This window comes from Mobula hypostoma, chromosome 28 (genome assembly GCF_963921235.1).
Source record: "Mobula hypostoma chromosome 28, sMobHyp1.1, whole genome shotgun sequence".
NCBI classification, from domain to species: domain Eukaryota; kingdom Metazoa; phylum Chordata; class Chondrichthyes; order Myliobatiformes; family Myliobatidae; genus Mobula; species Mobula hypostoma.
The window spans coordinates 27,743,789-27,887,967 of NC_086124.1; the positions used below are offsets into that span (position 1 = coordinate 27,743,789).

The following is a 144,179-nucleotide window of genomic DNA, read 5'->3' on the forward strand; positions in this document are numbered from 1 at the left end:
CCACGAGCAGCTGTGGAGTCCAAGTCATTGGGTACATTTAAGGCAGAGATAGATAGGTTCCTGATTAGCCAGGGCATCAAAGGGTATGGGGAGAAGGCAGGGGAGTGGGGATGACTGGAAGAATTGGATCAGCCCATGATTAAATGGCGGAGCACACTCGATGGGCTGAATGGCCTACTTCTGTTCCTATACCTTATGGTCTGATGGTCACAGGGAGAACATTTGAAGTCAGACATCAAACATACAGACATCAGTGGGAATCGAACCCCGATCAATAATCACTGGCACTATAGAGCAGTTGTGCTATCTGCTACAATATCGTGCAGTCCCTGATTATGTTAATTAGACAGTTTAGATTAACCTTAGTTTGTAATGTACCCTTCTGCTGCTAAAAAAACTGCTTTTGATGGTATTTATACTGATTGAGGCCCTCTGTTGGTCCGGGTTGACCACCGTGTCCTAGCCGTCTACATGATACGCAGCTCAGAGCAGTGCGATACGGTGAGCAAGCTGTTGCCTACACAGCAGGCTCCCCGCTCTCCACGCTGCTGATGAATCCAGCGGAATGCCAGAGGCCGATACAGTTTGGCACCAGCGGCATCGCAGGAGTTGCCAGTCAGTGATCAGCTCAACATTGGACTGCCTTATCCGGCTCTGGATTTTTCTCTCGGGGTTTACTCCCAAAGCCTTCCCCATGGAAGGCAGCGAAGGTTTGAGATCAGACTTCTCCTTCTCTTCGATGGAATGCCGACCACAGCTGATGAGCCCCATCTGCCTGAAGCGGTTGGTTTTAAGGGACCAATAACCCACCTTTGCCCTTTCCCCTGTTAGTAGAAATGGTTCTGCTGGGCTTAGTAGCTAAGCCACGTGTGAAGTTCCAGGAGCTGGAATTGAATGTCCGAGGCTATTTCAGCTGTACCCCATTAGGAGCTCATTCCCACTACCTTCCCAGGCTTTGACAACCTTAAGGAACCTTAAGAAGCTATGCATCTGTTCCCATGACAATAAACTTGAACAAGAGAGAGTGAACAGCAGAGGGCACTATAGGGCAATGCTTACTCCAGACATCTGTAAGGAATGGCAGATGAAGTTCAATTCAGATAAATGCAAAGTGTTACATTTTCATGGATCAAACCAGGACAGGGCATACACAGTGAACAGGCAAGTCCCGGCGAGTGTTGTAGACACTGTTCCCTCTAACCTCTATGGGTGTGTGGCCACGCAGTAACTGAAATGCTCCCGCGCACATAGCCGTTATTACAGTGCAGCTGAAATTCTCTTTTATATAATGTTAATATAATTTTAAAATATTGGCATCATTTTGAAATGAGAAATACCCTGTAATTAATTATGTTAATGGATAGAGTTCATTAATTTTCTAAATAATAAACATACCACAAACCTTGAAACATTTCAGAGCTTCGATGTATTTACATTGTCAATGTTACAGGTTACAACATTGTTACAAATTGTAACAATGAACACTGAATGGAAGTTGGTAGCTCATTGTTAATAAACTGCTGGCCTGCAATGAATGTTGATGCTGTAATATTCATATATAAAAAAAACATTTAAAGTGCCAGGCAGTTTGCAGAGCAGTGGTTAGTCCACACAGTGGTAAAAAGAATTAGAGGGAAGGTTGGTTGTAGAACAGAGAGACCAAGGTGTGCTGGTTCATAAAGCCTTAAAGTGGCGACACGGACAGGGAGGTGAAGGAGGTGTTTGTACGTTTGCCGTCATCGAAAGGGCACTGAATACAGGAGTTGGGATGTCACGTTTTAGCTGTACAAAGACTTCAAAGACAAAGTAACAAAGTACGTAGACTGTAGTGGGCTGGGTTGATCAGACCCAAACTATTCGAGATGTGATAAGTAAACAGGCCCAACAAAGGAACTCAAGCCCAATTTATTATCATAAAAATAGAAAGGCGCACAAAATACTCCATAGCAAGTCACAAAGATTTCAGGGCTCACAATTCTTAGTCACTACTTGATTGTTGTTAGGAGAACTGAAAACTCCAACTCGCTTCTGAAATCACCCTGGGTCATAGGCACTGATCGCGGTTTCCAGTCTAAAGAATCCAGGGCAAGGTGTTCCAGTAAACAGGAGATCCACAAACGTAGAGAGACACACAGAGACAGACAGATGCCTTGATCTTTTACCTTCCTGCCATTAACTCAGCCTTCATTCATTAACGCAGTGTTCAGTATACCCTTACTAATCAGTTAGACTCTGTATCCATCAGTCCACCAATGTTTAGGACTTAACGTTCCTTGAAATTACAGACGATTAGTTAACCTAAAGGCCCTGCCTCTTCCCACTTTAAATGCCCTGCCCTAAATACCCTATTTACCTTTACGTGCCTAAATGCCTCTAAATTCCTAACTGCCCTGCCTTTCATCATCATTATCATCATCATCATCATCATCATCATCACTATCATCATCATCGTCATCATCATCACCACTATCATCATCACCATCAGTCCGATGAGCCCTGAGCCCAGACTCTCGTTTTGTGGCCACTGTCCACGGCTCCCTGGGTAACTGAGCCATTTCCTCCAGTCATGATGGCGCCGAGCTTCAGTCTCTATCGAGGTTGTGGCTCAGACAGAAGTTGATTTTCTTAGGTTCGTATCAATGTTTTTGGGGACGGAAAGAGGTCTTACGGGTCGGGTTAGGATTTAGCGACAGGAATGTGGGGGAATTAGAAGTCAGGCCAGATCTAGGGCTTCGCTTCATGGGCGAAGGCCAGCGAGGACATGGACGAAGGACTTCCATGGATGGGTGTCTAGTTGGCAAACATGCTGGACAAAGACTAGGTGGTTCTCCTCCACACCCTGGGTCAGTCAGTTCGCTGTACAAGCAGTAGGATTGGAGGACCAGGAGGGCAGGAAGGATGAGGGCTGGTGACCCCTTAGCTACTCCAGTTGGCGTGTCCGGAGTTCAGGTCTCGTGCCATCGATGAGGCCGGAGTTCGAGGACTGGAGTACAGGGTCCCATCATCGTTGCGCCCTGTGGTCAAGGACTGAAGGTCGATCGTGCATCTGGAAATTGAGACCGATGGCCTCCGACACTGGGTCACAACAGATGCAGCCAGCCGGCCTTTCCTGGGTTTGGAGGACGGTCTGTATGTGCGCGCCTGCATGGCGGGTCAGCGGGTGAGAGGGAGGTACAAGGTTTCTTTTGCTGTTGTTCTGCTGAACGTGGCGGACAAGCTACGTAGGCGTCAGAATGTGTGGCAACACTGGCGGGCTGCCCCCAGCACAGCCTGAGGTTGTGTTGGTTGTTTGGATACACACACACGATATATAAATCAGTCTGAATTTGGGGCCGTGGGACCCACTTCTGGAGAGAGCTGAGCTTAAGATCTCAGAAACCACTCTTGGAGCCTTCGGGAGTTGCCACGCTGTGGGACAGGGTAGAGATGATGTGAAGGTGCAGCGTGGGAGGGGCACTGCCGAGGGTCCTCCACACCGAGGGGGGTGGGGAATGGTACCGAGGGTTTGCGACACTTTGAGAAGGGCGGGGAAGTGTGGCGCTGCTGAGCTCTGTCAGGAACGCCACACTGATGCAATCTTCGAGCATAGACACTGCAGGTTTGCATCAGCAAGTCACCTCACAGTTGTATAAAACTTTGGGTGGGGTGCACTTGGTTTAACTGTGTGCGGTTCTTGCCATCCCATTACAGGGAGGATGCGGAGGACTGGAGGTTACAGACGAAATAGAACACATCACAGCACAGAACAGGCCTTTCGGCCCACAATGGAATTTGGAAGGATCGGGGGAGGAATCTCATTGAAACCTTTCAAATGTTGAAAGGTCTGGACAGAGTAGATGTGGGAGGGATGTTTCCCATGGTGGGGGAGTCTAGGACAAGAAGGCACAGCCTCGGGATGGAGGGGCATCCATTTAAAACGGAGATGTGGAGAAATACCTTTAGCCAGAGGCTGGTGAATTTGTCGAACCTGTTAGCTGTGGAGGCCAGGTTGTTGGGTGTATTTAAGGCAGAGTTTGATAGCTTCTTGATTGGACACGGCATCAAAGGTTACGGGAGTGGGGCTGAGGAGGGGAAAAAAGGATCAGCCATGATTCAATGGCGGAGCAGACTTGATGGGCCAAATGGCCTAATTCTGCCCCCATGTGTTATCATCTTATGTTATGCCCGGCTAGTTACCTACACTAAGATTAATCCAACCCTTCCCTCCCATATAGTCCTCCATTTTTCTATCATCCATTTGCTTGTCCAAGAGTCTCTTAAATGTCCCCAAAGTATTTCTGTCACTACCACCCCTGCTGAGGTGTTCCGCGCACCCACAACTCTCTGTGTGAAAAACCTACCTCTGACATCCCCTCCATACTTTCCTCTAATCACCTTAAAATTGTACCCCATCATATTAGCCATTTCCGCCCTGAGAAAAAGCCTCTGGCTGTCCACTCTATCGATGCCTCTTGTCGTCTTGCACACCTCTATCAGGTCACCTCTCATCCTCCTTTGCTGCGGAGAGAAAAGCCCCAGCTTGCTGAACCTGTCTTCATAAGACATGCTCTCTAATCCAGGCAGCATTCTGGTAAATCTTCTCTGCACCCTCTCCAAATGAAGTGGCCTGAACTGAACACAATACTTCAAGTGTGGTCTAACTGGAGTTCTGTGATGAAACATTATCCTCTGACTGATGACGGCCAATACTCCTTATACCTTCTTCACCATCCTGTCGGCTTGCTGCCGACTCTGAGGCATCTATGGGCTCCGTCTCTGTTCCTCCACACTGCTAAAAGTCCTAACATAAACTCTGCCTTCAAGTTCAACCTTACAAAGTGAGTCATTTCACACTTTTCTGAGTGGAACTCTGAGGTGTCGGAGTTCAGTGAATCAGCGTTGACAGAGGCTTTGGAGAGGTTGCAGAAGCGGTTCACCAGGATCCTGCCTGGATTCAGGGCATGGGCGATAAGGAGGGGGTTGGACCAGCTAGTGTGGTTTTGCAGAGTGGATTCGATAGGATTTGATACTGTGTTCATCACAGATGTGCTGAGATGTACGGCTGTTCTTAAACTATTACATGCTCCAGCTCAGATATCAAACAGAGACTCCATTTGCTCTCTTGTTGGTTTGTATGACCAAATCTCCAAAACGTCCCGGGACAGACATTTACTGCTCAGGACGAGAAATGAAATATTTTCCTGTCTATCCCATTCTACACACTGTGGTCCCTCCAGGGACATGCCAAAAGCCCCGTTTCCCACATTGCAACACTTCGAAATTACTTAATTGCTCTGAAGCATTTTGGGACTTCCTAAACTAAAAAAAAGCATCTCACGGTATCACAAGGTTTATTTCTCACTGCTGACTTCTCTGGGGAGGTACAGGAGCCTTAGGTACCACACGACCAGGTTCAGGAGCAGTAAGGACTTCAACCATCAGGCTCCTGAACTGGCGTGGCTAACTTCTCTCACCCCAACACTGAACTGATTCCACAACCCATGGACTCACTTTCAACTCGTGTTCTCAGTATTATTTATTTATTACAATTATTATTTGATTTCTTAATATTTGCTCAGTTTGCCTTCTTTTGCAGAAGGAATGGTTGTTCACTTATTCTACTGTATTCTTTCGTTCTACTGTGAATGTCTGCAGGAAAATGAATCTCTGGGTAGTATCTGGTGACATATACATGCTAAATAATAAATTTATTTTGAACTTTGGTCAGTACTTTACCCTGGGGAACTTTACTGTAATTCTAATGGAATCATAGAATCATAAAGGCAGAGAGACATAGTGCATAGAAACAGGCCGTTTGGCTCGACTGGTCCATGCTGGTCATGTTGCCACATCCAAGTCAGTCACGTTTGCCAGCGTTTGGCCCGTAAGCTTCTAAACATTTCCATTTTTTTTGGTGTGTGCTGCGTGCGAGTCTGCGTGTCCGTGTGTGCATCCGTGATGATGGATTTTTCATGGATTTTGCAAGGTGCTGAGAGAGAGAGAGAGAGAGAGAGAGAGAGATGGAGAGATTGAGAAAGAGAGAGAGAGACTGTGTGGTGCGCCACTCCTCACAGGACATTTTTCGCAGTATTTTTCCCTTTATTTTCTGAGATCAAGTTGTGATCTCGACACTCAACCCGGCACGGATGGACAGTGTACTCGGGATCGGACCCGACTAGTTTCGAACCCGCGAACCTCCGCTCCAGGGTCCGGAGCCGATGTCGTTGCGCCACCAGCCAGCCCGCTTCTCAACCTTTCCAATCCATCGACCCATCCAACCGTCTTATAACAGTTGTTATTGTTCGTTCCTTACCCACTCCCTCTGGCAGCTCGTGCCACTGATACTGTGTTCCACACTCTGTTTTGTGAAGTTTCCCGGCCAGTTCCTTTCAAATCCCTTGAGCCCATGCAATGTGAATGGGTGGGCAGGGAGGAGATGCGTCTCTGCCAAAGGAGGTGTAGGGTCCTCCTTCCCTCTGCCAGTCTGCAGGTCACCCTTGGGCAAGGAGTAGCATCTGCTGAGCCCCCTGATCAGGTTCACGTGAAGCCATGGGAGCAGGTGGTGGATGGTCGAACGAGCAGCCGACGCAGATCACAAGTCCTGGTTATGTGACCACTGACACCAGGCAGACAATCTCTGAAGAGTATTGATAATGGCTGGGGTCACCTGTCTTGTAAAGACACTGCCCAGAAGGCAGCAATGGCAAACCATTCCTGTAGAAAAATTTGCCAAGAACGATCATGGTCTGTGATCGCCCACGTCATACGACAAGGCGCATATGATCACGGTGATGAAACCCACACACCTTATGTTCTGAACCCTCCATCCCAGAAAAAAGACTGAATGCATTTGCCTGAGCCGACCCAACCTCTCTCCATAACTTAGACCCCAACATGCATCAGAATCAAGTCACTGGCCCATTGAGTCTGCTGTTCAGTACAAAGCACGCAAAGTGCTGGAGGAACCCAGCAGGTCAGCTCACAGTTGTGGAGGTGAATGAACAGACGATGCTTTGGGCTGAGACCCTTCATCGGGGCTGGAAAGGGAAGGGAGGAGAACCAGCATAAGAAGGTCGTTGGAGGGGGTGGAATAGAAGCCGGCAGGTGACAGGTGAGACCAGGTGGGGGTGGAGGTGCTGGATGCAACTCAGCCCATCATGGGAAAATCCCTCCCCAGCACTGAGCACATCTGCAAGGAGCGCATCCATCGTCAAGGACCCCCACCACACAGACCATGCTCTCTACTCACTGCTGCCATCGGGAAGGAGCTACAGGAGCCTCAGGTCCCACACCACCAGGTTCAGGAAGAGTTATTACCTTTTAGCCATCAAGAACCAGTGAGGAAAATTCACTCACCCCAACACTGAACTGATTCCAAAACCTATAGACTTACTTATGAGGACTAAACGACTCATGTTCTCAGTGTTATTTACTTACTTTTTATTTGTACAATTTATCTTCTTTTGCACATTGGTTATTTGTCTGTCTTTGCTTATGTATAGTTTTTCTATTGCATTTCTTCTCGCTCCTGCGAATGCCTGCAAGAAAATGAATCCAAGTATGGTATCAGGTAACAAATGTGTACTTCGATAATCAACTTACGTCCAACTTTGACCTGTCTCCAAATCTCGCCCCCATCGTCCGCAGACGCAGACCCAGGTGACACCAGCGCACCCCTGTACGGTTACAACAGGGGTGATTGTTGCTGACCGCAGCTCAGAGGGAACACGAGGGTGGTGGTGTGAACCTGAGCTTCTGAGATGTTGTGCCTAGCAGCGCCCTCAGCTTGGAATGGCTACGATAAAGGATCCCTCAGTGACTCCCTCTCCTGTCCTCCACCTGAGGGAGCTGCGCGGAGCTCTGTCAGCTGCCCGGCACACCGGACTCCGCACCCTTGTCTCCACTCGGAGACTGATGGCGGTGTTCGGCTTCACTGGAACTCTGCGGTCCTCCACCCCCTCCAACTCCACACCAAGTGGGGGCCTCTGGAAGGGAAAATATCTCATCCCTCAGAAATCCCCCCTTGTGTCCCTAATGAACGTGGAACATCACAGCACAGTGCAGGCCTTCCAGCCCACAATGTTGTACTGACAGTACAGGCCTTTCGGCCCACAATGATGTACTACCAGTACAGGCCTTTCGGCCCATGATGTCGTGCTATCATTTTAACCAACTCTAAGATCAATGTAACCCTCCTCTTCTATGTAGCCCTCCATTTTTCTATCATCTATTTGCCCATCTAAGTATCTCTTAAATGTCTAATGTATCTCCCTCTACCACCACCGTTCAAAGTGCATTCCACCACCCACACCCCTCCGTATAAAAAATCTAACCCTTACATCACCCCCTAAACTTTCCTCCAATCACCAACTGATGGATGTCCTCACGTGCTGGCCGTTGTCCTGGGAAGCCTCTTTGTCTCTTATCATTTTGTACATCTCTATCAAGTCACCTCTCATCCTTCTTTGCTTTAAAGTGAAAACCGCACTTTGCGCAACCTATCTTGATAAGACATCCCTCAAATCCAGACAGCACACTGGTAGATATCCACTGCACCCTCTCTGAAGCTTCCACATCCTTCCTAGAATGAGGCGACCAACATAAGACCCCAGGGGGTTTTATAGAGCTGCAACATTACCTCAGTACACTTGAACTCAATCCCCTTTCCAATGAAAGCCAACTCACCATACACGTTCTTAAGAACCCGATTGACTTGTGCAGCAACTTTGAGGGATCTGTGGATGTGGATCCCGAGTTCCCACTGTCCCTCCAACTGCTCAGAATCCAGCCACTGACTCTGCTCTCTGCCTTCAAATCCGACTTTCCGAAGTGAATCATTTGACACTTTTCCGGCCTGAACTCCATCTGCCACCGTTCAGCCCGGCTCTTCATCCTGTCAGTGTCCCATTGTAACCCACGGCAACCTTCTCCGCTATCCACAACTCCACCAACCTCCATGTCATCTGCAAACTTACAAACCCCACCCTTCCACACTTAATTTCCTTGGAGTCGGAAACATGAGAAGGTCTGCAGATGCTGGAAATCCAGAGCAACTCACACAAAATGCTGGAGGAACTCAGCAGGTCAGGCAGCATCTGTGGAAATTAATAAACTGTCAACTTTTTGGGCCGAGACCCTCTTTCAGGCCTGGAAAGGATGGGGGAAGAATGCAGAATAAAAAAAAGGTGGGCAGGGATAGCTAGGAGGTGATAGGGAGCCAGGCAGGTAGAAAAGGTGAAAGGCTGGAATCTTATACAATCATACAAAATTATGAAAGGGAGAGGGAGAGAAGCTGACAGAGGAAGTTGTACATGAAGATGAGATTATGAAAGGAATATGTAACGACAGAGTCAGGAAAGATCTATCCACTGGTGAGTGAGACTAAAACTGGATTTAGGACTGAGATGAGGAGGAACTGCTTCTCACAGATATTGGTGAAGCTGTGGAATTCTCTGTCAAGTGAAGCAGTAGAGGCCACCTCACTAATTTACATTCAGTTGCCACTTTATTGGGCACACCGGTACACCTGCTTGTTAATGTAAATATCTAATCAGCCAATCATGTGGCAGCAACTCAACACATAAAAGCATGCAGACACGGGCAAGAGGTTCAGTTGTTGTTCAAACCAAACAACAGAGTGGGGAAGGAACATGATCTAAGTGACTTTGACTGTGGAATGATTGTTGGTGCCAGACGGGGTGGTTTGAGTACCTCAGTAGCTGCTGATCTCCTGGGATTTTCATGCACAATAACCTCTAGAGTTTACAGAGAATGGTGCAAGAAACAAAATGCATCCAGTAACTGGCAGTTCTGTGGGTGAAAACGCTTTGTTAATGAGAGAGGTCAGAGGAGAATGGCCAGACTGGTTCAAGCTGACAGGAAGGTGACAGTAACTCAAATAACCACACGTTACAACAGTGGTGTGCAGAAGAGCATCTCTGAATGCACAACACGTCAAACCTTAAAATGGATGGGCTGCAGTAGCAGAAGATCATGAACATACACTCAGTGGCCACTTTAAGTACCCAACTGTGCGTATAAATTTATGAAAGGCAGGGGCAAAAAAAAAGAGACAGGAAAATTGTAGGTGAGACGAGAACTAAGAGACATAGCCTCGACATTCTGGGGTATCGATTTAGGAGGGAGATGAGGAGAAATTGTTTTTTTTGCCCCAGAGGTTTGTGAATCTGTCCGGGTGCTTCCTCCCCATTCCAAAGACGTATGGGTTAGTAGTGTGTGGCACGTGGCCAAGTGGTTAGGGCATTGGACTAGCGATCTGAAGGTCATGGGTTCGAGCCTCGGCTGAGGCAGAGTGTGTGTCCTTGAGCAAGGCACTTAACCACACAATGCTCCAGTCTACCCAGTTGAGAATAGGTACGTGCAAAAATGCTGGAGGTTAACCTCGCGATAGAGTGGCGTCCTATCCGGGCGGGGGGAGTCTCGTACCCTCAGTTGCTTCACGCCACGGAAACCGGCATAAACACTGGCCTGATGGGCCACAAGGCTCGTGACAGACTTTAATCTAAAAAAAAAGGGTTAGTAGGGTAATTGGTCACTTGGGTATAATTGGGTGGGATGGACTCGATAGCCAGAAGGGGCTATTAACTGTGTTGTACCCCTAAATACAAATTAAATAAAAAATAAGTTCCCATGAAGGAATGTTGTTGATGGGGAAGCTCCAAGTACAGGAGATGGAGGAACTCAGCAGGTCGGGCAGTGTCTGTGGAGGGAGGTGGCCAGTCGGCGTTTTGGACCTGGACCCTTCACCAGGACTGCCTCGTTCATCTCCATAGATGCTGTCTGACCTGCTGAGATCCCCGGGCGTCTTGTGTGTCGCTCCAGATTCCAGCGTCCGTAAACTGAGAACGTTCCCCGTGGTCGGCAAAGTCAGGAGGTACGTGACCCAGGAAAGCTGGGCTTTCAGGAAGCAGATGCCAGTTGCCCACAAAGGGAAGTGGGTGGCAGTATTCTGCCTGGAGGTCGGTGACTAGAGAGCGGCGTACCACAGAGATCTGTTCTGAGCTTGGTGATTTTTATAAACAACTTGGATGGGGAAGTGGAAGTTTGGGTGACTAAGTTTGCAGATGACTCAAAGGTTGGTGGGGTTGTGGACAGTGTAGAAGCCAAAGGTTTTTCTCCCAGGGTGGAAGTAGCTAATATGGCAGGGTGGGTGGCATAATTTTAAAGCGATTGCTAGAAAGTATAGAGGGATGACAGAGGTAGGTTTTTTACACAGAGAGTAGACGGTGAGCGGAAGGCAGGGGTGGTAGCGGAGGCAAATACCTGAGGGGCATTTAAGAAACATTTAGGTAGGCACATGGTTGATAGAATAATAGAGGGCTATGTGTTAGATTGATCTTAGAGTAGGTTAATGGGTCAGCACCACATTGTGGGCCGAAGGGCCTTCACTGTGCTCTCATGGTCTATGTTTATGTTCTCATGTCCACCTGGTACAGGTGTACACGGCGAGGGATACTGATGCAGTCACGGCAAATGATTTGCGGGGAAGGACTTCAGTGAGGGACCTGTCACCGACTGGGGCCACTGAAACTTTCTCTCAAATACTTCATGGGTGATTCGATTGAGAAGGACAGCTCAGATTCATGAGGACTGGAGGGATTAAATTATGACAAGAGATTGGATAGACTGGGATTACTTTCCCTGCAATAAGGGAGACTGAGGGGTCATGGAGTCATGGCTAGGGGGACAGAACCTTTCGCCCATCACATCCACATTGACCGCGTTACCCAACTTGGCTCATCCTATTTGTCTCCCCGATCTTCAAGATTCAAGATTGCTGAATGCCATTGCAGAGGTTACAGCGGGACATTGATAGGCTCTAAAACTGGGCTGAAAACTGGCAGATGGAGTTCAGCCCAGATAAGTGTGAGGTGGTTCATTTTGGTAGGTCAAATATGATGGCAGAATATAGCATTAATGGCAAGACTCTTGGCAGTCTGGAGGATCAGAGGGATCTTGGGGTCCGAGTCCATAGAACATTCAAAGATGCTGTGCAGGTTGACTTTGTGGTTAAGAAGGCATATGGAGCATTGGCCTTCATCAATAGTGGGATTGAGTTTAAGAGTCGAGAGGTAATGTTACAGCTGTAGGTAGACCCCACTTGGAGTACTTACTGTGCTCAATTCTGGTCGCCTCATTACAGGAAGGACGTGGAAACCATAGAAAGGGTGCAAAGGAGATTTACAAAGATGTTGCCTGGATTCGGGAGCCTGTCTTATGAGAATAGGTTGAGTGAACTCGGCCTTTTTTCCTTTGAGCGACAGAGGATGAGAGATGACCTGATAGAGGTGTCCAAGGTAATGAGAGGCATTGATCATGTGGATAGTCAGATGCTTTTTCCCAGGGCTAAAATGGCTAGCATGAGAGGGCACAGCTTTAAGGTGCTTAGAAGTAGGTACAGAGGAGATGTCAGGGGTAAGTTTTTTTACACAGAGAGTGGTGAGTGCGTGGAATGGGCTGCCAACGGCAGTGGTGGAGGCGGATATGATAGGGTCTTTTAGGAGATTCCTGGATAGATACATGGAGCTTAGAAAATTAGAGGTAAGCCTAGGTAGTTCTAAGGTAAGGGCATGTTTGGCATAGATTTGTGGGCCAAAGGGCTTGTATTGAGCTGTAGTTTTTCTATGTTTCTATGTTTCTAAATGAGACGAAATCAGACTCGATAGGCTGAATGGCCTAATTCTGCTCCTGTGTCTTATGGTCTTAAGAAGGCGGAAGTTGATCGTTTCCTGATCGGTCGGGACATCAAAGGATATGGTGAGAGGGCAGGTGCATGGGGTTGAGTGGGATCCCGGATGGAATGGCAGAGCAGACTCGATGGGCTGAATGGCCTTTTCGGAAATAATTGTTAGCCCAGATCTGATGCAGCACAAGAAAAACACAGAAGATAAAGAAAATAAATATTTTTTAAAAATATTAATAATTAAAAATAGCGGCGCATCTCTGAACTGAACTAAACTGAAGGAGAATGGGGTTGAGACGGCAAATAAATCAGTCATGATTGAAAGGTGGAACAGACTTGATGGGCTGAAGTTTGCTCCTATGTCTTATATATACTTATAAAAAGTACAAAGCAAATTTATTACCAAATTACATAGATGTCACCGTACAAAATTCTGAGATTCCTTTTCTTGCGGGCATACTCAGTAAATCTAAGAACCAAAATAGAATCAATGGAAGACCGCACCCAACAGGGCGGACAAACGACCGATGTGCAAAAGACAAGGATCTATGCAAATATAAAACAAAGAAGTAATAATAGTTAATAAAGAAGCAATAAATATCAAGAACTGAGATGACAAGTCCTTGAAAGTAAGTCCATAGATTGTGGGAACATTTCGGTGATGGGGCGACTTGAAGTTACCCCATTTGGTTCAAGAGTGTGGAGTGTGATGATTGAGGGGTAATAGCTGTTCCTGAACCTGGTGGTGTGGGTGCTGAGCCGCCTGTACCTTCTTCCTGATGGCAGCAGTGAGAAGAGAGTGTGGACTGGGTGGTGGGGGTCCCTGATGATGGATGCTGCTTTCCTGCTACAACCCTCTGTGTAGATGTAATGGAAGAATATAGAAACTCAGATACACACACACAGATAAATATATAACAGGAAGTTTCATAGCGTACTGTATGTCAGTGATAGTAATTCTGATTCTGATTCTGAACTGATTAGACATTCTGAATTTCCCCTCCACCGCTGAGCCCAACACTGGATGGAGTCAGGTTACGAGGTTTCGCGAATGGCCTGGACCGTGGCCAAGGCGTGAACTAACAGCCCAAGATAACCCGAGCAATTTTGTTGTTGTGCATGGGACCGTCATGTCGCTGAAATGAGACCAGCCCACAGGCTCGAGTAGCATCGAGGTGCCGTTCGGTGTCATACTCATAGTCATACTTTATTGATCCCGGGGGAAAATTGGTTTTCGTTACAGTTGCACCATAAATAATTAAATAGTAATAAAACCACAAATATTTAAATAGTAATATGTAAATTATGCCAGGAAATAAGTCCAGGACCAGCCTATTGGCTCAGGGAGTCTGACCCTCCAAGGGAGGAGTTGTAAAGGTTGATGGTCACAGGCAGGAATGACTTCCTATGACGCTCTGTGCTGCATCTCGGAGTAATGAGTCTCTGGCTGAATGTACTCCTGTGCCCACCCAGTACATTATGTAATGGATGGGAGACATTGTCCAAGATGGCATGCAACTTGGACAGCATCCTCTCTTCAGACAACACCGTCAGAGAGTCCAGTTCGATCTCCACAACATCACTAGCCTTACGAATGAGTCTGTTGATTCTGTTGGTGTCTGCTACCCTCAGCCCCAGTATACAACAGCAAACATGATCACACTGGTCACCACAGACTCGTAGAATATCCTCAGCACCGTCCGGCAGATGTTAAAGGACCTCAGTCTCCTCAGGAAATAGAGACCCTTCTTGTAGACAGCCTCAGTATTCTTTGACCAGTTCAGTTTATTGTCAATTTGTATCCCCAGGTATTTGTAATCCTCCACCACGTCCACACTGACCTCCTGGATGGAAACAGGGGTCGCCGGTACCTTAGCTCTCCTCAGGTCTCCTACCAGCTCCTTAGCCTTTTTCACATCAAGCTGCAGATAATTATGCTCACACCATGTGACAAGGTTTCCTACCGTAGCCCTGTACTCAGCCTCATCTCCCTTGCTGATGCATCCAACTGTGGCAGAGTCTTTCCCCCCGGCAATGAGAATCAGGATCAGAATCAGGTTTAATATCACCGGCATATGTTGTGAAAATGTGTTGTTATGCGGCAGTACAATGCAGTACGAAGTATTAAAAACTATAAATTGCAATAAGTACACATAAAAAATAAATTAAATACGTAGTGCAGAAAGTGAGGGGAAAACACTGAGGTAGTGTTTATGGTTACAATGTCCATTCAGAAATCTGATGGCGGAGGGGAAGAAGCTGTTTCTGAATCATTCAGTGGGTGCCTTCATGTTCCTGTACCTCCTCCCTGTTGGTAGCGGTGAGAAGAGGGCATGTCCTGGGTGTTGGGGGTCCATAGTGATGGATGCCGACTTGTTGAGGTGTCACCTTTAGAAGCTGTCCTGGGTGCCTGGATGCCAGAGAGGCTCGTGCCCATGATGGAGTTGGCTGAGTTTTTCCTGCTCCTGTGCAGTGGCAGCCCCACACCAGACGGTGATGCATGCTCTCCATGGTACCAGTGCAGGAATTTACGAGCGTCTGTGGTGACGTACCTGACCTCCTCAAACTCTGAATGAAATATAGCCACTGTTGTGCTTTCTCTGTAACTGTACATTGGGCCCAGGATAGACCTTCGGAGATGTTGGCACCCAGGAACTTGAAACTGCTCGCACTTTCCACTTCTGATCCCTCGATGAGAACTGGCGTGTGTTCCCTTGACTTCCCCTTCCTGAACTCCACAATCAATTCCTTGGTCTTACTGACACTGTGACCACGAGCCTGCTGGGACACCACTCAACCAGCTGATCTACCCCACTCCTGTACGTCTCCTCGTCACTAAGTTATACTCTGCCAGCACTAGTTGTGCTGTCGGCAGATATACAGATGGCATTTGAGCTGTGGCTAGCCGCACAGTCATGGCTGCTGTGAGAGTAGAGTAGTGGGCTAAGCACAGATCCCTGAGGTGCCCCAGTGCTGATTGTCAGTGAGGTGGAGATCGTATTTCCGATCCGCACAGACTGTGGTCTCCCAGGGAGGAAGGCGAGGATCCATTTGCAGAGGGAGGGACAGAGGCCCAGGTTTTGGAGCTTGTTGATTAACACTGAGGATATGATGGTGTTGAACGCTGAGTTGTGGTCAAAGAAGCAGCAGCCAGACGTAAGCGTTACTATTGTCCAGGTGATCTAAGGCCAAGTGGAGAGCCAGTGAGATCGTACCTGCTGTAGACCTATTGTGGCAATAGGCAAGTTGCAATGGGTACAGGTCCTTGCTTAGGCAGGAGTTGCTCTTAGCTATGACCAACCTCTCAAAGTACTTCATCTCTGTGGACGTGAGTGCTACTGGGCGATAGTCACTGAAGCAGCTCACCCTATTCTTATAACCATATAACCACATAACAATTACAGCACAGAAACAGGCCATCTCGGCCCTTCTAGTCCATGCCGAACTCTTACTCTCACCTAGTCCCACCAATCTACACTCAGCCCATAACCCTCCACTCCTTTCCTGTCCATATAGCTGTCCAATTTAACTTTAAACGACAACATCAAATCTGCCTCAACCACTTCTGCTGGAAGCTCGTTCCACACAGCTACCACTCATGTTACCCCTCAAAGAAATTCCCCCTCATGTTACCCCTAAACTTTTGCCCTTTAACTCTCAATTTATGTCCTTTTGTTTGAATCTCCCCCACTCTCAATGGAAAAAGCCTATCCACGTCAACTCTATCTATCCCCCCAATAATTTTAAATACCTCTATCAAGTCCCCCCTCAACCTTCTATGTGCCAAAGAATAAAGACCCAACTTGTTCAACCTTTCTCTGTAACTTAGGTGATGAAACCCAGGTAACATTCTAGTAAATCTTCTCTGTACTCTCTATATTTTGTTGAATTCTTTCCTATAATTCTTCTTGGGCACTGGTGTGATTGTCACCCTTTTGAAGCAGGTGGAAATCTCTGACTGCGGCAGTGAGAGATTGAAGATATCCTTGAACACTCCCACCCGTTGCCTGGGACAGGTTTTCTGTGCCTTACCAGGAACTCTGTGAGGTCTGACTCCTTGAAAGATGTTCTAACCTCAGCCTCCGAGACAGGGATCACAGAGTTACTGGATGCTGCCGGGATTCGCACAGGTGTAGTTTTATTCTCTCTTTCTAAAAGGCGTTGAGCTCTTCTGAGAGTGAAACATCACTGTCATTCATCATATTAAGTTTTGCTTTGTAGGAAGAAATGGCTTGTAAACCTTGCCAGAGCTAACATGCATCTGATTCAGGCTCTAACCTCAATCGAAATTGTTTATAACGCTTTTAAGATAGCCTTCCATAGTTCGTATCTGGACTTACTGTTTAGTTCTGGATCACTGGTCTTGAATGCCAGAGATCTAATCATCAACAGACTAAGAATATCCTAGATTCCTAGATGTTGGTGATGCCAAGGAAGTTGGTTTTGAGAGTCCTATGGGGTGGGGGAGGGTCTCTCTGTCCTTCTAGGACGTTTGCTGGGCTCTCTGGATGTTGCAGACCACAGGGATTGGATTTGGGAAGGAGCCTGGCCCATACTTGGAGATCCAGCCCAATCCGTGCCAAGTTTCCAGGATTGTTTGGCTGGAATCTGCGGCAACCTGGGGCCAATCTGTGTTTAGTCTGTGGTCAGATTGTGTTCAGGCTGTAGTCAGACTGTAGTCTGTCTGTGGGGAGATTGTGTTTTGTCTGTGGTCAGTCTATGGTCAGTCTGTGCTAAGTCTGTGGTCAGTCTGTGGCTGTAACGTGGCCCAGGAGATGACTGGGTTGGGACTCACAACACATCTCTTAGGCCTAAGCCAGGGGGGTACAATGCGGAGAGAGAGCTGTTGCTCACGCAACAGGCTCCCCCTCTCCACGCATCTGATGAATCCAAAGGAACGGCAGAGACCGATACAGTTTGGCACCAGTGGTGTTTCAGGAGTTGCCAGTCAGCGTTGACTCAACTTTGGACTGCCTTAGGGACTCCAGTTCTGGACTTTTCTTCAGGGTTTACTCCCGAAACCTTCCCCATGATTGGGTACAACCGCAATGCAGCAGAGGTTTGAGATCAGGGTTTTCCTTCTCCTAGATGAGCTTCCAACCACGGCAGATAAGCCCCATCTGCTTGAAGGGACTGGTTTTAAGGCACCAGTAACCCACCTTTGCCCCTTCTCCTGTCAGTGGAACAGTTCCACTGGACTTAGTAGCTAAGCCACACGTGAAGGCCAGGAGCTGGACTTGGTTGTCAGAGGCTGTTTGAGATGCATGTCATTGGGAGCATTTAATAGGTAGTGGGAGTTTATCTCCATTACCATTACTAGCTATAATAAACTTAATGAACCAAGAATTTAATGAAACACTATATATGAACAGACAAACACCATCAAACCAATTTGTAAAAAAGACAAATTGTATATAAAAAGATTATTGAGAACATGAGTTTCAATTTCAACCTTTTACTGTTAATTAATCAGGTTAAACAACTGACTACTAAGTGGTCCCCATTGTCTCTATCATTGATTGGCCGAATCAATGCTATTAAAATGATTATTTTACCTAAATTTTTATATTTATTTCAAACAATACCAATTTTCATTCCTAAATCCTTTTTTGATACTATTGATTCTAAAATTTCCTCTTATATATGGCAAAACAAAAATCCCAGATTAAGTAAAAAATATTTACAGAAGTCCAAGAAAGACGGTGGTTTAGCACTGCCTAACCTAAGATTTTATTATTGGGCAATTAATATTCGATATTTAATATTTTGGACACAAGATTGGAATATAACTCCAAGCCCACATTGGGTAAACCTTGAAGGCCACTCTGTACAAGGGTTCTCTTTAGCTTCCATTTTAGGAACTTCACTTCCTTTTGTACTATCTAAATTGAATAAACAAATGGTTAATCCAATAGTTAAACATACATTGCGAATATGGTTTCAATTTCGTAAATTTTTTGGTTTGAACAAATTTATGTTATCAAGTCCTATTATATCTAATTTCTTTTTTCAACCCTCGGTTATGGACCAAGCATTTTTGATATGGAAAACGAAAGGTATAATGTGTTTTCATGACTTATTTCTGGATAACTGTTTCATGTCTTTTGAACAGTTATCTAAGAAATTTGATTTGCCTAGATCCCATTTTTTTTAGATACTTACAAATAAGAAATTTTAAAAATACTACGTTGCCTACCTTTCCGACCTCATATCCTACTGATATCACTGATAAAATTATAGGCTTAAATCCTCTCCAGAAGGGATTAATAGCAGTTATCTATGATGTAATTATGAAATTACAGCCAGGTATATCTGATAAAATTAAAAATGAATGGGAAAGGGAACTTCAACTTTGTCTATCTATAGAGAAATGGGATAAAATTTTTCAATAAATTAGTACTTCCTCTATATGTGCTAAACATACATTAATACAATTTAAAGAAGTGCATAGGGCCCATATGTCCAAAGATAAATTAGCCAATTTTTATTCCCATATAAACCCTATTTGTGACAGATGTCACTCTGAGGTGGCTTCTTTAACTCATATGTTTTGGTCCTGTCCTCTCTTGGAAAAATATTGGAAAGATATTTTTGATATTATCTCAACAGTTCTAAGTTTTGATTTACAACCCTATCCTATTATGGCAATTTTTGGATTGACAATGGTAGAACATAGATCTTTGTCTTCTTCAGCCTGTCAGATGATAGCATTGGTTACTTTAATGGCCAGAAGGTCTATTTTATTGAACTGGAAGGAAACCAACCCTCCTACTACATTCCAATGGTTTTCCCAAACTATATCCTGTTTAAATGTAGAAAAAATTAGAAGTGATATTTTTGATCCTTCGGTTAAATTTGAAGAAACTTGGAAACCTTTTATGCAACTTTTCATATGATGTAATTTGACCTTTCCGAATCTTCTGTATTAACTTAAAATATATGAATAGGGGAGCGGAGTTGACGACATTACTGAACGTGTTCGATTCAAGATATTGGTCTAGCCTTGTTTTGTTCTGTTTGATTTTTTTTGGGTTTAGTATTTAGTTTCTTTTTTTTTGGGGGGGTTTCTTTGTATATATATTTTTTTCTTTTTATTTCTTTTTCTCCTTTATGATTAATTTCATCATGAGTTTGGAAGTCTATACTACCTATGTTATTTGAAATCTTTTTTATATATGTTTATTAATAATAAGATTACTCTAATCTCTTTGTAGCAACATTGTTATTGTGTTTATAATTTTGAGAATTAATAAAAAGATTAAAAAGATTATTGAGAACATGAGGTGTAGAGACCTTGAAAGTGAGTCCACAGCTTGTGGAACCATTTCAGTGCTGGTATCAGTGAAGCTATCCACGTTGATTCAGGAGCCTGATGGTTGAGGGGTAATATCTGTTCCTGAACCTGGTGGTGTGGGATCTGAGGCTCCTGCGCCTCCTGCCCAATGGCAGCAGCGAGAAGAGAGCACGGCCTGGATAGTGGGGTCCTTGATGATGGATGCTGCTGTCTTGTGGTAGCTCTCCTTGTAGACGTGCTCGATTGTGGTAATGGCCTGTTCCTGTGAGGTATAACTCTGTAACCTGATCTTCAACCTGACCTATTTTTGGAGGCCTGGCAGAACTAAACCACTCCCAGGCAGTGCTGGTTTTGCTAGTTCTACTGGCATTGAGACGCCTTTCTGAGCTGGGACTTGCCACCCGGATGTTGGCAACCACAGTTAAGCTGGATCACAAGCCTCCATCTGGGGCCGTGTGTGACCCTGTACAAAAATACCTCGTCAACTCTACCTAACTCAGTACCTCACAGGCAAACTCCTCTCCACCACTGGGAATATCTAGAGAAACCACTGCCTCAAAGAGGCAACATCCGAGGATCAACTTGAGGCACCATATACGTTGATATGGATAGGAATTTGCTGTGGTGGTTGGTCAGGGTGTGTCATGCAACAGAAAACAAGAATGATATCCAATAAAGAATTATATAAAATATAAATTTCAAGGTTAAAGCACAGATTTGGTATATGATGTGCATAAATACAGAAATAGCAGCATGTAAACATGTTTATAAAAAGTGGTTTAAAGTGTTTACAGTGCACTAATGGAGGTAATAGATAGAAGGGGTAGGGGAGGTCACTAGAATGGCTGATCAGATTAACTGCCTGGGGGAAGAAACTTTTAAAATGGCATTAAGTTTTTGTTTTAATAGCCCTCTAGTGCTTAAGGCACTAGTGGTTAAGGCTTTCGACTAGCGATCTGAAGGTCGTGAGTTCGATCCCCAGCTGAGGGAACGCGTTGTGTCCTTGAGCAAGGCACTTAACCACACATTGCTCTGCAACGACACTGGTGCCAAGCTGTAAGGGTCCTAATGCCCTTCCCTTGGACAACATCTGTGTCGTGGAGAGGGGAGACTTGCAGCATGGGCAACTGCTGGTCTTCCATACAACCTTGCCCAGGCCTGCGCCCTGGAGAGTGAAGACTTTCCAGATGCAGATCCATGGTCTCGCAAGACTAACGGATGCCTTTACTTAGTGCTTTCCAGAAGGGAGTTTTCTGAAAAGGCAGTTTGCTGGGTGGTGTTACGTACCCCGTAACTGGGTTGCCAAACCAGCAGAAATGGACCACTTAGTTGGAATCTGGATTACTGGAACTAAGAGAGTTTTATTAAAGAAATAAGTAACACAGTACTCTAATCATAAGGATATAAATGCAACAGGTTAGCAATGATAAAACACACATGTACATAGAACTAGGATAATAGGATCAATCAAGCTCTATCGCAGTCTAGGGGTAAAATGATCAGTCTCAAGTGACGCAGAGTTCAGTTCAGCTGAGTACAGTTTGCAGTAATGGCTGTTGTGCCATTGCAGAGAGAGAGAGAGCGAGTGAATGCAAATTTCGAGTCACAGACCTTTGATGTTCCTCGCAGTTAGCTTTCGGCGCGAGCCCTTTTTAATGTCTTCTGAGGTCACCGGCTGTGACCCCTCCGTTTCGGATATGTTTGTCCTTCCGCGGTGAACCCGGCACCCAGGCAAGGGCGGACACACACATCAGGTTCCCGCCGATCGTACCTTTTCACCCTTTGCGTCTATGGTCGGTCCTGCGACCAGACCTCCAAAACTTCCACCAACTTGTGGGGGCACACCGCACTTCCAGGGTCTCGTTATCTTGTGGTGTCTCGTGGTGTCTGCCTTGCCTTAGTGAACCTGTTCCTTTTATCCCCCTGCTGGGGTATCGCCTGTCCATCAAACTTCAAACAGCTCAGGTTCAAAGCAACCGGTCTGACAATACTCGGAACTGTGCCTCTTTTCGTTAATCTCTCTGCTCTCTCATTAACATTTTGAACGTTTCTCTATTTGTCTCTCTTATCTCTCTCATCAGCATCAATCTTCTGATAACTTGGTCTTTCGTCACAGTGGGTAGTGGCCGTAATGATTTTTCCTGCCCACTACTTTGTCCAGGACACATACAAGTCCGGCAGTGATAGTAGACTGCAGTCTATAACCTTTTTTTGCAGACCTGACAATTCACTCTCTCCATTGTCAAATATCCCCACCATCCGGGCCATGCCATTTTCTGGCTGCTACCGTGGACAGGAGATTTGGAATCAGATTCAGTCTGATTTATGGATCGCATGTAGATCAAAAGAAGTTACGGTCCTGACTGAACAGTGGCCAAGTTTCGGTGCTCCAAGTCCCCGGAGTATAGTTGGCTGCCACTGTCCCTGACTCAGACTGCCAATTATTGCCTGCCACATTTCTGTACAGCCTTGTGCTGAGCACTCTGTGCTCAACCATAGGAGTTCCATTTCTGTGCTTTCGCCTTTGGAGTTTGTTTGTGTCGTCTTGGTTATTTCGAGTCTGTGTCTAAGTCTGAGTCTATGTGTATTCTAGACAGCGCTCTGCACCTGTGTTCACCACCGTTCATTGCTCTCTTGTTATAGCAACATACAGTGAAGCTCGCCATTTGCATTAACAAACAACACAACCTAAAGATGTGCCGGGGGGGGGGGGCGCGCAGCCTGCAAGTGTCGCCACAGATCCTGGCACCAACATCGCGTGGTCTCGATGTTCAGCAGAACAACACAAGCAATGACGATGACAGCGACGCAAAGCCCTGTCCTCTCTTCCACCCACCCACACAGACAGGCCTCCAATCCCAGGACAGGACGCCTCTGGTGCATTCGCTAACATCAGGCCTCCGACTTCCAGACCTGCCAACCCAGGGCGTCAAACATCAGAACGAGACTTTGGGACTCGATGACTTCGGTCTTTGACCTATGAGCTCCCATTCTGTGGTATTCACCTTCACGGGACCCCAAACTCCAGGCCTTGAACCCTGGACTTGTACGAGCCTCCGACTGATAGAAGTGAGTGGGAGGGTATAGAAGTTTGAAGTCCCATGTCACCTGGTTCAGGAACAGCACCTTCACTTCAAACACGTGTTCTCAAACCTGCCGACAAAATCCCAATCTCAAGAATTGAATGAACTCTCTCCATTTTGCACTAAAATACACTTTGTTTTGTTCTTATTCTGTTCTCTCTTGTAAAAATAGTGTGCGATTTACGTTTTTCTTGTAAATGCTGATTATATGACATTATTTCTTCATTATCTTTCATTTCCTGAGTGTGCATGTGTACTTGTGCAGATGACACCTGTGCATACACAGTTATACTTCATTGTAGATAGTTCACGATTATTTGCACTATTGTTTTGTTTGCTTTTTGATTCTGTACAGTGAGAGCTCAGGGAAACCGACATCAAATTTCCTGTATGTGTCCACAGACTTGTCGACAATAGAGGATTCTGATTCAGATGACAGTAAACTGGAATCTGATGTCCCTTTGAGTGCAGATCCAACCTTTCCTCATATATCAAAGTTCAAAGTTAATTTAGTTATCAAAGTATGTATATGTCACCATATGCTTCCCTGAGATTCATTTTCTTGTGGGCATTCACAGTAGGACAGAGAAATACATTAGAATCAATGAAAAACTACATACAAAGACTGACAAACAACCAATCTGCAAAAGAAGACCGACTGTGCAAATACATACAAAAAGCAAATAATAATACATACATAGAAAACCTACAGCACAATACAGGCCCTTTGGCCCACAATGCTGTGACAAACATGTACTTACTTTAGGTATTACCTAGGGTTAGCCCTCAATTTTTCTAAGCTCCATATACCTCCAGAAGCCTCTTAAAAGACCCTATTGTATCTGCCTCCTCCACCGTCGCCGGCAGCCCATTCACGCACTCACCACTCGCTGCGTAAAAAACTTACCCTTGACATCTCCTCTGTACCTAATTCCAAGCACCTTAAAACTGTTCCCTCTCGTGCTAGCTGTAATACAGGTTGAGTACCTCTCATCCGAAATTCCAGTATCTGAAACCTCTGAAATCCAGATTTTTTTGAGCGCTGACATGACGTCACAGATGGAAAATTCCACGAGGCGCAGGGAAGGTTCCCAGGCAAAGCGCAGGTCTCTGCACACCACAGACAGCTCTGAGGAGTGACCTCACATATGTGATGATCAGAAGTTAATGAAAAATAGAAAACACTGCTTAAAGTGAAAAATGAAGATCTCAAATGTGTATTGAAAGAGTGGATTCGTCAGAGAAGTGACCATATGCTGATCATGAATTAAGCAAAAATCTATCACGACGAACTGAAGGTAATTGGGAATATTCAGCAGCTGCTCGCAGAAATTTAAGAAAAGGCGCAGCATTACATTTTTAAAGATTTAAAGATAAAGTGTCTGCTGATCATGAAGCAGTAGAGAATTTCATTGATAGGTTTGCCAAGATCGCCACTGAGGAAAATCTAAAACCAGAACAAGTCTACAATGCTGATTGTATTTACACCATCTATAAAACGTAAAATGCAGATACAGTGTACTGTAACCCTTTAATCAAAATACCGCATCGTAGGTAGAGACTGAAATCCTGCTTGTTCTTGTTCAACAGCTGATTGAGGTATTCTCCCAATGCTGCTTCAATAGGTTTCAAGAGTTACATTTAATGTCAGAGAAACGTATACAATATACATCCTGGAATTCTTTTTCTTTGCAAACATCCACGAAAGCAGAGGAGACCCCGAAGAATAAATGACAGTTAAATGTTACAACACCAAAGCTCCCCCCAGCTTACCCCTCCCATGCACAAGCAGCAGCAAAGTGATGACTCCCCCCCGTCCTCCACCAGCAAAAGAAGCATCAGTACCCCCCACTGAGCACTCAATCATACAGCAAAGCATCAATAAAGACACAGACTTGCAGTACCCCAAAAATTACTCATTCACCTGGTATTCGACATACCACAGGCTCTCTCTCTCCGTAATAAGGGAAAAAGAGGTGTCCCTGTTCACAGCGAGAGGGGAGACATGACAAAGCCACTCGCTGATTTATGATATTGAAAGTCTGTTGCGTTGCTTTTTCCGAGCTCTGTGCTGAAAGATCTCAGGTCTCTGGGCACACAGCCTGCAGCTAGCTCGCTGCTTTTGATCTTCCAAGTACTCCCATGACGCATCAGGTAGCAGCACCGGCTTTTAATCCGCCCATCTCCGGAGCTACGAGAGCGGGTCCCATTCCTGCAAAGAACCAAAGTCAGCATGTAACTCCAGGTCAAGGTCTTCAAAAGAACCTTGAAAGGGAAAAAAAGATATATCAAATTTAGAAACAGAGCTGTTTCTTCTGTTACCCTTCACACATTATACCTTCATTATATTAATATAATGAAGTAATATTAACAGTAATAATTTTCACTGTTGTTCATACGTGTGATGAACAAGTAGAAAACAAAGGCTTAATTACCAGTAGCACAGAAATTCAAGATCGGAAATGATGGTGACCCCCAAAGCTATCTCATTATATATATTCCAGAATCTGAAGCAATCCAACACCTGAAACGCTTCCGGGGGCCCAAGCATTTCGAATAAGGGATGCTCAACCTGTAATAAATAAATAGATAAATAAGCACATAAATAGACAACCAAACAAATAATACTGAGAACAGGAGTCCTTGAATGAGAGTCCATAGGTTGTGGATCCAGTTCAGTGTTGAGGTGAGTAAAGCTATCCACACTGGTTCAGGAGGCTGTCGATTGAAAGGTAATAACTGTTCCTGAACCTGGTGGTGTTTGGTCCTAAGGCTCCCGAACTTCATTCCCAATGGTAGCAGTTTCATCCCCAAAACTAACTACTGAGCCGTCTTTGCAAGCATATTCTTCCTGAAATGCAGAGATTAGAACTGTACACAGTGCAACACATGCAAAATGGTGGAGGAACTCGGCAAGTTAGTCAGAATCTATCGTGGAAGCAGGCAGCAGGGGATCATGGGTTTGCGCCTCTGGTGGACTGTATCCTCTTCAGGGCGGGAAGATTTGAAGATCTGGCTGTGGCCCGTGCAGCAGGTTCTCCCTCTCCACGTCACTGATGTAGTCCAAGGGAAGGGCAAGTACTGATACAGCTTGTCACCAGTGTCGTCGCAGAGGTTGCCAGAGTGAAGTTGTAAACACCATCAAACTGCCTTTGGGAACTCCGGCTCCAGATCTTTTCCTCGGGGTTTACTCCTGAAGCTATTCCCATGGGCGGGTATGGCCGCAAGGCAGCGAAGGTTTCAAATCAGAGTTTTCCTTCTCCCAGACGGGCTGCCGTCCAAGGCTAACGAGCCCCGCCTGCCCGAGTCAGAACCCATAGGGGAGGATAAAGAGTCGATGTTTCAGACCCAGACACTTCATCAGGACTGGACAGGAATGTGGGGAGTCGGGGGAGGGGGGTTGTTATTTGCAGAATCCAGAATAAGAAGGTAAGTGGAGCGGGAGGAGTACAAGCTGGAAGGTGATAGGTGAGACTAGGTGACGGGGGTGAAGTAAGAAGCTGGGGAGGTGATAAAGGGCTGAACAAGACGGAATCTGATAGGGGAGGATCATGGGAGAAAGGGAAGGAGGAGGGGCACCAGGGTAGGTGATGGGTAGGTAAGGAGAAGAGGTAAGAGGGGAACCAGATTGAGGAATGGAAAAAGGGAACTGAATTGAATTGACTTTATTTCTTACATACTTCACACACATGAGGAGTAAAAATCTTTACGTTACATCTCCATCTAAGTGTGCAATGTGCAATCATAGTAATTTATAATAATTTATAATAAATAGATGTAATATAGAGTACACTCAGATAAGCGTGAGTTCATCAGCTCATGGTATGGTGGAAGAAGAGCGGAGGATGGGGGGAAGAAATGACTGAAAGTTAGAGAAATCGATGTTCAAGCTCCCAGTTTAAATTTAGTAAGACACAATGATGGTTACTTGAAACAAGCTGTCATGGATGGTGATGGGGGTGAGGGGTGCCATGGGTGGTGATTGGGGTGTGGGGTACCAAGGATGGTGATGGGGTGAAGGGTACCATGGGTGGTGATGGGGGTGAGGACTGCCATGAGTGGTGATGGGTGTGAGGGTTTCAGTCGGTGGTGATGGGGCTGAGGGTTGCCATGGGTGGTGATGGGGGTGAGGGGTGCCATGGGTGGTGATTGGGGAGTGGGGTACCAAGGATGGTGATGGGGTGAAGGGTACCATGGGTGGTGTTGGGGGTGAGGGATGCCATGGGTGGTGATGGGGGTGAGCATTTCCATGGATGGTGATGGGGGTGAGATGTTCTATGGATGGTGATGAGGTGAAGGGTACCATGGGTGGTGATGGGGGTGAGGACTGCCATGAGTGGTGATGGGTGTGAGGGCTGCCATGGGTTGTGATGGGGGTGAGGGGTGCCAAAGTTGGTGATGGAGTGAGTGGTGCCATGGGTGGTGATGGAGAGCACTAATGAGGCATTTAAACGAGGAGCCTGAATTGGAAATGGGAAAACAGGGGGTGGGGGTGGAATTACCAGAAGTTAGAGAAATTGCTGCTCATGCCACCAGGTTGGAAGCTACCCAAATGGAAAATGGGGTATTGCTCCTCTAATCTGAGGGTTTCTCATCATGGCAGTAGTGGAGGCTGTGGGCAGACATGCCGGAATGGGAATGGGAAGTCGGAATGAAATGGGTGATGGGAAATCCTATCTCCCAGTGACAATCCATTTCAATTCGACTTTGTAATGTCACTGTTTATTCCCCTCCATAGATGTGGCCTGAGCTGCTGAGATCCACCAACATTTTTCCATGTGTTGAACTGGATTTCGAGCTTCTGCAGAACCTCTTGTGTTTGTGCTGTACTCAGTAATCCACGTGCCCTTTAAAACTTTCATCCATACATCCCCAATTTCATAGCCCAATAAGGACCAGCATTCCAATAGACTTTGCAATTATTTGCCGTACCTGTAAATAACTTTTTAAAAAGTCTCACACACTGCACTCAGTATCTATTTTATTAGGCATGTCTCTACACCGGCTTGTTAATGGTAATATCTAATCAGCCAATCGTGTGGCAGCAACACAATGCATAAAAGCATGGTGACATGGTCAAGAGGATTAGTTGTTCAGACCGAACATCAGAATGGGGGAATAAATGTGATCTGTGACTTTGACCGTGGAATAATTGTTGGTGCCAGATGGGATGGTTTGAATATCTCAGAAACTGCTGATCTCCTGGGATTTTCACGCACAGCAGTCTCTGTTTTACCGAGGTTGGTGTGGAAATCAAAACAAGATGAAAACATAAACCCAGTGAGATTTAGTTCTGTGGGCAAAAATGAGAAAGGTCAGAGGAGAGTGGCAAGACTGATTCAAGCTGACAGTAACTCAACTGTTTTGTGCAGAGGTATATCTCTGAATACACAACACATTGAACCTTAAACTGGATGGGCTACAGCAGCAGAAGATCATGGACATACACTCAGTGGCCACTTTACTAGGTACAGGAGGTAACTAATAGTGTGGCCACTGAGTATATTTATCCACCTTCTACAAAACATTGGTTAGACCACAGTTGGAATTTTGTGTTCAGTTCTGGTCGCCTCATTATAGGAAGGATGTGAAAGATTCAGAGAGGGTGCAGAGGAGATTTACCAGGATGCTGCCTTGCCTAGGTAGATTGGGCGAGCTAGGACGTTTTGGAGTTAAGGAGGATGAGAGGTGACTTGATAGACACAAAATAATCTGCAGATGCTGGGGTCAAAGCAACACTCACAACACGCTGGAGGAACTCAGCAGGTCGGGCAGCATCCGTGGAAACGATCAGTCGACGTTTCGGGACAGAACCCTTCGTCAGGACTGTAGGGGGAAGGGGCAGAGGCCCTATAAAGAAGGTTGGGGGAGGGTGGGCAGGAGAGGTCTGGTAGGTTCCAGGTGAAAAACCAGTAAGGGGAAAGATAAAGGGGTGGGGGAAGGGAGGCAGGGAGGTGATAGGCAGGAAAGGTGAAGAAAGAATAGGGGAAAACACAAAGGGTAGTAGAAGGAGGCGGAACCATGAGGGAGGTGATAGGCAGCTGGGGGAGGGGGCAGAGTGACATAGGGATAGAGGAAGGAAGGGGGAGGGAATTACCGGAAGTTGGAGAATTCTATGTTCATACCAAGGGGCTGGAGACTACCTAGACGGTATATGAGGTGTTGCTCCTCCAACCTGAGTTTAGCCTCAACATGGCAGTAGAGGAGCCCATGTATGGACATATCTGAATGGGAGTGGGAAGCAGAGTTGAAGTGGGTGGCTACTGGGAGATCCTGCCTGTTGTGGCGGACGGAGCGGAGGTGCCCGACAAAGCGGTCCCTCAATCTGCGTTGGGTTTCACTGATGTAGAGGAGGCCGCACCGGGAGCACCGGATGCAATAGATGACCCCAACAGACTCACAAGTGAAGTGTTGCCTCACCTGGAAGGACTGTTTGGGGCCCTGAATGGTGGCAAGAGAGGAGGTGTAGGGACAGGTGTAGCATTTGTGCTTACAGGGATAAGTGCCGGGTGGGAGATCCGTGGGGAGGGATGTGTGGACCAGGGAGTCGCGGAGGGACCCATCCCTGCAGAAGGCGGAGAGGGGTGGAGAGGGAAAGATGTGCTTAGTGGTGGGGTCCTGTTGAAGGTGGCGGAAGTTGCGGAGGATCATGTGTTGGATCCGGAGGCTAGTGGGGTGGTAGGTGAGGACAAGGGGAACTCTGTCCCTGTTGTGGTGGCGGGAGGATGGGGTGAGGGCCGAAGTGCGGGAAATGGAGGAGATGCGGGTGAGAGCATCATTGATGATGGCAGAAGGGAATCCACGATCCTTAAAGAAAGAGGACATTTGAGATGTCCTGGAATAGAAAGCCTCATCCTCGGGGCAGATGCAGCGGAGACGGAGGAACTGGGAATAGGGAATGGCATTTTTGCATGTGGCGGGGTGGGAAGAGGTATAGTTGAGATAGTTATGAGAGTCGGTGGGCTTGTAGAAGATGTCAGTGGACAGTCTGTCGAGAGGTGTGCAATGTGATAAGACAGGCTGGAGTTTTCTCCCTAATACAAGGGGGCAAAATTTTAAAAGTGATTGGAAGAAAGTATTCTTTACACAGAGTATGATGTGTGTATGGAACACCCTGCCAGGGGTGGTGAGAGAGGCAGATACATTTGGGGCATTTAAGAAACTCTTAGACAGGCACATGGATGATTGGAAAAATGGAGGGCTCTGTAGGAGGGAAGGGTTAGATTGATCTTGGAGTTGGTTCAATGGCCAGCACAATCGAGCGGGCTGAAGGACCTGTACTGTTCTTTGATCGATCCTAGGCCACCTGCCAAGTTCCTGTCCACACAGTTAACCTGTCATCGGCACGGCGTGTGGCTGAAGGGGAACAATGGACGAATTCACAACACAGAACGCGGAGTTTTTAATATTTGCTTGTCGGTGTGTTTGTGTGGTGTCTCTCGCACTCAGTTGAAAGGCAGTTAGTGCGGAGTTCACGGCCGTACAGTGGATCCACAAATCAGAACTGGTTTTTTTATATATAAGGAAGTGGGTTTACATTTCAACCTTGTTCGCTGGAGACGGGGAGGCGGTGGGGACTTTCTGTAGCTTCACGGAAGCTTCACAGCGGAACGTGAACCAGGGACACGATTAGCTACAAACGTGGTGATAACTGATGGGCGTTAAAATAAGATCGCAGGGGAAGCAACTGATTAATGACGTGCCTGTAATTTCGCAAGGGGATGAAATTGCAAGCAGGGAATTACAGGGGAGAACAGCCAAGGAAAACAGAGAGAGCTTCTTAGAGATGAAGGCCATTGAGTTCAGAAGAATCTATGAAGGCTCTCTCCGCTCCATCCACACCGTCCCGACAGGCGCTCCCGGGGTCAGACACAGAGTGAAGCTCCCTCCGCACCATCCCATCACACACTCCCGGAGTCAGACACAGAGCGAAACTCCCTCCGCACCAACCCATCACACACTCCCGGGGTCAGACACAGAGTGAAACTCCCTCCGCACCATCCCATCACACACTCCCGGGGTCAGACACAGAGCGAAACTCCCTCCGCACCAACCCATCACACACTCCCGGGGTCAGACACAGAGCGAAACTCCCTCCGCACCAACCCATCACACACTCCCGGGGTCAGACACAGAGTGAAGCTCCCTCCGCACCATTCCATCACACACTCCCGGGGTCAGACACAGAGTGAAGCTCCCTCCGCACCGTCCCATCACACACTCCCGGGGTCAGACACAGAGTGAAACTCCCTCCGCACCATCCCATCACACACTCCCGGGGTCAGACCCGGTGAAGCTCCCTCCACACCGACCCAACACACACTCCCGGGGTCAGACACAGAGTGAAACTCCCTCCACACCGTCCCATCGCATACACCGGGGTCAGACACAGAGTGAAGCTCCCTCCACACTGTTCTATCACACACTCCCAGGGTCAGACACAGAGTGAAGCTTCCTTCACACCGTCCCATCACACACTCCCGGGGTCAGACACAGAGTGAAGCCCCCTCCACACCGTCCCATCACACACTCCCGGGGCCAGTACAAAGACATCAATCCTATATCCTTCCATAAGGCATAGGAGCAGAAATAGGCCATTCAGCCCATCAAGTCTGCTCTGCCATTCTATCATGGCTGATTAATTATCCTTCTCAGCCCCATTCTCCTGCCTTCTCCCTCTAAACTCTGAAACTCATACTAATGAAGAACCTACCAACCTCCACTTTAAATACACCCAATGACTTGGCCTCCGCAGCCGTATGTGGCAGTGAATTCCACAGATTCACCTCCCTGAAGAAATTCCTCCTCATCTCTGTTTAAAGGGACATCCTCGTATTCTGAGGCTGTCCCCTCTGGTCCTAGTCTCCCCCATTATACAAAGAAACATAGAAAACCTGCAGCACAATACAGGCGCTCAGCCCACAAAGCTGTGCTGAACCTAAGGTTCATTATAGGAAATATTCTCTCCACATCCACTCTATCGAGGCCTTTCATTATTCAATAGGTTTCAATTCAATGTTTCCACTGTGTACTTTCACTCATATGCCCATCACATTCCATCACCACAACCCAACTTTCCTTGGGTACTGAGCAATTCAGTAACCAATTCAAATAGTATGGTGATTAGTTATTAGGTAATACTATTAAAACAGTTATGGAAGGGTATAAGCAGTCAAGACTTTGGGACAAGAGGGTCTTAGTCCATGTGGTTGACTGTTTATTTCCCTACACAAATGATGCCGAACTTGCTGAGTTCCTGCAGCATTTTGCGTGTTGTCCTGGATTTCCAGCATCTGCAGGATCTAATTATGAGGAATTTTGCAGATGCTGGAAATCCAAAGCAACACGTACAAGTCCTGAAGCAGCATCGATTGAGGGGATGAATGAACTAGTCCTGGTGATGAGACCCGGCCTGAAACTAAGACTGTTTCTTCATTTTCAGAGGTGCTGCCTGACCTGTTGAGTTCCTGCAGCATTTTGTGTGTGTTACTCCCGCAGAATCTTTTGTGTTTACAATCTCAGCTGGTGAAAGTCCCATTCGTATTTCTGACTAACAAACATCAAGCGATGTGAAGCATCTGGGCGTAACGGTTACAGTGTCAGTGATCCGAAGATTGGGGTTCAATTCCCGTCACAGTCTGTATGGAGTTCTCCCCGTGTGTCTCTTCCCATTTCCTTCCATGTTCCAAAGATGTACAAGGTAGGGTTAGTGAGTTATGGGGATGGTATATCGGTGCCAGAATCACAGTGACGCTTGAGGGCTTCCCTGTGTACAATCCTCACTTATTTGATTCCATGCAAAAACGATGTATTTCTCTGTATGTTTCAATATACACTGATATGTATTTGCACCTCTTTCACCTCAGACAGTTGAGGAAGTTTGGTATGGGTCCCCAAATCCTAAGAACTTTCTACAAGGGCACAACTGAGAGCATCTTGACTGGCTGCATCACTGCCTGGTATGGGAACTGTACTTCCCTCAATCGCAGGGTTCTGCAGAGAGTGGTGCGGACAGCCCAGCGCATCTGTACTTGTGAACTCCCATGATTCAGGACATTTGCAAAGATAGGTGTATAAAAAGGGCCCGAAGGATCGCTAGGGACCCGAGTCACCCAAACTGTTCCAGCTGCTACCATCCGGGAAATGGTACCACAGCATAAATGCCAGGATCAACAGGCTCCGGGACAGTTTCTTCCACCAGGCCATCAGACTGATGTACTCAGGCTGATTTGAGTGTATTTCTATGTAACATTGACGATTCTATTTATTATAAGTTATTGTAAATTACTATGATTACACACAGCACATTTAGACAGAGACATAATGTAAAGATTTTTACTCATGTATGTGTAGGGCAAGACAAGATGTAAGAAATAAAGTCAATTCAATTCAACATTTCAGTATTATGTGTGTGTGTGTGTGTGTGTATGTATGTATGTATGTGTGTATGTATGTATGTATGTATGTATGTGTGTGTATATATATATATATATATATATATGTACAGTGGTATGCAAAAGTTTGGGCACCCCGGTCAAAATTTCTGTTACTGTGAATAGCTAAGTGAGTAAAAGATGAACTGATTTCCAAAAGGCATAAAGTTAAAGATGACATATTTCTTTAATATTTTAAGCAAGAAAACGTTTTTATTTCCATTTTTTACAGTTTCAAAATAACAAAAAAGGAAAAGGGCCCAAGCAAAAGTTTGGGCACCCTGCATCGTCAGTACTTAGTAACACCCCTTTTGGCAAGTATCACAGCTTGTAAACGCTTTCTGTACCAGCTAAGAGTCTTTCAATTCTTGTTTGGGGGATTTTCGTCCATTCTTCCTTGCAAAAGGCTTCTAGTTCTGTGAGATTATTGGGTCGTCTTGCATGCACTGCTCTTTTGAGGTCTATCCACAGATTCTCGATGATGTTTAGGTCAGGGGACTGTGAGGGCCATGGCAAAACCTTCAGCTTGTGCCTCTTGAGGTATTCCATTGTGGATTTTGAGGTGTGTTTAGGACCGTTATCAGCCATCCTCTTTTCATCTCCGGCTTTTTTTACAGATGGTGTGATGTTTGCTTCCAGAATTTGCTGGTATTTAATTGAATTCATTCTTCCCTCTACCAGTAAATGTTCCCCGTGCCACCGACTGCAACACAAGCCCAAAGCATGATCAATCCACCCCTGTGCTTAACAGTCGGAGAGGTGTCCTTTTCATGAAATTCTGCACTCCTTTTTCTCCAAACATACCTTTGCTCATTGCGGCCAAGAAGTTGTATTTTAACTTCATCAGACAACAGAACTTGTTTCCAAAATGCATCAGGCTTGTTTAGATGTTCCTTTGAACAAGTTAGTCAGGGGATTGAGTTCAATTGAGCCGCAACATAATGTTCTAGCTCTAAAAAACCTCACTTGGAATATTGTGCTCTCTTCTCTTTGCCTCATTGGAGAAAGGAAGTGGAAGCTTTTTTTTAGAGAGGGTGCAGAGGAGATTTACCGGGAAACTGCCTGGATTAGGGAGCATGTCTTATGATGATAAACTGAATTCGCTAGGGCTTTTCTCTTTGCAGTGAAGGAGGATAAAAGGTGACTTAATAGAATTGTACAAGATGATAAGAGAGATTGATCGAGTGGACAGTCAGCATCTTTTTCCCAGGAAAAAGTGGCTAATACGAAGGGGCATAATTTTAAGGTGATTGGAGGAAAGTATAGGGGGGATGTCAGGGGTAAGAATGGTGGGTGCATGGTTGTGGTAGAGGCAGATACATTAGGGACATTGAAGGGACTCTTAGATAGGCACATTGAGAAAAAATGGAGGGCTATATGGGAGGGGAGGGATAGATTGATCGTAGAGTAGGTTAAAAGGTCAGCACAACATTGTGGGCCGAAGGGCCTGTACTGCGTTGGAATGTCCTGCGTTCTATGTTCCCGGAGCACCTGGGAGAAACCTGTCCAGTCAGAGTGAGATGGCGTAAAGTACACACTCAAACACTCCGGAGGGCAGGTTTGAACACCCCGGTGCTACGGGGCAGCGGTTCTAATCGGCGTGCAGCCCTGTGCAGGGGAACAGCTTCACGAGTGACATCAAAGACACTCGTCCATCTGCGAGGACAAAGGTGTTGACCTTCCTTCCCCCTGAATGACTGGATGCACCCAATGTGTGACTGCTGGAAACGCGAGCTCACGGTACTGGTAATTCTATCAGCACTGACTGTGAGGTCCCAATGACACACACAAGTGGGTTTCCCTGTCCGGAGAGTTACATAAACCACTCATTATTTATTTTATATATTATTATTTCTGTATTTTATTTTAACAAATTATTTCCATATTAGAGTTCAAAGTAAATTTATTATCACAGTACATATATGTCACCATTTACAGTAGAACAAAAGTATTTATTTACGGTACTGTGCAAAAGTCTTGGGCTTCCTAGATTTTTTTTTACATACATCTTGTTTTAGATGTTTACCTTTTGCCTTCTGCATTAGTCTATTAGTAGAAAAGAGCAAATTTTAGATCTCTAAACACTCAATTTCCAAAGTATTACATGTGACAGAGAAATGCTTCCATTTTCTTAAAGAAAGTAACATGTTAAGTATTAGAAAGTTTCAAATAAAACCTGATTACTTTGTCAGTATCTATCCCAGTGTCAGGTTGAACAAAGATAACAGTTGCTAATGATCAATGGTGTAATGAGCTGAATAAACTAAACTGATTATCTGAAACAGAAATGGATGTGGAAGGAATCAAAAGGACAACCAAGCTAAAAGGTGAGGGTGTGGCAGATCTGTCAATTTAACCTTCAAAGTATCAATTCTTCCACCGCGGCAAGAGTGAAGATAGCAACGAGAGGTGGCCCAGTGATGGGGTGAATGGAATTGAGTGAAGTTGTCCCCTCTGGTTCAGGGACCTGATGGTCAAGGGGTAACAATGGGTCCTGAACCTGGAGGCTGCTGCACCTTCTTCCCGATGGCTACAGTGAGACGAGAGCTTGTCCTGGGGAGTGGGGGTCCCTGATGATGGATGCTGCTTTCCTGCAACAGCGCTCTGTGTAGATGTGCTTGGTGAATATATAAATTACATACGGTACTGTGCAGAGATCTTGGGCACATATATATAACTAGGATGCACTTTTTGCACGGTACTGCATTTTTGCACAGACTGCACAGTACTGCTTTTGTCAACGTGGAGCGGAGAGTGAGTTTGTAAATCTGGCGGGAGCAAAGAATATTGGGAATGGTAAGGGTGGAGCTCCGCAGGAGGTGTGTGGGACAGGTGGCAGAGAAGGAGTGCCAGGAGTGGGGGGGCGGTACGGTATCATTTGATTGGTTTATTGATCATTACAGAATACCTCTCTGGTTCTTCCTGCTCCCTTCCAATTCTACGCTGCCATCATAGAGAGAATGCTTCCATCAGCTACCCATCACACACTGTCAGAACCTTTTCACGGTATATAAAAACTACGTGAGCTGTCAGGTCAGGAGAATTGTGGGACAATGTAGAGGGAGCTTCACTCTGTGTCTGACCCCGGAAGTGTGTGATGGGACAGTGCGGAGGGAGCTTCACTCTGTGTCTGACCCCGGGAGTGTGTGATGGGAGAATGCGGAGGGAGCTTCACTCTGTGTCTGACCCCGGGAATGTGTGCGATGGGACTGTGTGTGAAAAATAATAACAATAATAAATAAATATAAGGAACATGAGATGAAGAGTGCTTGAAAGTGAGTCCATAGGTTGTGGGAACATGTCAGTGATGGGGCAATGGAATTATCCACACTGGCTCAGGAGCCTGATGGTTGAGGGGTAATTACTGTTCCTGATCCTGGTGGTGTGAGTCCTGAGGCTCCTGCATCTCCTTCCTGATGGCAGCAGCGAGAAGAGAGAATGACCTGGGTCACTATAATTGTTAAATGTTGCTGTTTTCTCGTTGAATGTCACGCCCTGATCAACACACCACAGCATCCAGACCATCTCCTCTCACAGTCTGCCGGAACCTCAGGTCCCACACCAACAGGTTCAGGAACAGTTATTACCCCTCAACCATCAGGCTCCTGAAGCAGCGTGGATAACTTCACTCACCCCATCTCTGAACTGATTCTACAACGAATAGACTCACTTTCAAGTACTCTACAACTCGTGTTCTCAGAATTATTTGTTTGTTTGTTTAATATTTTGAACTTTGACTACGATTAACGGAGTGAAGCTCCCTCCACTCTGTCCCATTACTCACTCCCGGGGTCAGACACAGAGTGAAACTCCCTCCACACCGTCCTATCACACACTCCCGGGCTCTGAGTTTATGAATTTTATACATCTTCATTCCAAACTGGTGTTTAGCTGATGATCCGTGCTCACTTTCCATTTTATTTTACTTGGACAATATAAAAACAGTTTCAATTTTGCATTTTCTTTTCACATCATTAATTCTCACCCTCCCAGGTGCAGGTGACAGTGTTTAGAAACTTCCCTGCAGAAAACGTAAAAGAAAAAGGAAAAGACTGGTTAAACACAGAGTGACTGATAGATGGGTGCAAAGCAAAGTTTTTCACTGCACTTCGAGACGTGATAACGATGAACCAATTTTCCTTTGCTGGTTACAGGTCTGTGGGACTGTCAGACAAGACTCAGACTGGAAGGGTGACTTGCTGACTGTGGTAAGACTGGCAACACTGCAAAGTCTGACCAATCACTTCAGAAAACGTCAACGGCACTCACCTTCCCCTGGGTTGTCTCCACCTGTCAGGAGGTTACTTACTGCAGAATCTCCCCGGGCAAACTCCTCCCCGCCTGCAAGAGAACACACCGAAGCTGAAACCCCTGATTCACAAACGTTGGGAAACTCTAGGGAAATAGGGGGATGAGAAGATGGATCCGTGGTGGAACCAAAACAAGTGTCGGGGGATGTCAGGAGGTTGTTTTTACTGAGGTGTGGATGAGGATGTTTACACAGAGGCAGGAGATTGAAATGGTAGAGCAGACTGGATGGGCCAAATGGCCTCATTTTCCTCCTATGCCTTATGGATGCATGGAAGTCGCTGTCAGGGGTGGTGGTGGATACATTAGGGGAATTTATGGAACTCTCAGACAGGCAAATGGATAATTGAAAAAATGGAGGGCAATGTGGGAGGGAAGGGTTAAATCGAAGTTGGAGTGGGTTAAGGGGTTAGTACAACATCTTGGGCTGAAAGGCCTGTACTCTGCTGTAATGGTTGATGTTCTATTTGGGGGACAAGGGGATGGATCCTTCGCAGAGATGAATGAGGTCCTCACCTTTTGTGCAACGCTCTGCCCAGGTACAGTGTTACCAGCAACCCGATAACTCCCACTATGACTCCGACTGCACAGACAATAATCCCGGATGTGGGCACAGGAGGAGGCAGATCTGTGGGGTAAAGTGAGGACGGCAGATTGAGTCCAAATTCGGCACGTCCCTGAGGACTCTGACCAGATTTTTTTTTAGATGTACCCCGGATTGCATCCTATCTAGATCACAACACATCAGTGAACCAATATCCTCTCCATGGACTCTTGTCTACACTTTTCGCTGCCTCAGTAAAGCAGCCTGTATAATCAAAACCCCCTCCCACCCTGGGCATTCTCTCTTCTCCTCTCCCCCTTTGGGCAGTAGATACAATGGCCTGAAAGCACATCCCACCGGGCCCAAGGACAGATTCTACCCGCTTGAAGGGAGCCCTTGCGTGTTAAAGCTCTCCATGTCTCTCGAACTTTATTTGTTAATCTGCTCCGCACTTTCTCTGCAACTGTTTAAACTATATTCTTTAAAGAATTTATCTTTTTTGGGATATAGCCTGGTACCAGGCCCTTTTAGTACTGGATACTGCTACTGAAGACGGGCGACAGTTTACTGGTGGTACATAAAGCAAGAAACACAATGAAATACTTTATTAGTAAGACCTTTTCTGTGGAAAATCGTGGTAAACAGTCGCCGCAAACCATGAAGGGGCATGCGGGTGCGATGCAAAGTCGGAGCGAGGTCTAGGTTGGGTAAAGGCTAAAACGTGGGTCCAGGCTCAGAGAGTATTGGCGTGACAGGGCCTGGGTCCTAGAGAGGGTAAACGCCCCGGTGTTTGGACAATGTGAACGCCAGGCCTGATGGATTGAAAATACAGGGTGTCGGCACCGGAGGTGAGGGTCGGAGCGGTTCTGCTCACCACCTGGCTACGCTCACTCTGCTCTCTGCTGAGGCCGAGGCTGCGGGCCTACTCCAGGCTTCATGTCCGTGAGCTCCACTGCACGGTCAACTGAGGCTCTGTGTCTTTCCTTCTAAATGCTGCTGCTTGCTTTTAATCTTTGCACGAATTTTGTCTTCTTTTTTCTTTCTTTGGGTGTTAATTAGCGTTTTGTTAATGAGTTCTTTTGGGTTTTCTGTTTTGTGGCTGCCTGTAAGGAGACGAATCTCAAGGTTGTATAATTTATACATATTTTGACAACAAATGCACTTTGAACTTTGAACTTTGAACGAGCCCATGCTGCCCAATCACAGCAATGTGATCAATTTAACTATTAACTCAGCACCCATGTGACCAATTAGCCGACTGATCTATACATCTTTGGGATGTGGGAGAAACGGTTGTATCTAATATTTCAAAGACATTTGAGTAAACTTGAATATATATTGGTTGATGCAGCATTCTTGTTTGTTTAAATAATTCATTTTGGGTTATATGTACAAATACGTGAATTGCATACGTCAGCAGGCGACTGTGTGATACGTGCGCGCCTCACTTAAAGTAAACACTAAGTTAGATCAGTATTTTGGGGAATGCATCGGTATTTACAGGGGGTCCCGCGGAGTGTGTCAGTATTTACCGGGGGTCCCGGGGAGTGTGTCGGTATTTACAGGAGGTCCCGGGGAGTGTGTCAGTATTTACAGGGGGTACCGCGGACTGCGTCAGTGTTTACAGGGGGTCCCAGGCAGTGTGTCAGTATTTACAGGGGGTCCCGGGGAGTTTGTCAGTACTTACAGGCGGTCCCAGGGAGTGAGCTGGTATTTACGGGGTGTCCCGGGGAGAGTGTTGGTGTTTACGGGGGTTCCCGGGGAGTGTGTCAGTATTTACAGGGGGTCCCGGGGAGCGTGTCGGTATTTACAGGGGGTCCCGGGGAGTGTGTCGGTATTTACAGGGGGTACCGCGGAGTGCGTCAGTATTTACAGGGGATCCCGGGCAGTGTGTCAGTATTTACAGGGGGTCCCGGGGAGTGGGTCGGTATTTACAGGGGGTCCCAGGGAGTGTGTCAGTATTTACAGGGGGTCCCGGGGAGTGTGTCAGTATTTACAGGGGGTCCCGGGGTGCGTGTCAGTATTTAAAGGGGGTCCCGGGGAGAGTGTTGGTAATTATGGGGTGTATCGGGGAGTTTGTCGGTATTTATAGGGGGTCCCGAGGAGTGTGTTGGTATTTACGGCGTGCCCTGAGCAGAGTGTTGGTATTTAAAGGGGGGTCCCAATGAGTGTGTCAGTAGTTCCAGGATCTTTGAACTTGTATCAGGATTTCAGGGGTCTCAGGAATGTTGATAAAATCTAACGGACAGTAAGGCTGTCAGGATTGAGAGGCCTTGATGTTTACAGTTTTGCTCCGTAACAGAAACCTTGGTTTTAGATACGTGACCCATGCTATTCTCTCCCTGTCGCTTTCCCAGCCAACATACCTAGTGAGCACCTCAGCCCTTCTTCAAGGCTGACGTGTGCTGCCCGACAGCTGAATGTGTCCCCGCCCTTTGGCTCGATCCCAATGTACTTGCAGACGTTGAAGGTCCAGTCTGACTCCACCATCAGCTGCGATGATTGGACAGGCCCGGTGAACGGCTGCCTGTTGATCAGGAAGCTGAGCTCGATCTCAAATGGTTAGAAGTTCTCAGTGTAACACTACAAGGGTGTTCGACTTCTCTGGAGCATAGCCGTCTTCCGTCCAGATGTGGACGGTGGGTTTCTCTGGGACACGGAGCAACAGTCACCGTGAACAGGTCAAAGGTAAATGTCGATGTGGAAAGGTCAGCGTGAATGGGGCAAAAGTAACTGTGAATGTTCACAGGTTTGTCCTGAACACAACCAAACCTGTCCCTGAAATTCTGGGCAAATCAGGCGTAAGAGGGCCTCAAAGCTTCAGAGAAGGGATATATAAAGGTTTAGCGAAAGGGCAAAGGTCAGGGATATGGAAAGGTTTAGTGAAAGGGCAAAAATCAGGGATATGGAAAAGTTTAGTGAAAGGTCAAAGATCAGGGATATGTAAAGGTTTAGCGAATGGGCAAAGATTAGGGATATGGAAAGGATTAGCGAAAGTGCAAACATCAGGGATATGGAAAGGATTAGTGAAAGGGCAAAGATCAGGCAGATATACGAAAAGGACAGAAGTGCAGCTGATAGAGCCACTGCCTCATCCAGCTGACAGAGCCAGAGGATGTGGTGGAGGAGGGTTCTATTGGACTGAAAGACAATTAGACAGGTACACAGATAGGCAAGATACATTGGCCAAATGCAGCTGATGGGGTCTAGTTCAGTTCAGAATGGATCACGAGAAGGTTCGAAATGTTTATAAAATTGAAATATTCACTAATGTTCACAAGTAAGCGTTGAGTTGTATGAGATGCCGTTGAAACATAGAAACATAGAAAATAGGTGCAGGAGTAGGCCATTCGGCCCTTCGAGCCTGCACCGCCATTTATTATGATCATGGCTGATCATCCAACTCAGAACCCTGCACCAGCCTTCCCTCCATACCCCCTGATCCCCGTAGCCACAAGTGCCATATCATTGAGGCCTAATTTGGAGCATTGTGTGCATTTCTGGTCACCTGTCTGCAGGAATGATATCAATAAGATTGCAAGAGTGCAGAGAAAACTTATGAGGACTTGAGGACTTGAGGACCGGAGTTATTGGGAAAGGTTGAATAGGTTAGGACTTTACTCCCCGGAGTGTAGGAGAATGAGGGGAAGATTTGATTGAGATAAACAAAATTATGAGGGGTGCAGAGAAGCTAAACGCGAACAGGCTTTTTCCGCTGAGGTCGGGCGAGACTGGAGCTGGAGTTTGTGAGTTGAGAGTTAAGGGTGAAGTGAAAGGGAACCTCAGAGGTGTTGAGAATGTGGAACGAGCTGCCATCGGAAGTGGTGGTTGTAACTTTGATTGCAATATTTAAGAGATGCACCTGGATGGGAGGGGCACGGAGGGTGATGGCCCGGGCGCACGCCGATTGGTTGATAGCTCGGCATGGGCTAGATGGGCCGAAGGTCCCGTTTCTGTTCGCTACAACTCTGCGTGGTGACTCACTTCTCAGGACGCTCGAACTGTTCGTGAACTTCAGCATCTCCTTAGTGATGTCCAGCTGCCAGATCTGGATCCCGGTCGACCTCTCCTTGAACTGGTTCACCTCATCTTAGCCGAGTTCCTTTACCCTGTCTGTCTCAATTCTCTTGATGAAGAAGGTCTGGCGCTGGTAATCGTGGAAAAGAAGGGGGGAGGTGTTCGCGTCGAAGACCTTGCCGTTGGTTTCGGAACTCGGGCTGTAGCTGTAATACAGCCTTTCAGAGATGCTTTTAAACACTTGGAATAAAGTGAGAAAGAAGTTAGGTACAGTATATGCCCACGCTTTCCTCGATCATGTCCAAAATAAATAAATTATCAAAGTACATCTACAGTCACTGGCCACGTTATTAGGTACACCTGCTCATTAATGCAAATATCTACTCAGCCAATCACGTGGCAGCAGCTCAATGCATAAAAGCATGCAGGCATGGTCAAGACGTTCAGTTGTTGTTCAGATCAAAAATCGGCATGGGGGAAGAAATGTGATCTAAGTGACCATGGAAAGATTGTTGGTGCCAGACGGGGTGGTTTGAGCATCTGAGAAGCTGCTGATCTCCTGGGATTTTCACCTGTAACTGTCTCTGGAGCAGTGGTTCCCAACCCTGGGTCCATGGACCTCTTGATTAATGGTTGGGGTCCAATACACAAAACAGGTTGGGAACCCCCGTTCTAGAGTTTACAGAGAATGGTGTGTAAAAAAAAGCTGAAAAAAAAATCCAGCGAGCAGCAGTTCTGTGGGCAAAAACGGCTTGTTAATGAGAGAGGTGAGAGGAGAATGGCCAGACTGGTTCAAGCTGACAGGAAGGCGACGGTAACTCAAATAACCACACGTTACAACTGTGGTGTGCCGAGGAGCATTTCTGAGCACGCAGCACGTTAGAGCTGGTAGTGGCTAGGCTACAGCAGCACATAAACTTAGTGGCTGTCGTGGAAATATTAACTGGGAGCACCTGAGTGACCTTGAGTTTCGTTTTAAGAGTTTATTAACATGATAGCATGGAGGGCCTGCAGCAGTCTCCACCGCCAACAGAGCTCTAACTTTTAGGTTATACATAGCTCACCATATACTACCCTGAGATTCATTTTCTTGCAGGCATTCACAGTTTTGTTGAGGCCCTCCGTTGGTCGGGGACAACTCTTATTGCATCCTAGCGGTCTACATGATATGCAAGCCAGGGCAGTCCGATATGGAGCACAAGCTGTTGCCCCTGTCGCAAGCTTCCCCTCTCCACGCAGCCGGGAATCCAAAGGAATGGCGGAGACCGATACAGTTTGGCACCAGCCAGTGTTACTCGTGTTGCCAATCAGCATTTAACTCAACGTGGGGACTCCAGCTCCGGATAATTCCTCGGAGTTTATTCCCGAAGCCTAGCCCATGACTGGGTATAGCCTCAAGGCAGCAGAGGTTTGAGGGCTTTCCTTCTGCAAGATGAGCTGCCAACCACATCTGCCTGAAGCGACTGGTTTTAAGGTGCCAGTCACCACCTTTGCCCCTTCTCCAATGGGTTTAGTAGCTAAGCCACACGTGAAAGCCAAGAGCTGGACCTGGTTGTCAGAGGCTATTGGAGGCGCACGCCATTGGGAGCATTTAATAGATAGTGAGAGCTTATTCCCACTACCTCTCCGGGCTATGAGAACTTTAAGGAACCTAATGAAAAGCTACAAAGACTTACCAGCAACCAATGTGCAAAAAAGAAAAGTGTGCAAATGCAAAAAAAAGATATATTAGTAAATAAATAATACTGAGAACATGTGTAGAGTGAGTCTGTAGGTTGTGGAATCGGTTCAGTGCGGAGGTGAGTGAAGTTCTCCACACAGTGAAGTACCCAGCATGCAGAGTCACACCCAAATAAACTAAATTCCATTCTTCATACTGTACAGCCCTTGCGGGAGGGACGCTGGCCAAGGACGTTTGCTCCTCTTTCAGCGAAGCCGAACTGTTGTTAGTCACTCAGGGACCAACAGACATACATTTGGACCAAACTCTGGCCATTCGGCCCATTGAGTCTGCTCTGCCATTCCATTGTGGCTGACTTATTATCCGTCTCAATCCCATTCTCCGGCCTTCTCCTCGTAACCTTTGACACCCTTGCTAATCAGGCCCCTGGTTTATATATACTCAATGACTTGGCGTCCACAGCCCCATCTGTGACAATGGATTCCACAGATTCATCACCCTCTGGATAAAGAAATTCCTTTCAATATCCAATAGGTTTCAGTGAGATCTCTCAAAAAACGTCGGACTGTCTTATGGACTCCAGCTCTGGATTTTCCCCTTGGGGTTTACTCTCCATGAGCGGGTATAGCCCCAAGGCAGCGGAGGTTTGAGATCAGAGTTTTCCTTCTCCTATACGAGCTTCCAATGACGGCCGATGAACCCCATCTGCCTGATGCAGAGGTAGTTCTAAAAACACAGACTATGGCGGGTGTGTGGAACACCCTGCCAGGGGCAATCGGAGAGGAAAATTCCTTAGAGACATTTAAGGAACTCAGATGGATGATAGAAACATGGAGGGTTACAGAGAAGAGAAGGGTTAGATTGATCTTAGAGTAGGTTAAAACGTTGCCACAAAGTTGTACGTCGAAGGACCTGTTCTGTTCTAAGTTCCATTTTCTATGTAAAGATGCTCACGATACTCCAGTTGCAGTCTGACCAATGCAGATTCAGGCATTGGTCAGACGACACTTGAAGTATCCAGGGAGCCCGAGTTCGATCCTGACCTGAGGTGCTACCTATGTGGAGTTTGCAAGCTCACTTTGTAAACACTTTGGCTTCTGCAGGATGCTCCAATGTCCCCTGCACGTCCCCAAGCTGTGTTAACGAGCCAATGTAGTATCACGGATCAATATTATTCACTATAGCTATCTGTTAGTCTCGTGAGACCATGGATTTGCGCCTTGGAAGGTCTCCAGGGCACAGACCTGGGTAAGGTTGTATGGGAGACCGGTAGACCCATGCTGCAAGTCTGCCCAAGTCACACCACCGATGTTATCCAAGGGAAGGGCACTGGAGCCGATGCAGCTTGGCACCGGTGTCGTCGCAGGGCAATGTGTGGTTAAGTGCCTTGCTCAAGGAAACAACATAAAGTCATAAATACCAGCATGTATTTACAATGTAAACAGCATTATAAAATTGGTTTGAAGTGTTTGCAGTGCGGTGATGGAGTAATAGATAGAGGGGGTGGGGGAGGTAACTAGAATGGTTGATCAGATTAACTGCCTGGGGGAAGAAACTTTTAAGATGGCGTGAACGCTTTGTTTTAATAGCTGTAGAGTGCTTTCCACAAGAATAAATTACTGTTTTATTTCTATTCTGACATGTTCCAGCATCTGTGCAACGAACTTTGCTAATTCCCATGATGTTAATCTTTAGTCTTTCCATTTCATTTATCACATTGTCCAATCTTCCTGCTTGATATAGGGTTCTTACATTCCATTATAATGGGATAGGAATTCTTATGGATGAAAACATGGTAAAAATTGTTTTAGGACATTGGACAATATCAGAAAGAGAGCTCCTTGTTAGATTCAGATTTAGCAGTTATACAGGTATATGGAACAAATGAGGATATACTGTAGATAAATTTGACGAAGAGCTTGAACAAGCAAAGAATGGATGCAAATCTCAAGATATAGTTATTGTCATGGGAGATCTAAGTGCTAAAGTAGGGCAAGGTGCAGATGGAAATACCATAGGAAAATTTGGACTAGGGAAAAGAAATGAAAGAGGTGAGAAATGGGTAGAATGGTGCAAGATAAATAATCAGGTCATTATGAACACCTACTTTAAAAACCATCCAAGACGCTTGTGGACCTGGAAAAGTCCAGGTGATAACACCAGAAATCAAATTGACTTTGTTACTATAAACCAAAGATTTAGAAACTCAGTGACCCAATGCAAAACATATCCAGGTGCAGTCTGTAACAGTGACCATAACCCAGTAATATGTCACGTAAAGGTAAAACTTAAAAAACTAAAGACGCAAAATCCTGAACAATCCCTTGACTGTTTCCTATTAATTAAAGAAGAAACATTAAGACAAAAATTTACAATTGAAGTAAGGAACAGATTTCATTGTCTAGAAATAGACTCTGTTGAAGATGATCGCCATCATGTAGAAATGAAGTTTAACTCTCCAAAGGATGCCTTGGTAGAATCAGCAAAGGCAGTGATTCCTAAAAAAAAGAATAAATGGATGACAGATGAAATCAAAAATCTATGGAATGAAGGAGACGGAATAAAGCAAAAAAAGTTATAAGTTTATGTCAAAAAGCCAAAGAAGAATGGTTAAACTAGAAATGTGAGCAGCTAGAAAGAATCCCTATTACTGATCCAAAAAGGTAACATCAACAAATCAAGAATATCACTGGTAAAAAGCTCCTCTGTTCTTCAGGTGGATGTTTGAAAGCAAAGGACGGTACCATTATCATGCAAAAAGATGAGATTATGAACAGATGGACTGAGTATATTCAGGAATTGTTTGAAGATGATCCAGAGGAAAAAACAGAAATTAAGAAGAACATGCAAGGTCCAAGTATTTTAAAATCTGAAGTTCGTAATGCAATAAATAAGATGAAGAAAGGTAAGGCGGCAGGTCCTGATGAATTAGTAATAGAACAAATTATCGCCCTTGGAGATTATAGAATTGAAAAACTTACTGATTTAATCAATGACATTTATCAGACTGGAATAATAACAGAAGAGATGATAAAATCTGTATTTATCACTCTCCCTAAAAAACCTGGAGCAATAGAATGTGAATTACATAGAACCATAAGTTTAATGAGTCATATCACCAAGATAATTCTAAGAATTTTGATGACAAGAGGTAAAAATAAGATACAAGCTGAAATAGGTAAAGAACAATGTGGTTTTGTGAAAGATAAAGGTACAAGAAACGCGATATTGATGTTAAGGATACTATCAGAACGAGCTATTCAAGTGCAAAAAGATTTGTTTGTTTGTTTTATTGACTGCACCAAAAAATTGATAAAGTAAAGCACAATAAGTTATTTGAAATATTACAGAAAACTCTAAATCTAGATTCAAAAGTCCTCCGCCTAATCAGAAATCTGTACTGGGAGCAAACTGCCGCTGTAAGAATAGATGGTGAAGTAACTCAGTTTACACAAATCAAGAGAGGCATTAGACAGGGGTGTGTTTTCTCCCCTGATTTGATTAATGTGTACAGTGAAACAATATTACAAAAAATGAGACGTCTTGGGAATCAAAGTTGGCAGTGAAAACATCAATAATTTCAGATATGCGGATGACATTATGTTAATTGCAAGTACTGAGGAAGAACTACAAAACTTAATTAATATAGTTGTTGAAGAAAGTGCAAAAATGGGTCTATCTATCAATTGCAAAAAGACAGAATGTATGGTGATATCCAAAAAGAAGGAGAATCCTATCTGCAGGCTGAGAATAAATGGGGAAGACATAAAACAAGTATATAACTTTTGCTACTTTGGAAGCTGGGTGACATCAGATGGCAGGTGTGACATGGACGTCAAAAGGAGAATAGGGATGGCAAAAGACACCTTTACAAGAATGAAGAGTACACTGACCAATACTAAACTAGGCATGACAACCCGCTTCAGAGCACTGAAATGTTACGTTTATCCAGTTACGTTATGTGACTCAGAATGTTGGACAATATCTAGTAATATGAAGAAACGAATTGAAGCAGCACAGATGTGGTTTCTGAAGAGGATGCAAATAATATCATGGATGAAACGAATATCTAACGAGGATGTCATGAACAGAGCAAGCACAAAAAGAGAAATAATGTATGAGAACATGAAAAGGCAAGGTGCCTTCATTGTACATGTGATTCGGAAAGAGGAGTTAGAATGCACGGTAATTATGGGAAAGATTGAAGGGAAGAAAGCAAGAGGAAGACAAAGACAAATGATGATGGAGACAGCAGCCAGAGAACTGGAAATGAATACCAATGAATTGATCCACTTGACCCGAAACAGGAATATGTGGGCCATGGCAGTCAAAGCTCAAACTGGGCTCGGCACCTGATGATGATGATGAGAGCGCTTTCCAGAGGGGAGTGTCCGCGATGATTTTTCCTGCACACTTCTTTGTCCTGGACACGCACAAGTCCTGCAGTGATGGTAAACTGCAGCCAATGCAGGGCACTGCCCTCGCAGTTCACTGTAGTTTTCGTCTACTGTGCGCGGATACAGTGAGATGATTGCTGTTTTCTTAGGAGGTTAAGGAAATTCTGCTCGTCACTGACCATCCTAACTTCTGTCGAGAGTGTCCTGGCTGGTTACATCATGGCTTGCATGCGCAGGAATAGAAGGAGCTGCAGTATTAGTGGACTCAGGCCAATGCATCACAGTCCCACCCCTTCTCACCATCAGTAGTGTTTGCCTCAGGAAAGCAACATCAAAGATTGCTGACCACTCAGGGCCACACCATCACTGCGCAGCTCCCATCGGTACAGGAGCCTGAAGTCCCACCCCACCAGGTTCAGAATCATCGACTTCCCTTCAACCATTCGGTTCTGCAACTGACCGGCACAACTCTAATCACTACCTCGGTACAGTAACTCACCTTGATTACCGCTGGATCATGGTGTAGAAATATCTCTATTTTTCCCTTTCAGGGTTCTTTTGAAGACGCTGACCTGGAGTTACATGCTGACTTCAGTTCCTTGCGGGAATGGGACCCGCTCTCGGGGTCTCACGACTGGCCGTTATTCGTTATGCCAAGGACGCGGCCTAGAAGACGCGCGAGCCTTCAGGGTTCTGGGATTTTGTGGCTCTGGAGGCGTGCGGACTCGAGGTCGGTGCCTCAGCAGGAATTTGGTGTGCCGTAGCAGCAGAGAGCTGGCTGCTAGCTGTGTGCCCAGAGACCCGAGATCTTTGGGCACAGAGCTCGGAAAAAGCGACGCAACAGACTTTTAACACCGTGAATCAGCGAGTGGCTTTGTTATGTCTCCTCTCTCGCTGTGAAACAGGGACATCTCTTTTTCCCTCATTTGGGAGAGAGAGAGAGAGCCCATGGTATGTTGAATACCGGGTGAAGGAGTAGTCTTTGGGCTACTACAAGTCTGTCTGTTTATTGATGCTTTGCTGTACGCTGGAGTGCTTGGTGAGGTGTGCAGCTGCTTTTTCGCTGGTGGGGAGGGGGTCATTGCTTTGCTGCTGCTTGTGCGTAGGAGGGGGAGCTGGGGGCGGGGCTTTGGAGTTCCTCCGTATTCGTTGATGTTTGCGAAGAAAAAGATATTCAGGATTTATATTATATACATTTCTCTGACATTAAATGTACCTTTGAGAATTGCTACCTTTCTTGTATTTCCCTTGTAGTTTAACATTCTTGAGCTTGCCTTTTACATAATCACCTGTTCAGTGATTTTTCCAGCAATTACAGTATAGTGTTTCTCTATTTTTCTGGAAGCTTCTTATTTTGTCATGCCGCTTGAATCCAGCTATTTTTAGGTTGTTATCTCCAGTCTGAGTATGTCCTTTGTTCTATGGAATGCTGAAAGGCCTCGACAGAGTGGGTGTGGAGAGGATGTTTCCAATGGTGGGGAGAGTCTAAGACCAAAGCACACAGCTTCAGATTGGAGGGGCATCCTTTTAGAACAGAGATGTGGAGCAATTTCTTTAGCCAGAGAGTGGTGAGTCTGTGGAATTTTTTGCCACAGGCGGCTGTGGAGGCAAACTCATTGGGTGTGTTTAAGGCAGAGGTTGATAGGTTCCTGATTAGTCAGGGCATGAAGACAGGAGACTGGGGCTGAGAGGGAAATGGATCGGCCATGGTGAAATGGCGGAGCAGACTCGATGAGCCAAATGGCCTAATTCTGCTCCAATATCTTATGGTCTTTATTAGGTATGCCTGCTTGATAATACAAATATCTAATCAGCCAATCGTGTGGCAGCAGCTCACTGCATTAAAAAGTATTTTTCATAAAAGTATTTCAACACACTGCTTTTCAAGATACTTTTTCGAACAAGCTAGTGTAAGTTTTCTTCTGTCCTGTTACACTGAAGGACTTTGAGTCAAGGCAAACTATTTATTTGACTTTACCAGGAGTGACAGAAGGGTGTTGCAGGGTTGCCAGGGCTCCCTAGCTGTAGAGGAGAAAAGCTTAGATCAGATTATTTTGAGATTAAAAGCAAGTAATGCTCAGGCTTTAGAAGGCATTGGTCAGACCACACTTGGAGCATTGTGAACAGTTTCAGGTCCCTTAGGTGTTGGCATTAGAGAAGGTCGAGAGGAGAATGGTCCTGGGAATGAGAGGGTTAATAGATGAGGAGCATTTGATGGCTCAGGGATGTACTTGCTGGTGGTTAGAAGAATGATGGGGGATTCTCAATGACACCTATTGAATATTGAAAGTCTTAGATAATGGATGTGGAGAGGATGTTTCCAATGGTGCAGGAGTCTAGGACCACAGGGCATAGAAGAAAAGAGACACTTTAGAACAGAGATGAGGAGGAATTTCTTTAGGCAGAGGGTGGTGAATCTGCAGAATTCATTGCCACAGATGACCGTGGAGGCAGAGTCACTGGGTGGATTTAAAGTGGGGGTTGATAGGTTGTTGTTTAGTAACGGCATTAACGGTTACGAGGAGAAGGCAGGAGAATGGGGTTGAGAGAGTAATAAAAAGGCCAATCGAATGGCAGAGAAAATCCGATGGGCTGAATGGCCAATTGGTCTTAAATCAGCCATTATTGTATGGAGACTCAATGGGCCCAATTCTGCTCCTCTGCCTTACAGTCTTATTGCCACCACTCAGCCAACTATGTAATGCAAGTCCCTTCAACATCAATAAGTTCCAAGTTACCCCCATTGACAAAGCACTCACCAATTTCCTCTCCCGTTACCATGGGAAATAGCAGGGCCATTAAGAAGCCGAAGAGGTCCATGTCTGTGGATGGCTCCTCTCTCCAGGAGCAATAAAAAGATGTGAACTGGGACTGTCCTGTTTATGAACGGGGCTTAGATTTTTGCTGACTACACAAGCCATGGTGAAGTAATTCAACTCCGCTGCTAGCGTGTCGATTTTATGAGTAACATTAACTTGACAGCTACAGTAACAATCGTTAACAGGCAGTAGTTCAACTCTCAAACCGTTCTTCCCGAAGTAGCACGTTTCAATATACTTTCAGGAAATTTTAGACCACACAGCACAGAGCAGTTATTGAAAGTGGCGATTTTGTCAAGTTAAAGTGTTTTGTGAAGTCTGTGTTTGGATTTACTTCACAGGATGGCTGATTTTGTAATGGAATTAAATCATGCCACATTCCAATTGACTTATCACGTGTGCATTGAAACATTACTCAATGGCTACTTTATTAGATACCTGCTGAAGTGTTTGTTTGTGGTCTTCTGCTGATGTTGCCCACCCTCTTCAAGGTTCAACATGTTGTGCATTCAGAGATGCTCCTCAGCACACCACTGTTGTAACGTGTGGTTATTTGAGTTGCTGTCGCCTTCCTGTCAGCTTGAACCAGTCTGGCCGTTCTCCTCTGACCTCTCTCATTAACGAGGCGCTTTCGCCCACCGAGCTGCCGCTCTGTGGATGTCTTTTTGTTTTTCACACCATTCTCTGTTAACTCTAGAGACAGTTGTGCATGAAAATCCCAGGAGATCAGCGGTCTTTGAGATACCCAAATCGTAACCGTCTGGCACCAACGGTCATTCCACAGTCAAGTAGTAATTTAGATTACATGTATTTCAAGATCGGCCCTTCCTGCCCTTTCGAGCCGCACCACCCAGCAACGCCCGATTTAACTCTGGCCTAATCGCAGGATAATTTGCAATGGCCAATTAACCTATTGACTAGTAGGTCTTTTGACTGTGGGAGGTAACCAGAGCATTGGGAGGAAGCCCACGTGGTCACGGCGAGAACGTACAAACTCCTTACCGGCAGCGGCGGAAATTGAACCCGGGTCGCTGGTACCGTAAAGCGTTGCGCAGGCAGACTTCGTCCACTGAGTTTGGGCGAGACTAGAATTAGATATCGTGAGCTGCGGGTTGAAACATTTAAGCGGAACGAGGGGGGGGATCCTCTTCACTCAGAGGGTGGTGAAAGCGTGGAACGATCTGCCAGCAGGAGTGGTGGGCGTGGGTTTGGTTGCAACACTTGGGAAATTTGGGTGGGTATATGGACGGCAGGGGTAATGGAGGGCCAAGGTCCAGGTGCAGGTTGTTTGGGCTAGGCAGAATAACAGCTCGGCATGGACTAGATGGTCCAAAGAGCCTATTTCTGTACTGGATGATCACCTGTCATCCAGAACATCTTCAAGAGGTGGTGACTCAAGAAGTTGGCATCTGTTGCCACTCTCTGGGACGTGCCCTCTTCTTGTTCGTACCATTGGGGAGGAGATACAGGAGCTGAAAACACACACTCAATGATTCACAAACTTCTTCCCCTCTGTCACTGGAGTTCTGAATGGACATTGAACCCGTGAACAGCACCTCATTATTCCCTTGTCTGTTTTTTTGCACTGGGGATGGTGGTAGAGTCAGATACATGAGGGACATTTAACACAAAGACACATGGATAAAAGAAACATGGAGGGGCGTGTGGGAGACAAGGGTTAAGTTGACCTTGGAGTGGTTTGTAAGGTCAGCCCAACAATATTCACAGTACATTTATTATCAAAGTATATGTATACTTTATACAACCTTGAGATTCGTCTCCTTATCGGCAGCCACAGAACAAAGAAACCCCAAAAAACAAATTTAAAGCAAAAGACCGACAAACACCCAATGTGGTGAGAGAATAAAAATAACAAATTGTGCAAACGATAGAAGTAAGTAAATAGCACTTAGAATGAAAGTAAGTCCTCAGGGACGAAGCCCAGCCATTTGGCCCATCGGGTCTACTTTGTCATTCAAGCCTAGCTAATTTAGCATGTCTCTCAACCCCATTCTCCTGCCTTCTCCCCGTAACCTTTAATGTCCTTACCCATCGAGAATTTTTCTAACTCGGCACGGTAGTATAGCGGTTAGCGCGACACTTTACAGAACCAGTGACCCGGGTTCAATTCCCGCTGCTGTCTGTGAGGAGTTTATACGTTCTCCCCATGACTGCATGGTTTTCCTCCGGGTGCTCTGGTTACCTCCCACCATCCAAAGATGCACCAGTTGGTAGCTTGATTGGTCATTGGGCTAGGATTAAGTCATGGGGCTACAGGGTGCAGTGGTTTGAGGGCCAGAAAAGCATGTTCCACTCTGAATTTCAACCTCCGATTAAAAATTACATATCAACCTCCGCTTTAAATGACTGTATGTGGCAACAAATTCCACAGATTTACCACCCTCCAGCTAAACCAAATCCTCCTCATCTCTGTTCTAAAGGGGTGTCCTTCTATTCTGTGAACCTAGACTTCCCTCCCCCACCCCGACATTGGAAACATGCTCTCCACGTCCACTCTGTCTAGGCCTTTTAATATTTGATAGGTTTCAATGAGACCCCCCCCTCATTCTTCTAAACTCCAGCAAGTGCAGGCCCAAAGCCATCGAGCGCTCCTCATGGTTAACCCTTGCAATCCCAGGATCATTCTCGTGAACATCCTCTGGAGCCTCTCCAAGGCCAGCACATCCTTTCTTAAATAAGGGACCCAAAACTGCAAGTTCGGTCTGACCAGTGCCTTGTAAAGCGTCAGCATTACATTCTTCCTTTAATATTCTAGTCCTCTCGAAATGAATGAATGAATGAACTATTATTATTGAAATACAGTGTGGAATATACTGCTCGTGAACCCCCATATTTCATCCTACCCTAATCACAGGACAATCTACAAAGACCAATTAACCTACCAACTGGAACGTCTTTGCAACGTGGCAAGGAATTGGAGCATCCAGAGGAAAATCACACGGTCACGGGTAGAATGCACGAACGCCTTACTGGCAACAGCGGGAATCGAACCTGGGTCACCTATACTGTAAAGTGTTTTGCTAACCACTACGCTACCAGGCTGTGTATGTAACACACATTTTCCTTCCTCACCCTGCAAGTTAACGTTTAGGGAACACCTAATTTCTGAATTTGCTCTCACCGCTTAGAAAATAGTCTACGAAGGGTGATTGATAAGTTCGTGGCTAGAAGGAGAAAATTTTAGAAAACCTAGCACATTCATTTTTCCTACATTTACACACTTAGTCCAGCGGCCGTGGAGCATACGGATCCCTTCTTTGTAGAAGTCAGTGTCTTGGATCTCCAGAAAGTGGTCCACAGCAGGGATCATTGATAAGTTCATGGACTAAGGTAGAAGGAGATGAGTTATTAACTTCAAACTTTCTGCATAATCACTCAAAGAGTTGAGCTGCACATGCATGTAACGAGAGCTGTATAACTCATCTCCTTTCACCCTAGGCCACAAACTTATCAATCACCCCTGCTGTGGACCATTTTCTGGAGGTTTGAGACGCCGATTTCTACAAAGAAGGGATCCGTATGCTCCACGACCGCTGGACTAAGTGTGTACGTGTAGAAGGGGACTATGTTGAAAAATAAATGTGCTAGGTTTTCTAAAATTGACTCCTTCTACCTTAGGCCACAGACTTATCAATCACCCCTCGTATGTCTTTATTCCTTCTGCCAAAGTGCAGGACCATACACTTCCACTAGACTATACTTCATCTGCCTCTTCTTTGCAACCTCCACTTTATATATACCCGATCCTGGAACATTTTAGGCACAGAACGCCAGATAGAAGTATACAAAGGAAGGGAAATAAACACTTGAAGTCATTAGGAGACAAGCAGGAGGCTGGTACAGCCTGCTCCCAGTGGGTGGAGTCAGGTGAAGTCCAAGGAATCCAGAACAGGTTTGCTCAGTACAATTGCTCAGCTGGTCCACCTCACTTCAAATACTCACCTGTTTCGCTCAGACGCATCAGAGAGCCCACTATTACCTCCAAAGATGAGCGTTTGCTGCAGGTTGGCCTTCGCGGCTCTCCTAGTGGTCTCTGTCGCGGCCACCCAGAGCGGTAAGTTGGCTCAAATCCTCTGGCACGCCACCGGACTGTCTTCCCGTAGGTCTGCGCCTCGGACCGTCTCCTAGCACAGGCTGTGAGGAGGAATTGGGGAGCTCTGAGCCACACCAGATTGGGGGCGGGGGGCGGGGGGCAGGGGATTGGTTAGAAGCTGTTCAAAGTTAGGAGAGACTTTGATAATGTTCATGGTGGGAAGCTGTTCTCACAACCCGGTGATTCAGTCAGAAAGAAACAGGGAAAGGTAAACTAGAAACTGGTAAAGAAAAAAAAATATGATTCTATATTGTCTCTCTTTTAAACCAGATTTCTGGAGACAGATAGACAGGAAGGGTATCACACACAAAGAACTCAGATGATCGAGATGGCGCAGGCGGCAATTTGCGGGCGGCTCAGAAAACTTCTAGATATACAATGTTTCTTCTGAAGTGTTATCACTGCAGTCTGCAGCCTGTAATTTCTTTTTTAGGTTGTTAGTTGTTTTGTTTTGCATTTGCAGTTTACCTTCTTTGCCTGTCTTTAGCTTGTGTGTAGTTTTTCATTGATTCCTTTGTGTTTGACTGCGAATACCCGCAAGGAAATGAATCTCAGGGTGGTACGACGTAGATGTACTTTGATAAATAACTTACTTTGACGTCTGGTGGAGAGAAATAACCTGCTGATGTTTCAGGCTGTGATGATGACAGCAGTGTGTGTGTGTGTGTGTGTGTGTACAGGGTCTGCATTTCCAGCACCTACAGGGTCTCGTGTCAGGAAGGGTCCTCACAAAGATCTCACTCTGGGTATAATGGTGCCCGTGGCCTGTACAGGCTCACCCTCTGGGTAAAATGATCTCTGTGGTGTGTACAGGCGCACCCCCTGGGTAAGACGATCCCCATGGGGTGCAGACATCCCACCCTGCAAAAACTGATTTCAGAGAGGTAGCATCATCAATTTGCGGGAGTCTTCCGGAAGAGGTGGGATGTCTGCAATAGAGTAGCTCCTTAGCAGCCAGCCAGCTAGTTTAAATAAGGTTAGCTATGCTAATGAACGAATGACACCTGTTAAACTCACCTCAACTTGTCTTTTACAGTCTTAACCCACCATGGGCAATAGAAAAGTCACTGTTGCAAACAGTGCAGCGAGCAACACTGTCGTTATTTTTTACCCCTATTAGGCAGGGGTACACTTTAGTGTAGTCTGGGGTGACGCACGTTTTATATTTTCTTTCTTTGGAACACTCTGCCATGGTGCGCTCTCGCTGTCTCTCTTGTGCTCTCGCTTGCTTGCTCTCTCGCGCGCTCTCGCTTGCTTGCTCTCGCGCGCTTTCTCTCTCGCTCACTCTCAAAAAACTTGATTTCTGTGATATTGTATATAATTTGCGGGCATCAGGGAGCCACTATTCATATGCAGGAGACTCCCGGAACTTCCGGGAGAGGTGGGATGTCTGGGTGTGTACAGGCCTACCCTCTGGGTAAAACGATCCCTGTGGAGTGTACAGACCCACCCTCTGGGTAAAACGATGCCCGTGAAATATACAGGCCCACCCTCTGGGTAAAACGATCCCTGTGGTGTGTACAGGCCCATCCTCTGAGTAAAACGATCCCTGTGGTGTATACAGACCCACCCTCTGGGTAAAACGATACCCATGAAATATACAGGCCCATCCTCTGGGTAAAACGATCCCTGTGGTGTGTACAGACCCACCCTCTGGGTAAAACGATACCCGTGAAATATACAGGCCCACCCTCTGGGTAAAACGATCCCTGTGGTGTATACAGACCCACCCTCTGGGTAAAACGATCCCTGTGGTGTATACAGACCCACCCTCTGGGTAAAACGATACCCGTGAAATATACAGGCCCACCCTCTGGGTAAAACGATCCCTGTGGTGTATACAGACCCACCCTCTGGGTAAAACGATCCCTGTGGTGTATACAGACCCACCCTCTGGGTAAAACGATCCCTGTGGTGTATACAGACCCACCCTCTGGGTAAGACGATACCCATGAAATATACAGGCCCACCCTGTGGGTAAAACGATGCTGCGAAGTGTCTAACAATGGGTTGTTATTGCTTCTTTTAGATATGCACCTCTTTCACGTCCAGTGTGAGTGCCTCTTCCGTGGCCTTGAAGTGGACGACATACGCTTGCGTTACGCCTATGATGGTGTTACTATCATGTACTACAACACGGAGATTAAGAGGTATGTTGCAGCCCAGCCCATGGCACAGGCTGAGGTAGACAGGCGGAACTCGGAGCACGACTATGTTACATCGGTGCCTCACCGAATTGAGAGCATCTGCGATGAGATCAAGCAGGCGGTCAGATCAAGCAACATCACCCTGGAAAACATGGGTAAGATAGTTTAAAATTTACGATCACGTGTATGTCAAAACACCTTGTGTGCATTAACCATCAATACATCCCAGTGTGTGCTGGGGGCAGCCCGCCAGGGTCACCACACAATCCGCTGCCAAGATAGCACGCCTACAATACTCCAGCGAACCCGGACACCATCGGGCTTTGACCTCTCCAATGGACTCACAGATTTGGCTCCTGCGGACGGGCCTTGACTTTCGAACCCTGACCCTGGGACACACTGATCACCGAACACCTGGCCTTGAAATCCAGACTCGCCAATGATGGGACCTCGAACTCCGCACCACGTCTGCGTCGCTGGTCTTCGAGCTTCACATCAGTAGATAGGTCAAACACAGCACCATTGACCCAACTTCTCCCCACCCATCAAAGGGCCAAAATCAAGGCGGACCCCCTTGGTGGCCTTTGGTCCCTATCCCTGGAAAGCTTTCCTAGCTAAACTTAGCTGTTCATTCAGGGCCTCGAGCAGTCCCTCCAGGTGAGGCAACACCTCACCTGCAAATCTTCTGGGGTCATTCCACTGTGTCTGGGCCTCCTTGATGTTGGTGAGACCCACCATAAATTGGGGGGTCAGCTTCATCGAGTACCTCCGCACCATCCGCCACCAGTGGGATTTCCCGGTGGCTAAACGTTATAATCCCGATTCCCGTTCTGACGCGTCTGTCCGTGGCCTCCTCTCGTAGCAAGGTGAGGTCACCCTCAGGGCGGAGGAACACTACCTTATATTCCATCAGGGTAGCCTCTAACCTGATGGCATGAATACCGATTTCCCCTTCTGGTGAACAAATTTCTACCCTTCCCCTTCTCTATTCCCCACTGACCTTTCACTTCTTCTCACCTGCCTATTAATTCCCCCATTTCCCTCCTCCTTCCTTTTCTCCAATTGTTCACTCACCTCTCCTATCCGATTCTTTCTCCAGCCCTTTCCCACTCACCTGGCTTCACCTATCACCTTCCAGCTAGCCTCTTATCCCATTCCCCCGCCCCCAACATTTTTATTCTGGCATCTTCCCCCTTCCTTCTCAGACCTGATGAAGGGTCTCAGCCTGAAACGTCAACTGTTTAGTCTTTTCCATCGTTGCTGCCTGATTTGCTGAGCTCCTCAGTTTTGTGTGTGTGTTGCTTTGGATTTCTAGCATCTGCAGACTTTGATGCGTTAGCTTACTTACTGTCCGTTACTCCACTGGCATCTGGGGCAGCAATGAGGGTCCTCCATCTCTGGAGTTCAAGCCTTCCTTCATCGTGTCAGTAGCTCCCTCTCGGTTTTCACTGCTGTCACTGTCACGCAAGTCCTGGGCGTTGACACAGGAATACCGCCGGACTCAGATGCAAAAACATTCTTCATTGCTGTTTCCTTAACGGTTTTGTTTAACCAGTCAACCCTGAGCTGAACCCCCCCAAACCCGGAGGACCAGTGGACCAGTCTTGATCTGGGCTCTACCCTTTGACCTTACCAAATGTCACGATGGTCGGATATGGCCCAAGTGCGGAGAGCGAGAGATACTGAGGCGAGTCCACAGGACCATAAATCATAGGAGCAGAATTAGGCCATCTGGCCCATTGAATCAGCTGCACCATTCAATCATGGCTGGTCCTTTCTTTTTAATATCCTCCTCAACCCCAGTTCCCAGCCTTCTCCCCATAACCTTTGATGCTATATCTAATCAAGAACCGATCAATCTCTGCCCAACGACTTGACCTCCACAGCAGCATGTGGCAACAAATTCCACAAATTCACCACCCTCTGCCTAAAGAAATTTCTCCCCATCTGTGTTTCGAAAGGGCGCCCCTCTTTCCTGAGGCTGTGCCCCCTTGTCCTAGACTCTCCTACCACGAGAAACATCCTTTCCACATCTACTTCGTCAAGGCCTTTCAACATTCGAAAGGTTTCAATGAGATTCCCCCCTCATCCTTCTGAATTCCAGCGAGTACAGACCCAGAGCCATCAAACGTTCCTCATAGATAACTCTTTCATTCCTGGAATCATCCTTGTGAAACTCGTCTGGACCCTCTCCGAAGATGAGGGGCCCTAAGATGAGGCAGCCAAACGTTGGTGTGCTTTGCTCAAGTCTTGATATGCGCTACGACCAAAAGGATACTGTCACAATGATTAATAATTAGCTGACACGTGCACATTCGCGGGGCAATTGCCGAATCCGCTGCGCTGCTGATTCAGTGGTTGTGACACCAAGAGCCAAAGCACAAAGGCCTGACGCCAGCCAGCCATTGCTCTCTGGGTCATGGAGACATAGCCCCCAAACCCAAAGGCAAGGCTGTGGGCCTCTTGCAGGTTTGCACTGATCCAAATGTCTTTTGAATCTCCGGTTAGTACCTTAGTAATAAAATGACTTTGAACATTGTTATTGTACCTGCCTCAGGCACATACGTGCTCTGCACACAGAAGTTGAACGATAGCACCTTGTAAATTTTCAAGTCTTCCCTTAAAGCCTCTACCCTCCGGATTCAAGATCCCAAAGGTGGTGTGTGTTCAGCCCATCTTCGATCCTCATGATTTTCTAGTGTATATCTATAAATTCATCCCTCTAACTTCTGCGTTTCATAGAAACATAGAAATCTACGGCCCACAATGTCCAGCCGACCATATGACCCACTCTAGAAGCTGCCTAGAATTTCCCTACCGCACAGCCCTCTATTTTTCCAAGCTCCATGTACCTAACTACCTTTTCAGGGTGGAAAGTTTTGGCCCACCCAGCCTGTCCTCGAGTCCTGGCAGCATTCTCACATTTCTTCCCTGCGCTCCTTCCGGTTTAATTGCGTCTTCCCTCGGGCGCGTCAGCGAAGTAACCGGGAGGCACGTTAGCGCAGCCGTTTAGAGCGTCCCAATCGCCGATCGGGGTTCGATTCCCACCGCCGTCTGTAAGGAGTTTGTACGCTCCCCGATGACCACGTGGGTTTCCTCCGGGTGCTCCGGTTTGCCCAACGTTCCAACGGTGTGCGGGTTACGGTGAGTGAGTGGTGGGCGTCTTACTTAGGCACCGGCAACGTGGCGTCCCCAGCAGGCTTCTCACCAATTTGATGCAAAAATGCGTGATAATCTATTTAATTTAAAAAAAACTTCAGCTCCGTACAACACAGTGTGGCAAAGCGATTCAGGGGAAAATGAGTTTTGAGGTTCGCATGGAGAAATTGTAAAACAAGTTTTGGAAGAAATCGCCTTTAGAGTCCTGCAGCACAGAAACCGGCCTTATGGCTCAGATTTATTATATGCTCACCGGAACAGAATGAGGCCATTCGGCCCGTCGAGTCTGCTCCACCATCCCACCATGGCTGATTTATTATCCCTCTCAACCGTGATGTCCTCCTATTCTGAGGCTGTGCCCTCTAGCCCGAGACAGTCTGACTATTGGAAACATGCTCCCCACGCCCTCTCTATCTGGACCTTTCAACGTCTTTGATAGACGGCAGGCCCAGGGGCCGCCAAACGCTCCTCATCCATTAACCCTTTCATTGCCGGGATCCCGAGACTTGTTTCGGGGCGGTAGTACAGTGCAATACGTAAAGTGCGGTGTAGTTATCTCCTTTGGCTGTATTCATGTTTGTGTTTGAATGGCTTTAAACAGTAGTATTAAAGAAGGGAGCAAAATCGGGAAGTAGCGTGTGTTCATGACGCGTTAAGAAATCTGTCGGTGGAGGGGAAGAAGCTGTTCCTTAAACGCCGAGTGTGTGTCTTCAGTGAATCTGTGCGTCTTCTTCTATTTCCGGCAGTTTAGACGCGTATTACAGCCCTCCGCAGGATGTATAATTAATTATAGAACTTCAAGGAACTCAAATTCTCGAATACAACCTAGTCTCACGTATAAACTGAATAATAGACTCTTCAATCAGATGTTGATTCTCTTAATGGCCAAACAAAGATTGAATAGAAAACCAAAATAAATTTAAGCCAAGAAGCCTCTTGAACAACATGCTTGTTTCAATTTTGTATCGATTACAGCTCAGCAGAACATGCTGGACTGTCTCTGGACTACCACAGTCACATAATCCAGTAGGATGTTTTCCTATTATCTTTAAATAATAATTTAGTCCACAATGCCCCAACCTAAGTCTTGTAAATTTCACCATATCTCTACGACTTAAAAGGTAACAGTCTGAGACCTTTTTAACTCGTGGGTGACTAGAAAAATAATGCCTGCCCCTCAATTCATTTTTCCAATCCTCCTGCCACTTCTTCTCTATACCTTTTTAAATCCTACTTCTCAATTCTGCTCTGCCTAGGGGAACTCTAATTTCTACTTGCCTGTTCTGTAAGGAAGACTTTGCAATGCCATCCACAATTTCATTTCCCTCCACCCCAGCATGCCCAGGTATCCATGAAAATCTAACCGCACAACCCATCTTCCCTACTCTAAACAGCACTAAGAGGATCTCAATAACTATGTCAGGACGAGCTTTTGATTTACTCCCTTTTATAGACTCGAAGGCAGCAGCAGAATCCGAACAGATGATAACCCTACGAGTGAATCTGCGCTGACCACCGAGTCCCCGTTTATACTAATCCTATTCTCAGTCACCTACACGTTGGATGCTCTGTAACTTCGAAACGTTAAACTAAGTTAAAGGAAGACACAGGGGTCCGAAATACGGATCTAACTTCGACTTCACTTCAAACCAGGCGCACAGGCATCACGTGGCAGCGTGATGACGCGAGCAATTTATGTATTTATACGTAAACCGCAGTGAATTATTTAAACGAACAAGAATGCTTAATCAAACTATATATAATCTCCTGTATATATATATAAACCATGTATATGTGTGTGTGTGTATATATATATACCTCCTGTTCAGCTATACTCAAAACTCAAGATAGAATGCGTCTCAACTATATACACCATATTATACAATTAGTGTACAGACTTTATATACAATTTTAATATTGTCCCATTCAGCCCTAAATATTTAATCTCTGTGGGGATTTCTTACTCCTGTAATGTATGGATCTATTTCTTTTAGAGCAATGATTCCCTCCCTCCCCCGCGCTGCAACGTGAATACACTAGTTCAAGTCATCTCCCTCGGGCGTGCTTTTATTTGATATGTAATCGTGCACAGACACGAGTAGGAACCTGAATGTCAGAGAAAATCGCGAACTGGACCAACAGTTACGGGACGAGACGGCGCAAGAAGTCCGTCACAGACACTAACAAACGCGTGACAGTGAAGGACGCGCTGAGTTTAAAGTGAAAATGGCTTCAGCCGGGAGAATTGATGAATTTGATCTCGCTAATGAGGCCGGGGGTCGTATATCGAGAGGGCTGAAACGCCAACAGCGTGGAGGAGCAAAAGAAAGCCCCTGCGCTTCTTTCTTCATGGGCCCAAGCAGGGGCGCAGTGCTAATCTTTTAGGTGCCGGAGCTGACAAAATGCTTGCCATTCCCTATATCCTCTCTCTGTATATGTCACACCCAATTTGTGTACCTGCTCATTTCATGTACTGGGCAACTTCCTGACCCCATTCATGTAATGAGCAGGTACACAAATTGGGTGTGACATATATATATGAATGGGGCTTCTTATAATGTCAAGCACTAAACCAAGATGAAAGAAATAAATGATTTCCAGAGCTCCACAGAAATATAGCGATAGTTAAGACATTAACAAGATTATAGCCTATCACTACATTTCAGTGTACAACTGGTACAAGAAAGCATATAATCCTTAATTTAATAATATGACAAAGTACTGCATGGTTAGACTCACTAATTATCATAAAATATAATTATCAAGCAAGTAAAGAAAAAGATGGTAATCATGTGTTTTACCAATTTAAAAGTAATTACCTACTTACCAAATGCCACCAATGAGAAGTTTCACAATAATTTCCACAAAGGGTCAGGAGTAATATATGGTCAGAGGTCTGAAACATCTCTTGTCCTGGTGTCATCTGCTGATCTGTGGTACCACAGCGGTGATGCGACATACGGCTCAGGATTCCACTGAACTAGAGGAGGTCCGTGTAGTTTAACAAACATAAGTGATGATACATGATTTATGAGAATTCTTGAGCATGTTGATATTATCAAGTTCATGTGACTGAATCCTCTCTCACACTCAGCAGTACTAATAGGAATAGCTTGTGAACAGCTCAGTAATGGGCATAAATCTTGGGGGATGTGGCATCCACGATCCTCCACATAATCTCTGAAGGCGTTTATTACAGAGGAAGAAGAAAGCTTAAACCTCTTACAGAGAGAAGATATTGCAGCTTCTCCATAATCAGGGTTCCGGCCCGAAACATTGACTGATCTTTTCCACGGATGCTGCCCGACCTGCTGAGTTCCTCCAGCGTGTTGTGAGTGTTCCATAATCAGGCGGTATTTCAGCAGGCCAGTTATCTTTATCAAGGACACACATTTCATTTATCAGGGATTTATAAATACTTTGAGGTTTAGAAGTTTGAGAACCTTTCAAGGATGTTGCCATGAACATACAGTGCTGCAAATTGTTTATAAGACTAGTAAGAAACTGTAGATAATTAATGGAGACAATTTTGTTGTTGCTTGTTAAGGGAATTTCTCCAAACTTCCCCTTTTCAACTGCCTCTTGAGCTTCTAGAGTTTTTGTACCAGGTTGCTCTTTCAGTCCACGCAGTGATCTTATGCTCCGTTAGATCAATTTGTCTGCATAAACAATCATAGTAGTGCGTTTCTGTAAACACTCTGACAGTAAACCAAGTTCATACAATGTATCATACATTAGAGCTAAGTCCAATAGAAACTGTCCTGAAGGGAGTCTTTTCAACAGACCTTCATAAGTTTTTCTGTCACTCCCAGATCTTGTTTCATCCTTCATTGCTTTTCCAAAATGAAAACACAGTGCTTCATAATTTTGCCACACTGCTGAAACTGTTCGAAATGAGCTAGCTACCCACCTGGTGCCCAGAACACGGCCTATTTTGCAAATTTGTTGTTGTAGTTGAGAGACACATTCAGATAGTTCCTTTTGATTTAGAGGTGATCTCCCGTAAACAGAGTACAATTTGTCCGTAAATGATTGAAAATGATTTATTCCATGAACCTCTCTCACCGAATCACCTACTGCAAGTTCTAATCTGTGATTAAGACAGTGCCAAATTATCACGTCAGGGTAATGTTCCCTGAGGATTGTAGCAACACCAGATTTGACGCCAAGCATTACACTTGCCCCATCACTAGCAAATGCTACAAGGCTCTGTTTCAAGTAAGAGTCATGAAACCCATGGTTATTGAGACAGTTCAATAGATGCTAATCAATAGTTGCAACTTTCTGATCAGGCAGTTCAATTAGATCTGAAAACATAAAATGGGGATCACCTTGCTTATCACTTTCACATTTTAAATAAATTATTAGGGCAGTCTTAATGCTCAGGCTTGTTGATTCATCAATGAGAACAGAAAATTTGCCATTTATCTGCTTGATATGCTGGCAAATTTTCTTATTCATATTAATGGCTATGTGATTATCTCTGTAGCACTATTGCGGTAATGCAGTCTAATTCCAATGTCAATACCATTTTTTTTTGAAGTTCCAATAAGCCAAAGTGATCAGAGTATGGTCTGTCATTCTGAGCTAAATGATATGCAGAACAAAAAATTGAACAAGTTGCCTTTAGAGTTTCATTGTACCTATATATAATGACAATAAATATCATTCAACTCAATTCAGTAGATGCGAAGCATTCATGGTGTCACATACTTTTCCAAGAGCATCTTCACTATCGATATTTTCAACACTTAGAGCAGCAGTGTGAGCTTTTGATAGTTTGTGATCAACAATTTTTTTTCTGAGCGACTTCAAGCGTGTACTTCAATCAGCCCCCATAATAGGATACTTGGTACATCTGCTGTTCATTTGACAGCCTCAAACTCTTAGAAGTGAAAAGTGTCCGATTGCGTTTGTTTGCACATAGTTTACACCCAAGTTTATCATCCCTGAAGTCTAACGAAGGATAAGTTTCCTTCTTTTTCTTCCACATTTCTTCAGTCCAAACATCTGAACAGGGATACAAGCCTGACTTCGAAGGACCATTACTTTCAGAACTGCATTTGGACCCGGTTAGAAAATTTGAACTAGAAGCAGGCAAAACGCAGCTTTTGTCACTTTTACTGTTATCAGTCTCTTGTACGTTATTCTTGTTACACTCCTCAGCTTGTTTACGAAAGAAAGAAGTTAACGTTGTTTGCTTAGAAACCATAGGGTTGTTAATGAGAAAAATTTACTTTAGTATCCATGGACCACCACAGATGTAGCCTTACTAAGTATTTTTTCACGCATAATTTTGCCATCAACAGGGATATGCTTCTGTGACACGTCCTCTAGCCACACACTTAATGCTTTCTCACTCTTTGCAAGCACTTTATCACGAACCAGAGAGACCATTTTTGGCCTTGTAGGGGTAGCGCTAACACTTCCACGAATTTCAGCTTCTTTCTGCTTTATTGTGTGAAAGCTCGATTCGTTCTCACCGACCTTACTGCCCACTTCAGCAAGCGACGTGCCACTTTTCAAAAGATCCGAGGTTTTTATTTTCTCAGTGAACAATGCTCAAACAGCGAGTGTTGGACAGAAACTGAGGATCTGTGAAATGGCGGGAGGCTACAGCAGGGTATGCTAGGAGAACGGGTCGAGTGAGGAGGAATTTCACAAATACCTAAAGAAAAAACTGTCACAGCTCCAGGATTTCACCAAAAATGATCAAATAGGAACAACACCTTATATTCCATCTGGGTAGCCACCAACCTGATAGCATGAATATTGACTTCTCTAACTTCTGTTAATGCCCGTCCTCCCCTTCACCCGCCGCCCTTTATTTATTTATATATATATATATATATTTATTTACTATTTTAAATATATTTTTTATTTTTTCCCCCTTTTATTTTCTCTCTCTCTTTTTTCTCCCTCTCACTATAACTCCTTGCCTGCTCTCCACCCTACTGGCTCCCCTTCCCACTTTTCTTTCTCCCCAGGCTTCCTGTCCCATGATCCTCTCCCTTCTCCAGCCTGGTATCCCTTTTGCCAGTCACCTTTCCAGCTCTTAGATCCACCCCTCCCCTCCTGTCTTCTCCGATCATTTTGGATCTCCCCCTCCCCCTCCCACTTTCAAATCTCTTACTATCTCTTCTTTCCGTTAGTCCTGACGAAGGGTCCCGGTCTGAAACGTCGACTGTACCTCTTCCTATAGATGCTGCCTGGCCCGCTTTGTTCCACCAGCATTTTGTGTGTGTTGCTTGAATTTCCAGCATCTGCAGATTTCCTCGTGTCTGCAAATATCCTAATGTTATTAGTGGTACTTTCCCCACCAGCCACCACCCCCTCTCCCCAACCCCCACTTCCGTAAAATTCCCTCTATTTAATATGTGGCTGCTGTTAAATTCCCCACTTGTTTATTTTGACTTTTTTTTTCAGAGGTGCCAGAGCAGTGTTCAGGTGAGCTCTGGTAGCACTGCACCCCTGGGCCCAAGGGTGTACGGTCTGTTACACAGTTTACTAACTCCTGCAAAGCCAGCAAGCAAGACGTTTGATGAAATTACAATTTTACAAAATCACTTGAGCCTTAAACCACTGGTAATAGCTGAGAGATTTAGATTTTACAAAAGGACCCAGTCAAAAGATAAAAGCCTTTCTGAATACATTGCAGAACTGCACGAACTTTCCCAGTACTGTGACTTTAGAGAGGGACTTTCTGATGCATCAAGGGACAGGCTTGTATGTGGCAGGCATGGTCAAAGCACCCAAATGGGGCTACTGGCAGAAATGGACCTACCCTCAGAACAGGTATTGACCATTGCGATATCTTTAGAGACTGCAGCAAAGGAGTTTAGAATGTGAAATGTTTAAAATGTCCTTGAAATGTGCAGAAAGCCAGAATTGTTATCAATGTGGCAAATCCTCCCATGATACACACACAAAATGCTGGAGGAGTTCAGCAGCCCAGGCAGTAACTATAGAAAAGAATACAGTCGATGCGGCGTCAGAGGAAGAAAGTGGAGGGAGGGGAGGAAGACATACAAGGTGATAGGTGAAACCGGGCTGGTTGGGGTGGGGGGGGGGGGAATGAAACAGAAGGTGATAGATGAAACTGGAAGTGAGGTGGGGTGGTGAAGTAAGGAGCTGGGAAGTTGGTTGGTGGAGGAGATACAGGACTGGAGAAGGGGAAATCTGACGGGAGAGGACAGAAGACCATGGAAGAAAGAAAAGAGGGAGGAGCACCAGAGGGAGGTGATAAGCAGGTAAGAAGGTGAGATGGAAAAGGGAAATGGGAATGGAAAATAGTGGTGAGGAAGTCTGAGAAATCGATATTCATGCCATCAGGTTGGAGGCTACCCAGATGGAATATAAGGTGTTCCCCCTCACTGTAACAGTAGAGGAGGCCATGGAATGACATGCTGGAAAGGGAAGTGGAGTTAAAAATGGGTGGCCACTGGGAAATCCCGGCTTTTTCTGGCAGAGGGAGGTGCTTGGCAAAGCAGTCTCCCAACCTGCGGCAGATCTCACCAATGTAAAGGAGGCCACACTGGGAGAACCGCATACGGTAGATTGACCCCAAAAGACACAGGTGAAGTGTTGCCTCATCTGCAAGGACTGTTTGTGACCTTGGGTGGTAGGGAGGGAGGAGGTGTAGGGGCGGGTGTAGCACTCATTCCACTTGCAAGGATAAGTGCCAGGTGGGAGATCAGTTGGGAGGGGCAAATGGACAAAAGAGTTGCATAGGAAATGATCCCTGCGAAAGCAGAAAGTAGGTGGGGTGAGGGAAAGAGGTGCTTGTTGGTGGGATCCCGTTGGAGATGGCGGAAGTTATGGAGAATTACGTGCTGGATATGGAGGCTGGTGGGGTGGTAGGTGAGGACAAGAGGAACCTATCCCTGGTAGGGTGGGGTGAGGGCAGATGTGTGCGAAATGGTGGAGGAAAGGAAGACCCTTATTTTAAAGAAGGAGGTCACCTTTGTTCTGGGATAAAAAGCCTCATCCTGAGAGCAGATGTGGCAGAGAAGAGGAATTGAGAGAAGGGGAAGGCATTTTTACAAGTAACAGGGTGGGAAGAGGGGATTGTCCATGTAGCTGTCAAGAGTCAGGGGGTTTATAGTCGGTATCAGTAGATAAGCTGTCTTAAGAGATATGGACAGAGGGAAATGGATGAGGTAAATTCGAGGGCAGGGTGGAAGTGGAGGCGAAGTTGATGAAGTCAACGACCTCAGCACAGGTGCAGGAAGCAGCACCAATGCAGTCATCGATGTAGTGTAGGAAAAGTTGGGGAGTAAAAGTTTCCCTTTGCATCGTCTCTGTTGTAATAACGAGACTTTTGATTTGTGTTAGGGAGAATACGTTAAGAGGAGTGTCCTTTTTCGTAAATTTTTCTGGTACTTCTGAGAAAATTAAAGAAATTTGGCCTGTCCCCTAAAACCCTCACTAATCTTTATAGATGCACCGTAGAAAGCATTCTTCTAGGGTGCATCACAACCTGGTATGGAAGTTGTCCTGTCCAAGACCGGAAGAAGCTGCAGAAGATCGTGAACACGGCGCAGCACATCACACAAACCAACCTTCCGTCCTTGGACTCACTTCACACCGCACGCTGTCGGAGCAGTGCTGCCAGGATAATCAAGGACACGACCCACCCAGCCAACAAACTTTTCATCCCTCTTCCCTCCGGGAGAAGGATCAGGAGCTTGAAGACTCGTACGGCCAGATTTGGGAACAGCTTCTTTCCAACTGTGATAAGACTGCTGAACGGATCCTGACCCGGATCTGGGCCGTACCCTCCAAATATCTGGACCTGCCTCTCGGTTTTTTTTGCACTACCTTACTTCCCATTTTTCTGTTTTCTATTTATGATTTATAATTTAATTTTTTGATATTTACTATCGATTTGTAATTCAGGGAGCGGGAAGCGCAGAATCAAATATCGCTGTGATGATTGTACGTTCTAGTGTCAATTGTTTGGCGACAATAAAGTATAAAGTATAAAGTATACTTCCTTTTCCAAGGGCAAAGGGGACAATCCATGATTAGTCATCCTCTTGAATTCGACCTTGCAACTGTGTCCTCCAAGAAACGGGGCCCATCTCTGCATTTGTGCTGCTGCTGGTGGAACACCCTCGATGATCAGTAACTAGGGTAAGCCCTCTCCCACACAAATGTTGAAATGTTTCACACCTCAAAGCAGATTCAAGGTCCCTCTGTCAATCTGTGTGCAATTTTTCTCTGCACCTATACCAAAAGGCAAGGCACCACAGGCAAGATTCACTGGACTATGTGGATTGTAATGTGTGACTACAGTGTCTGACGCTACCATTTCCTTTAGCTTTTTGAAAGCAACCAAGCACTGCTTCCTGCAGGAATGAGTTGGAAGGGTGGAACACAATAGCCAGGTTTGGCAGGAACCAGTTACTGTAGTTGATGAATCCTAAAAGGACCAAAACTGTGACACATCCTTTCACCTTGGGGCATTCTCCACTGCTTCAATTTTCTCAGCACCCTTGTGCAATCTTAGAGTGTCAGTGTTTGATCGCAGTAAGTGATGCTTGGTTTTAAAAATTCGTGCTTGTCGCACTGTGCTCTGAGCCCATAATCTTCTAATCTTTTTAACACTCTCTTCAGGATTTGGACATGTTCCTGTTATACTTACCGGTAACAATGATGTCATCCAGGTAACACCGAGTGCTTGGACAACCTTGCAGTATCTGGTTCATGGCTCTCTGCCAGAGTGCAGCTGCAGATGGCACTCCAAAAATAAGCCTATTATAGTGATAAAGCCCTTTGTGAGTGTTTATGGTGAGAAAGACTTTGGAGTCATCTTCTATCTCTGTCTGCAGGTAGGCCTCAGGTAAGTCCACTTTGCTGAAGTGTTTTCCTCCAGAAGGGTTTGTAAAGATATCCTCCATCCTAGGCAGAGGGTATTGATCTACTTTCAGTTCTTGGTTGATGGTGACCTTAAAATCACCACAGATCCTGACAGACCCATTATTCTTGTCTACTCGGACCACTAGCGTTGCCATGGGCTCCACTCAACCTTGGAAAGAATTCCTTCAGCTTCCATGTGATCCAGTTCACTGGTGCTTCATCACGGATGGTAGAAGCAAGTGGACGGGCCTTGCAAAACTTGGGCGTGACATTTTCATTTAACACTATTTTATCCCTGATATGTTTGAGTTTTCCAATCCCATCCTTGTCACCAATGTTATGCTTTGTATCTTCAAAGCCTTAAACTAATTGAAAGAAAGACATGCGTGTCTAACTTCGAGTTTACTTCAATCAAGGCACGCGTGAACCACGTGGTAGTGTGATTGCGCATGCAGTTAGCGTGTTTATACATGAAACAGTCTGGTTTCCTCAGTCTAAGCAAGACAATCTCCGGCCCCGCCAAATGTCTGCGACTGAGTCACGAGCCCACCCCGTAACTTCCTGTTCATGGGGGGGTGGATGCTGTGTAATTCATTACCCTGTCACAAATGAGAGCCACAGAATGACAGACAGTACACTGTATACTTCATATAGGCTTTGTATTTATCATATCATTCCTGCTTTTACTATATGTTAGTGTTATTTATTTTCGATTTTATGTGTTATTTGGTATGATTTGGTAGGTTATTTTTTGGGTCTGGGAACGCTCAAAAGTTTTTCCCATATAAATTAATGGTAATTGCTTCTTCACTTCACACCACTTTGGCACGAAAGGTTTCATAGGAACGCTCTACCTTAGTGGGGGAAATACGGGACAAGGGCAGTCCCATATGGGACAAACCAAATTAGCCCAATATACGAGATGTCCCGGTAAATACGGGACTGTATTTGACCCTATGTTCAAGTTCAACAGTGCGTGACAGGGAATGAGGAAAGGTGCAGCTGACTCATATCGTTTCCTCACGGCCCGGTAGCACATGCTTTGTGGCCCGGTACCAGTCCGTGGCCCGGTAGTTGGGGACCGCTGCTATAGCCCATCCACTTCAAGGTTCAACATGTTGTGCGTTCAGAGATGCTCTTCTGCACACCACTGTTGTTACATGTGGTTATTTGAATTACTGTTGCCTTCCTGTCAGCTTGAACCAGTCTGGCCATTCTCCTCTGACCTCTCTCATCAACAAGGCATCTTCACCCACAGAACTGCCGTTCTCTGGATGTTTTTTGTTTTTCACACCAATCTCTGTAGACCGTTGAACATGAAAATCCCAAGAGACCAGCAGTTTCTGAGGTACTCAAGCCACCCCGTCTGGCACCAACAATCATTCCACGGTCAAAGTCACTTAAAGCATTAACAGAATGCAGAATAATGTGTTACAGTCACAAGGACAGTGCCGAGCAGGGAAACAATAAGCTGCAAAGCCACAATGAGGTAGATTGTGAGGTCAAGAGTCCATCTTATCATACTAGGGATCCGGTCATTAGTCTTAACGCAGTGGGATAGAGTGCCTGATGGGCGGGGGAGATTATGTTGGCTGCTTCACCAAGGCAGTGAGTATCTTCTGCCATTGGGGAGGAGCTGCAGGAGCTGAGGATATAAATGAATACCTCCAGATGTCACAGAGATACGATGAGTGGAGAACTTGCATTTAAAACAGAAAATTGTTGGGATTTTCATGGAAATAAAACTCACCGAATGTTCCCGAGATGTCGGAGTCCAGCTTTGCATTCTGTGAAGGAAGAACAAATGAGATTAAATATTGAGATTACTGTGATTTAAAAAAAAAACATGAAACATTTCACAATGTGTTTGGTGGAGAAGATGCTGAGCAAGGATTCTCAGGTGCGGAGTGCCGATTAAAAGTTCACGGTCAAGGGAGGAATGTTGTCCAAGTTCCCTAGCAGATTCTGTTGTTACTCACAATGCTTTCAGGAATTTGGTTTCAAGCTGGTTTTTCATGTGAAAGATAATATCGGGAACCATGGAAAACTCTCTCTCTTGAGAGAAAGTCTGTCAATTTAGTCCACATTCCATCAGTCTCAATCACATTCCATCAGTTTCATCCATATTCCAGCAGTCTAATCCAAATTCTGTTAGTGTAGTTCATGTTCTATCAATCTCGTCTAGTCTGCATATAGTCAGTCTGATCTAAATTCCATTAGCCTGGTCCACACTTCATGAGAATCAGATGAATCAGGTTTGTTATCAGCGGCATGTGACGTGAAATTTGTTAACTTAGCAGCAGCAGTTTAATACAATACATAATCCAGCAGCGAGGGAGAAAAAATAATAATAAATAAAAATAAAACATAATAAACTAACAAGTAAATCAATTATGTATATTGAATAGATTATTTAAAAAATGTGAAGAAACAGAAATACTGTGTATTAAAAAAAAGTGAGGTTGTGTCCAAAGCTTCAATGTCCATCTAGGAATCGGATGGCAGAGGGGAAGAAGCTGTTCCTGAATCGCTGAGTGTGTGCCTTCAGGCTTCTGTATCTCCTACCTGATGGTAACAGTGAGAAAAGCACATGCCCTGGGTGCTGGAGGTCTTTAATAATGGATGCTGCCTTTCTGAGACACCGCTCCCTAAAGATGTCCTGGATACCTTGTAGGCTAGGGGGCTAGTGCCCAAGATGGAGCTGACTAGATTTACAACCTTCTGCAGCTTCTTTCGGTCCTGTGCAGTAGCCCCTCCATACCAGACAGTGATGCAGGCTATCAGAATGCTCTCTACGGTACAACTGTAGAAGTTCTTGAGTGTATTTGCTGACATGCCAAATCACTTCAAACTCCAAATTCTATCAGTCTGGTCCACGTACCATCAATCTAGAATATGTTCCATCAATCAGTCACCGCTGATTAACAGAAACCCTTTCTCCAGTCCTGCTGAAGGGTTTTGGCCCGAAATGTCGACTGTACTTTTTTCCATAGATGCTGCCTGGCCTGCTGAGCTCCTCCAGCATTTTGTATGGGTTGCTCGTATTTCTAGCATCTGCAGATTTTCTCTTGTTTGTGATTCAATAACTTGCAGTGTTCTGTTCTCCAATTCCTTCACAGCTCCTACCCATACCAGAGCCTTCATGCAGAAGAAACGGGGTCAAATGTACCTGGTGTGCACGGCCAGGAACTTCTTCCCCCGGGACATTAAAGTGCACTGGGTCAGAAACGGGGAAGTCGCTGACAATGGATCAGACACGACCAACGTTGTCCCTCAAAGCAATGGAGCCTTTCAAGTTAGGAGCGTCCGCCCCCTGGATGGAGACAGCTGGGGGTACGTCTGTCAGGTGGAACACGAGGCAGTTGATGGGAAGTTGCAGATACCTCTTGGTAAGAACAGCGAGTTGGGGAAATGTCGACTGATGTGATAAAAAACATTGATATCTACTTGATGACACAGAATCCCTCATCGTCCCTTTCTGTCCCCAAGTAAGTCCCAATAGCTTGAGACCTCTCTCATTGTCTATGCTACTGGCAATTATTATCATCAAGTCATACAGCTGAATACAAGGCCATTCAGCCCAACACATCCATACTAACTAACAATCACCAGTACACACCGACTCTCCTCACTGAGGCTCATCCCCTTTTTTGGCGGAGAATCTTGTGAGATCCTGAGATTCTGAGAGCGATGTCGGTGGGAGCTTGGCTCCTGGTAGGGTCACCCATTGTGGTGAGGGTGGGGGGAGATTCCAGATAAGTGGCAGATGGAGTTTAACCCAGCTTGATGTGAGGTATTGCATCTTGGTAGGGCAAATGTAAGGCGACAGTACACCGTGTTGCTGAGTAGAGAGATCTTGGGATTCAAGTTCTTAGGACTTTGAAAGTGACTACACAGGTGGTTACGAAGGCTTATGGAATGCTTGCTTTTATTAGTCAAGACATTGAGTTCAAAGGTCAAGAGGTTATGTTGCATAAACTCTGGTTAGGCCACATCTGGACTACCGCATACAGATCTCATCATCAGGAAAGATGTTGAGGCTTTGGAGAGGGTGCAGAAGAGGTTTACCAGAATGCCGCCTGGTTTAGAGAGCATGTGCTATCATGGAAAGCTGGGCAAACTTGGGTTGTTTTCTCTGGAGTAGCAGAGGCTGAGGGGAGATCTGAGAGAGGTTTACAAGATTATGAGCAGCAGAGATGGAGTGGACGGGGGGGGGGGGATGAGTACCTGTTTCCCAGGGTTGAAATGTCTAATTCCAGAGGGCATGCATTGTAGGTGAGAGGGGCTAGGTTCACGGGGGATATGAGGGGTAGTGTTTTACTCAGAGTTGTGGACGCCTGGAATGCGCTGCCTGGTATGGGGGTAGAGGCAAATACATTAGAGGCTTTTAAGAGATGTTTGGAGAGGCACATGGATGTAATGGAGATAGAAGGATATGGACATGGTATAGGTCGGAGGGATTAGTGTTTGATGTGCTTTTTAGTTGGTTCAGCACAACATTGTGGGCCAAAGGGCCTGTTACTGTACTGTCCTATGTTCTAAAGAGCATTTCAACTGAGATCTCAGTGGTGGAGCTGGCGGAAGATGATAACACATGGCAGCAGCAATGAAGGCGGGGGAAGGCTGCAGTGGTGAAGGATCCCCAGTCGTTTTGCATTCCAGGCCACGGGACCCTGACCCCGATCTGTCAAGGACCATGTGGTGGCTGCCAGTGCATCAGCCTCCCCACACAGAGCCACTCCTAGATGATCTCCTTTAGACCATAAGACAAAGGAGCAGAAGTCGGCCATTCGGCCCATCGGGTCTGCTCCACCATTTTATCATGAGCTGATCCATTCTCCCATTTAGTCCCACTCCCCCGCCTTCTCATCATAACCTTTGATGCCCTGGCTACTCGGATACCTATCAATCTCTGCCTTAAATACACCCAATGACTTGGCCTCCACTGCTGCCCATGGCAACAAATTCCATAGATTCACCACCCTCTGACTAAAAAAATTTCTTCGCATTTCTGTTCTGAATAGGCGCCCTTCAATCCTGAAGTCATGCCCTCTCGTACTAGACTCCTCCATCATGGGAAACAACTTTACCACAACCACACTGTCCATGCCTTTCACCATTGGAAATGTTTCTATGAAGTCTCCCCTCGTTCTTCGAAACTCCAAGGAGTACAGTCCAAGAGCGGACAAACGTTCCTCACATGTTAACCCTCTCATTCCCGGAATCATTCTAGTGAATCTTCTCTGTACCCTCTCCAACGTCAGCACATCCTTTCTTAAATAAGGAGACCAAAAATGCCCACAGCACTCCAAGTGAGGTCTCACCAGCGCCTTATAGAGCCTCAGCATCACATCCCTGCTCCTATACTCTATTCCTCTAGAAATGAATGCCAACATTGCATTCGCCTTCTTCACTACCGACTCAACCTGGAGATTAACCTTAAGGGTATCCTGCACGAGGACTCCCAAGTCCCGTTGCATCTCAGAACTTTGAATTCTCTCCCCATTTAAATAATAGTCTGCCCGTTTATTTTTTCTGCCGAAGTGCATAACCATACACTTTCCAACATTGTACTTCATTTGCCACTTCTCTGCCCATTCTTCCAATCTATCCAAGTCTCTCTGCAGACTCTCCGTTTCCTCAGCACTACCGGCCCCTCCACCTATCTTCATATCGTCAGCAAACTTAGTCACAAAGCCATCTATTCCATAATCCAAATCGTTGATGTACAATGTAAAAAGAAGCGGCCCCAACACGGACCCCTGTGGAACACCACTGGTAAATGTCAGCCAACCAGAATAGGATCCCTTTATTCCCACCCTCTGTTTCCTGCCAATCAGCCAACGCTCTATCCACGTATGTAACTTTCCCGTAATTCCATGGGCTCTTATCTTGTTAAGTAGCCTCATATGTGGCACCTTGTCAAAGGCCTTCTGAAAATCCAAATATACAACATCCACTGCATCTCCCTTGTCTAGCCTACCGGTAGAGAGAACAACTTTGAGAGAACAACCACTTGAGGGAACATCTTACTTGACTCGAGTGATTACCCTTCTACCAATTCTCTTTACAGGGATTTGGATCGTAGCCTCCTATGTCTTGCCAACTCAGATGCAATCGGTACAAAGTTATCGTCACTTGAATGAGCCAATCCCTCCTGCCTTGTGAGAAACACACGAGGGAAATTAAATTTTACAACAGTCTCATTGGAGACTGGATAATTTCCCCACCCCCAAGTGGAAATGGACAATGCTCCTGCTCTCCCCTCTCTAACTCAAACACGTCTAGCACATCAGCCATCTTGTCAGCAGAATAAGAACCTAGAACCTAGTGGGACTAGGTGAGAGTAAGAGTTCGGCACGGACTAGAAGGGCCGAGATGGCCTGTTTCCATGCTGTAATTGTTATGTGGTTAAAATCAATCCAACCCTTCCCTTTCACAGAGCCCTCCATTTTACTATCATCTATGCGCCGATTTAAGACTCCTAAATGCTCCTAATGTATCTGCCTCTACTACCACCCCATGCACAAACACTCTCTGTGTAAAAAGTCTCACCTCTGACACTCCCCTATACTTTTCTCCAATCACCTTCAAGTTGTGCCTCCTCATAGTAGCCAGTTCCACCTTGGCTACTCGATCTAGGCCTCTTATCACCATATACGCCTCTACACCTCTTCTCCTCCTTTGCTCCAAAGAGAAAACCCTGAGATTGCTCAGCCTATCCTCAGAAGGTATGCCCTCCAATCTGGGCAGCATCCTGGTAAATCTCCTCTGCACCCTCTCTAAAGCTTCCACACCCCTTCAGTGTTCAGTGACTGGAACCGAACACAATACTCCAAAATTAAGATTATTGTGCATCATATTGAACTGAGTCACAGTGTAATCCCCTTGTCTGTGCAATTGTTTGCATCTCCCTATGGTTCAACACCAAACTGCGCTGAGACAGATTAACAGAGTTTTATTGTACATACAGACACACCTAGGATGGTGGGGTGGATGTATGTCTCTGCCAAAGGAGGTGTGAGACAGTCCTTCCCTCTGCTAGTCTGCAGGTCACCCTTGGGCAAATGTAGCATCTGCTTAGCCCCCCGATCAGGGTCACGTGAAACCATGGGAGCAGGTGGTGGATGGTTGTGTGAAAAGCCAGTGCAGATCACAAGTCCTGGTTATGCAACCACTGACACCAGGCAGACACTCTCTGAAGAGTACTGATAATGGCTGGGGTCACTCGTCTTGTAAAGACAATAAGAAACCGCTTCTGTAGAAATATTTGCCAAGAGCGATTGTGGTCATGAAAGGGCCATGATTGCCCACGTCATACGACACGGCACATAACGAACAGACAGTCCCATCAGAATTATTTTGGCATTAGACGATACATTGGGGAACAGTGCTGCTAGATTTTCAGAAAAATTACCCAGACATCGCAAAATCTCCAACGTTTTCTCCTCAGAACACAACGCACTGGTTGAGAATGAAGATTTGATCATTGTTGGAGTTGTTCTGGGGGTACTCGGGCTGTGCGCAATGGTGGTGACTGGAAGCTTGTACTACTGCTCCTCAGAGGGTAAGTGGCTGCAAGACTTACAGAGAGACTCAGGGAACAGTCACCGGACTGTTTTCTGCTAAAGTGCTTCAAGAAAGGATCAAACTTGTTTTTGATGAACCACCGGGGAGCCACTCCCATGGAGCACCTTCTCTGGGTCCATCACCAGAGGCAGGGTTTCCCAGTGGCCACCCATTTCAATCCCACTTCCCATTCGGACTTCCTCCCATCTAGAGCGGAGAGCTGACCAGCTGCATCACGGCCTGGCGTGGAAACCCCAGTGCCCAGGACTGGAGAGGCCAACAGAACGAGGAGGATACAGCCCAGTGGTTCCTTAAGGTTGCCATAGCCGGGGTGGGCCAAGGTGGGGATGAGCTCCCACTACCCATTACGTGGCCTCAGTCATGGCGAAGACTAGGCCGGAAGCCACAGTGTCACCTGTTAGCAGCTGCCCAGGGGGAGTGTCCATGATGGGGTGTCTATGCTTGAGTCAGGGTTGCCATCCCCTCCCCCCTTTCCCCATCCCTCCTGCACATCCCCAGTGATTTTTGGACAGAAGACAAGCCATACTGTACTCGACTGCAGACTGCTGCAATGTTCATGGACCCAGGGGCTTGGACTACCCTTTTTGGGTGATTGTATTTTACTGCTATCTTACGGTACTGTGAAAAAGCCCTCGGCACGTATAGGCGCGGAAGACGTTTGCACGGTGGATTTGTCAATGTGGAGTGGACAGCGAGTTTGTAAATCTGGCGGGAGCAAAGGATGTTGGGAGTGGTGAGGGTGGCGTGTGGGACAGGTGGCAGAGAAGGAGTTGCCAGGGGAGGGAGAGGGGTGGCATGGATGCAGACACACCCAGCCCTGAGACACCAGGCAAGGTTATTTGATTCTAAACAATTGGTTTATTTATCATTACAGAACGACTCTCCTGTGCTTCCCGCTCCCTCCCCTCTCCCTTCCCCTTTCCCCAACCATGATTCCCCTCTCCCCGTCCCCTTCCCACTCTCACTCCACAATAGAGATCCACATCAGAATTATGAAATCATGTCATGAAATTATATTTTTTTGCAGCAATATATAAAATTACTACAGTACTGTGCAAATGTCTTAGGCACTCTAGCGATATATATGAGTGATTCTTCAATTAGCGGCCCTTTTGACTACTTGAAATTCTGAAAAATGAAATTTCTGGAAACTCTGTTTGCTTTATATTATAATCTTTATTTTAGGCTCTGGAATGAAGACCTGACCTTGGCATTGATCAACCTTTAAGAGAACTTTTCTATTTTAAGGGTTTTTTGCAGAGTTTTCATGCATGCGTGTCATTATCATCACACCCTCAAAATTTAAAACAAAATGACATCAGATTTCAAAGTCAATCCTGCACCTAAAAAACATGCTCTTTAATAAGTTTGTTTTAATTAATTGCTCAGTACATTCGGTATATACTTTTGAGATATATTTTCCTATATATATTTTCCTTGACTGAACAATGAAACATTTGCTCACTAATTAGACTTTCGGGATTATAACAGAATGCTGATTTTGGCACCAATGCACTTGACTGCAGCAAATAACTTCAGTTACTAAACAAAACTTTATTTCCATATCAAAATACGTTTTGTGATGGTAATGAGAAAATACTTTTGACATTGATAAAGAATGGTTTTAGTTTAACATTATCTCTGACAAAACATCTGTCCAACTGGAATAAACAACACATAATTAAAACGACATCTGTACAGTCTGCACTTTTTAACAAAATTACGTAAGAGATCAGTTTCTAAGGCAGACAGCTAGAGAAATTTGTTAAAAACACCCACATGAAAAATGAGCATAGGCAGTCCAGCTAATCTAGGAATTGTTAGGTGTTGTTTAAAAAAAAACACAATAATACTTATAAAGCATCTGCTGAACTCTCCCCAACTCTGGAATAAGCAACAATTTGAGCTTCAAACAGATTATACAGATCATTATTTTACAACGGGCCATACGAGAGAACACTTTTTTTTAACATTGACAAAACACTTACTCAACCCTCTACACACTTCTTTTTATCAGTAAAACTTATGAAACATTCACAGAAATCTCAACAACTCTGAAAAAAGCAACACTTGGAATTTAAAGGATCTTCTTATAGTCCCCATTAGTGCATAGGTGAAGCCTCAGGAAGACGGAGGTCATTTTGTTCTTGTTGCTGGCCTGCTGGAGATTTTGGCGGGGTATTCCCTGCTACAAAACTTTGTACTGCCTGTCTTTTCTTATCAGCAGCCCTTTTGAATCTTTGATTAACTCTCCACTGTCATCTCTTCAGTCTCTGCTTTGGTAATTGTGAGATGATCTTAAGTTTTGCTGTCTCCCTTTTTTTTTGTACCTTTCTCCTTCTCTTTCAAGGGACTGCTGATATATCACTAGATCTTTAATTGTCTCTGTATTATTTTTTGATTGCTCTGCTGATGATTTTGAGGCCATCTTGAAAACTTCACCGCCAGTTGCGTGATGGTAATGACGGCTCTCACTTTCTAAAGAAAACGTTGACCGAGTCTCACACTTGCTAACTCGACTGGATAGATAGCTTGTAAACATAATTTAAATATGCAGAAATAAATGAAGCTTTTATTTCCCAGTTAAAACATTGAAATAGTAACTTGCTTGGTAATTACACATAATAAAAATACACTCAGATCAGGAGGTATAAATCCTTAAATTACTCTTACTTCTGCCATGACTGTCACTTCTCATTTCCATGGCAGTTGTTTGAAAGAACTTGGCTGGTCTCTAAAATGTATTGCGTGTTGGTAATGACAGAAGTGTTGGGGCCAGTGGTCCTTTGTCATAAGAAATGTACGAATTGTATAAAAAATTAACCCACATGAATTTGACATCTGTTTTCAAAGTTCTGGTGAGAAAATACAAACTAAAAGTTTCATGAATTTAATACTTATTATTACTTTATTTTGAAGACAAGGGTTACAAAGTCTGGTAGGGGACATGTCCAAAATAGTGAAATTCTTGCACATTCAAGTTTTTAAAAATTAAGAAAATATTGTTTATGAAGCATACTGAAAAAGTTTAGAATTACCGTCACCTAACTTTTAAAACCACAGCACTCGTTTTTTTTAAAACTATTTTTTTCTTGAAAATCTACCCCAGGGACAGAAAAGTTACTCTAATTAAGGAATCACCCACGTACCTAAAACTTTTGCACAGTACTGTATATGTGCTATATGTACCTTGGGCTGCGTACGACTGTTGGTGCTATGTTTTGCACCTTGGATCCAGGGTAACGCTGTTTCGTCTGGCTGTATTGACGTATGGTTGAATGACAATTCAACTTGAACTTGAAATGCTCCCAGTGGTGTGTGTCTGAAGTAGCCTCTGACATTCAGCTCCAGCTCCCGGCCTTCCTGTGTGGCTTAGCTACTAAGCCCAGTGGAACCATTTTTACTGACAGCAGAAGGGGCAAAGGCGGGTTGCTGGCGCCTGAAAACTGGTTGCTCTAGGCTTGTCAGCCATGGCTGGCAGCTCATCTAGGAGAAGGAAAACTCTGATCTTAAACCTCTGCTGTACCCACTCACCAGGAAGGAAGGCTTTGGGAGTAAACTCCCGAGGAAAAATCTGGAGCTGGAGTCATCGTGGCAGTCCTATGTTGAGTTCAATAACGACTGTGATATCACTGGTGCCAAAACATATCGGTCTCTACTGTTCCCTTGGATTCACCCGCTGCATGGGAGGGGAGGAGAGCCTGCTGCACAGGCAACAACTTGCTCTCCATATCGTACTGCCCTGGGTTGTCCATCTAGGACACAAAGTCAATGGTCGATCCCAAAGAAACGAGGGCCTCCCATAGCCCAGTCCATCGCAGGATAGGCCCTCCCCAGCATCGAACACATTTACAAGGAGTGCTAGCACAAATAAGCAGCATCCATTATCAAGGATCCCCACCATCCAGGCCACGTTCTCTTCTTGCTGCTGATATTGGGAATGAGCCTCAGGACCCACACCACCAGGTTCAGGGACAGTTGTTAACCCCTCAGCCATCAGGCTCCCGAACCAGTGTGGAAAACTTCATTCACCTCAGCGCTGAACTGATCACTGAACACGGATCTGTGGACTCACGCTCAAGGAGTCTACAGCTCATGTTCTCAGTATTACTTATTTGTTTGTTGTGTGGCCCTCATTGTTTACTGCTATTGTGTGGTGCCTTTGGGATGACACCATTTGTAGTGTGAACATTATCGGGACATGGGTGGAGTGGTGGTACAGATTCGATGAGCCAACTGGCCTCATTCTGCTCCTATACCTTATGGTATAACTTCTCCACACAGAAAGGGTGGTGGGTATACGAAACGAGCTGCCAGGTGATGCTGTAGAGGTGGCTACATTTGCAATGTCTAAAATGCATGGACAGGAAAGGTTTGGATCAACGTTGGCCAAACACAGGCAAGTGGGACGAGCTTACATAGACAATTGGTTGGCATGGATGAGTGGGGCCAAAGGACCTGTTCCTATGGGATATAAATCTACGACTCGATCGATGTATGGTTTATTTTTTTTTATATTTAGAGATACAACATGGTAACAGGCCCGTGCTGCCCAAATGCACCAAGTGACCAATTAACCTGCTAACCTGTATCTGTTTGGGTTTTGGGAGGATACCTGAGCACCTGGAGGAAACCATGTGGTCACGGGGAGAAGGTACAAACTTCTTGCAGACAGTGGCGGGAATTGAACCCGGGTCACTGGCGCTGTAATGGCATTACATTAACCATTATGCCACTATGCCACTCCAGTGTAGCAAAGAGCTTCGTATTTTCAGTGCTAAAGGTAGGAAAATCTTTAAAAAAGCAATAATTTAGATGAAAGAAATTGACATTTTTGGTTGACGTATTGAACATAGAACAATGCAGGCCCTTACAGAAGTGATCGAAACAAGAGATATCCAGACAGAGTGCAAAGTGGGAGGGTGTTCCCATTGTCAGCAGGGTCAAAGTTCAGAGGTCACATGGATACAACATAAGGAGAAGAGAATTCAGGAGAAATTTTTCCACATGGTGTGGTCAGAATCTCGAAGGCTCTGTCAGCAGGTGCGGTGGAGGTGAGCACCACTGGGGCTTTGGAGGGCGAATTGGATAAGGACGTGTTAGAAAAATGTGCCGTGGGGAGATGGGGTGGAGTTGGGGAAGTTCTCTGGCAGAGAGCGGTCAAAGACATGATGGGATGGCAAGCCCTGTTTTTCTGCTGGAACTACTCTGATTTTTCTTTTCAGGCTTGTTGTCAACCATCTGATCTCTTGTTTCTCCCACAGGGGCAAAAGTGCTGAACTCTCAGCAGACAGGTGAGAAAAATCAATGCTGGTCTCGGGACGGGACGGGACGGGGGGGCACGGAAATCTCCAAAATGTCTATGTGGTGAAGGAACTTAGATCAATATTACATTAGATTATGAGGACACGCAGTCCTCTTTTATTGTCATTTAGTAATGCATGCATTAAGAAATGATACAATGTTCCTCCAGAATGATATCACAGAAACACAAGACAAACCAAAACTGAAAAACTGACAAAAACCACATAATTATAATATATAGTTACAACAGTGCAAAGCAATACCGTAATTTGATAAGAACAGACCATGGGCACTGTAAAAAGAAGTCTCAAAGTCTCTAGAAAGTTCCATCATCTCACGCAGACAGTAGAAGGAAGAGAAACTCTCCCTACCATGAACCTCCAGCGCCGCAAACTTGCCGATGCAGCATCCTGGAAGCACCCGACCACAGCTGACTCTTGAGTCCGTCCGAAAACTTCGAGCCTCTGACCAGCCCTCCGACACGGAGCACCGAGCACCATCACTGCCCAGCGCTTCGACCCCGGCCCCAGCAACAGGCAACAGGCAATAGGCAAAGCCGAGGATTTGGGGCCTTCCCTTCCGGAGATTCTCAATTGCACAGTAGCAGCGGCAGCGAAGCGGGCATTTCAGAAGTTACTCCAGTGTTCCTCCGCACTTCTTACGTCTGTCTCCATCAAATCAGGATTGTGCACTGCCCCTAGTTACAAATACGATATCATTTCGGAGTGGCCGCGCGCGCTGCGTCACGCCGCCATCTTCTCCTCCCCTCCCCATACATTCGCTGGTATTCAGAAGAATGAGAGGGAATCTTATAGAAAGATGCATATAAAGTTATGAAAGGAGAAGATAAGACAGAGGCATAAGACCATAAGACAACGGAGCAGAATTAGGACATTTGGCCCATTGAGAGTCTGCTCCACCATTCCGTCACGGCTGATTTATTATCGCTCTCAATCCTGTTCTCCTGCCTTTTCCCTGTAACCTTTGGTGCCATTACTAATCAAGAACCTGTTGACCTCCATATTAAATATATGCGTGACTTGCACACATGGTGACGAAAAGTTTACATCCTTTGATGATAATAAATTTGCTTTGAACTGGCACGGAGGAGAGGAGAGGAGGTGTGGGGTAGATCAGCCATGACTGACAGGGCAGAATTGAGGGGCCGAGTGGCCTACCTGTGCTCTTTGTCTTGATGTAATTGCCATGGGTGTCGGGGTGGAGATACATCTCTACCAACGGTGGTGTAAGGTGCTCCTTCCCTCCGCTGGCCGGCAGGGCACCCTTGGGCAAGGTGTAGCACCTGCTTAGCCCCCGATCAGGGTCCTGTGAAGCCATGGGAGCAGGTGGTGGACGGTCATATGAGCAACTGGCGCATATCACAAGTCTTGGTTGTGTGACCACTGATGCCAGGCAGACAATCTCTGAAGCGTATTGGTGGGGCGGGGGGGGGTGGTCACCCGTCTTGTAAAGACACTGCCCAGAAAGCGGCAATGGCAAAGCACGTCTGTAGAAAAATTTGCCAAGAACAATCACGATCATGGAAAGTTCCACCTCATCTGACACAGCACATAACGAATGAACGATTCACTTTGCAGGGCTCAGGAGGGCTTATTGCTAACCTGAGCCTTCTACTACAGCAGCGTGACCCTTCCAAGGGTCAAAGAGTTGTCACTGATGAAGTTAAACTTTGAACCAACATTTCTTGCTCAGCCTCTTGTAAACAAGGAACAATGGAGTCCACGTTGGCCTAGTGATTGAAGAATAGGAATTTATTTAATCTGTGGGACTCATTGCTACTGATGGCTGTGGAGACCAAACTTTGGGCATATTTAAAGTGGAGGTTTGATAGGTTGGGCATGTGGCCAAGTGGTTAAGGCATTTGTCTAGTGATTTGAAGGTTGCTAGTTTGAGCCTCAGCTGTGGCAGCATGTTTGTGTCCTTGAGCAAGGCACTTAACCACACATTGCTCTAGTGTCTGTACGAGGAGTGGCGCCCCACACAGACTTCCAATCTGCACCTCGAAAGGCATGAAAATGCCCGACACAGGCCTCTCATGGTCTGAGTCAACGTTCCCTCCCTCCCTCCCCGCCTTTGATAGGTTCTTGATTAGTAAGGGTGTCAAGACTGCAGCTAGCGGGGCACTATCTACGCCACCCCGAGCTACCTGCCAGCCTAGTCATCATATGGGAGCCCAAGCATGGGAGGATGAACCCTGGGCGCCCTCCCAAGACTATGGTCAACATGCTCCTGGAAGAGAGCGGCACGGCTAATGTAGATGAACTGAACACACTGATGAAGGAGAGGGAGAAGTGGAGGGTTCGTCATCGTGCCTGATGCCGGCCCCTTAGGCCTGAGTGGACGTAGTAGTAGTAGTAAGGGCATCGAAGGTCACGGGGAGAATGGGGTTCAGAAGGATGAAAATCAGCCAGTTGGTCTGAAATCCTCTGTCTTATGGTGGTATGGTTTTATGGCAGGGTGTTGTTCGATTTCATGCCCTATGGCGCATTGGGCGGCATTTTTGGCGTTTCCGTAGCATTTGACTATTTTTTTGCGAGGCAGAGTTGGCGGCTCGACACAGAAAGTGTGTAAAGAGCTGGCCGGATTTGAACTCAGGACCATTCGCCTCGAAGTCCAGTGCTGATGCCAGTACACCACTGGCCAGCTTTTATGGCAGGATGATACAAGCCTAGGACAAGAGGGATCTTGGGGATACTTACCTCAGATAGGGCTTAAAGTTTTGACTTAAGTTTGGAGCTTAACAGCACACAATATCACTGCATCCTACAAGATGTCTGTTCTCTCTCTCTCTGTGCAGCAAAGTTCAATAACCAGCGGGGGCTGTGCCGGTTGAACACGTGCAACACGAGCGTTCGGTCCAGTGACTCTGGCGTCTCCAATTCCAGCGCCAGCTCAGGTACCAGTGTGCTTGTAAACCAGCCTACTCAGTGACCGGCTCCTCCAGTTCAGCCAAACCACCATCACCGGCACTCACCCTCTTCAGCCTGCTCTCGAGATGGGCATGGAGGTTGACGGAGTTGGGGGGAAGTAGGGGTTGCGGATGAGGGGGAAGGAGGAGGAACTGGTTTCTACCTCAGTTTGTGGCAGCTGAGGGCCGGGGTGGGTAGGGTGCGAAGTGGACGGGGAGGGAAGAGAGGGTCAGGGAGGTGAAGGAGGAGGAGCTGGATTCCATGCTCAGGTAATGGTGTCTGGATGGTTGGGGGCGAGGAGGGGGAGGAATGGAGATTGATGGTGGAGGAGCTCATTCCCTACCCCAGGTAGTGGCGGCTGGGAGGAAAGGTAGAGGAGGCGATGGTTGGGGGGGAGAAGGAGCTCGTTCCCTCTCTCAGGTAGTGGTGGTTTGGTGGATGGAGGTGGAAGGGAGGGAGACAGAGGGGGTGAGGCGGAGATTGGGGGCTGGCTGAGTAAGTAGTGGCAGCTGGGGGGGTGGGGTAGAGGGCAGAGGGGGAAGAGGTGGACAGGAGGGGAAGGTTAGCGGGGAGGGGTGGGAGTTTCTTCCCTCCTTCAGGTAATCCCAACTGGGGGGAGACGGGGAGGGGGACAGGTGGAGGGAGGGAGAGGTGGAGGGGAAGTTTGATTCCTACCTCTGTGTTGCTGGCTGGTTGGGGGGAGGAAGGGGGTGGTTAGAGAAGGGGGGAGAGGCTGATTTTCTACCTCAAGAATTGGAAGCTGGGTGGGCAGGGAAGGGGAGAGGTGGAGGAAGAGGACGAGCGGCTCTCTTCCTCAGATAATGGCTGATTGGGAGGACTGAGTGGGGGGCGGGTGATGGAGGTTACAACAAGGGGTTTGGGGATTTAGATCGGACCGCACTCTCCACCCACCCCACCAGCTTGTAGTCACGGTCAGGGGCCAGAGGCGGATGATGCTCCCGCTACCCCCCCCCGGTGTGGTCCAGCGGCCAAGGCACACTGCGCCAACGTCCAGAGGAGAGGGAGAGCTGGGGCGAGAGGGAGACCTTAACGCCTGCAGACTCCGGAGTCTGGAGCAACAAACAATCTGCTGGAGGAGCAGGACAGCATCCGAGGGAGGAAAGAGGTTCCTTGAAGTTTCGGGTCTCGGCTCAAAGCGCCAAGAATTCCTTTCCTTCCACAGATGCTGCTCAGCCGGTTGTGATCTTCCAGCACATTGTCTGTGGCTGAGGGAACAAGACTTCATCGACCCTTTGCATCTTGCCCGTCTGTCGCGAGAGTTTCCGATCCACCGGCCATTGTATGTTCTTCTTTTCAGGTGATGGACTGACGAAACCTTCCTCTTAAGGTAAAAAAATCTGTGAATTGTATCTAGTATTTCAGCTCTGATGTTTATATTAGAGAGAGAAAAAAAATCCCAAGTTTGGCCGGAAGGTGAACAAACTGGTGGAAATGGGCTCACTAAAAGTTAGCTCAGAATTTTCCAAACAGAAGGTGATTAGTTCATTGTGCATTGTACAGCACAGTACAGGCTACAATTTTGTGCCGATTTTTAGTCTGCTCCACGATTAATCTAACACTTCCTTCCTGCCTAGCCTTCAACTTTTTTAAAATCCATGTGCCTATTTATACCTCTATCGGCCTCAAGTTTGTTCACTCCCAAAGCAATTTTCAGAATCAGAATTAGGTTTATCACTGGCATGAAATTTAGCAGCAGCAGTTCAATGCAGTACATAATATAGAAGAAAATAATAATAATAATAAATAAACCAATTACAGGATATGTATATTGAATAGATTAAAAATCGTGAAAAGCAGAAATAATATTTAAAAAAAGTGAGGTAGTGTTCACGGGTTCAATGTCCGTTTATGAATCGGGGAAGAAGCTGTTCCTGAATCGCTGAGTGTGTGCCTTCAGGCTTCTGTCTCTCCTACCTGATGGTAACGATGAGAAGAGGGCATGCCTGCGTGGTGGGGGTCCTTAATAATGGACGCTGCCTTTCTGAGACAAGGCTCTTTGAAGATGTCCTGGGTACTTTGTAGGCTCATACCCAAGATGGAGCTGACTAAATTTACAACCCTATGCAGCTTCTTTCGGTCCTGTGCAGTAGCGCCCCCCCCCCTCACACCCCCCAGATGCAGCCTGTCAGAATGCCCTCCACGGTACATCTATAGCAGTTTTTGAGTGTATTTGTTGACATACCAAATCTCTTCAAACTCCTAATGAAGTATAGTCGCTGTCTTGCCTTATTTATAGCTGCATTGATATGTCGGGACCAGGTTAGGTCCTCAGAGTTGGTTTAAAAGTAAGCCACATCTTCCCTGTAAAGCTGTGGCTCCCACCATTCAAACCATGCTCTCGTCTTGCCTCTACCATTGGGCAGGGGGTATAGGAGCCCTGAGTCCCTCACTACCAGGTTCAAGAACAGTTATTACCCTTCAACCAGTGTGGATAACTTCACTCTCCTCAACACGGAACTGACTCCACAACGTACACACTCAACTTCCAGGTCTCTGGAACTCATGTCCTCAGTATTCTTCATTCATTTCCATTTGCACAATAGTTGTTTATGTGTAGTTTTTCATAAATTCTACTATTTCCCTATTTTCCCATATATGTCTGTAGGAAGGGTCTTTCCTGTGTTGTACTGCTCTATGTTCCATGTGTTTGGGTGCCTTTGATTGGCTTTTTACCAAGTTTGGCACATCATTGTGGCCAAACCCTGTGCAGTACTGTTCTACAAAAATGAATGTCAGTGCAGTTTATGGTGAGATATATAGACCTCAACAATGAACATACTTTGAGCTCAGAGGAATATAAACTCCACTCTTATCGACTCTTGTCTTGTAGACTCCTGACCTGATCCTGTACATGGAAAATCAGCTTGAAACCAAACTTCTTTGTCCAGTTACTCTTTAAATACCTCACAGCAACTTGGACAACGTTCTTGCATTGACCGTGAACTCTTAAACAACAACTTCGTCTGAGAATTGTGAAGCATTTCATGTCTTTTTTTTTAACATCAGAGTTATCTCAGTATTTAATCTCATCTGCTCTTCCTTCACAGAATGCGAAGCTGGACTCCAACATCTTGGGAACATTCGATGAGTTTTATTTCCATGAAAAGACCAATTTCCTGTTTTGAACTGGTCTAAGGGGGAGTTTTCCCCTCGTTGTATCTCTGTGACATCTCCCCCTCACCACTCCCCCCTTTGCGATTGAGATCAGTCACTAACATTGTGCTGTGGAATTATATCATTTCTGAGAAAGCTGCTGGTCCATTTTGAGCCAAGCCTTATTATAAACAGACCTTTTGGGTTTGCCCAGAAATATCGACCAGGATTTTAGATATTTAACCCAGTTATATAAAAGTAAGAAAGAATGGGAGCTCATTAACCCTAAAAGTTCTGGTTCCCATTCACTCTCCCCATTTGTAACATGGTAACAGGTTCAAGGTTCCAGTGAGCGAACCAGACAACACAGATTGTGCGTGAATATGTTAACTATTTATAAATACATTGAAAGTGAAACACTAAACCAGGCATCTAACGAAACAAGTGCTTGTCTAAACTACCTTAAACCACAAAGGGCCACAATATGAAACATTTAGAAACTTTTACTCCAATAAATCTCCCCAACCAAGCATGCTACAAATGAGTACTTAACTAAACAAAAGTGGGGACCTGTCTCTGTCTGCAACACTCTTTCCTAATGATCCTTCAGTGCTGGTCGTGACTTCAGCCTGAAGCGAGCCCCTGAAGACAGAGGAAAGGGAGTGAGTCTCTCGCATGTGCCATTCTTAAACCCCTAAGCCTCCCGGAACCAGAAACCGGTGCCACGGCGCACAAGGCAACCAATGGAGAAGAACTGCCACATCCTTTGAATGGACCTATCAATGACGGGCACGGCAGAAGGAGCTTTTGACAGGTTAATAAGCCAACTCCTCTCATGACAACAATTCTTGAATACTCTGTCTTCTGTCCAAACTAATTTATGTGCCTCATTAAGATACTGAGACAGCCTTTAACAATCAGAAGCATTACAAATTAATACTACATATTTAAAACATAGAGACATAGAGATGCTTAAAGCAATTAAAATGTTTAAATTAATAATAAAACACGTATATTCAGTTATTAAAAAAAAGATACTGAGACAGCTTTCTTTGACCGACCCATGACAACTGTTGACTAATAATGTGAGGCCAATGTTCCTACTCTTGGACCAGTCTCTTTGTGAGCGATGGGGTGGGGGTTCTGAAACAGAGCTGGTTCAGTACATGGGTAGGACGGGTTCTGTGGGACATGTACCAAGTGGCATAAACTTAGTGGGCACTATGGTTGGTACAGATATGTTGGGCCGAGGTGCCTATTTCTGTGTTGTATTAATCCATGACCTCTATTAGTTCATTAGATCAATAAAAAGAAATGGATGAAAGCTTTTTGAGTGTGAATTTCTCATCTTATATCATGGAGCCATGGAACTTGATGGCTGAAGGGTAATACCTGTTCCTAAACCTGCTGGTGTGGGACTTAAGGCTCCTGCACATCCTTCTCGAAGGTGGTAGTGAGAAGTAGGGGTCGCTGATGCTGGATGCTCACTGGGTGGTGAAGGTGGTGTTTGGCATGCTGGCCTCCAGCAGTCAGGGAACGGTGTAGAGGAGCAGGGACATGACGTGCATTTGTCCAGCGATCACGACCAGGGTTCGAACCCCATCACTGTCAGCAAGTTCACCCACGACTGCGTGGGTTTCCTCCGAGCACTCCAGTTTCCTGCCACACTCCAAACACGCTGCAGACTTGGGTTCAAGAGCCACAGGGTGATGTTGCAGCTCTATTAAATCCTGGTTAGACCAAACTTGGAACAGTGTATTCAGTTGTGATCTCCTCATTACAGGAAGGATGTGGAAGCTTTAGAAGGGGTTCAAGTTAGATTTGCTGCCTGGATTAGAGAGAGTGCCTTACGAGGATAGGATAAGCGAACTATGGCTATTTTCTTTAGAGTGAAGAAGAATTAGAGGTGGTGTTAAAGATGATAAGCAGTATTGATTGGACAGGAAAATAACCATATTCGATGGATTTCATTAAGATTCCCCACCTCAGGCCGGCTGGTGGCGCAATGACATTAGCGCCAGACCTCAGAACGGAGGTTCCCGGATTTGAACCCAGTCCAAGCTGCTCCCCAGTACGCTTTCCATCCATGCCAGGTTGAGTGATGCTGGGATATACAACTCCCTATCTCACCGAGGGTTTCAGACCCATCGGCTACCCTCACCTGGTTTAGCCGTTGCCCGGGGTGTGGCTGCGGTCACATGCAAACAGCTATGAGGAGCCACAGGTGAGAGCTGAGTGCCAGGTGGGGACCAAAGGTGGACTAATGACCTTGAAAATGACGCGACATGTTCCCCCACAAGAGGTGATACCCCTCCCTGACACCCCATACACTCCAAAAGCTGTATAAAGTCACCCTTAAGTTGAGTTACTGTTGTCACATGCACCAAAGCACATAACAAACGTTCATGCAGATCACATGCAGATTGAGGTAGAACAAGGTAAAATAAGAAAAGAATTCAGAATAAAATGTCACAGCAACAGAGAATGTTTTGCGGGATAGGGAATAAGGTTGAGATGGACCACTCTCCAGGGATCTGAATAAAGGTGGCTGTAGAGATCGTGGAGACATTAATCATGACCCTTCAAGAATCTCTAGATTTATGAATGGTTCTGGAGTACTGGAAAATTGCAAATGTCACTCCACTCTTCAAGAAGGGAGAGAGGCAAAAGAAAGGAAATGGTAGGCCAGTTAGTCTGAATGCAGTGGTTGGGAAGATGTTGGAGCCGATTGTCAAGGAAGAGGTTTTGTGGTACTTAGAGACACGTGATAAAATAGGCCATGGTTTCCTTAAGGAGATATCTTGCCTGACAAAGCTGTTGGAATTCATTGAGGAAATAACAGGCAGGGTAGACAAAGGAGAGTCAGTGGGTTTTGTGCACTTCGATCTTCAGAAGACCTTTGACAAGTTGCCGCACATAAAGCTGCTTAACAAGATAAGAGCCTGTGGTTTTACAGGAAAGATACTCGTGTTACGCTCGGTTCGGTGAGCAGCTTACTGTCCGGAAAGACACCTCCGGTCCGGCCCAAACTTGAGAAACTTTGTTTTTGTGGGTGCTGCATGGTGTTCCCCTGTTACAAATTAGTACCACAAAATAACAAACAGTACACAATATGCAATTAAACGATTGAGCTTCATAATTCTTAATTTGACTATGGGGTTAGTAAAGAAACAAAAATGAGAGAAAGGACCATTCTCATGAACCAGTCTATTTTACAGCATTGGAGCTCACGGTTTTCCCGTCGGTTCGTTCTCCCTAGATTTTCTCCCCGGGCGTCGACTCCCGACCCCATTCCAAGTCTATGACCTCCCCGTTCTGGCATCTTCTCTCTCCACCTTCCACCAAACAAAAAAACCGCGAATCCCTTCTCTCAGCCCCACAAGAAAGAAGCAACATGCCTCTCATTGATACAAAATAGTCGCAGATGCTGGGGTCAAAGCAACACTCACAACACACTGGAGGAACTCAGCAGGTCAGGCAGCTCCGCTCCGTCCACCACAACAGACAGGATCTCCCAGTAGCCACCCACTCCAACTCTGCTTCCCATTCCCATTCAGATATGTCCGTACATGGCCTCCTCTACTGCATGATGAGGCTAAACTCAGGTTGGAGGAGCAACACCTCATATACCGTCTAGGTAGTCTCCAGCCCCCTGGTATGAACATTGAATTCTCCAACTTCCGGTAATTCCCTCCCCCTCCCTTCCCCCATCCCAGTTTCACTCGGTCCCCTCCCCCAGCTGCCTATCACCTCCCTCATGGATCTGCCTCTTTCTACTACCCGTTGTGTTTTCCTCTATTCCTTCTTCACCTTTCCTGCCTATCACCTCCCTGCCTTCCCTCCCCCACCCCTTTGTCTTTTCCCTTACTGGTTTTTCACCTGGAAACTACCAGCATTCTCCTTCCCACCCTCCCCCCAACTTCTTTATCGGGCCTCTGCCCCTTCCCCCTACAGTCCTGATGAAGGGTTCCGGCCCGAAATGTCGACTGATTGTTTCCACAGATGCTGCCCATACTGGATTGCTCTATGTCTCTCTGAAACTCTATGATATGAGGTAGAAGCTCACGAGGTTGAAAACCCCAAGGCATTCTACCAGTATGTGAAGAGCGAGAGGATAAGGCGTGAGAGAATAGGACCAATCAGGTGTGACAGTGGAAAAGTGTGTATGGAACTGGAGGAGATAGCAGAGGTACTTAATGAATACTTTGCTTCAGTATTCACTATGGAAAGGGATCTTGGCGATTGTAGGGATGACTTGCAGCGGACTGAAAAGCTTGAGCATGTAGATATTAAGGAAGAGGATGTGTTAGGGCTTTTGGAAAGCATCAAGTTGGATAAGTCACCGGGACCAGACGAGATGTACCCCAAGTTACTGTGGGAAGCAAGGGAGGAGATTGCTGAGCCTCTGGTGATAATCTTTGAATCATCAATGAGGACGGGAGAGGTTCCAGAGGATTGGAGGGTTGCGGATTTTGTTCCCTTATTCAAGAAACTAAGTAGGGATAGCCCATGAAATTAGAGACCAGTGAGTCTTACTTCAGTGTTTGGTAAGTTGGTGGAGAAGATCCTGAGAGACAGGACTTATGAACATTTGGAGAGACATAATGTGATTAGGAGTAGTCAGCATGGCTTTATGAAAGGTAGGTCGTGCCTTACAAGTCTGATTGAATTGTTTGATGATGTGACTAGACACATTGATGAAGGTATAGCAGTAGATATAGTGTATATGGATTTCAGCAAGGTATTTGATGAGGTTTGACCCCATGCAAGGCTTATTGAGAAAGTAAGGAGGCATGGGATCCAAGGGGACATTGCTTTGTGGATCCAGAACTGGCTTGCCCATAGAAGGCGAAGAGTAGTTGTAGACGGGTCATATTCTGCATGGAGGCTGGTCACCAGCGGTGTGCCTCAGGGATCTGTTCTGGGACCCCTGCTCTTCGTGAGTTTTACAAATGACCTGGATGAAGAAGTGGAGGGAATGGGTTAGTAAATTTGCTAATGACACAAAGATTAGGGGTGTTGTGAATAGTGTGGAGGGCTGTCAAAAGTTACAGCGGGACATTGATAGGATGCAAAACTGGGCTGAGAAGTTGCAGATGGAGTTCAACCCAGATAAGTGTGAGGTGGTTCATTTTGGTAGGCCAAATATGATGGCAGAATATCGTATTAATGATAAGACTCTTGGCAGTGTGGATGATCAGAGGGCTCTTGGGGACACTCAAAGCTGCTGCACAGGTTGACTCTGTGGTTAAGAAAGCATACAGTGCATTGGCCTTTATCAATCATAGGACTGAGTTTAGGAGCCAAGAGGAAATGTTGCAGCTATATACTGTAGGATCCTGGTCAGACTTGGAGTACTGTGCTCAGTTCTGGTCGCCTCACTGTAGGATGGATGTGGAAACCATAGAACGGGTGCAGAAGAGATTTACAAGGATGTTACCTGGATTGGGGAGCATGCTTTATGAGAATAGGTTGAGTGAACTCGGCCTTTTCTCCTTGGAGTGACGGAGGATGAGAGATGTCCTGATAGAGGTGTATAAAATGATGAGAGGCATTGATTGTGTGGATAGTCAGAGGCCTTTTCCCAGGGCTGAAATGGCTAGCATGAGAGGGCACGGTTTTAAGGTGCTTGGAAGTAGGTACAGAGGAGATGTCAGGGGTAGGTTTTTTATGCAGAGAGTAGTGAGTGCGTGGAATGGGCTGCCGGTGATGGTGGTGGAGACGGATACAATAGGGTCTTTTAAGAGATTCCTGGACAGGTACATGGAGCTCAGAAAAATAGAGGGCTATGTATAACCCTAGGTAACTTCTAAGGTAAGGACATGTTCGGCACAGCTTTGTGGGCCGACTGGCTTGTATTGTGCTGTAGGTTTCCTATGTTTCTATGGTTCTATTCTCCTTCACCTTGTCTTCTAGGGCAACTTCATGCCTTCTTTTAGCCCTCCTGATTAATTTCTTAAGTGTTCTCTTGCTTTTCTTATACCCCATAAGCACCTCATTTGTCCCAACCTGCCTATACCTGCCATGCACCTCCTTTTTCTCTTAACCAAGGCCTCATTATCTCTTGAAAACTAAGCTTCCCTCTACTTGTTACCTTTACCTTTTATTCTGACACATTCTCAAAACGCTTTGTACTCTCAAAATTTCACTTGTGAAGGTCTTCCACTTACCAAGTGCACCTGTGCCAGAAAACAGTTTGTCCCAGTCCACTTCTGATACTATCAGAATTGGTCCTTCACCAATTTAGAATCTCAACCCGCAGACCAGACCTATCATTTTGCATATTTACTTTCAACCTAATTGGATTGTGATCACAAGATGCAAAGTGTTCACCTGCACCAGTGATTCCCAACGGGGAGGGGGATGTTATGTGATTTAAGAGGCCATTAGAGGAAATGGAAGTCAGCCGGGGGCATTCAAGATTCTTGGGGGTGGGGGGAGGACAGTAAGTGCAACCTAACTCGAGGCTCGAGACCTGACCAACCGTTAGTAGAGCAGGCACTTCCGAAAAAGAGGATGAGGCACTGGAACACAGGAAGAACCACAGCTCAGCAGGCAGTGAGCACCTGTCATCACAACATGTCAGAAATTCGACAGTCTCATCCGACCTTCCTAACCAAGCAGACATTATTGGGGATGCATAATTTAGCAACCAGGGTGTCCAACAGTTGCCCTTGACTCGTGACATGGAACGAGTTCATGCAATTTAACAGTTGATAAGTCAAGTACACCCTCTCAACTCTCTCTACAGATCTATGGAAAACAGGTTGCGCAACGATACAGCGCTGGCCGGAACCAAATGGTGCAATAGAGTCAATCAGTGAACCTGCCGACTCCCAGGATTCCTCTTGAGGTGTTCAAAGTGACCTCAGCTTCTTATGTGCGGTCAAGAACCATCTTTGGGGATTGTGAGACCTTACTTGATTGATCAATCACTCCAGCTGGAATAGTATAAAGGTAGCTTGCCGAACACCAGCTCTGCCCCAACCAACATTCAGATTCCAATCTGAATCCTTGTCAATGTAATTTCCGCTGTTGTGATTGTCTTAATCTTCACCTGGCTGTTCCTTTGCGTGCCGCTACCATTGTTCCATCCGTGTCAGCTCGCTGTTGCTGCTGTTGTTAACATCTGATAGGCATTCCCAGTTTGTGTAAACGTTTTATTTTAATTTAGCCCCATTTACGATGGATAAATATATGCGGCGCTATCTCTATGAGTCTGAAGGTAGTGAAGCCTTGAATTCTAATCCTGCAGAGAAACAGAAATGACAAAGAGTGTGTCAATACAAAGTTACATACCTGGAGTATGGTTTTATTCCATTCCATCAGATCAGCGATGCCTCATGTCTCTTATTTATAATACTGTACTGTCTAATGAAGCATAAAACCATCAAGATTGCAGGAACACTTCAGTAAAAGACACCTGGAAAAAGCTACTTATGGTATTACTCAGTTCCAGAAGATGAAAGACGCATTGGAAAAAGCATTGCACACTTGAGTCATTTGCCAAGAAAGCTAAAAATGACCATGCTAGTGGTCTCATTGCTTCAGAATGGCAGGCGGTGACTAGTGGGGTACCGCAAGGCTCAGTGCTGGGACCCCAGTTGTTTACAATATATATTAATGACTTGGATGAGGGAATTGAATGCAGCATCTCCAAGTTTGCGGATGACACGAAGCTGGGTGGCAGTGTTAGCTGTGAGGAGGATGCTAAGAGGATGCAGGGTGACTTGGATAGGTTGGGTGAGTGGGCAAATTCATGGCAGATGCAATTTAATGTGGATAAATGTGAAGTTATCCACTTTGGTGGCAAAAATAGGAAAACAGATTATTATCTGAATGGTGGCCGATTAGGAAAAGGGGAGGTGCAACGAGACCTGGGTGTCATTATACACCAGTCATTGAAAGTGGGCATGCAGGTACAGCAGGCGGTGAAAAAGGCGAATGGTATGCTGGCATTTATAGCGAGAGGATTTGAGTACAGGAGCAGGGAGGTACTACTGGAGTTGTACAAGGCCTTGGTGAGACCACACCTGGAGTATTGTGTGCAGTTTTGGTCCCCTAATCTGAGGAAAGACATCCTTGCCATAGAGGGAGTACAAAGAAGGTTCACCAGATTGATTCCTGGGATGGCAGGACTTTCATATGAAGAAAGACTGGATGAACTGGGCTTGTACTCGTTGGAATTTAGAAGATTGAGGGGGGATCTGATTGAAACTTATAAAATCCTAAAGGGATTGGACAGGCAAGATGCAGGAAGATTGTTCCCGATGTTGGGGAAGTCCAGAACAAGGGGCCACAGTTTGAGGATAGAGGGGAAGCCTTTTAGGACCGAGATTAGGAAAAACTTCTTCACACAGAGAGTGGTGAATCTGTGGAATTCTCTGCCACAGGAAACAGTTGAGGCCAGTTCATTGGCTATATTTAAGAGGGAGTTAGATATGGCCCTTGTGGCTACGGGGGTCGGGGGTATGGAGAGAAGGCAGGGGTGGGGTTCTGAGTTGGATGATCAGCCATGATCATAATAAATGGCGGTGCAGGCTCGAAGGGCCGAATGGCCTACTTCTGCACCTATTTTCTATGTTTCTATGTTTCTGATAACATTTCCAAAATGATAGAAAAGTGTGGAAAATCACATACAGTTTGTGAAAGATTAATAATACCTGCTGTATCAGAAATGCTCACCACTGTTCTCAAAGTGATGCCAGTATTTTAAAATCAATTCCTTTGAGTAATAACTCTCCAGCTCATCATAGTGACGAAATGAGTGAAGACATTGAGTATCAGCTAGGCACAGAGCTACAAAAACAGAATTTGGGATACAACTGGATCAGTGAACTGTGCGAGACAACGAGGCATTGCTAATAGCATATGTACAGTTTATCAAAAATGGATAAGTTTATGAAGAGATTCTCTTCTTTAAAAAGTTAAAAACAAATATCAATTGAGAATCAATCTATGAAGAGCTCAAAATGTATTTGAGAATAAAAATATCCTGATTAGGAATATGATTTCTTGTGCAACAGGCGGAACACCATAAATGATGGGATGCCACGCTGGGTCAGTGGCATTTATGTAAAAAAAATCCATGTCTGTTTACAATCCACTGTCTAAATTAATGGTCGCCAACCAGTCGATCACGATCGACCGGTCAATCTTTGAGACTTTCCCAGTGGATCCCAAACAAAAAAGAAAAATAAATACACAAATACTGTTGTAATGTGAGCATTATAAAAATAAGTAATACTAATTAGGATAATGGTAATATAGCAATGCTCCCACTACGGAAAGCTGTTTGTAAAGAGAGGTTGTTTCTGGGGTTGCGGGGTTTTACTTCCGTTCTTTCTGCCTGGTGCGCATCTCCGTTTGGTGTCTGAGTTGCGGCAAAGTGCGGCAACGATTTGTTGACTTGCTGCCTGAGATAAAGACTTTTCTGTCGACAAGAAACGAGGAGCACGAGGAACTGTCAGATGATGCATGGCTACTGGATTTAGGGTTTCTGACAGACCTAACGGCTAAATTAAATGCAGTTAACAACATTAAGACCGACACCTGCCCCACATGATAAGCGCAGTAAATGCATTTAAGGCCAAGCTCGGTGTTTGTATTTCAAATTTAAAGAACGGGAGGCTGACACACTTTCCCAACTTGGAGAAAATGTTACAGGCCATCAAGGAAAAAAATGCTTTTCGCCCTGAGCAGTACTGTGCTTACCTAGACAAACTAGCAATAGAGTTCGATTGCTGTTTTGGGGAGTTAAACACCATGAAAGATATTGCTGCATTTATTTCAAACCTATTTCTGCCGATCGATATAGAACATATAGCAGCCAAATTCCAGCTAGTATTTGGTGTGCCAAATGATATTGACATGGAAATAATTGATTTGCAAAATGACATCGAGCTTAAAGCAAAATCAAGGGACTGTGACTTTTGGGGGCTTGTCAGCAGGGAGAAGTTCCCTCATCTCACCACATGTGCACTAAAAGTCAGTGCCTACTTCAGGTCAATTTATCTGTGTGAATTTGCATTTTCACAGATGAAAATTATTAAATCTAAGTACAGGAGCTGTCTTACTGACAGACACCTCACAGACTGTCTCAGACTGGCTGTCTGTAGTTATGAGCCAAAATTCAGGGAACTTGCAGAAAGTATTCAGCCCCAGTCATCACACTGAGTGCAACAGTCAATTTTTATTCATTTATTTTTCGTGTTGAAATAAAATTAAATAATGAAACTTAGAATTAAAGGTATGAAGTATTGTAATATTCTTAAAGAAAGACAGCTATGGCCTATTTGATATGCTAGTTACCGTGTTTTCTTGGTTGAAATAATTTGAAAGTTTGACAAAAACATTTTACGTAATTCAAATACAATTAGCCCAAATAAAAGACCTCAAGTTGGAAGTACAATCTGAGCTGTTTTCTCTCTAAACGATTTGGTAGGTATATCGTACCTTTCACTAAGGCCGAGGCAGGGGAACTTAGGCTTAAAAAGGTTGGCGACCACTAGTCTAAATCATTGTCAACATCTTGTAGCCAAAGACCTCAACCAGCGACTTTTTTCAAGCATGACTCTTGTAATATCTGCTAGCAACAAAATTGAAGTTCATCTTTTAAATAGCAGAATATTTTGCCAGTTATGCCAAGATAATGATGAAAAATTTAATTATTTCTTTACACTGAAGTGCATTGGCTGTCAAAGGTCTGTTACTTAAAATGTTTCTTTGATCTTTTTGCCAGTGTGGCTGAATTTTTGCTCAAAGTAGGCAAGAGCTTGGGGAGCAAGATTGAACCTCTGCATGGATATTTGGCATCCCTAGCCAATCTATATGGCGAAATGAACATTCTAAATATAAACAAGAATTTCAATTTAATCCAGGCAAAAAGTGCAGTGTCCACTTTTATCAGAAAGTTGGAAATATATGAGCTAAACATTGGGAGAAAAATGTTCTCACAGTTTCCCTGCATGGAAAGTATGGCACTCCCTTTCACAAATGGTGATTTGCAAAAGTACTGCTTACATCTGCAGTCACAGAAGAAGGATTTTCCGAATCAATTTGAACGATCTGGAAATTCCAGACTGGGCATTTAACCCATTTCTTTGCAAGGTGGAAGAACAGCAAGAGAGCTCGCAAGAAGAAATGATCAAAAGTAAAGTAAAAGTAAAGCTCAGGACACTCAACCTTTCGATTTCTGACTTAGTCTGAGCTCTTACCAACATCTGTCTCAACAATCTCTCCGTTAACTGTTCTGGCATTATAGTTGCCAATCCCCTGCAACTCTAATTTAAACCCCACCGTGAAGCACTAGCAAACCTTCCCAGTAGGATATTAATCCCCTCCCCGTTCAGGTGTAAACCATCTCTTCTGTACAGATCCCACCTTCCCATCTCTTGCATTTCAGCCACTAAAGCTTGTAACTCCTCCAGAGTTGTCATAGATCTGTTGGTGGCCTCCCTCACTCGTCCCCTTCTTGCATGGTCATCCAAAAATCTTATGTGCTTCCTCCTATATTAGCTCATTAGCCACATGTTAAGCTGCATAAACTTCCTATTCACCCCCTTTAATATGACACACCAAATTATCACTGGTGCAGCCAATTAGTTTTAGAAAACAAGTCTGTTTTTGGAGACCTGTGTGCAGTCAGGGTGTTTGAATTGATAGCAGTAAAGATATACCTGTATCTGGAAGGCCCAACTGCTCGTGAGTCAGTGTCCAGGTAAAAACTACACCATGAAACAAAAGAACTCTCCAAGCAACTCCGCCAAAAGCACAAGTCAGGAGATGGATACAAGAAAAATTTCAAGTTACTGAATATCCCTTGGAGTGTAGTTGTTGATGATCAAGAAATGGAGAGAATATGGCACAGCTGTAAATCTTCCCAGAGCAGGCCGTCCTCAAAAACTGAGTGACCGTGGAAGAAGGGGACCAGTGAGGGAGGCCGCCAAGAGATCTACGACAGCTCTGGAGGGGTTACAAGCTTTAGTGGCTGAGATGGGAGAGACTGCGCATACAACGACTGTTGCCCGGGTGCTTCACCAGTCACTGCTTTACGGGACAGCAGCAAAGAGAAATCCATTGTTGAAAAAAACTCACACGAAACCTTGGCTAGACCTTGCCAGAAGGCATGTGGGAGACTCTGAAGTCATCTGGAAGAAGGTTCTATGGTCTGATGAATCCAAAAGTGAGCTTTTTGGCCATCAGACTAAACACTGTGCTTGGCATAAGCCAAACACTGAACATCCTCAAAAACACACCATCCCTCCTGTGAAACATGCTGTGGGAATGCTTCACGGCAGCAAGCCTTAGAAGGCTTGTGAAGGTAGAGGGTAAAATGAACGCAGCAAAATACAGGGAAATCCTGGAGGAAAACCTGATGCATTCTGCAAGAGAACTGCGATCTGGGAGAAGATTTGTTTTCCAGCAAGACAATGACTCCAAGCATAAAGCCGAAGCTACAGGGGAGTGGCTTAAGAACAACAAAGTTAATGTCCTGGAGTGGCCAAGTCAGAGTCCAGCCCTCAATCCAATCGAGAATTTGCGGCTGGGCTTGAAAAGAGCTGTGAGCAGTTTTGTAAAGAAGAATGAGGAAAATTTGCAGTATCCAGATGTGCAAAGCTGATAGAGACCTATCCACACAGACTCAAGGCTGTAATTGCTGCCAAAGGTGCATCTACTAAATACTGACTTGAAGGAGGTGAATACTTATGCAATCAAGTATTTTGTGTTTTATATTTGTAATTAATTTGGATCACTTTGTTGAGAGCCAAATTAAATCCACTGTGATTTAATAGAAAATGAAACTTCTGGGGTGGGGGGTGTGAATACTCTGTATCTATCAAGAATATCACTGGTAAAGAGCTCTTCTGTTCTTCAGGTGGATGTTTGAAAGCAAAGGACGGTACCATTATCATAGAAAAAGATGAGATTATGAACAAATGGACTGAGTATATTCAGGAATTGTTTGAAAACAATAAGGAGAAATTAAGAAAAATATTGAAGGTCCAAGTATTTTAAAATCTGAAATTCGTAATGCAATAAATAAGATGAAGAAAGGAAAGGCAGCAGGTCCTGAGGAATTGAAAATTTTACTGATTTAATCAATTACATTTATGAGACTGGAATAATACCAGGAGAGATGAAAAAATCAGTATTTATCACTCTTCCTAAGAGAATGTGAATTACATAGGACTATAAGTTTAATGAGTCATATTACCAAGATACTTCGAAGAATTTTGATGACAAGAGCTAAAAATAAGATACAAGCTGAAATAGGCAAAGAACAATGTGGTTTTGTGAAAGACAAAGGTACAAGAAACGTAATATTGATGTTACGGCTGCTATCTGTCATGGTCCGGTCCGTAAAGTCCGTATTCCGGTTCACGGTCCGGTCCATCGACCCTTGCTCCAGGTTTTCCTATCTACCCTGTTTCTGTTCTTGTTGAGCTAAGTGAGGCAGCTGATACTCATTGGGGCTGGATTGTTCTTGTCCTTACTCCTTGTATCCCTTCCTCTGCCTTCTGTTTCCTCGCCTGAAGCCCTGCCTTGTCTTGCCGGTAACTCTTGCCTCGCCTGAAGTTCTCGTCTTGCCCTGCTTTGCCAGTAGCCTTGCCTTGTCTTGCTGTTTGGTCCTGGAGCTACCCTGTACCTAGCTCCCTTCCTGTCCCTTGCCTCCGCCCAGGTAAGCCAGGCCGTCTTGCCGTTACCTGGGGTTGGTTCTGTCCCATCCTGTCCCTTGCCTCCGCCCAGATAAGCCAGGCCGTCTTGCCGTTACCTGGGGTTGGTTCTGTCCCTTCCTGTCCCTTGCCTCTGTCGGGTGGTGAACCACGCCCTGCCCAGGTGAACCGCGCCCTGCCCAGGAGCAGCCAAGCCTTGCCTCAAGTCTCACGTCTCCTGCCTCCTGCCAAGCCTTGCCTCAAGTCTCCTGCCTCATCTCAAGCCTCCAGCCTCCAGCCTCCTGCCAAGCCTCGCCTCAAGTCTCCTGCTTCCAGCCTCATCTCAAGCCTCCAGCCTCCTGCCAAGCCTTGCCTCGTTTCTTGCCTAGCCTCGAGCCTGAAGACTCCAGCCTCTAGCCTCTTGCCAAGCGAAGTCTCTAGCCTCTTGCCAAGCCAAGCCAAGTCTCTAGCCTCCAGCCTCTTGCCAAGCCAAGCCAAGTCTCTAGCCTCTAGCTTCAAGCCTGAAGACTCCAGCCTCCTGCCTCCTGCCAAACCTTGCCTCTAATCTCTAGCCTCAAGCGTGAAGACTCCAGCCTCGTCCTGCCTGTCTGCCAAGCCTCGTCCTTGCCTGGTTCTGGGGACCGAGCCAGAGGCAAGACCCAGGTACTGGGTCCTTGTCCAGTCTCTGGCTCGGAGTCCAAGCCCGAGCTCCTAGTTCCCTTGTTCAGTCCTGTTCCAGGTTCCTGGTTTTCCTGTCCATGTCCTTGCCATCGCCCTGTATCCTAGTCCTGTCCCTAGTACTTCAGTGTCTGTGTCTTGCCCTTGGGTCCGTTCCCAGCCACCCGCCTTATGACACTATCAGAACGAGCTATTCAAGTGCAAAAAGATTTGTTTGTTTGTTTTATCGACTACACAAAAGCATTTGATAACGTAAAGTACGAGAAGTTACTTGCAATACTACAGAAAACTCTAAATCTAGATTCGAAAGACCTCCGCCTAATCAGAAATCTGTACTGGGAATAAACTGCTGCTGTAAGAATAGATAGAGAAGTGAGTCAGTTTATGAAAAATCAAGAGAGGCGTTAGACGAGGGTGTGTTTTCTCCCCTGATTTATTTAATGTGTACAGTGAAACAATATTACAAAAAATAAGAGACATCTTGGGAATCAAAGTTGGCGGTGAAAACATCAATAATTTCAGATATGCAGATGACACTGTGTTAATTGCAAGTATGGAGGAAGAACTACAAAACTTAATTGATATAGTTGTTGAAGAAAGTGCAAAAATGGGTTTATCTATCAATTGCAAAAAGACATAACGTATGGTGATATCCAAAAAGGACAATCCTATCTGCAGGCTGAGTTTAAATGGGAAGACATAAAACAAGTAAAGGACTTTTGCTACTTAGGAAGCTGGGTGACATCAGATGGCAGGTGCGACATGGACATCAAAAGAAGAATAGGGATGGCAAAAGACACCTTTATGAGAACAAAGAGTACACTGACCAATACTAAACTAGGCATGACAACCAGCCTCAGAGTACTGAAATGTTACGTTTATCCAGTTATACTTTATACTTTATGTTACATGGCTCAGAATGTTGGACAATATCTAGTAACACGAGGAAATGAATTGTAGCAGCACAGATGTGGTTTTTGAGGAGGAATAAGAATATCATGGACAAAACGAATATCTAACGAGGATGTCATGAACAGAGCAAACACAAAAAGAGAAATAATGTATGAGATCATGAAAAGGCAACGTGACTTCATTGGACATGTGATTAGGAAAGAGGAGTTAGAATGCACGGTAATTATGGGAAAGATTGAAGGGAAGAAAGCAAGAGGAAGACAAAGACAAATGATGATGGAGAGAGCAGACAGAGAATTGGAAATGAATATCAATGAATTGATCCACTTGACCCGAAACAGGAGTGTGTGGGCCATGGCAGTCAAAGCTCAAACTGGGCTCGGCACCTGATGATGATGATGATCTATCAATATTATGTATCACTATGTACTGCTGCTACAAAACAACATTCATGACCTATGTCGGTGATACTAAACCTGATTCTGAAATAATAGTACTGTCACTGGCTTGAATTTATAGTAAATGTATTTTTGTTAAAGAAAAAAGGGGATACTGTTCCCGGCACTTGTAGAATTGGTTGTAGTTCAAGGTTAAAATAACTTCCTCTGTTCAACATGAGCTTGTATTCAATCATCCAGTTAACCACTTACAGTTCAGGGTCAGAACATTCTGGTAAACGCTCTCTGCAATGAAAGGGACGAAGGCTTGGTATGGTTGACTTCAATGACAGCCCGGGGGTTGCCCAGGTCTCTGATGAAAGCTTCCAAAAGTGAAACGCTGGCCCCAAATTTCCTCACAGAGAAATCAACGTAAATGACATCTTTACCGTCGTAACCAAATCACAGGTCCGTTCTCGAGAACCACGGAGCTGTGCTGGAGTAGATTGTCCAGCTGATGTACATCCCAGATAAACACTAATTAGAAGGATAGTTTAAGAGTCATCTCAAAGCCATTCTGAGTTGGGAATGAGTTACTTAAGACAAGGTGATTTCTATCTCCTGAGTTGCAGACTGCATCCATCAGTTACAGGTTCAATCTCTTTCCTTTTATGTTAGACATCACAACATTAATGCCTCAACAAACTCTATAGAACCATACAGCATAGAAACAGCCCCTTCAGCCCAACTGGTGCATGCTGGCCAAGATTCACATCCAAACCAATACTACTTGTCCATATTTGGCACACATCATTTACCCTGTTTGCACTCCCTGCCTTCCTCCCTTTTCCCTCTCCCCCACCTTGAAATCTTTCTTATCCATGTACCTTTCAAATGTTTCTCCCCCGCCTGCCTCAGTCAATTCCTCTCGTAGTTTGTCGTATATAGACACACATAGCTCTCCAACTGGGACAAGGCCTCTTCTCATTACAATCATCGGGATGAGGTTCAGGAGGCTGAGGAGCCAGCTGCTGCCATCAGATTTCGGAACAGTTCATGAATCCACAAACACTACTTCACTGTTCTTTTGCTTTTGCACTAATTTATGGTCTATGCACTGTACTGCCGCTGTAAAACTACAAATGAACAGAATCAGGTTTATTTTCACCGGCGTCTATTAGCAGCAGCAATAACTGATTTTGGAGAAAAAAAAAGACAACCAAGTAAATCAATTACAGTATATTGAATGGATTAAAATATATTTTTAAAAAAGTGAGGTAGTGTTCATGTTTTCAATGTCCATTTAGGAATCTTATGGCAGTGTGGAAGAAGCTGTTCCTAAATCGCTGAGTGTGTGCCTTCAGGCTTCTGTACCTCCTTCCTGGCGGTAACAATGAGAAAAGATCATGCCCTGGGTGATGGGGGTCCTTAATAATGGACACTGCCTTTCTGAGGTACGACTCCTTGAGTACTATGGAGGCTAGCACCCAAGATGGAGCTGACTACTTTTACAAATTTCTGTAGCTTCCTTTGGTCCTGTACCTGCCCCCTACCATACCTGACAGTGATGCAGCCTGTCAGAATGCTCTCCACAGTACATCTACAGATATTTTTAGGTGTTTTAGGTGACAAACCAAATCTCTTCAAACTCCTAATGAAATATTGTCACTGTGTCGGCTTTTTTATAGCTGGATCAATATGTTGGAATCAGGTTAGGTCCTCAGAGATCTTGACACCCAGGACTTGAAATTGCTCACTCTCTCATTGTGTCCTAAACAAAACTCATAATTTAAACTGATTCTGATACTGACCACCCTCTGGGTGAAAGAGTTGCTCCTCAGGCTCATAGTAAATCTCTCTCCTCTCATTTTAAACCTACATTCTAGTTCTCGATTCCCCATCGCTGGGGAAAAGACTGCACATTCACCCTACATATGCCGTTAATGATTTTGGAAGGTGGAAATGAGGGGGATCAAACTGAGCAAGGTTAGGAAGGAGGAGGAGGAGGAGGAAGGAGCGATCTCCATAAATTCCCTCCATTTAAGTGACACCCAACGCCATCCCCTCCCATTTGTCCCTCCCACCCACCTTTCCCACTAATCCCCCAGGCAGTTCGAAAACCATCTCCCATCATAAACCAATTCCTCCTTCCAGTTATTCCCTCTCTCCTCCTGCGCCCACCCCCTGAGAATCAGTCTGCACTGCCTCCTCACACACACCCCTTCAGCACAAATCTCTGAAACCACCCCCTTAAAATCAGCACTTTCCCTCATCACTCACTCCACATTTACCTGCTCACACTTTGCACAGACCTGCTTAGCTTCAACCAGTCCTCCAACCCATCAGTCCCCCATCTGCAATCACCTTCCAACCCCTGCACCACCCAGCCACACAACTCCCAGGCTCTGCATCTGTCTCATTCTTTCCACCCTCTGCACCATTCTTCACCCCACCCTCTGATCTACCTGCTCAACACCTAATGCACCCACCCTTGTCAGTCCATGCCCTCTCCCCCTTCCCTGCGCACTCACACATCACTTCCATGATCTACAGCCACCCTTCTGAATCCATCTGCTCAACACCCTATCACTGCTCGGTCTAAACCATGTAGATGTGCGGCCGCGCAGTTACTGAAATGCTCCCGCTCACATAGCCATCGTAGCTGTGCAGCTGGAATTTTCTTTAGTGCTGACTGCGAACGTGCATTCAGTTTTATGAATTAAATCAAATGTAAATCCAGGAGCGGACTAGAAGTGGAACATGTAGATGATCTGATGAGGGCACAGAAGTATCTTTCATCTGGATGTGAAATTAATCTGGATGACGTTTACAGGCAAAAGATTTGTAATAAAGACAGACAAGAGAAAGTTTATGAAACTAGCAAGATTTTCTTTGTTGTGCTGTATTTAATTATGCCCTTCAATTAATACATAAAATAAAATGTATGTGATTCTAAAAATGCAAACACGAGAAAATCTGCAGATGCTGGAAATTCAAGCAACACACATCAAAGTTGCTGGTGAACGCAGCAGGCCAGGCAGCATCTATAGGAAGAGGTACAGTCGACGTTTCGGGCCGAGTCCCTTCGTCAGGACTAACAGGAAAAAAAGAGATAGTAAGAGATTTGAAAGTGGGAGGGGGAGGGGGAGATCCGAAATGATAGGAGAAGACAGGAGGGGGAGGGATGAAGCCTAGAGCTGGGAGGTTGATTGGCAAAAGGGATACAAGGCTGGAGAAGGGGGAGTATCATGGGACGGAAGCCCTTGAAAGAAAGCAGAAAAGGGAAGGGAGCACCAGAGGAAGATGGAGAACAAGTGCCTGTAGTCTCCCTTCTCTAGCCTTGTATCCCTTTTGCAATCAACCTCCCAGCCCTTGGCTTCATCACTCCCCCTCCTGTCTTCTCCTATCATTTTGGGTCTCCCCCCCCCACTTTCAAATCTCTTACTACCTCTTTTTTCCGTTAGTCCTGACGAACGGTCTCGACCCGAAACGTCGACTCTACCTCTTCCTATAGATGCTGCCTGGCCTGCTGCGTTCCACCAGTATTTTGTGTGTGTTAAATGTATGTGATTGTTCAGTTTTCATTCTAAATATTCATAGTATGTTACTTACAAAAAAAAATTAAAGAGCTGCGCAGTTTTCAGGACATGTAAAAATTTCCTGCTCAGAACAATGGTTGGTCCGTGTAGCTGTAAAACATATTAGAGCGAGCTTTGCATCCAATTCACCCACCTGCAACCTCCATCCAGTGTACCTGAGTGCCCCCAATACCCTCTGAAGCCATCCAGCTGCCCACATCTCTGCACCCACCCAACCATCCCCATCTTCTGCAACTGCCTACTCCTCACCCCTCCATCCTCTACAACTATCTGTCCCTCACCCCTCCCATCCTCTACAACTGTCTGTCCCTCACCCCTCCCATCCTCTACAACAGTCTCTCCCTCACCCCTCCCATCCTCTACAACAGTCTCTCCCTCACCCCTCCCATCCTCCAGAACTATCTATCCCTCACCCCTCCATCGTCTACAACTGTCTATCCCTCACCCCTCCCATCCTCTACAACTGTCTATCCCTCACCCCTCCCATCCTCCACAACGGTCTATCCCTCACCCCTCCCATCCTCTACAACTCTCTATCCCTCACCCCTCCCATCCTCTACAACTGTCTATCCCTCACCCCTCCCATCCTCCACAACTCTCTATCCCTCACCCCTCCCATCCTCCACAACTGTCTATCCCTCACCCCTCCCATCCTCCACAACTATCTGTCCCTCATCCGCCCTTCACTACACCTGTCAGTGACCACCCCCCCCCATCCCGAGTCAGCCAGGCACCACTGATTGGCTGCCGCGTCTTCCCGCCAGAAAGACCATCCACACACGCCCTACCCCATCTCCGGGCGCGCGACATTACCGCCGGCGGGCCGCTCGCGCTCCCCGGGCGCGCGCCATCACAGACGTCGGCCCACTCGCGCTCCCGCCGGAGGCTCGGCTTGGGTGGAGGAGGAGGAGACTGAGGTCGGTGGGCGGGTTGAATGGCGGCGGCGTCTCCTCCTCCACCCGTCGCTCTTTTGCTTTCGGGACGGTTTCTGCCATGGGTCGTTATCCCGCTGCGTGGGCGCTCCTCCTGCTCCTCCGCCCCTGTTCGGGGACTGCCTACAAGCTGGCCGGTGAGTCGATTCCTGTCGCTGCGATCGCCGCCCGGTCAACTTGCTGTAAAGTTGTTGCTAAGGGTGGGATCTTGCTGAGTAGACGTCCCTGGGGTCATTAACCATTTCTTGGGGTGGGGAGGGCGGTAGCGTTCGGATCTTGCTAAGCACATTCTACTTGGCGTCTTGCTGGCTTGGTGTTAAACTACCTGGTTCGACCAAACTTGGAAAATTAGGTTCGTGCTAGGAAGGATGGGAACCAAGTTTAATATCAGGATATTGAAATTGGGATGTGGAAGCTCGAGAAAAAGATGCACAGGAGATTTACCAGGATTAGAGATCAGGAGCAGACTAGGGCTTTTCTCTTTGAAGTGAAGGAGGATGAGAGGTGACTTGATAAAGGTGTACAAGATGATAAGAAACACCTATAGTAGAGTGGACAGTGGAAGACTTTGCCCCCAGGGTGGCAATGGCTAACAGGAGGGGCCATATCTATAAGGTGTTTAGAGGAAAATACAGGGGGAATGTCAGGGGTAGTATATTTAGGTGCGTAACCTGGTACTGCCAAGGTTGTCATTAGGGACATTTAAGAGACTCTTAGATACGCACATAGCTGACAGAATAATGGAGGCTGCTGTGTGAGGGAAAGTTTGGATTGACCCTGGAGTAGATCAAGGGGTCGGCACAACAATGTGGACCGAAGAGCTGGTACTGCGATCTACTGTTCTATGCACATGGTTGGTGGGATCTTGCTGTGGGCGTGCAGGGATGGGGAGGGAGGAGTTGTGTTGTGGGATCTTGCCCTGCACCTGTTGGGTGGGGGCCGTACTATGGATTGAATGGGAATTTGTTTGATTGTGCCTTGCCCGTGTTGCATGGACGCTTGCCATGTGCAGACTAGATGGGGATTGTTGTCGTGTTATAGACTTGTACAACACACAACTGGACCCTTTTGCCCACCATGTGTTTGCTGACATTTTTTCCCATGTATGCTAATTCACCCCCCCCCCACATTAGGACCATATCCTGATGATATATGTACTTTGAATATACTTATACACCTTGCCCCTTTACGTGTCTGTCCAAATACCTTTTAAACATAATGATTGTGCCAATTTCCACAGCCTCCACTGGCAGCTCATTCTAGATATCAACCATTTTTTATATAAGGAAAAAAAAGCATACCCCTTCGGATCTCCTTTAAAACTCATTCCTTTCACTTGAAATTTGTGCCCTCTTGTTTCCATTGTGTATGGATTGGTTGGGATGTTGTTGTGTAACTGCTGAGTGGGATCTTGCCATGTACATAAGGTTGGAACTTGTCACAGAGTAGGATCATGTTTGTGCTTTGTGCATGTATGTAGATGGGTGAGTTATTTTTGGGTGAGTCATAAGACACACTACATAAAGAGCAGGGTAATTTCTCTCAATATCCCAAGGCCAATATTTCAAAAAGGATATTGTGCTTTCCCAGCGTATATGACAAATAAATTCCTCTCGGGCTTCAATTGGTACCTGTATTCGGTTTGAAACCCGAGAAGAGTTGATTTGACAAATGATTTTGTTCTCAGTTTCCTGTTTGTGCTCTTTATCTCATGGCTCCCCTGTAGATCAAACATCTACCTTTATCTTAAATATATTCAATGGCCCTGGCTCCTTAGCTTTCTGGAGTACAGAGAGTAGAAACTCCCAGCCCTCTTGAAAAGAATTCCTCATCTCCATTCTCAATGAGCAATACCTTATTTTGAAGCCGTGCAATCCAGATGTGAATTCCCTCAGGAAGCCCTGGCTGGATCACACTTGAAGTATTGTGTTCAGTTCTGGCCGCCTTATTATAGGAAGGATGTGGAAGCTTTATAAGGGGTGCAGAGGAGCTTTACTAGAATTTGAGAACATGTCTTATGAAGATAAGTTGAGCAAGCTAGGGCTGTTCTCTTTTGAGACAAGGAAGACGACAGATGACTTGATAGAATTGTACAAGATGGATCTGCACTTTGTATTTTCAGTTGCTTCATTCATGAGTTCAAGTCTTTTGTGTCATTTGATATGAGAGGTCAGTGGAGAATGGCCAGACTGGTTCAAGTCGACAGGAAGGCGACTAACTCAAATAACCATGTGTACTAACAGTGGTGTGCAGAAGAGCATCTCTGAACACCCAACACGTCGAAACTTGAAGTGGATGGCACAGCAGAAGACCATGTACTTACACTCGTTGGTCACTGTATTAGGTACAGGAGATACCTAATAAAGTGGCCACTGAGGGTGAATAAGTGTTTGTGTGTGTTCTTGTTTAATGTCCATACCTAAGGTCTGGTCTCCAGTTGCATTGGAATTCCTCATCATTGACCAAGACCTCACTCTTGTCAACATCACGTTGTAAATGATGTACAAGAGCCACTCCACATTAAAAATATTCACAATCTGTCATAGCATATCACCCTTAGCCTAAGAAGACATGATCATAAAAAATATTGGTATAATGCAAGTAATTCTAAGATTCAAAGTACATTTATTATCAAAGTGTTTATACAGAATACACTTGTGAGTGGACAGCACATAGAATTTCAAACATCAAACCGGGGGTCTAGTAGTATTCAGTTCAGTGCCCTGCCGCTAGCTGGCTACAGGCTGCAGGGAAAAGCATTCTTTGCTAAGCGATGCAGATCGCATAGATTGCCCCGATCAAATCACTCAAAGGTAGCAAAAAAAAGAGTAACCAGAATCCAGGGATATATGCTCAAAGCATGGCAACACTTGTGGCTGTCCAGCACAATCCTCGGACTGTGTTGGCAGTTGACATCAGTGACGCGTTTCTCTGTATGTTTTCATTCAATTTTTAAATCTTTTTATTAATTATTATTGAAAATTGACAAAGAAAAATACATTAAAATAATCACGTCAATATATCAATAAATATAATAAGAATCAAACTATTAACCAAACTAAACAGTATATCAACAATAATAATTAAAAAAAACAAAATGTTAAAGCTATTTTTTTTGAAAAAAGGAAGAAGGAAAAGAGAACCCCTATTAACTAAAACAAAAAATCCCCAACTAACAACCAAAAAAAAAACGAGAAAAAAAAAACCCATTTGGAGCACAAACCCGGAGCTATACGCCATACAAGCTTCTATTAAAAAAAAAAGACATCAATCCGCCAGCCAAATCCATTTACCCAAGAATCAGAAGGGAACCATCTTAAGTAACTGAAATCAAATGATAGTAGCAGGCAAAGGAGCCCCACCTTTTCTCAAAAGTCAAATCGAGGATCAAAAGTTCGACTTCTGATTTTTTCCAAACTAAGACCTCTGTATGTTTTAATGATTCAATGTACATGTGACAAATAAAACTAATTTATATTCTTTACTTTTAATATCTGTTAGCTTCACCAAAGAACATTTTACAGACATTAAATGTGCCCTCTCACATGCCAACTATTTAGATATTTCCTTGCTGAGTGACAATGACCACTTTGGTAGGGTCTGAGGAGGATTTGGGACCGTGAAACACAATAAGCACTCTGTACTCCGTGGCCACTTTATGAGGTACCTCCTGTACCTCCGGTACCTCATAAAGTGGCTACTGATTATATGTTCATGGTGTTCTGCTGCTGTAGCTCATCCACTTCAAGGTTCAACATGCTGGCCTGAAACTCCTGTAATTTACATATCACAACACTAGGTCTACAGTGGAGACATTCTCACTGGCTCTCCACTCAGTCTTGCAGCACCTGGACATCAGCAATACCTACATCAGGCTGCTGTTTATTGATTACAGCTCAGGGTTCAACACCATCGTGTTCTCAGTACTAATCAACAAGTCCCAAAATCTGGGCCTCTGTACTTCCGTCTGCAGATGGATCCTTGACTTCCCTTAGTCAATGCAGATTGGAAATAACATCTTCTCACTGGCTCACTTCAAGGATGTTTGCTTAGCCCACTGCCCTACTCTACACCCACAACTGTGTGGTTAGGTACAGTTCAAATGCTACCTAGAAAAATTGCTGTTGACACAACTATTGTTGGCAGAATTTTAGATGGCGACAAGGAGGCGTACATGATTGAGATAGATCAGCGGGTTGAGTGGTGTCGCAACAGCAACCTTGCACTCAATGTCACAAAGACAAATTGCATGTCTTACCCATGTACACCAAGGTCCATCTGTCCTTTGACCATTCATAGTGTGTGTGTCCTACAATTGTGGAGTGAAATCCCATTGTCCCTTGACACTTACCAACATTCACTGTGTGTGTCCAACCCTTCTACAGTGAGGTCCCTCTGTTTTTTGACACTCTACACCATAGGTGGTGTGTGCCCTACCTTTGTATACCATCTGGCCCAGGATATTCCACATCATTCACGGTGTATGCCAACAGCCTTGTACTGCCAACACCCTCTGAAACTCAACACTGCCCACTGTTCACTATGTGTCCTTACCCTTATACACCGAGGTCCCTCTTTCCCTCAATTCTCCACACCATTCATGATGTGTGTCCTACCCTCGAACACCGAGGTCACTTTGTCTCTCGACACTCCTCACCAGTCACATAGTCTCTCCGACCCTTGTACATAGAATTGCACTTGAACCCCGACTCTCCCCGCCACTCATGGTGTGTCTTTCCCTCTACACTGTGATGCCTCTGTCCATGACAATCCCTACCATTCAATATGCGTCTCCTACCCTTGTACACTGAGATCCCTCTATCCTTTGATATTCCCTTTAATAAACAGTGTTTGTCTTATCCTTCCAATGCACACAAAATGCTGAAGGAACTCAGCAGACCAGGCAGCATCTATGGAAAAAGTACAGTCGACATTTCGGGCCGAGACTCTTCAGAAGGACCCTTTATCCCTCTGCTGTAAGGTATTGGCCTGAAACGTCGACTGTACTATTTTCCATTGATGCTTGTTTGATTTTCTCTTGTTTGCCCTACGCTTGTACACCGAGATCCCTCTATCCCCCGACACTCCCTATCATAAACAGTGTTTGTCCTACCCTAAAACACTGAGGTCCCTTTATCCCTCAGCACTCCCTAGTATAAACAGGGTTTGTCCTAGCCTTCTACATTGAGGTCCCCCGTTCCTTGACTTCCCACTACTTATGGATTTTGTCTTTTGGATTTTGCCCTTGTACAGCGAAGTCTCACTATCTTTTGATGCTCCCCATAGTTCACTCTGTGTGCAACCCTTCCACACCAAGGTTTCTCTGCTCCTGGTTACGACGTGTGCCAACTGAACCACTTGACCATTTTTGCATGTTTTTATGCTGCCACATGATTGGCTAATAAGATATTTATGTTAATATACAATATATGTTAATATAGGAAATTAGAAATGTGTGCAATAAAGGAACAGCAGTTATAATGGCTGACTTCAATCTACATGTAGACTGGGTGAACCAAATTGGTAAAGGTGCTGAGGAAGAGGATTTCTTGGAATGTATGCGGGATGGTTATTTGAACCAACATGTCGAGGAACCAACTAGAGAGCAGGCTATTCTGGACTGGGTTTTGAGCAATGAGGAAGAGTTAATTAGCGATCTTGTCGTGAGAGGCCCCTTGGGTAAGAGTGACCATAATATGGTGGAATTCTTCATTAAGATGGAGAGTGACATAGTTAATTCAGAAACAAAGGTTCTGAACTTAAAGAGGGGTAACTTTGAAGGTATGAGACGTGAATTAGCTAAGATAGACTGGCAAATGACACTTAAAGGATTGACGGTGGATATGCAATGGCAAGCATTTAAAGGTTGCATGGATGAACTACAACAATTGTTCATCCCAGTTTGGCAAAAGAATAAATCAAGGAAGGTAGTGCACCTGTGGCTGACAAGAGAAATTAGGGATAGTATCAATTCCAAAGAAGAAGCATACAAATTAGCCAGAGAAAGTGGCTCACCTGAGGACTGGGAGAAATTCAGAGTTCAGCAGAGGAGGACAAAGGGCTTAATTAGGAAGGGGAAAAAAGATTATGAGAGAAAACTGGCAGGGAACATAAAAACGGACTGTAAAAGCTTTTATAGATATGTAAAAAGGAAAAGACTGGTAAAGACAAATGTAGGTCCCCTGCAGACAGAAACAGGTGAATTGATTATGGGGAGCAAGGACATGGCAGACCAATTGAATAGTTACTTTGGTTCTGTCTTCACTAAGGAGGACATAAATAATCTTCCAGAAATAGTAAGGGACAGAGGTTCCAGTGGGATGGAGGAACTGAGCGAAATACATGTTAGTAGGGAAGTGGTGTTAGGTAAATTGAAGGGATTGAAGGCAGATAAATCCCCAGGGCCAGATGGTCTGCATCCTAGAGTGCTTAAAGAAGTAGCCCAAGAAATAGTGGATGCATTAGTGATAATTTTTCAAAACTCGTTAGATTCTGGACTAGTTCCTGAGGATTGGAGGGTGGCTAATGTAACCCCACTTTTTTAAAAAAGGAGGGAGAGAGAAACCGGGGAATTATAGACCGGTTAGCCTAACGTCGGTGGTGGGGAAATTGCTGGAGTCAGTTATCAAGGATGTGATAACAGCACATTTGGAAAGCGGTGAAATGATCGGACAAAGTCAGCATGGATTTGTGAAAGGAAAATCATGTCTGACGAATCTCAAAGAATTTTTTGAGGATATAACTAGTAGAGTGGATAGGGGAGAATCTGTGGATGTGGTATATTTGGATTTTCAAAAGGCTTTTGACAAGGTCCCACACAGGAGATTAGTGTGCAAACTTAAAGCGCACGGTATTGGGGGTAAGGTATTGGTGTGGGTGGAGAATTGGTTAGCAGACAGGAAGCAAAGAGTGGGAATAAACGGGACCTTTTCAGAATGGCAGGCGGTGACTAGTGGGGTACCGCAAGGCTCAGTGCTGGGACCCCAGTTGTTTACAATATATATTAATGACTTGGATGAGGGAATTAAATGCAGCATCTCCAAGTTTGCGGATGACACGAAGCTGGGTGGCAGTGTTAGCAGTGAGGAGGATGCTAAGAGGATGCAGGGTGACTTGGATAGGTTGGGTGAGTTGGCAAATTCATGGCAGATGCAATTTAATGTGGATAAATGTGAAGTTATCCACTTTGGTGGCAAAAATAGGAAAACAGATTATTATCTGAATGGTGGCCGATTAGGAAAAGGGGAGGTGCAACGAGACCTGGGTGTCATTATACACCAGTCATTGAAAGTGGGCATGCAGGTACAGCAGGCGGTGAAAAAGGCGAATGGTATGCTGGCATTTATAGCGAGAGGATTCGAGTACAGGAGCAGGGACGTACTACTGCAGTTGTACAAGGCCTTGGTGAGACCACACCTGGAGTATTGTGTGCAGTTTTGGTCCCCTAATCTGAGGAAAGACATCTTTGCCATAGAGGGAGTACAAAGAAGGTTCACCAGATTGATTCCTGGGATGGCAGGACTTTCATATGAAGAAAGACTGGATGAATTGGGCTTGTACTCGTTGGAATTTAGAAGATTGAGGGGGGATCTGATTGAAATGTATAAGACCCTAAAGGGATTGGACAGGCAAGATGCAGGAAGATTGTTCCCGATGTTGGGGAAGTCCAGAACGAGGGGTCACAGTTCGAGGATAGAGGGGAAGCCTTTTAGGACTGAGATTAGGAAAAACTTCTTCACACAGAGAGTGGTGAATCTGTGGAATTCTCTGCCACAGGAAACTGTTGAGGCCAGTTCATTGGCTATATTTAAGAGGGAGTTAGATATGGCCCTTGTGGCTACGGGGGTCAGGGGGTATGGAGGGAAGGCTGGGGCCGGGTTCTGAGTTGGATGATCAGCCATGATCATAATAAATGGCGGTGCAGGCTCGAAGGGCCGAATGGCCTACTCCTGCACCAATTTTTTATGTTTCTATGTTTCTATGTTTCTATACCTAATGTGGCCACTGAGTGTTGTTTAAACATTAGTTGCAAAAACTGACAATGTGATTAAAAGTCTTCTTTTACAATAATCTTTTTATCCTTTCAGAGACAGACACATTGGAAGTCACCATCTTCTTTACAGATGACCTCAGCCTACCAGATGGGGCAGCCGAGTTGAAGATTCAGGATAGAAGCATTGGTTACTATGACACCACGTTACCAGGAGCTCAGTTTCACTTGGCTAACTTAGAACACTTCCGTAAAACTATTGATAGCCTGTTGGAAGAAAATAAGGAAAACACAATCGCATTGGCAGAGCAGCTGATGGATCAGGCGAAGTTGTTAACCAACAACTCTCTCCCCCCAAATGGTGAGTCAAGATAGGAACGTGAGCAGCTCAGTGTACTGACTACCATCAGCCCAATAAAGTGTCCTCAGTATGGATTTTGCTTACAGTACAGGCCCTTTGGCCCACCGTGTTGTGATGACCTTTCAAACTACACCAAGATCAATCTAACCCTTTCCACCTACACAGTCCTCTAATTTCCTTTCATCTGTGTGCCTCTCTAAGAGTTTCTTAAATGCCCCTAATTTATTCACATCCACCACCACCTCTGGTAGGGTGTTCCAAGCACCCACTAACTAGAGTTTTATAGAGCTGCAACATTACCTCCCAGCTCTTGAACTCAAAACTCTCCATCTGACATTACCTCTCCACCCGCCCCCACCCCCCCGTACTTTCTTCCAAACGCCTCAAAGTTATGCCGTGTTGTATTAGCCATTTCCACCCTGGGAAAGAGTCTTTGGCTGTCCACTCTGTCTATGCCTCTCATTATCTTGTACACCTCTATCAAGTCACTGCTCATCCTCCTCTTCTCTGAAGAGATAAGCCCTAGCCTACTCAATCTATCCTCATACTGTAAGAGATGTTTTCTAATCCAGACACCATCCTATAAATCTCCTCTGCACCCTCTCTAAAGTTCTGCATCCTTGCTATAATGAAGCGACTAGAATTGAACACAAACAAGTGTGGTCTAAACATTACCTCGCGGCTCTTGAACTCAAACCCTCAACTGACAATGGCCAACACATCACAACCCCTTCTTAACAATCATTTCACTGAAAATACTTTAGCTGGAAATTTGAGTAAATGGCTGGCACTGTGGTACGCTGACATAATTAATCCTTTGTTGTGTCAGGATACCACTGGCAGTTAGTTTCTCTCCCAGGGCTCCATTAGGTGGCTGATGTGAACGTTGATTGTCAAAGTGGGTCCAATGGCAGATGATCAGCGAGAAACCACTTCACCTGCCTGCAGCAAAATGTTTCGGGCTGCTTTATTTCTATGCAGTAATACTGAATTTCAAAAGTAATTTTTATATCATTGGCGTTGCTAACGGGAATTACATGGACTTGGTTCACTATCTTCCCAATATGGTTGTGTTGCCGGCAGTGAGTTGGCAATCTCAGAGAACAGTGGATCATTTACTCTTCTTGCTGCTGCTGTCAGGAAGAGATACAGGAGCCTCAGGACTGACACCACCATATTCAGGAATAGTTGTTGGCTATCAACCATCAGGTTCTTGAATCACTGGTAATAATTTCACTTGCCCCATCACTGAAATGTTCCCACACCTATGGACTCACTTTCCAGGACTCTTCATCTCATGTTCTCGATATGTGTTGATTATTTATTTCTTGTTGTTATTTTTTACCTTTTGTATTTGCACAGTTTGCCGTGTTTTACAGACAGGTTGTTTGTCCACCCTGTTGGGTGTGGTCTTCCATTGATTCATTTATGGTTATTGGATTTACCAAGCATGCCCACAAGAAATCAAATTCCAGGGCTGTATATAGTGAAATATATGTGCTTTGCTAATAAATTTACTTTGAACTCCAGAAGTTTGCATCTATGACTGATACGAATTAATAGATAATAATCATCATCTAATGCAACTGACAAAAAAAAATCTTCAACTTATTCTTTTAGAAATCGGTGAGCTCTATCTGTACTTAGAGAAACCAGCTGTCTTCGGGGAGGTAAACACTTTGACCTGTTTCATCAGCGGCTTTTTCCCACCAACCGTAATGGTAACGTTACAGAAGAACGCACAGCCTGTCAATGGCGAAGTTAACTCCTCACACCTCTCATTTGGCAAAGATTGGCGATTTCAAGTGCTCCACTACACATACATCCAGCCAGCAGAAGGTGACATATACTCCTGTAGAGTGCTCCATAACATCAGCAAAGAGGAAAAAGTAATTTACTGGGGTAAGAGAATGTTATGGTTGTTATTCTATAGATTTATTGAGTATGTCCACAGGAAAACAATAGGTACTTTGATGCTAAAGTTACTTTTTGAACTTTGAAAATACTCTGGGGTAAGTGATACAGGGCAGCAGAGTAGCATGGCAGTTAGTGCCGTGGTTTACAACACCAAATGTAAGATCAAGGTTTGATTCCTACTGCGGACTGTGAGGAGTTTCTACGTTCTCTCCGTGACCGCATAGGTTTTGTCCAGGCACACTGCTTTCCTCCCATGTTTCAAAGATGTATGGGTTAAGGTTAATGAGTTGTGGGTTGCTATGTTGGCACCAGAAGTGTGGCAGCATTTGCGAGCTGCCCTCAGCACGATCCTCACTGTTATGATTGGGTGCATTTATCTGTATGTTTTGATCTTTCAACGTACACATGGCAAATAAAGCTTATCTCTGAAATCCAGCTCATTGCCTGCAGTGCTGACTGACAGCATTTTCCAGTGGAAGTGTTGTTGAGATCAGGAGCTTAGCAAATACAAAGACAAGCTTCCCTTTGCGCATTTCAGCTAGTGTTGTACCACTCCAACCCAATCTGGAGCCGAGCCATAGATTCACTAATGAGGGGTAGTGCTGAAGCACTCCAACTGGATGAGATTGTTTTTAACCCTCGTGTTGCTCTGTTAGGTCAGTGAGAGGAAAACCAGCTCATGTTCCTGTTTACACTCAGTATCCAGCAATTCCCAGTGGAACGTGAGGATGCAATGTGACTATTTCGGTTTTATCTTGATCAATCCTGCTGCCAATATTGATACAGCACAGAATAGACCCTTCCAGCTGCACCACCCAGCAACTCCCAAGTTTAACACTAGCCTAATCACAGGACAATTTATAATGACCAATTAACCCATCAACTAATACGCCATTGAACTGTGGGAGGAAACCGGAGCACTTGGTGGAAACCCATGTGGTAATAAGGAGAACATACAAACGACTTGCATACAGCTGCAGGAATTGAACCCAGTCACTGGTACTGTATGGTGCTAACCTCTGCACTACAGTGTTTTCATTTACTGATAGCCATTTAGTCATATAGTCATGGAAAAGTACAGCACAGAAGTAGGACATTTGCCCCACCTAGTCCATGCCAAACAATTTAAACTGCCTACTCCCCTCGACCATAGCCCTCCAAACCCCTACATCCATATACCTATCCAAACTTCTCTTAAACGTTGAAATCAAGCTTGCATGCACCACATCTGCTAACAGCTCATTCCACACTCTCACAATCATCTGAGCGAAGTAGTTTCCCCTCATCTTCCCCTTAAACTTTTCACCTTTCACCCTTCACCCATGACCTCTAGTTGCAGCGCCACTCAACCTCGGTGGAAAAAGCCTATCTATACCCCTCATGATTTTGTATCTAAAATCAGTCTAGGGCTGATCCTAGGAAAACTTTGGACACCTGGAACCTTTGCAACACCTGCTTCACTATTGGAAAGTATATTCAGCTGAGAAAGGGAAACAGGGAAGAGGACAATTTAGTTTCGCCAGCTCATCTTTGTTCAAACTGATTTAAAAACTAGTTCCCCGTTCAAAATATGAGTGTGTGCTTTGTTCACAGAACCAGAAGAACAAAGTCGTGCTGAAGGACTGGATACAAGCCAGATTGCTGTTTTGATCTGTGGGCTGATTATAGGAATACTTGGCACAGCAGCTGGACTCTACTTATGTTTTCAGTTGCGACTGTCTGGCTGTGACTCTTGGACAGTCCGGATCAATCCCCCTTCTCAATAAGAAATGAATCTGCAATGTTTCACAGTCGTCTGTACCTTGCTCTGTCACAATTAGGTGCACTCAGATTTGTAAATATCATTCTCTTCCGTCTTAAGCTGTTGATTTTAAATATCATGTTCCGATTCTGAAATTCTGTATTTCATCTGTCAGTTGTCCATTTACATGCTTAATACTACAGCAATCTCCTTCAGATAGACAAGGTCACAGGCAGGTCGGGTCATAAAATGGATGGCACATTCGCTTTTATAAATCAAAGTATTCAGTACAGGAGTTGCGATGTTATGTTGAAGTTGTACAATACACCGGTGAAGCCTAATTTGGGAGCATTGTGTTCAGTTCTGGTCACCTACCTACAGAAAAGATTTCAATAAGATTGAAAGAATGCAAAGAGAATTTACAAGGATGTTGCTGGAAGTTGCAGGCCTGAATTAGAGGAAAGGTTGAGTAGGTTAAGACTGTATTCCCTGGAGCACAGGAAACCAAAGGAGTTTTGATAGAGCTGTACAAAGATATGAGGGGTGTAGATAAGGTAATTGCAAGCAGGCCTTTTCCACTGAGGTTGGGTAAGGCTAGAACTAGAGTTCATGGCTTAAAGGTGGAAGTGAAATGTTAGGGGAATTAATTTGCTAAGGAATTTCAATTCAAGTTGGTTCACAAATACATTGGACACGGACTTCAAAGTGACTCGAGAATATCTTTATTCATGAATAAGGAAGAATGATTTGCTAACAGTGAGATCGCCAAGTTTTCTAAAGAAAAATAGTCATAGCCTTTTTTATACTTACACACAGAAAGTCAATTACATCAAAGTTAAAGAAAGTTCAATTCTGCCGAAGGGTCTGGGCCCAAAGCATCGACTGTCCCTTTTTTTATAGATGCTGCCTGGCCTGCTGAGTTCCTCCAGCATTTTGTGGATTATTGCAAGCGTGATGAGAGCCGGGTGGCCCTACCAACACCTTCCCCACTCCCACAGAGGGGTCACCCTGGAATCATTGTCTACAGCCATAGTCTCTTCACCGATGGAAGGGACGACAACTACAACTAAATGCAATAAGGCTTGTTACTGGGCAAAAGTGAAATTTGCTGTTACCTTATTTGTTTGCCTTTACTTTTGCCATGTCTTTCTGTGTTATTTTGCTGTATTTAACATGTGCAATAAAATGAGTTACTGGGCAAAAGTGATTTTATTTTTACATGAGTAAAAGTGAAACTTACAATTTTCCTTTTTTGGCCTTAACATTTTCATGTCTAAGACAGGTGGCGTTGTGGATAATGAAGTAGGCTTTCAAAGCTTGCAGAGAGATTTAGGCCAGTTAGAAGAGTGGGCTGAAAGATGGCAAATGGAGTTTAATGTTGATAAGTGTGAGGTCATACATTTTGGTAGGTGTTACATAACCGGCAACAATGAATATCAATCGAGACAGGTTATATAAAAACAACCAAACATTTATTAAACATGGTTAAACGATAAACAAAAAAAAAACAAACGAAAACCTTAACCGGAAGTTAACCATTATGCAGCCGTTCAACAACTCGTCACTCGGCACTGGTTCTTAAAGTGTTAAATGCAAAAACAGTTTTTAAAGCGATTAAGTCAGATATAGTTCTTAAAATGGTAACTTCGAAAGTCCAACAGATCTATACGTTCAATTGGGAGAGACTTCTCTGGAGAAGGATTTCTTCATAGACGCGACTTTCCTGCTGGTTCTGTCCACAGGATTCATGATGCAGTAAATAAACAGTTTAAAACAACTGACCTTAAATTCTTTTGGAGAGAGCAAACCTTTGCATGAACTCTTTTCTCTTTTGGCAAGAGTTATCTTTAATGCAGGTCGCTACTCCTCCAACAAAGACTCAATAAGGTCGATCCTTTGTTAAACTGCCGAACGATGCTGACTCCTCTCAATCCTTCGGTCCTGTACTTTGATAAAGTCTTCAGTCTCCCTTCTGCTGCTGGAATAAGGTAAATCAGCACATCTAGCAAAAATTTCCGGTCCAGAAATATTGTACCTTGCAACAGAATGCAACACTCCGTTTTAAAAATGAAACTGCGTCGCAAAAACAAACACGCAACAGAAACGGAGACACAGCATGTTCTACCTGGAAATCTACAAACTAAAAACTAACTGCGTCATCTGGGGTTTCCCTTATATACTCAAGGTGCACGTCAGCATGTGACCTCACATCGGCGGGAAAATCACATCAGGTGACCTCCAAAAGACCATTAGATCATTCTCACAAAAAAAAAGATCTCCTTGAGGCATGTAACACCTCCCTCCAAAAAAAATTGGTCTCTTAAAGAACAAAATTTTAACAATTTATACAAAAAAAAATACAAAGGTATAAAATTTACGAAGTACACAATATATACAGTCCTATCTTTCAGCCCTATACACTAATGTACAGTAGGAGTGTTACAAATGTTAAAATATCACTCCATAAAAAAAAATTTTCATTGTACATTTAACATCTGGACAGACAATCAGCGATCACATTATCTTTACCCTTAATATGAGTGATCAAAATAATGTACTCCTGTAACATCAGACTCCAATTTAATAATCTTCTATTTTTGTTTTTCATCTTGCTCAAAAACACTAATGGATTGTGATCGGTATAAACTGTGAGTGGTTTATGAGCAGAACCAACATATACTTCAAAATGTTGTAAAGCCAAAACAAGAGATAACAATTCTTTTTCTATTGTTGAATAATTTCTTTGATGAGCATTAAATTTCTTAGAAAAATAAGCTACCGGACGATCAACTTCATCACCATCATCTTTTTGAAGTAACACTGCTCCTGCAGCTTCATCACTAGCATCTACAGCTAACAAAAATGGTTTTTCAAAGTCAGGAGATTTAAGTACAGGTTGACTACATATTATAGCTTTCAATTTATCAAATGCCTCCTGACAAGGCTCTGTCCAAACAAACTTCATTTTTCTTCAAGAGATTTAGTTAATGGAAGAGCAACGTTTGCAAAATCCTTACAAAATTTTCTGTAATATCCTACCATACCCAAGAATCTTCTGAGAGTTTTTCTACCAGTTGGAGTGGGTACTTCTAAAATTGCCTGAACTTTTGCTTGAACAGGTGCTAGTTTTCCCTGACCCACAACATAACCAAGGTAAGTCACTGTGGCATGACCAAATTCACTTTTAGCTAAGTTAATAGTTAAGTTAGCTTTTGAAAATCTCTCAAATAATTTCTCCACCGCAGTAATATGTGCTTTCCACGTATTATTTCCAGGAACTAAATAATCAATATAAGCATCTGTATCTTTTAATCCCTGAATCATGCTATTAATCATCCTCTGAAAAGTACCTGGTGCATTCTTCATCCCAAATGGAAGAACATTGTATTCATATAACCCAGATGGGGTTACAAATACTGAAATCTCTCTACCTCTATCCGTCAATGGAACACACCAATAACTTTTTAACAAATCAATTTTGGTAAGGAATTTGGCCTGTCCAACTTTATCCACACAATCATCTACCCTGTGGATTGGATATGCATCAGTTTTTGTCACAGCATTCACCTTTCTGTAATCCGTACAAAACCTAATACTATTGTCTGGCTTAGGCACCATAACACACGGTGAACTCCAATTCGAATTAGAATGTCTAATAATATCATTCTCTAACATATACTTAATTTCTTGTTCAGCAAGTTCACATTTTTCCCTGTTCATTCGATATGGATGTTGTTTTATGGGTTTTGCATCTCCAACATCTACATCATGCGTAGCTACGGTGGTTCTTCTAGGGACATCTGGAAACAAATCTCCATATTTAAAAATTAACTGTTTCATCTGCTCTGGCTGTAAATCAGCTAATTTTTCATCAATACTTTCCAGAATTTTTGAATTTGGTAACCTGGCTGAAATAATGTTGGGTTTAAAATGAGTTTCAGATGAATCCCCCATTAAGTTTTTATCAAGATCAGACTCATTATTGATCACAACAGTCATAGTAGCAACTTATCTCTGATAATACAGTTTTATCATATTTATATGACACAGCTGTGTTGTCTTTCTCTGATCTGGGGTTTTTACCACGTAATCTACATCATTTACCTTAGATTTAATCTCATAAGGACCATGAAATTTGGCTTGTAATAGGTTCATTTGCACTGGGAAAAGAACCAAAACCTTATCTCCAGGCTTAAATGATCTCATCTTAGCTTCCTTATCATACTAAGTCTTCATCTTCTCTTGAACTAATTTAAAATTTTCCTTGGCCAAGCTACAAACTTTATACAATCTTTCTTAAAATTTCAAAACATAATCTAGCAAATTAGTCTGTACTTTATTAATCCACTGTTCCTTCAATAAGGCCAAAGGTCCTCGAACTCTATGCCCAAACACAAGTTCAAAAGGACTAAAACCTAATGATTCCTGCAAAAAGTAGTAAATGTATACCTTCATTCCAGTCCTTTTCATTTTCCACACAATATGTCCTAATCATAGTTTTTAGTGTAGAATGAAATCTCCCCAAGGCTTCTTGTGATTTGGGATGATAGGCTGAGGAAATAATCTGTTTTCCTCCCAGTTTACAAACTATCGGCTGAAACAACCCGGACATAAAATTACTACCTTGATCTGATTGTATTTCCTTAGGCAACCCAAAATAAGTAAAGAATTTTATAAGAGCCTTTGTCACAGTTTTGGCTGTTATATTCCTAAGAGGTACTGCCTCTGGAAACCAAGATGCTGTGTACATAATAGTTAATAAATATTGATGTCCAGTTTTAGTTTTTGGCAAAGGATCTACACAGTCTACAATGATTTTTGAGAACGGCTCACTGAATACTGGAATAGGTTGCAGTGGGGCCACTGGAGTAACCTGATTAGGTTTACCCACAATTTGACACATCTGACACGTTCTACAAAATGTCGCCACATCTTGTCTTAAACTAGGCCAATAAAAATGTTTAGAAACTTTGTTCATAGTTTTGTTTACACCTAAATGACCACCCAAAGGAATACTATGAGCTATAGTTAAAATCTCATTTTGGTAAATTTTAGGAATTATTACGTGATGATTAACTTCCCATTCCTCACTAGCAGGAATTGTAGGCAATGTCCACTTTCTCATTTATACCCCCTTTTCAAAATAATATCCTCCTGGTACTTTTCCAATTTCACTATCTGGAAGAGCTTGTTCTTTTAATTTAACTATCTCAGGATCTCTATCCTGCTCTGCTATCATCTCCTTCCGAGATAAAGACAAATCTTCCTGGTCAGACTTACCACCAAGATCCTGATCAAATGATGTAGGTAAGAAAGTTTCTGATACATCCACAAAATTCGAATCTTGATTTGAGCCGTCATGGCTAACAACCTCATCCTTTACATCAGTCTTTTTAGCCATAGCTCTTGTCACAACACAGGAAGAATCTGTGTTAGAATCCCTCTGTGGTTCCTCAGAATTTGAATTTATTGTCAAATGCATTTCAGGAAAAACTTGTCCACCTGCTAAATCATTCCCTAACAAAAAAGAAACATCATTCACAGGTAAACTGGATTGTAATCCTACTTTAACAACCCTGTAACTAATCCCGATCTTAAATTTACTCTATGTAAATGTACTGGCATAAGGGCACTCCCTACTCCTCTTATATAATTTACCTCATCAGGGTCAGACTCATCACTAAACCTTAGCACACCGTCTAATATTAGTGATTGAGAAGCTCCAGTATCTCTAAGTATTCTTATTGGTACTGAATTGGATCCTTCGTTCAAGGATACAAATCCTTCTGTTATAAAAGTTTCATATTCCTTCTTAACTTGGTCAGACTCTGACACATCTTCATTAGTATTTTCTGAACCCTGTGGCTTCACAGGTTTTTCCAATATGCTGCACACAAGCATCTGGGACCACTTCTTTCTCTTTCCTTTTCAATTGGAAGTAATCAGCCATGTTTCTTACAATAATTCATAATAATAACAAAATGTCTTTCCTTCACATGTCTCCCTTCATCCTTACTTTTCTCACTAACTTCAGGTTTAATTTCTGGTTAACCTTGACTCTCTGTGCTATTTTTCCTTTTAAAAATTTTACCTGGAGAAAATTTATTCTTGTGAGTTAAAACATACTCATCAGCTAATTTAGCAATCTCCTGCAATGTAGCAGTGTCCCATTCATTTAAATATGTCTCACTTCAACAGGAATGCTTCTTTTAAATTCCTCCTGCAAAATCAGCTCTTTTAATTTATTATACTCCCCATTCACAGTTTTAGAGGAAACCCATCTCTCAAAACACACAGATTTCTCATAGGCAAATTCCACATAAGTTTTTTCCACCAATTTCTTCAAACTCCTGAATCTTTCTCGATACGCCTTCAGAACCATCTCGTATGCCTTTAATATATGCTGCTTAACAATATCATAATCCAGTGCTTGCTCAGCATCTAAAGCCGTATAAACTTGTTGTGCCTTGCCTTTAGTTACACTTTGTAACATCACTGGCCATTGGTCTCTCGGCCACTTTAAACCCAGAGCAACAATTTCGAAATGCTGGAAATATTTGTCCACTTCAGCTTCATTAAATGGAGGAGCCAAAATAACCTCACGACTAGCAATAAACTGTTTCGTAGAACCAGAAGACTGATTACCGGACTTTAATTTCTGCATCTCTAGCTCAAATTTCCTGTGGTTTTCAGCCTCTCTTTCTTCGAATTCCCTTATTTTATTAGCCTCTCTTTTGGCCATTTCCGCTTTAAAATGTTCAAACATTAACTGTTCAAGATATAACTGCATTTCCAGATTACTCACTGGAAACTTATCTAACACCTCCTCATCAAATAATTTCAAATTAATATAATGCTCAGCAATTATTCTTTGTATGAAAGCCTTGGTGGAATTTTTCGTAATTCCTTTAATATCCAACTTCCTAGCAATCTCCAATACCTCAGGTTTTCTCGCATTCTCTAAAGACTCCAAGTTAGGCGTGTCCAAAAACCTGTCAATATCCATTGTTGCCGAATACTACTCACACCAATCAAACCAAAAAAAATTGGATATTTCCCTTTTCCAAATCAAAATGGCAATTACCAGCACTTAAACTCAAATCTGGAACATCCCGGACGAGCCCCCACAGATTATGTTATGTAACCGGCAACAATGAATATCAATCAAGACAGGTTATATAAGGCCAAATTTGGAGTATTGTGTACAGTTCTGGTCCCCGAATTATAGGAAAGATGTCAACAAAATAGAGAGAGTACAGAGAAGATTTACTGGAATGTTACCTGGGTTTCAGCACCTAAGTTACAGAGAAAGGTTGAGCAAGTTGGGTCTTTATTCTTTGGAGCGTAGAAGGTTGAGGGGGGCTTGGTAGAGGTATTTAAAATTATGAGGGGGATAGATAGAGTTAATGTGGATAGGCTTTTTCCATTGAGAGTAGGGGAGATTCAAACAAGAGGACATGAGTTGAGAGTTGGGGGGCAAAAGTTTAGGGGTAACACGAGGGGGAACTCTTTACTCAGAGAGTGGTAGCTGTGCGGAATGAGCTTCCAGTAGACGTGGTAGAAGCAGGCTCGATATTGTCATTTAAAGTAAAATTGGATAGCTATATGGACAGGAAAGGAGTGGAGGGTTATGGGCTGGGTGCAGATCAGTGGGACTAGGTGAGAGTAAGCATCTGGCACGGACCAGAAGGGCCAAGATGGCCTGTTTCCGTGCTGTAATTGTTATATGTCTATCCCAAACATAAGCTACTACTTAAAAATGACATTTTGGAAGTAATGACAATTGCATCTATTGAATGTTTGCACAAGCAGTACATTAATAAAGCACCTTGTTAAAAATGGGTTAAATTCACAGGGTCCTCCCTACAATTTATGAGCTTCACTGTCTTGTTTACACAGCTGTGTTATGCACTAAGGCCAGCACTAGGCATATTGCTAGTTAAAGGAAGGTGCAGGGTTTTAACTCAGATAACCCTTTATTCAAAATTTTCTTCCACACTCTCCAACCTATGTTTGCCCCTTTGCTCTGCTGTGCAAACCACTTCCTTACCACCAATTCCTCTTTTCACTTCTCTTTGTAAAGTAAATGAGCATTTCTTTACATACCATTACCGTTGTTGTAAATTAAGTCTAATCATTAAATCAGTGGATTCGCTGTAAATCTGCATTGTTTGTGGAGAATAAAATGTTTGCACACCATCTGCAATTCCTCCCTTTTGCAGCTAATTCCTCTCTGTAAAACACCACTTCTGTTCTCGGGGCAGCTGGTAATAATTACCCTCTTCCTCAGTAGCTTTTAGATGAGTCAAATAGTACGTTCTCTTGCACTTCAGACAAATGTGACTCCTTCTGAGTTTTTAGTGCTTGACTCTTGCCAAATGATCATAAACACAAAATATTCTGCAGATGCTGGGGTCAAAGCAACACTCACAACACGCCGGAGGAATTCAGCAGGTCGGGCAGCATCCGTGGAAAAGAACAGTCAATGTTTCGGGCCGGAACCCTTCGTCAGGGCTGAAGAGGGAAGGGGCAGAGGCCCGATAAAGAAGTTAGGGGGAGGGTGGGAAGGAGAAGGCTGGTAGGTTCCAGGTGAAAAACCAGTAAGGGGAAAGATCAAGGGGTGGGGGAGGGGAAGCAGGGAGGGGATAGGCAGGAAAGGTGAGGAAGGAATAGGGGAAAACACAACGGGTAGTAGAAGGAGGTGGAACCATGAGGGAGGTGATAGGCAGCTGGGGGAGGGGGCAGAGTGAAACTGGGATGGGGGAAGGGAGGGGGAGGGAATTACCGGAAGTTGGAGAATTCAATGTTCATACCAGGGGGCTGGAGAATGCCCAGATGGTATGTGAGGTGTTGCTCCTCCAACCTGAGTTTAGCCTCATCATCGCAGTAGAGGAGGCCATGTGTGGACATATCCAAATGGGAATGGGAAGCAGAGTTGAAGTGGGTGGCAACCGGGAGATCCTGCCTGTTGTGGCGGACAGAGCAGAGGTGCTCGACGAAGCAGTCCCCCAATCTGCGTTGGGTTTCACTGATGTAGAGGAGGCCGCACCGGGAACACCGGATGCAGCGGAGATGGAGGAACTATGGGCACAAGCATGGGCACCAGCTATGTCTGCCTCTTTATTGATTATGTGGAACAGTCTGTGCTCCGAACCTATACTGGTACTGCTGCCCAACGTTTCCTTCGCTTCATTGATGACTACATTGGTGCTGCTTCCTGCACCCATGCTGAGCTCGTCAATTTCATTGACTTTACTTCAAACTTCCACCCAGCCCTCAAATTCACTTGGTCCATCTTGCACACTTCTCTCTCCTTTCTCGATCTCTCGGTCTCCATCTCTGGAGACAGACTGTCCACTAACATCTTTTATAAGCCCACTGACTCTCCCAACTACCTAAACTATACCGCTTCCCACCCTGCAACATGCAAAAATGCCATTCCCTATCCCCAGTTCCTCTGTCTCCGCCGCATCTGCTCCCAGGATGAGGATTTCCGTTCCAGGACATCTCAAATGTCCTCTTTCTTTAAGGATCGTGGTTTCCCTTCTGCCATCATCAATGATGCCCTCACCCGCATGTCCTCCATTTCCCGCACTTCGGCCCTCACCCCATCCTCCCGTCACCACAACAGGGACAGAGTTCCCCTTGTCCTCACCTACCACCCCACCTGCCTCTGGATCCAACACATTATCCTCCATAACTTCTGCCATCTTTAACAGGACCCCACCACTAAGCACATCTTTCCCTCTCCGCCCCTCTCCGCTTTCCGCAGGGATCATTCCCTCTGCGACTCCCTGGTCCACACGTCCCTTCCCACGGATCTCCCACCCAGCACTTATCCCTGTAAGTGTAAGTGCTTCACCTGTCCCTACACCTCCTCTCTTGCCACCATTCAGGGCCCCAAACAGTCCTTCCAGGTGAGGCAACACTTCATTTGTGAGTCTGTTGGGGTCATCTATTGCATCCGGTGCTCCCAGTGTGGCCTCCTCTACATCGGTGAAACCCCACGCAGATTGGGGGACCGCTTCGTCGAGCACATCCGCTCCGTCTGCCACAACAGGCAGGATCTCCCGGTTGCCACCCACTTCGACTCTGCTTCCCATTCCCATTCGGATATGTCCATACATGACCTCCTCTACTACCATGATGAGGCTAAACTCAGGTTGGAGGAGCAACACTTCATATACTGTCCGGGTAGTCTCCAGCCCCTTGGTATGAACATTGAATTCTCCAACTTCTGGTAATTCCCTCCCCCTCCCTTCCCCCATCCCAGTTTCACTCTGCCCCCTCCCCCAGCTGCCTATCACCTCCCCCATGGTTCCGCCTCCTTCTACTACCCATTGTGTTTTCCCCTATTCCTTCTTCACCTTTCCTGCCTATCGCCTCCCTGCTTCCCCTCCCGCACCCCTTCATTTTTCCCCTTACTGGTTTTTCACCTGGAACCTACCAGCCTTCTCCTTCCCACCCTCCCCCCACCTTCTTTATAGGGCCCCTGCCCCCTCCCTCTTCAGTCCTGACAAAGGGTTCTGGCCCAAAACGTTGACTGTTCTTTTCCACGGATGCTGCCCGACCTGCTGAGTTCCTCCAGCGTGTTGTGAGTGTTGCCAAATGATCATGCTGTGATTTTTAGACCATACAAAAGACTAACAATGGTCAGGGATTTACAGAAGTGTCTAAACATCTTCAAGTTAAAATACGATTGCTGTTGTCTACAAATCACTCAATTCCCTGGGGGGGTGGGGTGGGGAAGTTGGTGGTGCCCCATTCACAGAAATCCCCCGTTGTGCCATAGAGATTGCATGTTAACCTTTCCATGGACACTCCAGCTCGAATGTAATACTGGAAGAGGGACAGTCAGTCGGCTCAAGCAGAGACCTTGACTGCCTGCTGCCTGGAACTGCGCGTGGCCATTTTGGCAAGGCCCAGGATCGAGCCTACCAAGAGATCCCTGAGTTACACCCCACCCTCCCATGCTGTGGGACTGTAGTTGATGAGCATGGGGTTGAGGTGCAGTCAGACCTTGAGGAGCAGCTCCTTCGAGCATACAAACAGGGGCTGCAACTTCTCACACTCCATATACATACAGTGGCCATTTTATAAGGTACACCTGCTCGTTCATACAAATATCTAATGAGCCAATCATGTCACAGCAACTCAATGCATAGGAGCATGCAGGCATGTTCAAGAGGTTCAGTTGTTCTTCAGAACAACTTCAGAATGGGGAAGAAATGTGATCCAAGTGACTTTGATGGTGGAATGAATGTTGGAGCTAGTTGGGATCATTCGAGTATCTCAGAAGCTGCTGAGAAAAGCTTTCCCCACCATTGAGCACATCTACACGAAGTGCTGTCGCAGGAAAGCAGCATCTATGATTAGGGACTCCCACCACCCAGGACATGCTCTCTTCTCGCTGCTGCCATCATGAAGGTGGTACAGGAGACTCAGGATAACTTCACTTGCCCCATCATTGTAAATGCTGACACAACCAATGGACTCATTTTCAAGATTTCTTCATCTCTTGATCTTGATATTTATTGCTTATTTATTATCATTTCTTCATTTTTGTATTTGCAGAGTTTGTCATCTTCTGCACAAGGTTCCCCTGAGTTGATGCGGTCATTCATTAATTCTTGTATGGTTATTTTATGCCTGCAAAGGAAAATATCCCAGAGTTGACATACGGCGTATATGTACTAAATTTACTTTGAAATTTGATCTCTGTTGGATTTTCATACACAACAGTTTACAGAGAATGGTGTGAAAAAGAAAAAAAATCCAGTGAGTGTCAGTTCTGTGTCCGAGAACGCCTTGTCAGTCAGAGAGTTCAGAAGAGAATGACCATACTGTTTCAAGCTGACAGGAAGGTGACAGTAATTTAAATAACCATACATTACAACAGTGGGGTGCAGAAGAGCATCTCTGAACACACAGCATGTCGAACCTTGAAGAGGATGGTCTACAGCAGCAGAAGACCAGAAATATACAAGCGATATCTAATGAAGCGGCCGATGTGTGTATTTTAGTTTTCTGAACTTGAATCATCATGCTGCTGGATGACAAAGTGTGTTGTACAGATTTTATTTGAATCCACAGACATTCTTCATTCTTCCAAGCAGGTGCGGCAACAGAAAGATTTTGCTCAGAGGTTAATTGTACCTTAGGATGTAGGACTCCGCACCTCTTGATAACTGCTTTGCAGGCACTGACAACACTGGTCTCCAGCACTGCAGTTAAACATAGGCACACGAGATGCGGGAAATCCAGAACAACAGACACACACAAAATGGTGGAGAAATTCTGCAGGTTAGGTAACATCTATGGAGGAAAATAAACAGTTGATGTTTCAGGCTGAGAGCCTTCATCAGGACTGGAAAGGAAAGGGAAAGAATAAGGAGGGGAGAAGAAGAAGCTGACAGGCATAGGTGAAGTCGGAGAAAGGTGGTTGGGTGGAGGAGGCTGGATGAAGTGAAAAGCAGGGAGGTGATAGGTGGAAAAGGAAACAGCTAAAGAAGGAGGAATCTGATAGGAGAGAATAGTTGACCGTGGAGGGAAGGCAAGGAGAAGGAGCACCAGAGGGAGGTGATGGGCAGGTGAAGATAAGCGAAGAGGTAAGAGGGGAGGCAGATTGCGGAATATATGAGGAAAAGGTTGGGGAAACAATTTCCTGAAGGTATAAAGTCTAAATTTATGGTATCAGGTTGGAGGTTACCCATAGAGAATATGAGGTGTTGCTTCTCCAGCCTGAGTCTGACCTCATCATGGGAGTAGAGGAAGTCGTGGACAGACATGTGGGAGTGGGAATCATGATCATCATCGTGTGCCATGTCGTAGGATGCGGATGATCATGGTCATAGGCTCTTGGCAAATTCTACAGAAATAGTTTGCTATTGCTTTCTTCTGGGGAGTTGTTTTACAAAACGAGTGATTCCAGCCATTATCAATACTCTCCAGAGATTGTCTGCCAGGCTGTTGTCAATTGTCAATGGCCACAAAATCAGGATTTATGCCCCACGAATCTGACAGGGGGATAAGCAGGTGCTACACCTTACCCAGGGGTGACCTGCATGCCAGCAGAGGGAAGGAGCACCTTACACCTTTGGTCAACGTATGTGAATAGGAAATCAAACTGAAGTGAGCTAAACACAAGGTAAAAAGCTGCATTGTGAGGCAGGTGATTTCCAATGCATGCCAGACAAACGAGAACGGAGACGGCAGGCACCAGGTATCCAAGTACCAGCAAGTTGTGAATTTGACAGTTCGATTTCAAGCTTCTGTCGTGCATTCAGAGGCAGGCCTCGGCATCTGGCCAAGTTCTTCAGACAGACGGTCCTCCTCACCGTGTGAGCAGAGTTCTGAGAAGAAAAGAGAAGAGGGATGATGAAGATATGGACTGTGTAATAATTAAGTCAGCACCAGTCAACAGCAGTATGTAACATTTCAGGATATAATGCTGCTGCTTTATAATGGATTAGGCAATCCACATTTGGAGCATCGCGAGCAGTTTTGGACCTAAGCTAAGAATGGATGTACTGACAGTGGAGTGGTTCCAGAGGAGGTTCACGAGAATGATCCTGGAAATGAAAGGGGTAAAGTATGATGAGCATTTGACAGCTCTGGGTCTGTACTCACTGAAGTTTAGAACAATGGCGAGTGGGATGTCATTAAAACCTACTAAATATTGAAAGGCCTGGTTAGAATTGCCGGCTGGTGGCGTAGTGGCATCAGCGCCGGACTTCGGAGCGAAGGCTCTCAAGTTCGAATCCAGCTGGCTCCCTTGCACGCTTTCCATCCGTGCTAGCAACTCAGCCTCGTAAAAGCGAGAAAGCCTGCTAAAAAAACGCCGTCATAGAACATAGAATAGTACAGCACAGTACAGGCCCTTCTGCCCACAACGTTGTGCCGACCCTCAAACCCTGCTTCCCATATAAGCCCCCACCTTAGATTCCTCCATATACCTGTCTAGTAGTCTCTTAAACTTCACTAGTGTATCTGCCTCCACCACTGACTCAGGCAGTGCATTCCATGCACCAACCACTCTCTGAGTGAAAAACCTTCCTCTAATATCCCCCTTGAACTTCCCACCCCTTAACTTAAAGCCATTTCCTCTTGTATTGAGCAGTGGTGCCCTGGGGAAGAGGCACTGGCTATCCACTCTATCTATTCCTCTTATTATCTTGTACACCTCTATCATGTCTCCTCTCATCCTCTTTCTCTCCAAAGAGTAAAGCCCTAGCTCCCTTAATCTCTGATCATAATGCATACTTTCTAAACCAGGCAGCATCCTGGTAAATCTCCTCTGTACCCTTTCCAATGCTTCCACATCCTTCCTATAGTGAGGTGACCAGAACTGGACACAATACTCCAAGTGTGGCCTAACCAGAGTTTTATAGAGCTGCATCATTACATCGCGACTCTTAAACTCTATCCCTCGACTTATGAAAGCTAACACCCCATAAGCTTTCTTAACTACCCTATCCACCTGTGAGGCATGACTGCGTCCCAATGACTCCACTTGAAGTCAAGGGTTTTCGTCTTTCTTCTTCTGGTTAGAATGGATGTGGAGAAGATGTTTCCTATAGTGGGGGGAGTCTAGGACCAGAGGGCACAGAATCAGAGTGGTTGAATGTCCCTTTAGAACAGAGATGAGGAGGAATTTCTTTAGCCGGGGGTTGTGAGTCTGTGGAATTCATTGCTACAGGTGGCTGTGGAGGAGAAGTCATTGCGTATATTTACAGTTGAGCTTGGAAGGAAAGAAGTTGATGTTCCTTCCTGAACTTGATGACTTCTTGATTAGTACGGGCGACAAAGGTAATGGGGAGAAGTTAGAAGAATGAAGTTGAGAGGAATGATAAATCAGCCATGGTGGAATGGTAAACTAGACATGGTGGGCTGAATGGCCTAATTCTGCTCCTATGTCTAATGGTTACATCCTCCTGACCCCAGGTTCCTGTGTGCATAGTGTGCCCTAGTTAGCTTTTCTTATGTTTACCAGATACAAAATGGGGTGTATGAGATGTCCAGGGAGGGCTAGCACTGCTGGTGAAGGAGCTTGTCGTGTCCATTCTGGGGCAACTCACTCACATTGGTCCCTGACTGATACTCAGCTCTCACCTGTGGCTCCAAGCAGCCACACCCCAGGACATTGCTTCGATGGACAGGTTAAACCAGGAGAGGGTAGCTGGCGGCCTCACACCACAGTGAGATGGGAACGCCCATCCGAGCATGCAAAGTGATGCGGACTGAGTGGATGAGGTCAACAGTGAGATTCAACAGCCACATTTCATGGAGAGGTATAGAATTGAAAATACACGTGGACTAAGATGTTAACTGTCCTGTGCTATCACCAGTGGGATCATCAGTTGATCTGCCACCTGTCTTCAGGAGTTTCGGCCCGGTTATGATCAAGACTCCCTCAAGGTGGTGGGCCAGCAGTGCTAAAGCACCACCTCCCACTGGTGAGCTTAAAAACTTGGCATCTTCCTCTATCAGAGTTGTTGGTCACTTCCCTCCAACAGATAGTCTGCTCTTCAGGTGTCTATGCAACTACTGAAGGGTTTGCAAGATATGTATACACTGTCTGACTATCTGTCCCTCTGGACATACTTGTCCACACCCATGCTGATCCTGTCTCTGCTGCCTTAGCTACAGCCCTGCTGGTTGACTTGATCTCTCTTCTAGTGAAGCCAAGGTCACACAGCCACTTCTGGAAAGTAAACGCAATAAACCTACGACAGACTACTTCGAATGGATAGCACGAGACCTTCCACCCTCTGTCTCTGCACTCTGAACTTAATTCTGCATACTTCGTTAACTTGCGCTCATGGGCTTCATTGATGTTGTCTTCCCGGGGACTGTGAGTTCACCAATAACCACTTCCCTACTGGTGTCAGACCATACAATTATATCTGGACGTAATGTGGTGAAAGCTATTTGTTCCGGGAAACTGCCTTTCCCATCCAGGTTGGCCTTGACACACCAGTCATTGGCTGAAGAAAGTATGCTTGATCGTGAGCCTATGCTGTACACCCTTGACCTGGAGCCTTCTTTCACAAATGATATGTGATGTTCTGTGCAGCATGGGACATGAGATAAGTTGTGCTGCAGTACTCTCTGCTCAACCGCTTCTGTTACAGCTTTGAGAACGTTGTTATGTGTCCAAGTGTACATGCCGCTGGAAAGATTGACTCTGCATGCACTGAAGATATGTTGAAGTGTTCCCTTTCGCCACAAGCAGCACACCTGTCTGTCTTACCTTCATACCAGGTGCTGAGGTTGGCAGGTGTTGGCAGCACATCGTACGCTGCTCTGTATAGAAAAGCAATGCAGAGCGGTTCCATCTGCCACAGAACATTCCAAGATAGATGTCATTGTTCAACACTTTCCCACCAGGTCCAAGCCCCTTGTTTGGTCAGGCCAGCTGTTTTAGTTAACCTCTTCTCCTCTTCTACCTCTCGTATTTCTTGTGTTACAAGCTCACGGCGCTCCTTACCTGTAGAAGATGACCACCACTTGTGGGTTGTCCATCCAAGTCCCTGGCGGCCTAGCTGGATAGCCCCAACCATCCGCTTGTGCTTCAATCTAGACTCTGCCTCATCAACTGCTACATGGGCTGACCACTTCCTGCCTGATCTCACATCTGGCTGGGTGTTCTTGATGACAGGGTCTTTTGAGTCTCGAAGCATCAAGAATGATCTTACCTTGGCTACCTTGACCTCCTCAACAAGGGATTGCACTGGGATGGTAAGCTTTGTTTGGCTACTGTGGATTGCAACATTGGAGAGGCTGCTCGGTACTCCAAGCCACTTCTTCACATACTTGTTGATCTTCCGTTCCATTGCCTCAACATGGGACATTGCCACTTCATAGACAGTTAGTGGCCACATTATCGTGGCATCAGTCTACGTACTGCAAGCACCACAACTTCAACTTGCCAGGCAAGCCACACTTGTCAACAGACATCAGACCTCTGCTGATCTGTTCTCCTGTCTCTTGAACCCTCTTGGTGTCTCTCAGCTCCTCTGTGTACCATCGCCCGAGACTCTTACTGGTTGGTCCTGAATGGATGGAATCTCCCCTCCACAAAGAGTGAAATGAAATTCAACCAGCTTTCCTCGCCTAAGAACAAGGCTGCTTGACTTCTTGGTCTTGAACTTCATTTTTCCCCAATCCATTAGCTCCTCCAGTCTAGATAATACATTTTCCACTGTCTCCGTGCTGGGACCCAAAAGGGTGAGATCGTCCATGAACGCTCGTATTGGTGGTAACTCCCCTCCGCCATCAAGTGCGTCACCTGGTCCCACTGATTCTGCAGCCCTCACAATGACCTCCATAGCTAACACAAAAAGGATGGATGAAATCGCACATCCCATTGGGATTCGAATATCCAAGCCCTGCCACCTAGTTGTAAACTGCTAAGTGGAAAACCTCATCCAGAAATTGTTGTAGTACTGCATAACAAAGTTCCTCACCTTAACAGGAATCCATAGGAATTTCATCGCAAACTCAATCAGGACATGGGGAACAGAACCACACGCATTTGCCAGATCAAGCCAAACTACAGCCAGTCTTCAACAGGACTGGAGAAAAAAAGATGAGGAGTAGGTTTCTTCTCAACCTTTTCTTCTCAACCAGATGAAGTCATGGTTGTCTACTGCAACGAAGGAAGACCTCGGTTATGACAAGTACTCGTACCACTGGTCCCGGACCTTCAAATTTCAGAGAGTGGTTCTGCCCCAGTGCAGCAGTTTTTCCACTTTAAAAACTCTCCTGCACTGGTTTCAAACTCATCGTCAGATATGACAGATATCCAATCAATCATCCAGAAACAAGGCAAACAAGAGAAAATCTGTAGATGCTGGAAGTCCAGGCAACACATATAAAATGCTGGAGGAACTCAGCAGGCCAGGCAGTGTCAATGGAAAAGAGTAAAGAGTTGACGTTTCGGGCCAAGACCCTTCAGCAGGACTGGAGAAAAAAAGATGAGGCGTAGAGTTCTGGGGGGTCCTGTTGAAGGGTTTCAGCCCAAAACGTTGATTCTTTTCCATAGATGTTGCCTGTCCTGCTGAGTTCCTCCAGCATTTTGTGTTTGCTGTCCAGATACAAGGTATTACTGACACTGGTGAAGTGATTGCACAGCAAAGAATTTGCACGGACTCCAATATGCTGACTTAATGTCACTTTCCGCCATATCAGACAGGATTAATTAAACTCTTGATGACATGGCTGTGGACAGCGCAGTAGGTTGTTGTAGGTTACAACAGGACATTGGCAGAATGCAGAGCTGGACCCAGAAAACTGAAATGATTCACGTTGGAAGGTTGATCTTGAAGTCAGAGTGCAGGGTTAATGGCAGTATTCTCAGCAGTGTGGAGGACAGAGGGATCTTTGGTCCATGTCCCCAGTCACCTCAACGTTGCTATGAAAGTTGAAATTGTGGTTAAGAAGGCATATGGTATGTTGGCCTTCATTAGTCGAGGGATTGAGTTCAAGAGCTGACAGGTAATGATGCAGTTCTACAAAACCCTGGTTATACCTCACTTGGAACAGTGTGTTCAGTCCAGGTCTCCTCATTATAGGAACGATGAAGAAGCTTCAGAGAGAGTGCAGAGCAGATGTACCAGGATGCTGCCTAGATTGGGGAGCATGTCTTATGAGAATAGATTGAGTAAGTCAGAGCAAAGGAGGATGAGAGGCTACTTGAGAAAAGGTGTATAAGAGGCAATGATTGAATGGATAGCCAGAGACTTTTTCCCAGGCCAGTAATGACTAATACGAAGGGCATAATTTTAGGTGATTGGAGGAAAGTATAAGGGGGATCTCAGGGGTAAGTTTTTATTTTAAAACACATGAAGTGGTGAGTGTGAGGAATTCCCTGCCAGGCGTGGTGGTAGAAGCAGAAACATTTGGGATATTGAAAAGACTCTGAGGCACACAGATGAAAGGAAAATGTAGGGCTGTACAGGAGGGAGGGTTAGACTGATCTTAGAGTAGGTAATAAGAGCAAACTATATCACTACTGCACAGGATTGGAAAAAGCTGCAGGAAGTTGTGAACTTAGTCAGCTCCATTGTGGGCACTGGCCTCTCCAGCATCCATCATTAAGGACCCATCACCCAGGACATGCCCTCTTCTCATTGCTATCATCAGGGAGAAGGTACAGGAGCCCAAAGGCATACACTCAACCATTCAGGAATAGCTTCTTCCCCTCTGCCAGCCAATTTCTGAATGGACATTGAACCCTGGAAAACTATGTCACTACTCCCCCCCCCTTTTTATATCACTTATTTAATTTAAGTACTTACTTACTATAATTTACAGTTTTTTATTATTTTGTATTGCAATGTACTGCTGCCACAAAGACAAATCTGACAACATATACCGATGATATTAGTCTTGATTCTGATAACTTAGTTGGCCTGGATGAGTTGAGCCAAAAGATCCTGTTTCTACCAAAATCAGACCTAGGTTTAATATCATCAGCATATTTTGTGAAATTTGTCTTTGCCGCAACAGTAAAGTACAATACACAATAACAGAAAAAAATGTGAACTACCGTAAGTATATATATATATATATATATATATATATATATTACATAATTAAATTAAAGAAGTAGTGCAAAAATAGAAATAATAAAGCGGTTGAGGTAGTGTTGAAGGGATCAGTGTCCATACAGAAAGTGGATGGCAGAGGGGAAGCGGCTGTTCCTTAATAGCTGAGTGTGAGCCTTCAGGCTCCTGCACCTCCTTCCTGACGGTAGCAATGAGAACAAGGCGTGTGCTGGGTGATGAAGGGCCTTAAAGATGGATGATGCCCTTTCAGGCATCACTCCCTCAAGATGTCTTGGATACTACAGAGGCTGGTGCCCATGATGGAGCTGTCGAAGTTTACACCCTCTCCCCATACCAGACAGTGAAGCAGCCAGTTGGAATGCTCACCTTGGTACATCTGTAAAAATTTGCAAGTGCCTTTGGTGACACAGCAAATCTCAAAATCCTATTGAAATATAGGCAGCATCATAAATGTTTCGATACGTTGGGCCCAGGACAGATCCTGAGAGATATAGATATCCAGGAACTTGAAATTGCTCACTCTCTCCATTTCTGACCCTTTGATGAGGATTGGTGTGTGTTCCCTTGCATTACCCTTTCTGAAGTCCACAATCAGTTCTCTGGTGATCACATTCCTCAAAGTTGGCCTTGCACCTCTATCTTCACCCGACTTGTCAGCATAGCTCAAGACTAAAAACTTCAAACTTTTTTTGTTCTGTGAAATACTGGAGGGCCATGGAGCAAGATTACAGTGTCTCTCTGAAAGAAGGTGGCATAGTTCCAGTGGCCTTGGTTCTATCCTGAACCATCCAACCCCGCGCGCCCCCCCCACCCCACCCCACCCCAGGACTGTCTAATGATTCAGATGCAGATTTATTTATTTTATTTATTTATTTTATTTAGAGCTACACCACCCACCTATTTAACATTAGGCTAATCACGGGACAATTAACCTACTAATTGGTGCACTTTTGAAACCAGAGCATCAGGAGGAAACCCAGGCATTTGTGGGGAGGACATACAAACTTCTTGCAGGCAGCGCTGGAATTGAATTCTGAACTTCAGCGCCCCCAGCTGTAATAGCGTCGCACTGACCGCTACACTACCTTGGCGCCTGTAAATTACGTCGTTTGTTCTAACAACCTAACGAAGTGATGGGGGCAGCCCGCAAGTGCCGCCACACGTTCTGCCGCCAACGGAGCATGCCCGTGATGCTCGGCAGAACGACACGGAGCACAACAAGCAACAAAACTACAATAGCAGAAGGAGACCCGTGTGACCAACACAAAATGCTGGAGAAACTCAGGGCAGGCAGTCTCTATGGAAAGGAATAAGGAACTGATGTTTTAGGTTCCCTCTTCAGCAAACAAGCCCTGTTCCTCCATTTCCTCCCACCCACACACACTTCCCCCAGGTGCTCCAGTTTCCAACCACAATCCAGAGAAGCACAGATCCAGCATAGCTGATTCATCATCATTACCACCATGTGACATGGACAATCGCAGTCTCATCACCATGATTGGTCTTGGCAAATCTTTCCACAGAACTGATTTTCTATTGCCTTCTTCTGGGCAGAGTCTTTACAAGATGAGTGACCTAGCCATTATCAATACTTTCCAGAGATCGTCTGCTTGGCGTCAGTGGTTGCATAACCAGGACTTGTGATATGTATTAGCCGCTTATACAACCATCCACCAACTGCTCTGATGGCTTCACATAACTCTGATTGCAGTGGTGGGGATTACAGTGTCTCACCTTGCCCTAGGGTGACCTACCGGCCAGCGGAGGGAAGAAGTGCCTTACAACTACTTTGGTACAGACACATCTCCACCCCGCCACCTAACATAGTTGATCGGCCACTGTAACTTGGTCCCAGTGTGGAGGTGACTGGCGGAACAGGGAGGAAAATTATGAAATAAAAGAAAGAAGGGCTAAGTCTACTAGAGGTATATATGTATCCTGATGAAGGGCCTCGCCTGAAACATTGACTGTAAATTCCTCGCTCTAGATGCCGCCTGACTTAGAACATAGAATGTAAAACCACAATCTCTATGATCCCGTATTACCAGGTAGGAGGTACCGTAGCATTAGGGCAAGGACTGTTAGGATGGGAAAAAGTTTCTTCCTCCTGACTGTAGACAATTGAACACCCCTTCATCACCCAGGTATCATCACTTATGATGCGCCAGTAGTGTTATATCATTTACTTCGCACTTAATGCAATATGTCAATCTTGTGGAATATATTTTATTAATTGTTAATTTATTTGTGGTAATATTACTTTGTGTGTTGAGTGTGAGTTAAATGTACTGTGTTGTGCACCTTGGTCTGGAGGAGCATGGTCTTTGTTTAGATATATGGTTGAGTGATAATAAACTGAAACTTCAACGTCAACAGTACAAGCCCTTCACTCCGAGATGTTGTGCCGACCTTTTAAGCTACTCCAAAATTATTCCAGCCCTTCCCTCTTACATAGACCTCCATTTTTATATCACCCATGTTCCAATCTAAGAGTTTCTTAAATGATCCTAATGTATGTGCCTCTATCACCATTGCTGGCAGCGCATTTCATGCAGTCATCACTCTCTGTGTAAAAGTACAAACCTCTGATACTCTCGACTATACTTTCTCTTAATCACCTTAAAATTATGCCCCCATTCCCACCCTGGGACTTGCCAAGTTCCTCCAGCACTTTGCTCAAGATTTCCAGCATCTACAGAATCTCGTGTACATACAGGTGATATACCCCGATGGTCAGTAGGGAATCAAGTTAACAGAGGATGGCGCGTGTGTGGAATAAACTGCTAGTGGAGGTGGTGATTGCAGGTTTGCTTTCAACACTTAAGGGAAGTTTGGATAAGTACATTGATGGGGGTGGTGTGGAGTGCTATGGTCTGGTTGTGGGTCAATGGGAGTAGGCAGTTTGGCATGAAATTGATGAGCCAAAGGGCCAGTTTCTGTGCTGTGATGCTCTCGGACTCTACAGCTAT

General features: G+C 45.2%; 3 protein-coding genes and 1 long non-coding RNA gene across 7 annotated transcripts in view; 2 read left to right on the top strand and 2 right to left on the bottom strand.

Annotated features, from left to right (window-relative positions):
- Positions 1-37,337: 37,337 nt before the first annotated feature.
- On the bottom strand, positions 37,338-40,831 carry LOC134338655 (uncharacterized). The gene is made up of 4 exons (XR_010016279.1): positions 40,711-40,831; positions 38,317-38,428; positions 37,762-37,833; positions 37,338-37,513 (listed from the first exon to the last, which is right to left on the bottom strand). It is a non-coding gene; the product is annotated as an uncharacterized LOC134338655 (long non-coding RNA).
- Positions 40,832-55,179: 14,348 nt separating this feature from the next.
- LOC134338817 (SLA class II histocompatibility antigen, DQ haplotype C beta chain-like) lies at positions 55,180-89,976 on the top strand. The gene is made up of 8 exons (XM_063034892.1): positions 55,180-55,333; positions 57,402-57,674; positions 73,659-73,928; positions 77,993-78,106; positions 83,394-83,423; positions 86,252-86,350; positions 87,682-87,711; positions 89,432-89,976. The coding sequence occupies exons 1-7, from the start codon at positions 55,267-55,269 to the stop codon at positions 87,708-87,710; spliced, it is 882 nt and encodes a 293-aa protein (XP_062890962.1). The 5' UTR covers positions 55,180-55,266; the 3' UTR covers position 87,711; positions 89,432-89,976.
- Positions 89,977-109,527: 19,551 nt separating this feature from the next.
- On the top strand, positions 109,528-122,831 carry LOC134338730 (RLA class II histocompatibility antigen, DP alpha-1 chain-like). The gene is given in 5 exon segments (XM_063034773.1): positions 109,528-109,663; positions 109,666-109,767; positions 117,718-117,981; positions 119,602-119,883; positions 121,492-122,831. Coding segments are annotated over 5 exon segments (852 nt in total). The 5' UTR covers positions 109,528-109,632; the 3' UTR covers positions 121,665-122,831.
- A 10,202-nt stretch (positions 122,832-133,033) lies between these two features.
- The window catches only part of LOC134338891 (H-2 class II histocompatibility antigen, E-S beta chain-like), a 281,277-nt gene continuing 270,131 nt past the window's right edge, over positions 133,034-144,179 (bottom strand). For all 4 annotated transcript variants that reach the window (XM_063035061.1, XM_063035059.1, XM_063035062.1 and 1 more), the window contains one exon: positions 133,034-134,991. In XM_063035061.1, the coding sequence (XP_062891131.1) occupies positions 134,903-134,991 (89 nt within the window). In that variant the 3' untranslated portion in view covers positions 133,034-134,902. The remainder of the gene's footprint in view (positions 134,992-144,179) is intronic.

Excerpts from the sequence above, each read along its gene's own strand:
- LOC134338817 (XM_063034892.1), top strand. The coding sequence starts at position 55,267 with ATGAGCGTTTGCTGCAGGTTGGCCTTCGCGGCTCTCCTAGTGGTCTCT. Across the intron at positions 55,334-57,401 it reads TGTCGCGGCCACCCAGAGCG|ATATGCACCTCTTTCACGTC; the intron begins GTAAGTTGGCTC and ends TGCTTCTTTTAG. Across the intron at positions 86,351-87,681 it reads CAATTCCAGCGCCAGCTCAG|GTGATGGACTGACGAAACCT; the intron begins GTACCAGTGTGC and ends TCTTCTTTTCAG.